The following is a 126,660-nucleotide window of genomic DNA, read 5'->3' as shown; positions in this document are numbered from 1 at the left end:
TCTTCCAGTCACCAATGGTTCTCATAGCATGTTCTTGCCTATTTCCGCCCTGAAGTGTGAACCTGACCTCACCCGTATTCGTACCAGCACCAAGTGAGCTTCAATGTGTGACCTCCACTTGTGTTTTCGCCTGCAGCAGCCATCACTTTTATCTGTCATCTGCAATCGCTATGTCTTCTGTCATTGTGGTTGCCGTTACTGTCTGTTTGGTAACTTGGGTGGGTAACACTTCTTGCCATCTTGTCTGCCTGGAACAGCTGTCTCGTGTCCCATCTTATTTGAAGAAGTAGCAACCTGGTGTATCTTCTAGGAAAGTCTATCTCCACCATCTGGTGTATCTTGCGAGAAACAGAGGATATGCTTAGACAATGCCCTTAAGGATAGATGGTAATGTGACACAGTTGGCTCATCAAACAGCATTGGAGGGTACTTTATGACTTACAACAGGATAAGTCATTGACAATTTGTGCTGCTGATAAAGACTATTCAGTAGTCCGTCTGAGTACTAACCTATTTTTGTCATAAAATAAGGATATTTTTTAAGATATAACAATGTATAGGTTGGTTAGGGTTCCTACATTTTCATCAAGAACTTGATTGATTTACTTGATGAAGGTTTGTCCAGGCGTATTATTGCTCAAAAAGGTTTTGACTATTTATTTGTAACTTACCTTGTTATTTCGTTCATCATGTGTTACCTACATTGCATCCTTATTTATGAATCTGTAAAAAAAGGGAAGTGTGCATTAATAAAAATAGAATATTTGGAATGATGTCAGGCAACGTCCCAACAAGAGCTGGCAGAGAAGCTGCCAAATAAGGACAGGATGCTGAAGGAATCTGTATGCTGTTGCCAATTTTCACGGACCCACTGACATCAATGAGTGGGTCAGCTCCACAAATAAATGTATGTCCTATTTTTATGTGGACAGGAGCCAAAGATTTACAAAACCTGAAAACAAACGGTTGCTTTCCATGATTACAGACAGTATATGGATAGAAATATGTGGTAGAGTATAAGAAGCCTTATTTCTCCATTCCATGCACATGCTGTACATAAGGATGGTGTGCATCGGAACTCCCGGCATCATGTATCATTATGATGCTGGGAGCTCCGAAACAGTTACATTTTTGCCATTCCGATAAACTGTTCCGTTGTCACACCGTTCATATATATACGAAGTGTGCACAAAACGTGGGGATAAGTAAGACTCCCAGCATGCCTTTAGGTAGCGCTAGGAAGCCAGATACGGCCATTGGCTAGAGGCTGCAGGGCGATGATCCTGTTTTGTATGTCTTCTGGATATTGAATAAAGATCAAGTTTTATGGTGAGTGCCACTGGATATCTTTCTTTACTTATTCACACACGGACTGTCCTATGATCAATCTGATCATATTGATCATATGTGGATTTAGGACCTGATATCTATGTCTGCTGGGGGTTGTAGTGTCGGTGAAATCTTCTGCTGGTGAACTAACATAGCAATAAGGTCTAAGTTGCTCAAGAACTTATTCCCTCTACCTATGAGATCTATATAAATACCTACAAGAAACATACTGTACCCAGAAATCATATAATCAAAAAAGAATTCTATTAATCATGATGAAGGATAAAATACAATAAAATCATGAAATGAATCAGGACAGCTGATTGCAAAAAACGCATGGGTAAAGTGCATATGCTAAAGTGCCGGCATGCAAAGAGTCATAAGGCAATACAAAAAAAAAAAATTATACATATGTGATGTGAATAGTTAGATGTCTAACACAAAAAGTTAATCTGTCTACAGACACAGTAGGACTCTCAATAAAGTAAACATGTGTCACAAGGTTAATAACATGGAGTACCCTACTGGTAAAGCATTACCTAAGATGCTGGTTCACACTCTGCCCATGCGATGCGATGTGCACTGACTGTCCTACTACTGTACTATATATGCACTCCAGCAGTCTTATACAGTACAGGATGGGAGATGGTGGTGCACTGACTGTACTACTACTGTACTGTATATGCACTCCAGCAGTCTTATACAGTACAGGATGGGAGATGGTGGTGCACTGACTGTACTACTACTGTACTGTATATGCACTCCAGCAGTCTTATACAGTACAGGATGGGAGATGGTGGTGCACTGACTGTACTACTACTGTATATGCACTCCAGCAGTCTTATACAGTACAGAATGGGAGATGGTGGTGCACTGACTGTACTACTACTGTACTGTATATGCACTCCAGCAGTCTTATACAGTACAGGATGGGAGATGGTGGTGCACTGACTATGCTACTACTGTACTGTATATACTTCAGCAGTCTTATACAGTACTGTACAGGATGGGAGATGATGGTGCACTGACTGTACTACTACTGTACTGTATATGTACTCCAGCAGTCTTATACAGGACTGTACTATATGTGAAGCCTCTCCAGTGCTAAACTCACCAGGTACAACCCACCATCCATGCCCGCAAAAACGTCCAGATACTGAGTACTTCAAAACTGGGTGCCTGAAAAGTGTTTGAGAACCGAGCAAGAGTTTGAGAACCACAGCAAACTTTCCTTGAAAATACAGTTTGAGTTCCAAGCAGTTTGAGAACCGAGGTACCACTATATATTGATTTCTATGCAGCCTAGTGTGGTATGAACATTGTGATCATGTGGTTCTCTGAGGAATCATTGGTCTCAGGATTTATAAATACTATTATTGATAACAGACCTTTTTATGACAGCAGACATAGATACAGGCAAAATACACAAAAGTATCTGCAAAAAAACTATTTCAGAAAAGGGCTATAAGCATTGCTAGGAACGCTATGTTAGCTAATAATCCCCCCATACAGAAGTGTCAGCGATCAGCTGAAGAGCGAGAAACTGCCTACTCAATGGCTGATCACATCTTTTGTGCAGGTGGCAAAATGTATCACTATCAACCACACATCTCCCGGTGTAAACAGGGGATATCTGGCTGATAGCACTACATTTGAATGGCCAAATGAACGATACAGAAGTCGTTTGTGCGGCCCAGCCATTTGATTGTTCGTGCCTTCTAAAGGCATTGCAAACAAGTGCCAATCTCGCCGATCGGTGATCGCTTGCATCATTGCATGGCAGCATATAGGGCCATGTAAAAGGACCTTGAGCATCATTGTCAGTTTGCAGTCCAGGAAATGCAGTAATGAGTAAATGCAAGGCATATAATGAATTCTCCACCACTCCGTGCATAGAAGTAGGGACTGTACATATTTGCAATTTCGCCAAAACTAATTCCCAAAAAATTATATTTTAGCAAATTTTACTTTTTTGCAAACTTTGTTTTTGCTCATCTTTCTCACCTTGGTTGCTAATAATATTGAATTGAACTTTCTTCCAATGAACACACAGATCCATTCACTCAACAGTGAATTTTGCCAAACAGCAAAGAACCAGAAAGCAGTCCGATTGTCATAAAAGACAGTTTAATGCATGATTACGAGTTTACATGGTTACAGCTCAGCAAATGTACCCAACAGGGAAAAGCATTTAAAAAAAACACACACGCCACTAAAGAAGCATAACAGATACAATAAACAAAATCCCATCTCTTCTATGTACCCTGGAAATTCCCAAATACCAATTACAATATTTCAGACTTATTTTTAACACAAACGTTACATTACTCTTCATTTATTTTTTTAGGATACATTAAAAAAGACAACTTAAATAACCAATAAGGTCAGTCGCTAATTGCCCTATGGATAGGATGGGATTTCGATAAAAGCACAATATGTCTGTTTTCATAATCTACCCTGGGAAAGCGTATCTTCTCTAGGGAGGATTCCATATCAATACACTGAACATTGTATGTTTATATGTGAATTATAATATATAAACCATTCTCAGGGCTGATAAAATGAGAGGAAGACAAAGGTAACACTGTTGAAGGTTATTGATGTTGTGTACTGCAATGGTCTACTAATATACCTTATTACCACGTAGTAAGGCCATTACTGGCTTTATTTGCTACGAATATAAATTAAGAAGCACTCTGGATTTTTTGGACATATAAAGCTAATTCAACTCAGGTATTCCTGCAGTGCCATTTGTTACAACCCATACATTGCATTATTGCAAGTGGTTCATGTAACCATCACTTACATGCTTTACTGTGTAATAGAAAGTGTGGCCAACTTCTTGTGAACTCTGGATTACATGATTACCTGTCAAATCCCTTTGAACCCTGCCCATCAAGCTTTGTTCTTATATGTATGCAGCTAAAGATATTTCTGCCTTATCTTAGAGACCAGTTGTGCAGTGATATAGTAGGTGAGATTATACTGAATTATAAACCTCCTCATTCACACTGCCTATCTTTGCTTTGTGCTGTGTGCAGATTCTCTACTGTCCTCAACCCTGCCTCCTGTTTGTAAGAGTTGACATATAAAAACCTATTGCAAGGACACAGGCCGAAGCTATATCTCATAGGATATTCTCTATTATAAGTTAGGGACAGTAGATCTATGCCACTTATCACTTAAATTGGTTCTCTGATTTACATTAAAACAAATTACAGCCTGCTAGGGATGTCAAATAATAAAATCTACTATACTCACCCTGGTGAGTACAGTGACGGCACTCTGGTTCAATGCCTCTCTTTACTTACCCAGAAGTAATGATGATGATGTGTTGAACCCAATGCTGCCTCAGTGATTGGAACATCATCAGACAAACCGGGACAGCTTGTCATCATGGGAACTAAATAAGGCAATGTGGCGGACCAGGGTGTTGGAGCTGAATCCGGCTAGGTGAGTATCCTGAATTTTACTATTTTTAACCCCTAGCAGGATGTAATTATTTTATTTTTATTTTAAGTAGAACACCTTTAATTGACTTTAATGAGATAAGACCAAGCAGTGATGAGACTTTATCCCATCTGTCTCTACAAATTCAGGGGTTGAATTTGGAGAACTATATTAGAAGAAATGTGGAGAAAATGTGGAGGTAACATCAACTAAAATAGATATACATCACCTCATAGTCCCCTCAACCCCCCCCCCCCCCCAAAAAAAAAGTAGATATACAAAATGCATACACAAGAGCCTCCATATTATTGTGTAATAATAATCTGTGCTGCGGAAAAAAATCCAGAGTGTTGTATATACATTTGCATTTTTTTTTTTTGCAGCTGGACGAGTTTCCCATTATAGTGCCATAATTTCTCCAGAAAAGCTAATGGAGGATAGGAAAGGGACTTGTATATAACAAATATATGCCTTTGTAATAGGGCAGTGCAAAGGTTCACTCATCTATAGCGCAAGTATAGAAAACGTAATAGTGACAGTGCTATGGGACACGTGGTACGCATAGATAATATACAGGAACACGTCATTTTAATGCTCTTTAACAGGTTTAGTTAATTATGCAAAGATTAAGAATAAGGGATGGTTACAGGTGTAACACAGGCTGTGACTTTAACTACGTTTAGTCATATTGCATTCTCCCTTGCTCACATCATGTTTTACTTCATCACATTCACATATATAGGTTAGGTTTTTCTCCCAATCCTCTTTACTAACGGTCAGCACGCTTAATCTAACATTTGAGCCTCTTGCTGTGAAATCGATGCCACTTCTCTTTTCTGATGAATTTTTTTGCCATGAAACAGCCTTGCTGCAACCTTTGATCATGCAGACAAGACTGACTAGACTATGACTTTCGGCCTCTGTATATTCTTGATGATGAGGACAGAATAGATATACGCTTGCAGCTTTCTCTGGACTAGATGTTGGTTTGGGGTTGTTTGGGATTTTTTTTGTTTCAATAAACCCGGATGGTGGATGTTCCACTGTACAGGTAAATGTTTGTTCTTCCCGGACTGAGCGAGGTACAGCCAGGAAGCTGCTGAAGGCAAATTTGTCACTATTCATTTTCATCTCCTTGAAATGACTTGTTTTACCGCTTGAATCCAATTGGATTTTTACATTTTCAGGAAAATACTCAGTAGCCAAACATCCGATATTAATATTTTCAGTAGTCAAACTTGCACATGTGACCAAAGGGAAAACACTTGGTTTCTTGAATGTTTCTGAAATGTAACATAAACATGACATGTTATAGGGATAGTAGTTTTAACTGTTAAAGCCTAAAAAACTACCATTCTATTCCCCCACCCCCACCCCCACCTTGACTTCTGTATGCACATTACTATTTACTTTGCTGTAGTTTACTAAAGTTGTATTTCCCTAGGGTTTGACAGAGAATGCACCCTATGTTATATTGATATGTCATTTTTACTGTTAGTTATTCTTTATTTAATCCGCAATACACGTATTAATAATAAGAATAATACATGTATTGCGGATTAGCTGCGGATTTCATGCGTGAGACTCTCGTAAGATCTGCCCGTGTGAATTTACCCTAATAAGCACTGTTTTATGCTGAAGGATAATTTCTCAAAGTGCCCTTAGATCCATCAGATTTCCTTAAGAAATACTTAAATTAGTATTCAAATTACAACTCCAAAGCATAAAATTTATACAAACATTACTACCCTCCTTGCCTATAAAACATATCCATACATTCTCCCTAACACTATTCAGCCAATTCTAACAGTGTTAGGCCAAGTTCACACAGTGTATTTTTCCTATAAACAACCGCCATTGTTGCAGGTTGCAACACCGGCCACTGTTTAGTGACACTGTGGCTTTGCATTAGACCCCGTAGTGTATACACACTGTATACACTGCGGCCAATGTTCTCTGCAGCCACAAAGAAAACTAACATGTCTATTTTGTGTGTCCGCTATTCAGTGAACAGCAGCCGCACAAAATAGACTGTGCACACAATGTAAAGTACGGCTTCCGGCTGTACTTTACACTGTGGTTTATGGCTAATTGGAGTACGGGAACACCTGAATATGCCCATGTTTCAATTCAAATAAAGTGATGTTCACCCAGCCAAAAGGCCGGGTGAACATCACAGACAGTGGCCACTGTTTTGCCATGTGTGAATATGGCCTTAAAGTGTTACTGTCATTCATCTCCACTGAAGTAAATGAAGCTAAGTTGTAATACCAAACACAACCCGAGAACAGGCGTGGCACTGTTTTTGGAGAGAAGCAGCTATGTTTTTGGATATTTCTGGATGACATTAGATTAAAATAAAAGAAAAAGGAAAAGCTTGAGCTGCTGCTTTTGCAGAAGAACAGAATAGTTCACAGTGTAAAATACTTTTACTATTATACATTATTTCATAGGGGATACAAATATTTATTCTATAATTGCTTTGTTTTCTGCCTGTGTCTGAGTCTGGTCAGTGCTGTATTCTCCATTATAATTTACAGGATATTTCACTTATTTTTCTGCAGAGCAATGCTATTTTATTCAGATTTTGTATTTGAGCTAGTAGGCTTTATGTGCCAGGGCTGCTTTTTAGAAGTACTCTGTCCCTGAATATCATTATCTTCATTCATTTTATTTGCCAGTGTTCCTGAAGCTTAGAGTGACTCTATACCCACAATCTGCCCCCCCCCCCCCCCTAAACCGTTTGTACCTTTGGATAGCTGATTTTAATCTAAGATCTGTCCTGCGCTCCGTTCGGCAGGTGGTGCAGTTATTGTCCTAAAAAACAACTTTTAAACTTGCAACGGGCATGGCTTAGAATATCTGTGCCCTAACTTTGCACCACCCCTCCATCCCTCCTTACCACCCTCTTCGTCATTAGGAATGCCACTGGAACATTTTCTCCTGTCTGAACATTGCACAGGTGTGTTAACGATCCAGCCCATGTTCCGGGCTGACACAGCTGATGAATAGTAGGCAATCTGCCTGGAGCATCCCTAATGATGAGGAGGGCAGGGAGGAGGGACAGAGAGGTTGTGCCAGCCTAATGCATACACAATCTAGGCCACGCCCATTGGGCACGGGGCTGCCGGTTTAAAAGTTGTTTGTTAGCGCAATAGCTGCATCACCTGCCGAACGGACCCCAGGACAGATCTTGGATTAAAAGCAGCTATCAGAAGGTACAAGTGGTTTGGGGAGGTCAGATTGAGGCTACAGAGTCACTTTAGGGGTACCTCATTCCACTGCCCCTTTAACCCCCGCAGCCCTGGCCAGGAGCATACATCACCTGCTCTAGGCTCCTGCTTGCTTCAGGGCCTCCCAGCAACTCCCGAGGTCAGCCAATCAGTGCGCTGCCCCGCCGCAGCGCACTGATTGGCTGACCGCAGGGAGATGACAGGTGGCTGAGAAGCAAGCAGGAGCCTGGAGCAGGTGATGTATGCTCTAGGGCTGCCCCCAGCCTGGAGCATATATTACCTGCTTGGCACCGCGGCTGTGTGAAGCTCCTGCCTCCCCTCGCTCCTCATCAGCCAATCCGTGCATGGCAGCAGTGATTGGCTGATGAGGAGCGAGGGGAGCCGGGAGGCTAACACAGCCGCAGGACCGAGCAGGTAATCTATGCTCCGGGGCCGGGTCACATATCTGCAGCAGAATGTATTTTCCACTGCGGATTTGTGACCCCATAGGCCTTCATTATACCAGGATCTGCAGCAGATTTTGCTGCAAACTCATCCTGCTCAGCTCGTGCCGGTAACCCCCGCAGCAAGCCAGGGCGGGGACCAGGTGATGTATAGGCTCCGGCGGCCGCGGCTTAACGGGGCGGGCTGCTGACAAACTCACAGTTGGTCTGCCCATAGGGTGTACAGGGCAGGGATCCGCTGCGGATCTCGCTACGAATTCGCAGCGAGAAATCTGATGCGGATCCGTTACAGGTGAACGCACCCTATTGCTGCCCATGGTTGCTGCACCCTGTTGCTGCCCATGGTGAGACTGACAATGTATTCCATAGTTTTTGTTATCTATTCAGTCTCCTTCCCTCAGTTCTCAGCTGCTGCTTTCTGCTGAAGACACAAAAAACTGTGTAAGCTTTTCTTACACTTTATAGCAATTTAATAGCAACTTTGTAATGCCAGGAGGGATAATTACAGTGAGTTCACCAGCAAACCAGCATTACAAAGAAGCTATAAAGTCAGATAATGTTAGGGACTTTTACATCAGCTGTCTTAGAAGGGAGGGGGCAGAAGGAGGAGGCAGAAAGAAAAGCTTACATACAGATTTTTGTGTGTTCAGCAGAAAGCAGCAGCTCAAAACTGGGAAAAGGAGACTGAATAGATATAATAACAAGTATGGAATTAATTGTTATTCTCGCCATAGGCAGCAACATATGAAAAGTTATGTTTGAGTGGAATACCCCTCTAAGGGGATTGTCCAACAAGGACCTATTTTTGCAGAATGGTCAGGGTGGGGGTGAAAAAAAATAACATACGCTTGCCTCCCTGCCTAGTGCCTGTATTCCTTTGCTCCTGTCCCTGGTGTGCAGCCACATCTGGGTTCTGAGACATGACGTAGTAAGCCTGCTCATGAATAGCTAAGGAAGCCTGGAAGCGACTGCACCCCGTGGGTGGAAGCAACAGAATACAGGCAGCAGCACAGGAGCCAGCGTGGTGAGTGCATGTTATTTTTTTCACCCACCCCTTCCCTTGGCATTCCAGCTAGCCTAACAGTGAGCTGATCACATCTCATAAATTATTTTTTATATTCACTTAGCTTTTTGCTTCTGTTAAATTCTATGGTAAGTATAAGCAGGCCCAGTGCAGGCCCTCCAATACTATGCCATATCTATTTGCTTTTTAAATGTTTTTAACAATGTTTAATGCCAGTATCACACAATTCCCAGACAGTTCTCAAAATAATACATTATCCAGATGGCTGGGTTCACACTGCAATTTTGCAATCCATTTTTGTGCATCCATTTTGAACCGTTTTTTCATTGATTTCCATTATAAAAAAAAAGATCAAAACAAATCAGTTTTAGCATATACAAAAACATGCTCGACCACTAGGCTACTTCTGTACATTCTGCAGATTTTCTGTACAGAAATGAGTTCCCCTACCATTCTAGGCAGAAGTACTCCAGACATACTCCCTCCAGGACAGGTTGCCTAAGCCATGCATCCCCCTCCTATGTTATGCTATACTGTGGTTGCACACCCTACATATCACATAGCATACACACCACAGTGGTCAAACATTTGCTTCGGTTGCTACTGTTTGTGGAGCCGCACATAGTTTTCACATGCCCCCTTTTCAGATGCTTCTATGCTCAGTATTGGTCACTGCAGCCACAGTTAGTTCCTATGTATGACTGTGCTGCGTCTCCCTGGAATATATATTAGCTGACATGCAGGGGCGTAACTAGAAAAGGCTGGGCCCCATAGCAAACTTTTAATTGGGCCCCCCATGACTCACTACTAAGCCATGAAGTGCAGGCATAATTGCAAGTGCTGGTCAGGAGTGCTTGCACTTAAAGGGACATTTGAAGAACCTGTGAGGCCTGCTCAGCCACTGGGTGCTGCAAATGATGACAGCTCAGGGAGCCCAGTGTGTTGCAGGAGCGGGCCACCACGTCCCCTGATGCGGCGGGCCCCATAGCAGTCGCTATGGCTGCTACAGTGGTAGTTACGCCAATGCCGACTGTATGTGGTTGTGTGCCACACAAGTTAATAGCACTAATCAAAACACACACATGCCTTTATGAGTCACCAGCAAGCATTTACTAGAAAAGGTTAGTGACAGATACACGGAAACACAGATGAGCAAGGAAGCCCTCTATTTGTAGGCTGGAGCCTCCAAGAGAACATCAATATAATCGTTTTTTGCTCTTAGGGGTACTACATTGAGGAAGGAGAATTCAGCATAATCCAAGGTTAAGATCCAGTAGCTTTATTTTTATCTTTTCAAAAGCTAGTACAGACGTATTAAAAAAGGTCCAAGTAACACCAAGTGGGTTATGTCCACATGGGAATACGCCACTTGGTGTTGCTTGGGTGTTTTTAATGTGTTTGTACTAGTTTTTATTAAAATAATATCAAGCTACTGGATCTTAATTTTGGATTGTGCTGAATTCTCTGTTCTGTACATTGTATTTCTCATCTGCACTCCACCAGATTTCATACAACTCTGTGTATTTTGCCCTGCAGCTGTAGCCCAATAGTTACAATCACTATACAACGCTACAAAAAGTTGCAGTGCAGATCTAGTTTATTGACATGGCGAGCATTTATACATTCTGCTTCTACCCGTTCCCAAGGTCTACTAATACTGTAGGTCATCTACTATTTGGGCACCACTGATGTGGATGCGGATGCTTTCTATAATCTGCTCCCCTAAGACTTGTCCTAAAGACTGGCTGAACAGAGATTATTCTCATTGCCATTGGAGTCGAGAAGAAATTTTCTCCCTGTGATGGGGCAATTGTCATCTGCCTCATTGGGGGTTTTGCCTTGCTCTGAATCAACACAGTAGGGTTTCTCTAGATTGAACCTGATGGACTCATGTCTTCTTTCAACCTTGTTAACTATGTTACTATGGCTCAACCAGGTGGGATGCAGCAGAAGCCTTAACCAGATTTTCCAAAAGGGAGCTAGGTGATGGTGGCCAGTGTGAGCAGGAGGTCAAAGTATGGCAGCCTGGAGCTTACACTGATATAGACAGACATTTATATAGTCCAGCCTGTCTATTATGTCCAAATACTAACTTCGCTGAAGAGTAAGAATGGTATAGCAGGAAGGTGGGGCACACATGCTAGCAATACATACTATAAGTACTGTACATGATATGATACTAAGACTCGCTCCACATCATGTTTGCACTCTATACCAAAAATGTATGTATATAAAAAAGAGGATACCATGACTTACCTATGTGCTTCCGTGGGTCAGATGATAAACAAGTCTTTTTGTATACGTATAACGGGTTAACGCAATAATATTTTTTGACAGTATTCAAAAGCATAAATTGCTACAGTATGCTATTCAGTGCTGCAAGAAACAATGGTGCTTTAAAAGACAATGTAATTACAGACAATAGGCACACATATCTAGAGTAACTATGTCATAGTTGGACACATTTGTCATACAGTTGAGTATAATAAATTTAGAACCATGTATTATATACTTACTGCTGAAGTGCATTTTGAAGGCAGGTATAACAAGCTTTGTATATTATAGGACCACACTGCTCTACCATCTTATAGTGGTTCTCAGTGTTTCTTTGCCAAGTACCACCCATTAAAATAAATTACATCAAAGTAACCCCAAGGCTATGATGTGTCATTGTGCTGCCTATTAAAACCACAATACAAGGACAGTGCAAGCACCCTTACAGGCATGGGGTGTACCCCCTTGGGTACATGTGCCACAGGTTGAGAGCTTAGTTTTTAGACACACGCTATTCTGCATTCTACATCCCTATCTAACTCAATTAATTGAATTTGGTTTTTAATGGTAACCCATGTTTACATGGGTCTAAAGGAAAGGAGGTAAAGGGGGACTTGATTGAAAGCTTTAAGTATGTTAAAGAACTAAATAGGGTCAGGAGGGAAGTGTTTTTAGAAAAAAATGAACTCAAGAACAAAGGGTCACAATGAGAGGTTAGTTGGGGGTAAGATGAGAACTAACATAAGAAAAGATTACTTTACTGAAAGAGTAGTAGATACTTGGAACAAACTTCCAGCAGATGTGATTGGTAAATCTACAATAACTGAATGTAAACCTATCCTACGATAATAAGAAGGGAAATTCTAAAAGGGCAAGATGGACCAAGTGCCGACAATCTACTATGTTTCTACACAGTAAAAAATAACTGGTGTTGTCTAAAAGCAGCAACCTAAGTGAGCTGTAAATCCCTTTCTGGTGATCTTTGATCATGCTCTAGTGAGCTTGAAGCCATGTATATGTTATACAGGTACTACTTCCTAAAAGCATCAATGCATAATTCACAGACATCCTGTTACCTATCAAAAGGCTTTTGATCATATCCATAAATTATGAATTATTCCCCAATATATTATAATATGACTTTTGTCCATAAGAGGGACAGGTAGAATGGGTGTCATTTCCTGAGAAACAGGCTTCAATAGAAGACCTCACGAGGGTGGGTCTACTTACATATAGAATTTACAGTCAACTCAATCCAGCAAATGTCAAAATACTCACCATAAGAAAAAGACCCCTATCCCAGACCCCAGGGCTACTTTCTGTCTTTGTGTCAACCTGTGAGCTGGTCCTGCAAGAATGAGTAACTGACAAGAACAGAGCGGCCACATTCAGAAACTGCATTTCCTGTTTTGTTTATTTGTTTGCAAGTTCTCGAAAGAAATGGCTGTCCAATAATTATTCAGCAGCTTCAAGATTATTGCAGACCAAACTATGCTATCACTCTAGTGTAAAATGTCTGTAAAACCCTCCAGTGGATCAGGTTTCCTCCATAATGTCAAATAATTTAGGCTTAAATACACACGTATAATTCCAAAAGGTAAACCGACACTAATCCTGGTTAAATAGGATACATAAACATAATTTTTGGAGCATTTTTGTTACTATACACGTTGTTTTTTTTATATATATTTAGGTTGCACCCTGATTACTAGAAAAAAGATAATCCATTGCTTTGCAGCTCAGTTATCAGCTTTGCTGATTAGAATGAGATAGAATGATCAGTGTCATCTCATAAATGTTAGAAGGTGGACAAGTGAATGATGGCTCTATTGAACTCCTAGAGGCCTAGATGAGGCATGATAGTAAGTCTGTATACACAAATAAGGCTCTGTATGTCTATTCTGTGTTACTCACTGGTCTCTAGAGAAGTGAATAATACTCTATTACTTTCTGGAAACTGCATTGATTTCACAAAAAAAAAGAAAAGTGAACCTCTTTAACTCCTTCATATCATATATACGTTCCTGCTGCACATACCCCATAGATTTTCCTGAATTTGAAGGGGTTTTAAGGTGTGCAGGGCTGTTTCAATGCGATCGGCCCTGCACACATTACTGTCCCCAGACCGGGACATAATGTCAGGCAGAGGTGGTCCTGCAGCTGCCTGTCATTAACCCCCTTAAACGCTGCAATGCACGGCGATCGCGGCATTTAAGGTAGTCAATGACAGGACAAGCACCTGTCACTGACTGATCGGGCCCCCGCAGCATGGAAAACTAGTCCTCTCCATTATGTGTGTGTGCTCAGTAGTCCAGGATATTCATAAGCACCAGCTCTCTCTGCCCACCGGCTATTGATTGGCTGATCTATGATGTGTATATATACTGTCTGTAGGCAGAGTGCTCTCAATACAGCTGGCAGAGAGAGTGGCGCAGCACACAAAGCCCATTCTCCTGTATTTCAGGAGAACAAATGAACAGAGTGATGTAGGTAATACACTCTTCCGTTCAGCATTTCTGCCTCTAGTTTTCAGGCAGCATAAACCTAGTGACAGATTCCTTTTAAAGGAGTAGTGCGGCGTTGACTTAAAAACAATAAAAACAACTAGCACTAGTCATGTGGTGTTATTAGCCTTTCTTGCCGGCATCCAGTGTGTCCGAGTCATCCTGCCCCCGCCGGAAGTCCATTAGTCTCAATCTTTTTTAATTGCATTAACACACTGGCCCGGCGGCCATCTTGTGTCAACTTATCAAGCGTGCTTATCCTTGAGAGTGTATACAAAATGTGTCTTATTTTTACTTCCACAGTCTCAACAGTGTCTGTCTACCAGTAAATTCCTTATACAGTGGTACCTTGGTTTAAGAGTAACTTGGATTGAGAGCATTTAGCAAGAAGTTGTAAAAATGTAACTTGGTTTAAGAGCATTGTTTGGGTTTAAGATCTTCCTGTACTGGGTGTGAGGGGAAGTGGGGGAGGGGCATGGTCTGCATAACGGGGTCTACAGCACTGTACTCTGACTCAGGAAGTCTCCCTCACCTTCCAAATCATAGCAGATCCACTTCAGGCTGGGGCTTACATCAGGGGACAGGACTGTAGAGGTAATATCTTTATAGTTCCCAGACAGAGAGTGCTGCAGTTATGTGCCCACATCTGCCCGGCTCTTTCCTTTATGCTCCTTGCAGTCTCTGTCAGCCCTTGTGTTTCCCATCCTTTCCATTCCTGCTATAATGTGCCTGCACTCACACTCAGCTATACACACTGCTGCTATAATCTGCCTGCACTCACACTCAGCTATACACACTGCTGCTATAATCTGCCTGCACAGACACCAGCCATACACACTGCTGTATAGAAAAGTTTGTCAGTATCCTCTTGCACACCTCTGTGATTCTCACTTCCTGATTGGTCAATGGGGCTAAGTGAGGTGTCATTTTCTGACACCACTTCACAATTTTGCACTTTGGAATTTTTTTGCACTTACGCCGTTTACCGTGCAAGATCAGGAATGTTATAATTTAATAGGTTGGGGCGATTACGCAAGCGGCGATACCAAATATGTTTGTTTATTTATTTATTTAGGAGGGGACTTTTTATTATTAAACACACTTTTTTTAAAAAAAACTAACTGGAAGTCCCCTGGGGGACTACTATATACACAGCACTGATCTCCTATTGAGCCGGCCCTGCATGGAATTTTTTTTTTTTAATCGCCATTGCAGTTTTTGAGGCAACAGCAGAAGAGGATTCAAAGTAATATGTAAAATAAAGGAAGCACTTATATGTTTCCTACTTGCCACTCCTGGCTTTGCCTCAAAAACTGCATTGGCAATTTAAAAAAAAAAATACCATGCAGGGCCAGCTCCAGTTTTTTGCGGGCCCTTGGGCGACAGAGCCTAAGCAGGCTGCTCATCCATCCATCCACTATGCACAATCACTTAAGGCACCACTAACATACACAAACACAGACACAAAGTACTGACACACACATACACATTTCTGACTGATACACATTACTGACTGACACACATTACTGACTAACACACACAAATTATTGACTAACACACATTATTGACACACACACTCATTACTGACTGACACACATACACACATTACTGACTGACACATATACATTACTAGAAGACACACATTACTGACTTACACACACATTACTAAATGGCACACACACACATTACTGACTGCCACACACATTACTGACTGACACACACTTACTGACACACACACACAGCACTCAGTCTTCTCCCTCTTCCTTATGCAAACAACACTGCAGAGACACCATCACATGTCTCGACGTCAGTGAACTAACCAGACCTTCCTCCGGGAAGGAACAACCAAGCCAAGGAATGTCTCCAATCAAGGAAACCACCCAAGCAAGGTATCCATCCACAGACAGCTGTTTCGGGATATTTGCCGCTCATCAGTGTGGAGTAGGATTCTTTATTTTCTCCCTCTTCCTCTCTGTTGGGCCGATCTCCATGCTTTAGTATTGAGAACCTGCGGGCCATGTGATCAGGTTCTCACATCTCTCTTTCTCTCTGTGCAGGATGCCGACAGGTCCTGTTCTCTCTCTGTTTTCTGATGTTCAGCCTTCTCGCCCTACACTACAGTGAGGGGGCTGAACATCAGAACATCGGGCCCCCAAAGGTGCTAGGGCCCCAGCACTTGCCTGAGTAAGCCCTGTGCTGACGCCGGCCCTAATGCCATGTGTGAAACCAGCCTACTTTCTGCAATTAAATGACGCAGTAATGCAATAAAAATGCATGTGATAACACAGCCTAAGTGACATGTGACTATTTCTCTGATAATTCTAGATAAACATTGATCTGACATAATGTCTTTCAGTAAAAATGCAACTTTGCTTTTTAGGATTAGTATGTATTTACACATAATTATGATGGTCATAGATACGATACATAGTAACACTCCATACATTTAGCAAAATCAATTTGATGAGATATATAAGGGAAACTTCCCCACCCATTTGACAAGACCACCCCTTCATATACTGAACATGCTCACTGACAAAACCACTTGTCTATCTATCTGGGTATCATAGTTGATGTACACATTTATTTTATTATAATTCCACTGCACTATACTGTATATACATGCTAAAACTGACACTAAGTCCCACTGGGTGTGTCTTGTTTTAGGATTTCTGCAGATTGGTTAGGTCCTCACTGTGTCACAGCATCCAGGACTGTCACAAAGTGCTCATCATGTTGGTCAAACTGGAGAACTCTGGATATGAACCATTTAACCTGTGAAAAGAAATGATTTACTATCAGAGGCCATGCATCTAGGAGGATGTCTGCGCTGCAGGAACACAAAGGCTCTGTTCACAAATTTCACTTACCTTTACAATTGTGATGGTAGCGCTATAGAAGAAACTAATAAGAAATAGGGTGATAAATGTGGCTGCTGTAGACCAGAGACTGTCATCATCATCTTCACTGCCACAGTCCCAGATGATGTAGTCTGTTAAAAAATAGATTAGAAACAATTAAACATAGCAGAACTATTTGAATGGTTAAAATAGAACTATACTCTCAGTATGGTAGGATATGGCATATCCTAAGTATATACTTAAAAACAATAGAATATAAAAAACCCTTTTAAGCTGGGTTCAAATACTGTAGAAAGAAAACAAAAATGCCTGTAAAGTAGGTATTAAAAGTGTTAATTTTTGTAATCTAACAATGTGTTCTGGAAAAGTGGCCATCGGTGCACGCACTGGCCCAGATGTTCTAATGGGTCTGGGCTGGAATTCTGTCCAAAAAATGGCGTGCAGGACATTTCTTCAACATTTTTATGTATTTTAGGCACTATGTAGACATTTTTCTGCCAGCCAAAAAAGGAGACATGACCGCTGTAAAATAGGGTGTAAAATAGGCTTTGGCTTGAGAAATCTGTCAGATAAATCTCTCAGTGTAAACGCACTATAACTTTGCACATAGAAAATTTTAATAAATCTGCCCAGATTTTATTCTATATATATAAAATGGTAATAATTCCAACATTAGAATTACGGACAATATTTTGATACAAGGGGGAGCATTTATCATTGCTGTGCCTGCTGTACACTGGCAAAACGTCGCAAACTTTGTTGCAATCAGCCCGTTTGCAGGACGCATCACAAGGCATGGAAGGGGTGTGGCCTTCCTGGCGACAATTTACCTGCAAGCAGGTTTAAATCATGGTGAAAATCTACACCAGCTTGGAGCTGATGTAGACTTCTAAGACTGCTGCAGGGCAGTCTAAGATAACCAAAATATATTGAGTAGGGCGCAACTCAATAGTACGTAGGGGTGGGGTTTAGTTAAGACAGGTATGCCGATCTTGATAAATCCCTCCCATTCTGTGCAATGACAGATGCTTTACGTAATTTTTAATACAACACGTTTAAAACTGAAACTTTTTTTTAAATCGAACTTTAGGCTGCTGTCACATACAGTAGTTTTTGAGCCAAAAGTAAGATTGTATTTAAGAGGAAAGGAAAATATAAAGCAAGGATCAGACCTCGGAGCTCCCAGCATCATGATTCACAGCTGCGCGGCTGTGTTAGTACAGTAGCAAAAACTTTTAAACAGTTTTGGTACTCTCAGCATCATAATGAATGATGTTGCTGGGAGCTCCCAGATCGGGTCTGAAAAACACTGTGCCCTTATATTTGTCTTTCTGAAGGATCCACTTTTGTCTTTGGCTCCAAACCTGTGGTGACAATTCCCCCCCCCCCCCCCAAAAAAAAAAAATGTTGTGTGTGACATCGGACGTATAGGCATTTTTTTAGTTTACATTTTATAATTTGTGAACCTAGCCTTAAACTGTAGTAGTATATATTACATCAATAGCCTTAAAGGGAGGCGGATTATAATAGGCTTTTTTGGGGCATCCATCCAGGGCCCTGATTTCCTTGGGGGCCATGGCAGCCCAAAACCCAAAAACAAAAATGCTTTTCAAGCTCTATAGTCTACTTGTACTTTGTACAGAATTGTGGTGTTTTTACAGAAAGTTTGCACAAATCACAGCACAACAGCAGCAGGGAGACTTTTCACTAAAGTTGGTGTAAACTCTTAAAGTGTCACTGTCGTAATTTTTTTTTCCCCAGAAATCAATAGTACAGGCGATTTTAAGAAACTTTGTAATTGGGTTTATTATCTGAAAAATGCATTTTATCATAAATAAGCAGTTTGAAGCTTTCCCTGTCTTCATTGTTCTCTATGAGGAGGGGAGGAGTAAAGGGAGGGAGATGAGGCACCAAAACAGGACAACAAAGAGTTAATTTACAGCTACATCACCAGGCTCTCTCCCCTGAGGGCAGCACTGACCTCTCTCACCTCTGAATAGGGGCTTTCAGCGGCTCCCTGCTGTGTAATCCTTTGTTCTCTGCTCTTTGCTGCCAACTAATCTCTCCTCCCTCCTCCCCCCTCCTCTCTCCATAAAACAGACAGGATCCGACTGATGTAAAACAGTGGAGATTTCCTGATAATAAGCAGTGGATGACAGAAAGGAGAGGGAAGGGGGGGACCTGGGGAAAGTCTTTTTAAATGCAGATAATGGCATAATAAACCCAATTACAAAGTTTCTTAAAATCGCCTGGACTATTGATTTCTGCAAAAAAAAAATAAAAATGAAACGACAGTGACTCTTTAACCTTTAGAGGACCGGGCCAATTTCAATTTTTGCGTTTTCGTTTTTCTCTCCTTGTGCTTAAAAGGCCATAGCACTTAAATTTTTTCACCTAGAAACCCACATAAACCCTTATTTTTTGCATAAAGTACACTGCGAAACCAGAAAAAAATTCAATGTGTGGTGAAATTGAAAAAAAAAACAAAAAAACAACGCATTTCTTTTATTTGGGGGGATTCAGTTTTTACACCGTTCTCCCTGGGGTAAAACTGACTTGTTATATATGTTCCTCACGTCGTTACGATTAAAACGATATATAACATGTATAACTTTCATTGTATCTGATGGCCTGTAAAAAAATTCAAACCATTGTTAACAAATATATGTTCCTTTAAATCGCTCCATTCCCAGGCTTATAGCGCTTTTATTCTTTGGTCTATGGGGCTGTGTAAGGTGTCATTTTTTGCGCCATGATGTGTTCTTTCTATCGGTACCTTGATTGCGCAAATGCGACTTTTTGATCGCCTTTTATTACAATTTTTCTGGATTTGATGCGACCAAAAATGCGCAATTTTGCACTTTGGGATTTTTTTACGCTTACGCCATTTACCGTGCGAGATCAGGAATGTAATTAATTAATAGTTTGGGCGATTACGCACGCGGCGATACCAAACATGTTTATTTATTATTTTTATTTATAACATGGGAAAGGGGGGTGATTCTGACTTTTATTAGGGGAGGGGGCTTTTTATTGATAATAACACTTTGTTTTCTTTTACACTTATACTAGAAGCCCCCCTGGGGGACTTCTAGTATAAGTACTTGCTGCAGCCGGAAGCAATCGAGTGCCGAGCCGGGGTCAGCACCATTACGGCGCTGACCTCGGAAAGAGTAAGATGTGTGGATCGCTACTCCGGGACAACGTCCCGGAGGAGCGATCCACCCCACTAGGCACCAGGGAACAGCTGCATCAAGTAATCGGATGCAGCTGTCAACTTTGACAGCTGCATCCAATTACTTTATTAGCGGGCACAGCGATCGGACCGTGCCGCTAATAACCGCGGACCCGGCTACGAGCTGCACCCCGGGACCACAGCGGTTCAGAGTGCGGCCACTCTGAACCGGCCTCAGGACCCCTGCCGGAAGACATTTTCCCACGAGTTGTAATGACATCTGTGTCCTGCCCCAGTCACTGACTGGCTGAGTGGCCTGTCCATGAGCTGCGTTGCTCTGGAGGCTGGTCCCACCGTTCATTGCAGGTACTGGGAGAGGTAAATTTTAACTTGTAATCAAATTCTCCCCTGCCCCTGCTGGCTGCTGAATTGAAAAATGGCTGGACTTTTCCTTTAAGGACCTTATCATGTGACTATGAGGATCTTAGAGTCTGTACTAGGAGAAGGAAGATAAAAGTTATAGATATGTGAAAAGGGGACAAAGTGCCCAGTCTGGGGTGGGCAGAAGGGTACAGGGTGACCAGTCTGGGGTGGGGGGCAGGGGGATGCAGGGTGACCAGTCTGGGTGGTGAGGGGGCAGGGGGATAAAGGATAATCAGTCAGTGGTGGGGAGGGGGGGCAGGGGCATACAGGCGACCAGTCTGGGTAGGGAAGGGGGCAGGGGGGTACAGAGTGACCAGTCTGGGATGGAGAGGGGGGCAGGGGGATAAAGGGTGACCAGAGTCTTGGGAGGGGGGGGGGCAGGGGGATACAGGATAATCAGTAAGTGGTGGGGTGGGGTACAGGGAGATACAGGGGACCAGTCTGGGTGGGGAAGGGGACAGGGGGGTACAGGATGACCAGTATGGGGTGAGGGAAGGGACACAAGAGAGTGATCACTTAGAGAGGAGGATCATAGGAGCAGTGTTTATGTGAGGAAAGGTATCTTGGTCTAATTTGGGGTCCGAATTGTTTGGAGTCCAGAGTCTGTATTTAAGGGTTTGGTTGAGGTATGGAATAATGTTTTGAATTGATTAATGGTGGGGAGGTAGTACAATATTTTATATTATAACCCATTGATGACTGTTCTCTCCAAATATTAAAAAAAATAAAAGCTTTTTGAAATTAAAAACTTTACTAGGAAATGAATCACGATTGGTGTAGCTGAAAATGGAAATGTCCCAACGATCTATAGTGTACCTGTAGTTGTATGAACAATGACCAATGGGCAGCACTGAGTACAATAGTTATTTTTCTAAATTACTTCCATTTAAAATTTTGGCGCAGAAGTACCTTAATGGAGTCAGAGTCAAAATGCCAAATTCAAAATGGAAGTACTTTTGAAAATGACGATTAAGCACAGTGCTGCCTGATAATTATTTTTCATAAAAACTTCACAGGTATGGTAAAATGCCATACATAGAACTAAGCTGCTGTATGTAAGCCTGATGTTTTATAAGTGTTAATCTTTTACGACTAAGGGTGCGTTTACACAGACAGACTTTTTAAGCCAAAGCCAGGAGTGGATTTGAGAAGAGGAGAAATCTCAGTCTTTCCTTTATGGCCTGTTTCTGGCTTTGGCTATCTGTCAGATAAATCTCTCTGTGTAAAAGCACCCTTAGGCTGTGATCACCTACGTAGTAACACAATTAAAAGACAATGTTAATTCATAATTTAATTACAGTAATTGATCATTTCATTGCATTGCTGCACCATTTAACTGCGTAAGGCGGCGTAAGGTTATGCCGCGTCAAAATAGCGCCAATATAACGCTATGTGGGAACATAGCCTAAGGGTGTGTTTACACAGAGATTTTTCTGACAGATCTTTGAAGCCAAAGCCAGGAACAGACTATAAACAGAGAACAGGTCATAAAGGAAAGACTGAGAAATTTTCCTCTTTTCAAATCCATTCCTGGCTTTGGCTTCAAAAATCTGTCAGATAAATCTGTCTGTGTAAACGCACCATAAGACTAGTAATGCTGCTAGGTTCATGGGTCATCTAAGAGGCCCAGGATCCAGCTTAAGGCCATGTTCACACAATGTATATTTTCGTAAAACCACGACGGCCGTGATCATTACGGAATTATACCTGTCATTGCTGCCTATGGGATCCCGACCGGAGCGTATACACATGGTATACGATCCGGCCGGGATCCCTAGCAATCCCAACTGACATGTCTGTTTTCTTCGGCAGCTATTCACTGAAACCCATGTCAGTGCACACTATGGAGCGAGCGGCTGCAGCCGCAAGCTCCATAGTGCGCTGTGGGGAGTTCTGATGCGGTGCACGCACAGATGCGCCCACATCAGAACTTTACGGGGCTAAAGATCATCCGGCTGATACTGCAGTACCTGTCGGGATGATCTTTTTAGAGACTGCTTGTTCTGTGACCCGGCAGGTCTCTTACACTGTGTGAACATAGCCTAAAGCTGTGAAGAGTTGTGCAGACTATGCTGAACTTTTCCACTAGGCCCTATGAGCCTTCAGCTGTTCTCCTGGATCCAGTAACTGCAGTGTATCAACCTTATCAAATGGCTAACATAAGGAACAATGGCAACATCTGCCAAGCAACCTCCTTTGTATTCCTTCTCTTGTGTTGCTCTTTTATATCTTTACATAACCCTAGAATACAGACAAAAGCAACAGTATAGGACAGAGAAGAAATACATGCTCCAGTCCAGTCGCCAGAGCTAGGGTAGGTAGAGAATGTGGAAGTGAGTTGAAGGTGAGTGCCTAGAAATTGTTTTTCCTGATAATTGTTATAATAATGATGAAATAATATAGTATAACTGGCTTTAGGAGCATATTGTACATGTGAGCAAGTTTAGCTTTAATGGGGCTTGTAAAATGAAAGATTGCATCCCTTTATAACAATGATATAGATGTTAAAAAATCAAAGCTATTATTAAAAAGCTTACAGTATATATGTTTGTAAGTGCCCCCAAATGTGGGACAACAACATATAGTGCAAGTTATTGTCTTATAGAACCTTTCTATTCATTTGACAGACGTAAGCTACGTCAATAATTAAGTGGGGTCTTTAGGCATCCAAGTCTCCATGGAAGCCCAGTTGGTTTTCCCAATGACTACAGCTCCTTTCCATTTTGCCTTATTAAACCATTAGTTTAATGTTGAAATCCTCTGATAAGCCATGGTCCTTTAGTCCCCACACTCCATGTAACTATGTTACTTCCTATACAAATAGCCTTTGTGTGTCCACATAGTCGAAACATTAAACTAGAATCTTCACGGCGACAACATATTCCGTACATCAGGTACGTATTCAGGTACATCGCTTTAAGTTTTTTACATGAATAGACTGGTGCTGGCGCGGGGATGTCACTGCCGCGGTCTTTCTTTTGAACCACAGCCGTTTCCCGTGCACAGGGCTGGTCTATTCCTTGGCAACCTCCCGGCCTGAAGCACTGGAGGCGGACCTGCTGGCCCCAGTGTGATGAAACCCCCACCCTTCTGTGACGCGGCACCATTGATTCTAATGAAGCCGTGTCACAGAGGGGAGATCATCACACTGGGAGCCGGTGGGCCCACCTCCAGTGCTTCATGGCGGTGCCAGTCTATTCATCATGTGCCATCAGGTAACTGATGGTACATTCGCCTTAAAGTTTTTTTTTTTCTTTGCGTAAGATTAGTAGTAGCTTTAGAACTCCAGTAGACAAAACAATAGACATTTTTGGTTTAGTAATATCATTTTAAACAAGAGTTTATTAGGTTACAAGCACGCATGACATAACAAGACAAATTCTAGTGTTCCACACACCAGACACACGAGAAGGGATACATAGTAGATATACATAACATATATTGGTTAGAAATCATTATGGATAATATTAGTATAATGCAGTTACTATATGTTTAGGGAAAATCTATGGGATGTTTTGGTATTGGCGCTTTATAACTTTGTCCAATGAAAAAAAACACAACTAAGTATAGCTAACTTAACATCTACATGACTTTATAGTGCTGAAACATTGCAGGCTGATGTTCCACACATCAATCGGATAAGAAATGGGATATAACTGAATAATAAATGGAACACATAAGACAATAAGCATTTGTTTAGGGTCTGGACAGGGAGAAAATCACAAAAAAAATCATTTACCCCTAGATTTCTTTATGTCTTGGGAAGTGATCTTGCTGTGAACAGCTTTGCATGTTATAATTGCTCCTCTATTCCAGTCAGATTTCTCAATTGTGAGTGTGCTATACATAAAGTAGGTTTCTTCATCTTCTAGCTGCATGGGTTCGGTGTTCTTGTAGTATTCTTCACCTTGGACCATGCCATTCTTCAGCCACTGTACATAGATAGGGCTTGGCTTGAAGCCTTTAACAAGGCTGGTTATAGTGACAAAGTCGTGGGTAGCAAGTTCATTTGCATGCGGCGGGAAGATATAAACTGATGGGTCTGTGCTTTCCACTAAAGAGAAATGGACAGAAGACATTAGAAACAGATTGTATATCCCTCCATACTGCTGTACGATTACCAATAAGGTGGGAAAGTCAGAAGATAGCACAAAATACCTGGACCACAGTGAGTTAGGTGTCCTAATAACAGTGCCATATTTTGACCTGAACAGTAGCCTTAAAATGCTATACATAGCCAACACTGGCATACAGGGTAAAAATAATATACAGCATCCAAGTAGTAATTCTACATAAAAAATAAGTAAATATCACTATAGGGTGCTCAGATAATACTACTGGAGACCAAATAATGGTGCCATATATATTTCAATCTACTACAAGTAATCAATCCTAATTATGAACGATAATAGTCACAATAGGGAACATGTGATGTCCCCTTAAAGTGTTTCTGCCATTATAACGTTTAAATTCTAAACAAAAAGTAGATGTGATATAAAGCAAGTTTGCAATTTACATTTATTTTATTTTTTTTAAAGTTCTCATGGAAAACACGGCACTTCCTGTTTTCTGACTCTTTTTTTTCTCAAAGAGTCAGAAGACAGGAAGCCCCGTGTTTCCCAGGCCATCTGAGCGCATCATGTGATTGATGGACACATTGAGCCGTGATTATCTGTACTGGCCAGAATTCCTGTGTTTAGTCTGCTTTTTTTTTATCCAGCACAAGTCAGAAAATCTTCCTTCAGGAGACCGGACCTGGATTTCTGGTAAGTTCAGCTTTGTTTTACAGCATGATAACAACAAAAATAAATAAATAAAATAATGAATGTAAATTGCAAACTTGCTTTATTTCACATCTACTGTTCATTTAGATTTTGACAGTTATAACGACAGTGACACTTTAAAAGGGGAAGCCAATGCTTCCTGTACAGCCAAACAGGTTGCACACCCCGACCCTGATTAACGCAATATAGCTTACAGATACAGAAACTAATATCCTTACCTTCTATCTTTTTAATTGACTTTTCTATTGGAGATGGAAGATCACTAGCTTGGACAACGCAGGTGAAGACTTGGCCACTTGACCAGTCAGATAAACTTAGCTTTAATATACTTTTCAGAATATACCTCCCAGAATGATCTAGTTCAGGGTCTGAAGCAAATATGACTGATCTTTTGCCATCTGCTCGGGTCCATTTGATGGTCACAGCCTCTGGAGATTCTACCTGAGAGACCTGACAGGTAACTTTGGGTTGATTAGTGATTAAGATGTCTTTAGGAGATGGAGGAAGGACAACAACCTTTGGAACTAGATTTTCCGGCACTGTAAGTAGAATGTAAGAAGACATAACGGATACATTCATTATTATAACTATTAGTTATATCTCAGCAGCATAAGAACATATATTGTTGTGGGAGTAAAGATCACTTGGATATGGGAATGAATAATAAAACTTCTTAAAATATTTGAAACCTGTTTTATAGCTGTGACTTTTCTCAGCCATTGGATCCAATCATGAATTTCAATCTTTATTGAAGGCTAAGCTTAGAGAATACGACTTTTCGACCTCCACTTGACAAGGACCCCAGTGAGGGTCAAAACGTTGTATCATCTGTAAGCTTGGCCTTCAATAAAGATTGAAATTCATCATTGGATGCTGTTGGAACTCCTTCCCACAAGCTATGTAAGCCCTTCTGGGGATTCTGGGCTTTCCAACAAGCATCCCTCTACCTACCAGGGTCCATTGGTGTGGCTAACTCCATCTACTCTTCACAAGGCTTTTATCAGTCGTCATCATTACAATGTCCCCACAAATGATTAAGAAGGCCATTGTTACCTGGACACTTATGTATAGTGTCTTGCGTTTTGGTCTCGCTTGCTGGATGATTCACTTTACATGCGTAGGTATCTCCAGAATTCCAGTCATCTTTTGGGACACTGACTTTGCTAAAAGATCCAAAGGTGCCGTCATTTTCTGTGTAAGGAGTGCTGTTATGTGGGATAATCGAGGTTGGCTCTCCATTCAATAGCCATTGGATGTTAATGTCTTTAGGACTGTATCCGCTGATTTGACATACCAGATCAACAGAACCACTTTCACCGCAGGAAGCCTGCATGACTTTTACTGTAGGCGGAACTGGGGTTTTTTCTGAACATGCTAAAGAAATAGGAAAAACATTGTATATTATCACGGGTTATGTTCCTCTTTAGTAAGTGACTGTGTGTAATGCAAACAGACATTATAGAGATTTTTTATTAACACAAGACCAGGTGGAATAGTAGGGGATAGCACAGGAAGCTCACACTCCATGGCGAGCTATCTGTGTTGACAATTGTAATGTTATTACTGTTTAAATAGAAATGCCAGAGGAGATTATTCCCTTAAAGGGGTTATCCAGTGACAATCTTTTTCTTTCAAATCAACTGGTTTCAGAAAGATATATACATTTGTAATTTAATTTTATTTAAAAATCTCAAGTGTTCACATACTTATCAGCTGCTATACGTGCTGTTTCTTTCCAGTCTGACACAGTGCTCTCTGCTAACACCTCTGTCCGAGACAGGAACTGTCCAGAGCTGTAGCAAATTTCCATAGAAAGCCTTTCCTGCTCTGAACAGTTCCTGTCTTGGACAGAGGTGGCAGCAGAGAGCACTGTGTAATACTGAAAAAAAAAAAAAAAAAAAACACTATATCCTGCAGGGCGTACAGCAGCTGGGATGGAAAGACTTTAGATTAAAAAAAAAGTAAATTACAAATCTATATACCTATCTGAAACAAATAGATGTTATGGGTGCTATATGAGGGCGACCCAAATTTAAAAGAAAAATGTGGAATTTGTGTCACTAATCCTTCCCCCCCCCCAAGAGATGGGTGTAATAAATCTCACATAGTGAGGGGCTCACAGCTTACAATGCAGAGATGCAGGGGAGCAGTATCCTCTCTTCTCTGTGTGTGCAGCGTATAGGAGCCATATCAAAGGCTAGGCTCTACTCACTAGCTCAGGTCCAACTCAAAATTAGAGCTGAAACTTGCATAGTAGTTAACAGCGCCATAAGTTATACTGTGGCCAGTAATAGTTCTACACAAACAACAGGTTATCTTGAAAAGTTACCTGAAATGACAAGTATGCTTTATAGTGTGGCTATGTTGATTATTTCTTCTTACCATCTCAGCACAGCACATAAGCTACTCTTAGCAGTCACACATCTAACCACATTGAGTATGTAGAACCACTTAGTCATTAAGAAATAATTGTGATCTCACCTTGAACCTCTTTATCAACTTTAATACCACTTGCGCTGTGTTGTACATTACACACATATTTCTTTTTACTTGTCCATTCAGATGCAGCAATAGTCAGCAGACTGGTTGAGATGTATGTGCCCTGGCTTCCAAGTATAGCTGGGAAGTTCCTAATTCCACTTGTTATAGAACCTGAATTCCACTGTGTGTTTACAGGGGTAGGAAAGTAACCCGTAGACAAACACCCAATAGAGACTGTATCAGAGGACACAGAATTGCAGCAGGGCACCAGAGGAAAGACTGAAGGACCTGTTGCGGTAGCTGAAAATGAAATAAAAGGAAGAAACATTGTAAAATCTAGTGGCAACAAGGTAGTACTATACATAGAAAGTAAGACTTAGAACATAACTTTTATTTTATAGTAACAAATGATAATTTATTTGTAGTAAAGTAAGTTCCCTGTTGAATAAAGGGGCTTCCCGCACTAAAATCACAAAATAATACAGCTTTCATTGAAAAATTATTTTAAACCAAAGTATAATTTTTTTAACAAGATCCCAAACCTCACAAGTCATTCATAGTTTTGATCTCCCTTTATAGGATTTTAAAGCGCCCCACTAGGCACCAGGACTCAGGTGCTACCAGCTTTGCCCGTCCAAATGGTTAGACTTATATTGGTGTAGTAACATAGAAAAGTCAACTGTAATATTTTGGGTTGTTTAGCCTTAATAACCAAACACCAAGTATTTGTAATTTGCAGTTTAGCATGGATTAAAACTTAGAAACATAGAAGATTGATGGCAGAAGAAGACCACTGGGTCCGCCTAGTCTGCTCTTTTAGTATTTCCTTTCTTATTATCTTAGGATAGATATATGTTTATCCCAGGCAGGTTTACATTCAGTTATTGTAGATTTAGCAACCACATCTGCTGGAAGTGTGTCCCAAGCATCTACTACTCTTTTAGTAAAAGTAATATTTTCTCACGTTGCTTCTGATCTTACCACAACTAACCTTTCACTGTGTCCTCTTGTTCTTGAGCTCAGTTTTTTACTAAAAACACTCCGCTCCTGAACCTTATTTAGTCCTTTACCATACTTAAAGGTTTCAATCATGTCCCCCCTTTCCCTTCTTTCCTCCAGACTATAAAGATTCAAATCCTTAAGTCTTTCCTGACATGGTTTATGCCTCACATCATCTACTATTTTTGTGGCCCGTCTTTGGACCTGTTCTATTTTATCAATATCCTTTTTTAGGTGAGGTCTCCAGAACTGGACATATTACTGCAGATGTGATGTCACCAGAGCTCTATACAGCGGGATCACAATCTCCCTCTTCCTATTTGTTATACCTCTAGTATAGGGAATAGTATTATGTGAGATTTCTTAATATAGAGTAAACCTTATCATTTTAGGTCCAAGCAGAGAACTGTAAGCAGATGTAATTCAATGGCGTGGGGAGGTAAGGAGAGATAGAGGGATTGAATACAGTCCATTGTATTAGGTACTATTAACCAAAGGACTTGTCTCCATACTATGGTGCATTTAAATAAAGGAGTATATCCTGGTGTCAGTTTGGCCTTAAATTTGCATTTTGATTAGATACCTCTGCCAAAAAGTCCATTCTTCTTTAGAAAGCTTTAAAAAATGAGGCCCAAAAGGAGAGTGGATGTAAATGATGTAAATTGTGCCATATTTATCAAAATGTTAAAGTTGGCATAATACATTTTGAACAACTCTCTTCATATGTTAGACACATTCCTCTTCTTACGCCACCTTATAGTCATATCTCGCGCCATTGCCAAATCAGATTTCCTCTTTTCATCCGGAAGTTTGGGTCTCCATGGATACAAACACACAATGAGACTGTAATTTGCGCAACCCTCATTCTGATCCATTACGGTCTTGTTGCGTGTTGGTATCCAGGGTGACCCAAACTTACAGATGGAGGGAGAATATCACAGCTGATCCGGCAACAACCATGCAAACATGTACACTGTAACAAGTTTGGCATACTTCATCAGGCCACTCAGTTTTTCAGACCATTTACCTACCTGTCAAGGTGCAAATGCATCTTAACATGGCTTCACACTCTGGACTTAAAGTGTCACTGTCATTATGAAAAACCTTTGACATGTCGGAGAGATATGTCAAGAAATTTTCCATCAGTCCGGGTCTGTTTGTCCTGACTGATCGGGAGAACAAGCCAGGAAAAAGCCGTGCTCAGTGTGGTCCTCTACCAGCTGTATGTCACATGATGATTTGGTCAGCTGACATAATTATTTGAGCTTGACTCTTCTCACTGACAGAGCGGGGAGCTGACTGAGCGGCAGTGCAGTTATCATGATCTGTCAAACCAATGAAATCTTTCCACATGTCTCTCTGACATTTTAAGTTATTCTCCAGTAGCCTAAGTGTGCACAGGATTTATTAGAGGCACCTGCCTGATCTAGATAAATTCCAGTACATCTGACCACGCGGCAGCCTCAGAAATCTTCACCAGCTCAGACCTGGCATAGAGATTCACTACAATGTATGCCAAAGGGTAGTAAACTCAGCACAAGGGGTGCCCCCATTCTTTGTGTGAAGTCACCCCCCTCTGTGCTAAGTCCCGCCCTTGGTGACCGAAACACAGATTACACTTCTTTTCCAATATCCCCTTTGATAAGTTTCAATGTTAAAAATGCCACAACAACACATAAAAATGCACACTAATCGTCTGTGGGAATAAAATGCCACAAAGCCCTTGAAAAAAGTCAATGTAAAACATAACTTTTTTTTCTTTCACTGACCCATAAAATTTACCCAAAGTCAAGAAAAAAAAACATTGAGTCTGTAGCACTGTTAATACTCTCCTAAGGACTTTATGCTAGGTTCTGGCCACAGCACTTTTCTTCCAAAAAAGCAGGTAAAAAAACAAAACAAAACAAAAAAAACAAAACAAAACAATAAACATGGTGCTTTCCTAGAAAATGCTACATATGATACTAGTCCTAAAGTGGTTGATCCGCTAAGACAATCTGTTTTTTGTCATGGAGATGTGCTGATGATCAGCTTAATACAATGGATCTAACGACTGAAAACGTTGACCAGGCCTGTAGAGATAAGCGCAACTCAAACGTACTCGAGTCTGACCATCAACATTTACTATAAATACTGGTGACTGAAAAAGTTGGCGTAAGTCCTAGAACAGGGGTGTCAAACTTAGGCCATCCAGCTGTTGCAAAACTACAATTTCCATCATGCCGCCTGAGTTTAACACCTGTGCCTTTGAGAGTCCTGGAAAACTTGGATACAGCTATAGACTGCCTCTATGTTTTCTATAACTCTTTCTTCAATGAAATGCTGAACGGTCAAACTTGAGCATCCTTGTGTTGTGCTCATCTCTAAAGGCCAGGGTAATCTACAGGGAGCCCAACACCCCAAATGTTGACCAAACGCATGGATAGTAACTATATATGTAATGCCATGCCTCCAGATGAGGATTGAGGCTTACAAAGCCTAAAATACTGGACTATGCCTCAGTGGTGTCTTACAGCTGGAAGTGTCCTCCTGTGCTTAAGCCGCCTATTCTGGAGTATATATGGGGTATGCCTCTGATAAATACCACTGTATAGCCATACAATGACATACATCGGCCACTGGCCACATTGCAGAACAAAGAATAATGTGTGGTACATTCATTTTTCAGTGGGTGGTTTACTGTATAGGAAAGCACAATCTTCTGCACTTTTTTATGCAGTAAAAAAAAAAAACACATGCCACCCTGACTGAGGATAAATGGGTACCCTTTTGGCCTCCAGTGGGTCAATAGCTATGATTGACATGTGCATTAGGGGCTTTCCCAGTACACAAATTAAAGATGTTCATCTGAAGGCAGTGTAAATATAGCCAAAGAGTTTGTTTTTGGGTTTTTTGCAGTGACCTACTGCTTCCTGCTTCCTATACCATAAAAAAAGATATGCTACCTAACGCTTTTGAAAAGCGACGTAAAATGCGTCGCAGAATCCACCGCTCGCGTTTCCGCCTGTGTCATAGACTTCTTATTATGTTATTTTAAGGGGTTGTCCCTTTATAACTGCTAATTTCCGATGACGGGCTTTGCGGTCAGATTATGTCCGCTGGTATAGACAGCATAGATCTCTACGCTGTCTATGCCGAGCAATTATGTTCTGTCCACACAGCACAGCTATCTTGCAATGGATAAAACTTAGACCTGCTCATTTGTGTATCCATATAAAGCACAGTGGGGGAGATTTATGAAACTGGTGTGAAGTAGAATTGTCTTATTTGCCCCTAGCAACCAATCAGATTCCACCTTTCATTTTTCAAAAAGTCTGTGAGGAATGAAAGGTGGAATCTGATTGGTTGCTAGGGGCAACTGAGCCAGTTTCACCTTACACCAGCTTAATAAATCTCCCCTAGTATGTTTTTCATGACCTCTCTCCAGGCTTGGTGAGCTTGATTTTTAACCATGTTATATCATGTAGCTTTACTAGGCTATATATTTCCATATTATCTTTACCACTGCTATTTTATGTAGCCAAGCACCTATGTGTAGGCTTGTAGGGCATTACTAGAACTCTTTTCATTTAGTCTTCTGAGGCCTCCTTCACATGACCGTATATTTCTATCTGTATACAGACAGTATAGAACCTATACACACCTTTTTTTTTTTCAGATTCTGCATATTTACAGAAAGTAAATATTAGTAGGCAGCCATGTAAACCTCTGTATTCCCCCAGACTAGGCTTGTAGTGCATGCAGTGTACCCCTATTATTTAGGCAGCTATGTAAGGCTCTGTATTCCCCCTCACTAGGCTTGTAGTGCATGCAGTGTACCCCTATTATTTAGGCAGCCATACAAACCTATGCATTCCCCCTCACTAGGCTTGTAGTACACGCAGTGTATCCCAATTATTTTAGGCAAACATACAGACATCTGTATTCCCCCTCACTAGGCTTGTAGTGCATGAGGTGTACCCCTATTATTTAGGCAGCCATGTAAGGCTCAGCATTACCCTTCACTAGGCTAGTAGTGCATGCAGTGTACCCCATTATTTCAGGCAGCCATACAAACCTATGCATTCCCCCTCACTAGGCTTGTAGTGCATGCAGTGTACCCCTATTATTTCAGGCAGCCATACAAATGTCTATATTCACCCACACTAGACTTGTAGTACATGCAGTGTACCCCCATTATTTCAGGCAGCCATGTAAGGCTCAGCATTACCCCTCACTAGGCTTGTAGTGCATGCAGTGTACCCCTATTATTTCAGGCAGCTATGTAAGGCTCTGTATTCCCCCTCACTAGGCTTGTAGTGTATGCAGTGTACCCCTATTATTTTAGGCAGCTATGTAAGACTCAGCATTACCCTTTACTAGGCTTGTAGTACATGCAGTGTACCCCTATTATTTCAGGCAGCCATGTAAAGCTCAGCATTCCCACACACTAGGCTTGTAGTACATGCAGTGTACCCCTATTACTTCAGGCAGCCATGTAAGGCTCCTTATTTCCCCTCACTAGGCTTGTAGTACACGCTGTTTACACATGTTATTTAGGCAGCTATGTAAAGCTCAGCTTTCCCTCCCCTCTGACTAGGCTTGTAGTACATGCAGTGTACCCCAATTATTTAGGCAGCTATGTAAGGCTCAGCATTCCCCCACACTAGGCTTGTAGTGCATGAGGTGTACCCCTATTATTTAGGCAGCCATACAAACCTCTGTATTCCCCCACACTAGGCTTGTAGTACATGCAGTTCACCCCTATTATTTTAGGCAGCTATGTAAGGCTCATCATTACACCTCACTAGGCTTCAAGTGCATACAGTGTACCCCTATTATTTCAGGCAGCCATACAAAGGTCTATATTCCCCCACACTAGGCTTGTAGTGCATGCAGTGTACCCCTATTATTTCAGGCAGCCATGTAAAGTTTAGCATCCCCCCCACTAGGCTGGTAGTACATGCAGTTCACCCCTATTATTTTAGGCAGCCATGTAAGGCTTGGCATTACCCCTCACTTGGCTTGTAGTGCATGCAGTGTACCCCTATTATTTCAGGCAGCCATGTAAAGTTCAGCATCCCCCCCACACACACACTAGGCTTGTAGTACATGCAGTTCACCCCTATTATTTTAGGGAGCCATGTAAGGCTCAGTATTCCCCCTCACTAGGTTTGCAGTACATGCAGTGTACCCCTATTATTTCAGGCAGCCATACAAGGGTCTATATTCCCCCACACTAGGCTTGTAGTGCATGCAGGGTACCCCTATTATTTCAGGCAGCCATGTAAGGCTCTGTATTCCCCCTCCCCAGGCTTGTAGTGTATGCAGTGTATCCCTATTATTTAGGCAGCCATGTAAGGCTCTGTATTCCCCCACACTAGGCTTGTAGTACATGCAGTGTACCCCTATTATTTAGGCAGCTATGTAAAGCTCTGTATTCCCCCTCACTAGGCTTGTAGTACATGCAGTGTACCCCAATTATTTAGGCAGCTATGTAAGGCTCAGCATTCCCCCACACTAGGCTTGTAGTGCATGAGGTGTACCCCTATTATTTAGGCAGCCATACAAACCTCTGTATTCCCCCACACTAGGCTTGTAGTGCATGCAGTGTACCCCTATTATTTCAGGCAGCCATGTAAAGTTTAGCATCCCCCCCACTAGGCTGGTAGTACATGCAGTTCACCCCTATTATTTTAGGCAGCCATGTAAGGCTTGGCATTACCCCTCACTTGGCTTGTAGTGCATGCAGTGTACCCCTATTATATCAGGCAGCCATGTAAAGTTCAGCATCCCCCCCACACACACACTAGGCTTGTAGTACATGCAGTTCACCCCTATTATTTTAGGGAGCCATGTAAGGCTCAGTATTCCCCCTCACTAGGTTTGCAGTACATGCAGTGTATCCCTATTATTTCAGGCAGCCATACAAGGGTCTATATTCCCCCACACTAGGCTTGTAGTGTATGCAGTGTACCCCATTATTTCAGGCAGCTATGTAGAGCTCTGTATTCCCCCACACTAGGCTTGTAGTACATGCAGTGTACCCCTATTATTTAGGCAGCTATGTAAAGCTCTGTATTCCCCCTCACTAGGCTTGTAGTACATGCAGTGTACCCCTATTATTTAGGCAGCTATGCAGAGCTTTGCATTCCCCCTCACTAGGCTTGTAGTACATGCAGTGTATCCCTATTATTTCAGGCAGCCATACAAGGGTCTATATTCCCCCACACTAGGCTTGTAGTACATGCAGTGTATCCCTATTATTTCAGGCAGCCATACAAGGGTCTATATTCCCCCACACTAGGCTTGTAGTACATGCAGTGTATCCCTATTATTTCAGGCATTCTTACAGGGCTCTGTATTCCCCTCTCACTAGGCTTGTAGTACATGCAGTGTACCCCTATTATTTCAGGCAGCTATGTAAACCTCGGTATTCCCCCTCACTAGGCTTGTAGTGCATGCAGTGTACCCCTATTATTTAGGCAGCTATGTAAAGCTCTGTATTTCTCCCACACTAGGCTTGTAGTACATGCAGTGTACCCCTATTATTTCAGGCAGCCATGTAAGGCTCTGTATTCCCCCTCACTAGGTTTGTAGTGCATGCAGTGTATCCCTATTATTTCAGGCAGCTATGTAAGGCTCTGTATTCCCCCTCACTAGGCTTGTAGTGCATGCAGTGTACCCCTATTATTTAGGCAGCTATGTAAAGCTCTGTATTTCCCCCACACTAGGCTTGTAGTACATGCAGTGTATCCCTATTATTTCAGGCATTCTTACAGGGCTCTGTATTCCCCCACACTAGGCTTGTAGTACATGCAGTGTACCCCTATTATTTCAGGCAGCCATGTAAAGCTCTGTATTCCCCCTCACTAGGCTTGTAGTAGATGCAGTTCATCCCTATTATTTCAGGCAGTCATGCAAGGAGGCGCCAAATGGAACCTTTGACCCTGATGGGAACTTAACTTTGGCAGTAGCCCTTTCTAAAGCATAAAGGACGCCTACTCAGTCATGCAGCTTCTGTACAGCAGAGCTAACAATGTACCCCTGCTATTGTACATGGCTAATCATTTACCCTCTGCTCCTCTCCAGGCTTGTATAGCTTGATATTTAGCCTTTTGCTCCTCCCTTTACCTCATCATGCTAACCATATATATGTCTAGGACGGCTTATGTCTACATCTGAACATCTTCCCTAGCAGAGCTTGATACTTTTCCCCGTTATTTCAGGCACCATTGCACAGCTGAGCATTTCTGCTAGTACATGTCTCTAGATGCGCAGTGCATTACATTATCACCTGCTGTTTTATTGGTTTAGACAGCTTAGCAATAGCATGCATCCGTCCAGGCCTGCTCAGCTTAAGGGTTTTTTGTTTCACGTGGTGCAGTAAAATGGCATGAATAGACCCTAATGCTTTCTCCTGTACTGTCATGTAGCCTATACGGTATGCCTCTTTCCCTGCATATTGAATTGCCAAGTGGGATAATTTGTCACGTACCTGTGTCCAAGACTGGCAGTAGCTCTGTCACGAGAACTACACGAACCTGCAAGCATAGAAGTCTACTCTGGAACCTCCATCTGGTCTTTAGTCTTTCCTTTAGCCTTTCCAGTCTGTCTTTACCTCTGCCAAGAGCTAGCACTAAGCTTGCTGTTTACTCCTGTGCTTTAATGCAACAGTAAAAAACTGTATGGACCTCAGTGCAGCTTTGCAATACACCCTCATGCTATAACAATGAAGTATGTATCTCTATATCCATGTGTATATCCATCTAGCCATACACAAGCTGTACATCTACATTGTTATCTTTATAAACTTTCAGCTACCCCTCATAGTCTTCACATATAGGAAACTGTAATAAAATACATTTCCTAGTCATCTCCAAATCCTTTTCCCTTCTGCCACTTCATTCAGTAGCTATGCCTCTAGTAGCTATGATGTTCTAAGAATTAAAGAATGCATCATATACCAATTGTATTACATTCCTAGCCTTTACCTAATATAGCTAATACAGTATACACTGTATAAATCAGGGATGGGGAAACTCCAGCCCTCCAGCTGTTGCAAAACTACAATTCCCATCATGCCTGGTCAGCCAAAGCTTCACTTTGGCTGTCCAGGCATGATGGGAATTGTAGTTTTGCAACAGCTGGAGAGCCAAGGCTCCCTATCCCTGGTATACATCCAGATAGTTACACATCATGTCCACATGTTAATCATTGTAAATCATTACATATTTTTTATGGCTTAGCTCCTCACTAAACACAGATGCTTTTCATATGAAGTCCCTTCCTTCCTTCCTTCCTTATAAACTACACATTCAGCATTGAATCACACATACCTCATCAATCTGTATTCACATAATTAACCAAAATAATCTCAGTCCTTCTCATTATTGTAAAATCAGAATAACTAACAATATAAAATGAATGAATTCTCATGCTATCAGTCAATCAAAAAGTAAACCAAGATTTCATATCTATCTATCTATCTATCTATCTATCTATCTATCTATCTATCTATCATTTCATATCTATGTTCTATTCATCCATCTATTCCACTTATCAAATTATGCAACTGTGATCTGGAGATACCTACCAGTATTCATGTTCCATTTCAATACATTAGTCACGTGGATTCTGTTTTAAGAGAAAAAAAAAAGGTGTAAGGGAACATAATTCTCAGACATAGCTTGGTAAATCCCAGATAAATTGCAGTTAATCGTATTTCTAGGAATCATCATGTATTATAAATAAATAAAAATAATAATAATAATAATAATATGGTTTTATGGTATAAGTGATCTTGGATGAAATGTATATACCTTACTCTGAAATATTTCCAGTTGCCATGTTGTTTGATGGTATAGTTAATATTCAGGCTTTTGGCACTTGTTCTTCTCTACATGTACATGTTGCAGAGACTGCCCTATTCACATGTTTGGAACACATTTTAGTTGCACAGATGTCTGCTAGAAATGAGAAGATTACTGCTCCTATTAACACTGAAGGCAATTATATTCAATGTAAAATCCCCCTTTCCTCCCACACGTTCCTATTAATAAATGGCTTAAAACGCGTTAATATCTACTTCAGATGTATTACTATGATGGACTCTTACCTCTGTAGATAGCTCCCATACGGCTGACAGTCCTTTGAGTCTGGTAATACAAGGAAACAGAACTATACCAAGTCCAATAATGTAACATCCTGTTAAAGAGTTTTCCTTCACTGTCTAAGAAACACAACCTTAGTTCTTGTAAGCAGCCCATTAGAATATCTAGCCTCAGTCGGGCTGGTATATACATTTGGCACCTATGTTTGTGCACTGTTTCAAGTTCTGTGACTGGGGGAGTATATGAAACAGATAGAAATGATTTCACACTTCACATGTTCAATGAAACCAGCTGTTCCTGTCATGTTTTCTCTTTTTTTTAGATTCCTATATTGTAGGCAATTTGTAAGCAGTTTCCCTAAAGAAGTTATCCTAAGGGTCCTATTACACGGGCCGATGACTTCCCAATCAATACCGTAAACGTGCGCCAATCTGCTAGATGGGCGCTTGTTTACTGGACCTATTACACGTGCCAACAATCATTTAACAAGGGCTGCACAGACATAGTTAACAATGTGCAGCCATTGTCTAAACAGTTTACATTACCTATCCACGTTCCCGGTTTCCCCCTGCGCTTTGCATCCTCCCCAGTCCTGCACGCTGCAGCTTCAGAGCGGGTCGGGACCACCGTGGCCAGTAATTGACTGAGCAGCCTGTCAGCTGAGAGAGGCCGATCTAAAGCTGCAGCACGTTGGACTGAGGAGGAACCAGAGCACAGGTGAAGACCGGGATTGTGGAGAGGTAATGTAAACTTTTTGTTGAATTGTCAGCTGTCAGCCTTGCGTCGCTATTACAAGTAGCGATGCTTGGTCGGTGGCCCATGGTTTTAGGTCAGGACCTAAACAAACAATAGTTTTATTGGCTGATTATTATCTCTATTACACAGAGTGATAATTACTGCTCCGTGTAAAAGGGCCCTAAGAGTAAAGGTGCCCATACACCTTAGACTAAAGTTGGCTGGAGGCCAATTATCTTACTTGTATGGCAGGCTCTTAAATGTCTACCGACATCATCTGTCAAGAAGAGTTGGCTATGTTGGATTTTCTCTGTCTTGGTATTATAAACTGGCTCCAGAGCTGTTTGACCATGGCTTACCCCTCCCCATAGAGAGCACATGAATTTTAGGCCATGCACACATGCATGTATATGGGGAGGCTGGGAGAGATAACTGTGTGGAAAAACACACAGTATGTCATGATAGCGCCTAAAAAGACATCAGTGCCACCCTCTGTTGCGAAGATTCGACCTCTGCGCCAAAGACTGCGCTTTTGGCATTAACGCCGTACCTGGTTTTCTTCTGTTATTTGCCTATGTATTTTGTGATCCGGTCCATGTTTTCTTAGTTCTCCCTGCACTTTCCTTGTTCTGGTCTTTTCACTAATTGTGTCTGCTGTGTTGTGATTGACAGGTCTCCTCACCTCTGGCTTTCTGTGTTTCTCCTGTTCAGCCTATTAGCTTGCAGTCCGGGACTTCTGTTCCCTTATACCTTGGTCTCTCCCTTCACTCAGGGCTCTTGATAGCTTTGTTCAGCTTGTCTGTCAGCTAGATCCTGCCTTTTCTCATATTATCTGTATTCCTGGTTTCCTGATCCCTTTGCTTGTTTATTGCCTTTCGGTTCAGTGTTCTCCCTTAGTCCTCGTTGTTCCTGTTATTGTCTCTGGTTTCTGTTTTACCGTTTACCTTGCCTACTGTCTGTTATAGTGCCTTGTCCTAGTATCTGCTTTCCTTGTGTATTAGTGATTCTGACCTGGATTTCGTGACCTCGACCTTTCTTGTGGATTTTGCTCCTGTACTTCTGCTGCCCGTTTGTTGCCAACCTTGCCCGACGACTATTCTTTTATTGTGTGAGTTTCGACTTGTCTTGTGTTTGCACATACTGCAGCGTAGGGAACGCGATGATTTTGGTAAAAACAAGCAGCAAAACCACTACATATGTGCAATGGTTGCTGCTACATTGTCCAAGGGGGTGCAGGGCTTTTTGTGACATCACAATCACATGATCAAGGTCCTGCACCATTTAAGTACTGGGGAACATGAGGGCTGCAACAAGTAATGGTGTAGTGTATGCTCTTTCTCCCCCTCTCTCTCTCTCTCTCTCTCTCTATATAGTGCTTTACTGTTTTGTATGCTGTATTTAGTGTATAGAGTATGTGCTGTACTGTGTGCTGTAATGTATGCTGCATTTAGTGTATAGAGTATATTTTATATGTAGTGTATAAAGTATATGCTTTATGTAGTGTATATAGTATGTGCTGTAATGCATGCTGTATGTAGTGTATAGAGTATATGCTATATGTAGTGTATATATTATATGCTATACTGTATGTAATGTATATAGTATATGCTGTACTGTATGCTGTATGTAGTGTATATGTTGCAGTGAAATGATAGAATCAGGGATTTGATCAAATGCCGGGAAATGATGAAATGGCCAAACTCTTCCATCATTTCCCTGAAGAAAGTCAGTGATTTGATCAAATCACTGACCACTTTCAGGGAAAAGATGGAATTGAATTCTATAATTTCCCCTGCAACATACCTCCTGCTCCCCGCTGCTGTGCCTGACCTTCGGTGGGTAACACAGGTTACTAAAATGCTTTCCTATGTCTGTTCATATGTGATGATCATAGGCCACGCCCCCGCCCTCCATCATTTTACCTCATAGCTCCTGTAATAAACCAATCGCGGCCAAGTCGAAGTCGACTGAACTACCAGGACCACGCCACGAAATTCTGCTTTCTTCGTCCGTTGATGTCAAAAAGGGCCGCCAAAGTAGCAATGGAGCTACTTAAGATATTTTCGGAAGTAGGTTGCCATATGTGGCAATACCATAGGAGAAGGAGGATATGGGTCGAAAGTTCTGTGCTATTTATGCCAAAAGGCAGAGAGCATTAAAGATGGAAGGGAAGATGCTGCAAAACACCTGAAAAGTTCGACCGAAAAAATTAAAGAAGTTTTTCTGAATAAATTTAAGGACATGTCGGTGGGTTTCACAGTTCTAGTGTACGTACCCAAGGTTGACAGAGGCCAATTAGATGGAAGTACCATTTTGGGGATCGTATTAGATTATTAAATTATTATTTATTTAAAAAATAAAAAAATTATAATTTATGCTAAATCGGTACCTCGGTGGGAATTATAAAAGATTGGCTACCTAAAAACGCTCTTCACATAGCCACTACATTTACAGAGCTTCAAAAAATGGCGCTCTAGGACTTGGCAGTGGCAGGTTGGTAATATTAGGCCGGGGAGACCCAAAATTAATGCCCCTTCCAACCCTGGTGTTACTAGGCTGCTTCTGTTCTGTTTTTTACCTGGCTGCTTATTGAAAAGAAAGCCCTACACCTTTTTTTTTATTATTATGTATTTATCATTCAATGATATCTAAATGCACATATCTATCCTTCCTTCAATGCATCTATCTGTCCCTCCTTCTATCCATTTCTATCAATCCTTCTATGTATCCATGTATACTATGCATCTTTATAGCCATCTATCTATTTGGTAAAGTGCATTTCAGCAGCACAAATGCAGAGGTGAAAAGGGTGCCAGAAGGAACAATCTTGACCAAGGATCGGGCATCTACAAGCAAAAGGATTTCCCACAGCACTTCCAATTTAAGTGAAGAAATGTGTAATTTATTTAATCTGACAGCAAAATAACAAAGTGTAGCATAGCAATGCAAAAGTCGGATGCAACGCTTCAGAGATTTTTACAGCCTTTTTCAAGGTTCAAAAAATAAAATAGAAAAAAAAATATGCAGACGTATTAAATATTAGGGAAAACATTTTTTTACATCAATAATTCACCTTCAAATAGTAACCCAGAAGGTATGTCATTTGCTTTACCCAAAACTCTGAATTTGATGGTACTGTTTCCCCGAACCATCAAGAGAAATGATTTGGGAAGGCATAGAATCTACAGGCAACAATCCCTCAACTCTATATGGCAAAAGGACTGGTTCAATTCTAACATCCACACCCACAAAAAAACCTAATCATCGTTCTGTAACATCTAGGTCAACCACTAAATTATTAGTATATGAGACTGAACCAGGGCAGCACATGTTTTAGAAAACAAAAACAGGAGCCGAAAAGAGAACATCCAATCTAGAAGTATCTACTGGATCGGAAAGCCTCTATACTCCTCTGTCACCAATTCGAAGTGTTTTCGAAATGACCCCATAAGAAGAAATAGAGGAACATCAGCTATCAACTAGCCTTGATCAGACATTTTCCCTGAAGAATCTTTTACAGTGACGAGGGATGAGAAAATTGAGGCCAGCGATGATTTTATCTAGTGCAAGATGTAAAATGTATGTGTTTGAATCTTGCCTCCATGAAATAATTAAACGTACCATGCCCTGCCGCACTGCCATGCTCAGGAACATTATTGAACATTATTTTTCTTCTTCGGACCCTTCTCTGTAAACCCTAGAGATGGTTGTGCGTGAAAATCCCAGTAGATCAGCAGTTTCTGAAATACTCAGACCAGCCCTTCTGGCACCAACAACCATGCCACGTTCAAAGGCACTCAAATAACCTTTCTTCCCCATACTGATGCTCGGTTTGAACTGCAGGAGATTGTCTTGACCATGTCTACATGCCTAAATGCACTCAGTTGCCGCCATGTGATTGGCTGATTAGAAATTAAGTGGTAACGTGCAGTTGGACAGGTGTACCTAATAAAGTAGCCGGTGAGTGTGTATCCAGCAATTGATTTGCAGTGGAAAAAGGAGCAAGAAGTGATTAGGCAAATGGAGAAAGTGCCTATTCTTCTAACGGTTGATGGACAGGTCGACAGCCCTGGTTTCTCGGCATAGTACAGTGTGTATTCAATGATGGAAATAGAATTTTAAAAAAAGTACTTTCAAAGTCGAAAAATTGCTTCCAACATTCTCCTCTGCACAAAAAAGGTAGATTATTAGAATTGTTTAGAACTTATTTTTAAATTTTTTTGAGATAGCTATGATCGCAACAGATCATCATGTCTCAATTTGGAAAGTATTGGAAACTAAATGCCTACAAATAGATCTCCAATTTTACGTGTGGCATCTAGCTATGGCTGTGGGCAATAATAGTTTAACTGTTTTAAAAAAAATAAATACAATTTTGAGTGCATGGATACAACCTATTAAAATCATATGTGATGGTCCGCAAAGACTTCTGAAGGTGATTCAGAAGCATTAGAGAAACATTGGATTCTGAAGGGGAGTCAAATTCTCCTTTGACAGAAGAACAGCTGCCCAAAACTATGTCGTTGCAACGCAAAAGTCCAGGTTATGGCAGTTTGAAATAGATTGTGGAAAACCCTTATTTACTAAAAAAATCTTCACAATTTATCAGAATTTTGTCATATCCAAGACCTTAAAATATACCACAGTTTGTGCCTAAAATATAGGTAAAAAAGAATGCATTTTTACTACGATGGAGTGGTTGCTCAAATGCATCTTACTGCCTTTAGATCATAATAATAATGTTTCTCTGATAAAGGCTATGATAAAGAAAGCTACCATAAGTGGAGACCCAGGTGGAACAGTTCAACACAGAGTTGAGTACTCAAAAGGAAGAAAGGATTGGGTAGTCAAAGCTATGTATGAGCCTTCTTGCCAGAAGTTTGGGAAAGAAGTTATGCGTAAAGTTTTAGAAGTGGAAAAGGATGAAAAAAATGAGCGATTGGGTTTCAAAGAGGGATACACTGGCAAAAATGTTGCCCCTTTACCTAGACCAGACAAAGAACCAATGGTCACACAATTCATTAGTCAATTTTGATTACGGAACTAATATTTTAAGTAAATTATAAGTAAATTATAATTATATAAGTAAATTCTGGATTTTGATTTACTGCAAGTATTTTTTTATGTTTGCTAGTTAATTTGATTGTAAAATTATAGTTTTAAGTGATTTGCTACCCTTAATCCCCTTTATTGTTGTAATAATAATAAAAAAATTATAAAGATAATTTCGGTTTTAAGAAAATGAGTTTTTACTTTTCATCACATAACTATCGTGTATAACAAAAAAGATATTTGAATGAGATTATAAAAATGGCACGTAATAAAAAATAAACAATAAAGGTTGCTTTTCTCTTGATGCCTGTGAAGGTCGGAACTCTTTTATCTCCACCATGTACTGTCCGGACATGGTCAATTAACCTGAGGGATCAAGTCCCGTTCTTATTGATCTTAGGCGGTCTCTAAAACTGAGACGATCTGCCTATTTTAGTGAGTTTTAGGTAAAAAATACCTCTGCAGTTTTTCTTAGACAGAACATTTTTTTCTACTTGTTCCCTCAAGAATGTTTGCAGCTTATTCAGAATTTTTTTTTGTGTGGTCTGTTTTCAAGATTAGGTAAGAATGAGTTTACTTCACTTCTTGGTGGGGAATTAAGGGGGGAAAGATAGGGAAGAGGGGCAGATAGGTGAGTGACGCATATTACAAAGTTATATAACTTTGTAATGTGTTTCAATTACTGGGAAAAAGCTTTTCGCTGGAGTACTCCTTAAGGCTGGGTTCACACTACGTATATTTGAGGCTGTATGTTTGAGGCTGTATAGCAACCAAAACAAGGAGTGGATTGAAAACACAGAAAGGCTATGTTCACATAATGTTGTAATTGAGTGGATGGCCGTCATTTAATGGCAAATATTTGCTGTTATTTTAAAACAACGGCTGTTATATTGAAATAATGGAAGTTATTTACCGTTATATGGCGGCCATCCACTCAATTTCAACATTGTGTGAACAGATCCTTTCTGGGTTTTCAATCCACTCCTGGTTTTGGTTGCTATGAGGACCTGACATGAGGACCAAATACAGCCTGAAATATACATAGTGTGAACCCAGCATAAAACTGCTTGCAGATCAGTCCTCTGCAGGCAGTTTATTACTAGGATAAAAATTCAGGCACACTGGCTTACAACATGAGGGGGCAGGAGGCTGGGCAGCAGAAATTATTTATGAAGGAGAGGGAGTAAGCCAGTGTGCCAGGGAGTGATGAGTGATGAGGTGTGCTAGAGTGCGGTACAAACGCTGAGCCACAACTCCTCTCTGACTCTTCATGTCAGTACACCACAGACAAATTATCAAAAGGTAACATGCTCACTAGGGGCCTGCCAACTACAGCACACTGTCAGCACGTCTAGTAGGGTCTCGTAGCCAACAAATTCCCTTTAACCCTTTGAATCATCTGTCAGGTGACATCTTAAAGGAGCAGTCCAGGGTCTGTAAAAAAATAAATAAATCAATTACCAAATCAACAAGGGATAATGTATACCTTTTGTGTAGTAGCAGTTTTAGCCCAGAATCGTCGCTCTTTGACCCCCACATTGCCTGTTCTGATTATCAGCTGTTCTCTCCTCACTTCCTGTCTAAGCTCCCAGCTTCTCTACCTTGTTTGTTGTTACTCTGGAACGCCCACTGTATACTCCCTTCTCCATCTTGTCCAGCCCACTCAATCAAGCCTTCCTCTTTGTTCCACCCACTCCCTGAATGTTACCACCCCCTTTTGGCACGCTTTATTTCTATGCTTAGCCTGTATCCCAGCTTCCTACATCCTCTGTAACATCACTGGTACAGTGTACAGTGTCTGCATGCCTAAGGTGACCCGCTACTGACTTCTAGAAACACCAACAGCTTTGCAAAATAGTAAATTATTATACACAAAAATCACCACATATAGATATACAAATGTTCTATGTAACATATAGTTGGTACATATGTTTATTACCCCCACCCCCCACCCCCTTCTAATCACATCACAGACTGAGGTGTTTACAGTATAGCCAGCATAGCCTGTCATTTTTTCATTTTTCATCCACCTTTCAACCCCTGTTCTGGTGCCTGCCTAACAGATCCATGAAAAGATCTCATGCATGTACTGGACATTGCCAAACACAAGCCTGACATGATTAGCAAATAAAAGAACACAAATCGGATTGTGTATATACATATATACTTGTACAGAGCTATTGCCAGCACAAATACAAACATATATGTGTCAATTTTGAAACAGTACCGTAAAGGAATTTTGCTCAAGAGACAGAAGTCAACTGTGGTATGTTGGGGGGAGGGTTGAGCGGTGACATTGAAAGTGTACAATATCACTTTCAATGCTACTACAAATACTGAGTCTAAAATAAAAAAAAATTGCATGAATTTAAGCCATTACAAGCAATGTTGCTTGGAATTGATCATGAGAACCACATGCACCCTTACTGCTTTCCAAGCAAACCAAGATGGGGACCGAATGAAGTGCGTCCTGCCCCCACAGTGGACACCGAGGGACAACTTTATGTACACATTGGTGTACATGTGGAAATTGTAAGATTATGGAAACAGTGGAAGAAAGCCTCTGTTGTAGTGAATATTCTGCTAGCAATAGTTTGAGAGACAACACTAACTGTATTCTTGGTCATCCGCAGTTTCATCACCTAGTGTTAGAGAAATGGGTGCTACAGCATTACCACTTTATGATTCCTGATACAACAGCCAGACGCTACAGTCAGAATGAGAATAGGTATATTTGGAATTATATGAAAAATATATTCTAATTCTATTGAATAATGTTTAGCTTATTAATTATTTTTATTTTATTTCTTTAGGAGTCTGCATTGGATGTCCTAATTCACAGCCATGATATATGGCTATCTGGGAAGGGAGAAATGAGTGCCCATCCCATCCTGCGTTGTCAACAAGAAAGGGGATACATTCCCTGACTGTGATGATTCTTTCGCTGGCTTTAAATGGTATAGTAATGATCTAGATGTTACTTGCCAAGCGAGCTCAATTTTTAAATGGCACATTGCTGTTGAAAAAGTTCAACACGCTTTTGGTTACTGTGAATATATAAAGTTACGTTAAAAATTTCATTGGTTATTTATTTAGCTGTTACAAGCAATATATTGTTGAAAAGAAAATATATTTTCAAAGAAAACAAACAGTTTAACTTGAACAAAGATTTCATAAATTTGGGAATACAAGTATTTTCAAATAAATTTTTTTAGAACTATACAGTTTGCTAATCTGTATAATTATTATTAAAAAAAAAATATAACAATTGTGGCATTGTGGGGCTTAAAGAGGCAGTACTGTGCCTCTGGAGTGGGAATTGGAGTTCAGGTGGAGCTCCTGGTCCATATACTCCACTCCAACCTAAGAGCTGATGAGGCTCTGAAACCCACCTGGTGGAGCTCTATTAGAGACTTCAGAGCTTCCCAGGTGATGGCTCCCAGGGTGGGAGAACACAGGCAGTGCTAGGCCTGTGGGAGCTGCAGACAAGTCTTGGTGAGCCCAGTGGATCTGGTAGTGTTGAGCAGTAGGCTCAGAAGTAACAGCTAGGGAAGCTGTGGTGTATAGTCAGTGGCTAGACGGCCTAGGTTTTATTTTATTTGCAAAGTGTTGCCTATGTCTTATGTTCTTCCTTGGACTGACAAATAAAGCGACCGCGGTCAGTTTAAAGCAAACAGCACTGACTAGACTGAAGTTTGTGATGTGCCGACCGTCTCTGACCCAGGAGATGGCGATCCCAGCGAGTGAGTAACCCCCAGATTGTCACACAATATACAGACTGTACCAATTAAAATTCCAAAGAGGTATCGGAGCACATCAGTAAAACTTCAACAATAACAAACAAAAAAACAAAAAATATACAACAGATGAACCAAAATAAATTTCAGTGTTGAAATCAAATAGTTATACAGGTCAAATGAACTATTGCTGGTAAATTCTGTGCAAAACAAGAGTCCGCGGAGCCTCGGTCTCAAAACACGAGATAGCCAGATATCTCTAGCCTGTTGCCACGGGGTGCCTCCATGATGTTCCAATACTCGCAACTAAGTGGGACTTAAAGGGGTATTCCAGGTTATTTTGATATTAATTCTACTGATTTCTCTTGTAATATAATTAATATATCTCATTGGTTTCTATAATAAATTTTGTCTCTTTCTCTCTATTTTTATGTAAGTCACGTGTTTCTGTGACGTCACCGAACCGGAAGTGTGGGGACTTCCCCGACTCGGCCGGCCTCTTGGTGTTTATGTAGTTAGAAAGCTAGCAGAGCTTTACAAACGGCCTCCCTGCACACGGGAGGTCACATGACACCCTGTTCCCGGGCGGCCTGTCAGTGTGAAGGAGGTCGCATCCACCTCCTGTATAATCACTAAAACCCTCCACCCCCTGCCAGTATAATCATACCGATGTCTCCCCCGGCCCCCTCCATCCTGTGTATACAGTCCTTTTCAAAGATCTCTCACCCCATCCCCCGGTCTCGGCACCTCTTGCACTCAGCTGACAGTCTCTCTCTCTCTCTCTCTCTCGCTGTGTGTGAAGCAGGAGAGATTTCTTTCCTGCTCCGTACACAGTGCCTGTCAATTGCCCCGATAAAACTCAGCTGCCAGGAACTGTGTACGGAGCAGGAAAGAAATCTCTCCTGCTTCACACACAGCGAGAGAGAGAGAGAGAGAGAGCCTGTCAGCTGAGTGCAAGAGGTGCCGAGACCGGGGGATGGGGTGAGAGATCTTTGAAAAGGACTGTATACACAGGATGGAGGGGGCCGGGGGAGACATCGGGATGATTATACTGGCAGGGGGTGGAGGGTTTTAGTGATTATACAGGAGGTGGATGCGACCTCCTTCACACTGACAGGCCGCCCGGGAACAGGGTGTCATGTGACCTCCCGTGTGCAGGGAGGCCGTTTGTAAAGCTCTGCTAGCTTTCTAACTACATAAACACCAAGAGGCCGGCCGAGTCGGGGAAGTCCCCACACTTCCGGTTCGGTGACGTCACAGAAACACGTGACTTACATAAAAATAGAGAGAAAGAGACAAAATTTATTATAGAAACCAATGAGATATATTAATTATATTACAAGAGAAATCAGTAGAATTAATATCAAAATAACCTGGAATACCCCTTTAAGGGGCTACCTATCAGGGTGGTGTGGTGCTCTCCCCATCATGGAGGCACCCAGTGGGAACAGGCTAGAGATATCTAGCTTTCCAGTGTTTTAAGACTCGCAACCAAGGCTCCACGGACTGTTGTTTTGCATATTCAAATTTTTGGGGGCATCAGTGGAGAGTCTTGATTGAGTACTTAATTGGAATTTTTTCACTGATCTCCTTGAGTTCAGTGAATATGGAAAGCTTCCACAACATTACTTTACATTCCTTGACCCTCTGACTATGTTAAGAGATGAGTGAACCGGCCGAGGTTCAGATTCATATGAACCTGAACTCTTGGCTTCTGATTCCCACTGTCTGCCCGCTCCATGGAGAGGCTGGATACAGTCTAAGGACCGCCTGGAAAACTGGGATACAGCCTATGGCTATGGCTGTATCCCAGTTTTCCAGGCGGTCCTCAGGCTGTATCCCTCTCCAGGGTGCGGGTAGACAGCGGGAATCAGAAGCCGAGAGTTCAGGTTCATACGAACCCGAACCTCGGCCGGTTCACTCATCTCTAACTATGTTCACATAACTGGTTAAGTCAACACGCTTTTGAGTTGCTGCAGCTCTTACGTCACACGCTGTCCTCTTCTGTCTTCTGGCACAGGCAGCAACGGAAATCACGGACAACTGCCAATAGCACAACGCCGAGAGGTGGGCATGTTTTCCGCTGCAAGCAGAATGAGTAACAACTTCTGCCTGTGCCAGAAATAATACAATGATATTATTAATCTTTTCATTCTATACATGTGTTGTAATCCTCTTTGTAGATTTTTTTTTTTTTTTGGTTCCGCCATTTCCACCATAAATTTTTTTAAGAATATAAAACATTTTTATATAAAGAATCAATTGAAAATCAAACTATTAAAATATTATTAAAATAAAAATATCTAAACTATAATTTTTTTTAGAATGCCTTCATGTACAGTCCCAGGATGTTTGACGAAATTACGTCCAAAGGAAAATAAATTAAAACTTCATTGTTTTCCATGGGACTGTGACCGCATTACACAATGGCTGAAACAAACCGGCAAATTTGAATCAAATTTGGAGGAGATGGCAAGGACACAAATTGAATTTGCTCATTGCACTTTTCTCAAGATGCACTCAACTATGTGGAGGATCGTCAGATTCTCAAAAAAGACGCAGTTGCCACTATATTCACAGAAAGGGCCACAGGCTGAGGGGTTACCTCAAAGTATACCAGATCTTCCTACAACAACTTTGGAGACATCTATTGTTACATCAATTACACATCCATTATGTTACAACTACATCAACTACCTCTTTGACATAAAGTATGGCCTCTGAATCTCAAACTGATAACCTGACAGGTCCATTTTTTTCTACAAGCACCACTTCAACTTCAGCGCTCTCACAATCAAGAATCTCAACAGGCACATAAACATCGCCAGAGCCAACATTTAGAAAGCTTAAACAGAAAACGCATCATCTTGATCCATTAACTTCAATGTCTTCCTGAACTGAAGCAACAGCGCAAACTGAATCCAGCATCACTTTTCCATCATTTAGTCAACCTGAATCTACAAGCGCAACTATGTAACCTATTAAGGTTACAAACCCACTTGGCGGGTCTGCAGCGAGTCTCCATGCTATGTTTTTGCAGCGAGACTCGCTGCAGATCCCGGCACTATGCTTTTACATCCCTGCTGCGAGTTTGTCTGCAGCCCACCCCATTAACCCCCCGGCCGCCGGAGCTGATACTTCACCTGATCCCGGCTCCGGCGGTTCCCGATGTGTTTAGCAAGCCGGAGCGGGGACCAGGTGAAGTATATGCTCCAGCCAGCCACCCGCAGCCCCGGCCGCCCGATCGCCCCCCCCGCAGCCCCGGCCGCCCCCCCGCAGCACCGATCGCACGCCCCCCCCGCAGCACCGATCGCACGCCCCCCCCCGCAGCACCGATCGCTTACACGCCCCCCTGCAGCCCCGGCTGCTCGATCGAGGGGGGCGTGCAATCGGTGCTGCGGGGGGGCGATCGGGCGGCCAGGGCTGCGGGGGGGCGATCGGGCGGCCGGGGCTGCGGGCGGCTGGCTGGAGCATATACTTCACCTGGTCCCCGTTCCGGCTTGCTGAAGACATCGGGAACCGCCGGAGCCGGGATCAGGTGAAGTATCAGCTCCGGCGGCCGGGGGGTTAATGGGGTGGGCTGCAGACAAACTCGCAGCAGGGATGTACATCCCTGCTGCGTGTTTGTCTGCCATTAAAAGCATAGGGCCGGGATCTGCAGCAAGTCTCGCTGCAAAAACGCAGCATGGAGACTCGCTGCAGACCCGCCAAGTGGGTTTGTAACCTAAAGGGAAGTCTTATACACCAATAAAAAAAAATGAAATTTTACCACTATGACCCTACCCCTTTCGCATAAAAAACACAAAATCACTCAAATCTTTATTTAAAAAAAGGAACCGGAATACAATATGTAGATGTTTGTTGCCACCAAAGGAATTGAGAAACCTGTTGCTCCCTCCAGCTATGGTGCCTACTACATCTGCAGGTTCATCAGAAGTGACAGAAATTATTTTGGAAGAAACAACTGCAAGAGAACCAGATTATGGAAATACAGATGTCTTGGCTGAATTTGGTCCAGTTGAAGAATCCACCAACTACAAGACTATTTTGGCTCCCTGCCTTAGCTCAGACATAATTCAATATTACTCAACTCATTTCAAAATGTCAACTTAAACAGTGAAACCTACTTGTTCTAATTTTTCTGAACATAATTATGGTGGACCTTCAGAAATTTGTCCTCTTTAACCTGACACAGGGATAGAACGGTGATGTCACGGGGAAGCCGGTGCCGTGGTCCGTTTTTCGAACCGCGGCCCGGTTCCCCTGTACGGCGCCGTTCTTTCCATGGTTACCGGCCCTTGCTCAAGCACTGGAGGTAGGCCGGCCCGCCCCCAGTGGGAGGGAATTCCCTCCCCTCTATGACGTGGCTCCTTTGATTCTAACAGAGCCGCATCATAGAGGGAAGGGAATTCCCTCCCACTGGGGGTGGGCTGGCCTACCTCCAGTGCTTAAGCACCGGCCGGTAACCGTGGAAAGAATGGCACCGTACAGGGGAACCAGGCCTCGGTTCTAAAAACGGACCGTGGCACCGGCTTCCCCATGACGGCGCCGTTCTATCCTTGTGTCAGGTTAAAGAGGACGTACCTGGTGGTACATCCTCTTTAAACCCCTGAAAAGGAAACAACTGTACATGCCACTGAAGCTGGGACTAGTCCATTACAAATTTTAGTTTCAGGAGCTGATGTTGAGTCGCAATTTCCATTTGCAATAGATATTATACCAATTTAAAAAAAAGACTGAACAAGGCATGAAGAAGAAGGGTGGGACACATCATTGTCTACATATGAAAATCCTGATGATTCTACCTTTCACGTCAGTCGTTGTGAAAAGGATCCTGACAAGTCATTTGTAGTTACTAGTGATGATGAACTGGATAAGCCTGATGAATTTGAAGACCATACCAGTATGGTTGATAATGTTGTCGATGAATGTAAGCACATAGTTTTCGGAACTGCTTTAAAAAATATTTTCAAAGGCAGTGCTTTATCCATTGTTGTACGGTGTGAAAAGGGCCACATTCACCATCTGTGGGACAGCTAACCCATGTAGGAACATCAACCTTCAGGTAATGTTTTAATTGCAGCTGCAATAGTCTTATCAGGAAGTAGTTTTTTGAAAAGATTAGAAAAGTGTTGCGTGAGGAATACCCTGAAATAGGGCATCAATTCGATGTGTGGAACTTGGAAAAATCAATTGGCAATAAGCTTTACCAAACCTGTGACAAACCTCCAGAACCTGTGACAAACAATGTGATCTGTTGGTAGAACATTGGCTGTCAGTACTGCACCATGTTACGAATGAACACTCTCGGCAATATGAGTCAGCGTACCATTCATGTCTTCACCCACCACACACAGAAGATCAATTGATGGAGACAAAATGGTTACATAAGAAATGTCCAGAATATAAGATTTTGGAAAAACATTCTCCCAGATTTGCACCAACTAACTTTTTTTTGTCATACTGGAGAATTATAGATCTTTCACATTCTAAAGTTCCGCTCCATACGGAGCTTGAATACTCTAAAGGGAAAAGAGCATGGATCATAAAAGCAGTTTATGAGCCCACCTTTCAAGAATTTCTAATAGATGTTATGAGAGACATTATACAGGTTGTCTATCAGCCATGCATAGCTAGCAAAGGATTAAAGGGGTGCTCCAGCGTGGGGGCACGTCCACTTACCTCCCCGGTTCCAGCGGCGGGTCCCGCATCACGGCGCTCCGGTGCCGCTTCCTAGTGTGTGACGCCGCCCGAGACGCTACGTCTCAGGGCCGCTCAGCCACTCAGTTTAGGAGACGGGATCAGTTTGAAGTCCGCACGGATCCCGCCTCCAGCCGGGAACCGGAGCACCGTGATGCGGGACCCGCCGCTGGAACTGGGGAGGTAAGTGGACGTCTTTTATTTCAGCCACCTCCTCCCCGGTCCCCCCAAAAAAGTGCCCTCACGCTGGAGCTCCCCTTTAACCTCTTAAGGACATAGGACGTACCGGTACGTCCTATGTCCTCATTAGCACTTCAAAGCGGGGCCGCGCGGCGGCCCCGCTTTGAAGTGCCGCGATCCCGGGTGCCGCGTGTAGCCCGGGACCGCCGCTATTAGCGGGCACGGTCCGATCGCCGTGCCCGCTAATTAGCTAATCGGAGGCAGCTGTCAAAGTTGACAGCTGCCTCCGATTACCGGAGGCAACGTTTCCCTGGTGTCTTGTGGGGGATATCGCTCCTCCGTGACCTTGTCCCGGAGGAGCGATCTCCGTTACTGATGCCGGCCGGGGACGCGTCCAAGATGGCGCCGTCCTCGGCTCGGCACTCGTTTGTTTCCGGCTGCAGCAGCCGAAAGCAAACGAGTGCCGATCTCATGGATCTCTGCAGCATATCTATGCTGCAGAGATCTCTATGAGAGATCAAAGTGTATATACTAGAAGTCCCCCAGGGGGGCTTCTAGTATATGTGTAAAAAAAAAAAAAAACGTGTTGTTAATAGTAAAAATCCCCCTCCCCTAATAAAAGTCTGAATCACCCCCCTTTTCCCAGGTTTTAAATAAAAGTAAACAAATAAATAAATAAATAAACATGTTTGGTATCGCCGCGTGCGTAATCGCCCGAACTATTAATTAATCACATTCCTGATCTCGTACGGTAAACGGCGTCAGCGCAAAAAAATCCCAAAGTGCAAAATTGCGCATTTTTGGTCGCATCAAATCCAGAAAAAATGTAATAAAAAGCGATCAAAAAGACGTATATGGGCAATCAAGGTACCGATAGAAAGATCACATCATGGCGCAAAAAATGACACCTCGCACAGCCCCATAGACCAAAGGATAAAAGCGCTATAAGCCTGGGAATGGAGCGATTTTAAGGAATGTATATTGGTTAACAACGGTTTGAATTTTTTACAGGCCATCCGATACAATATAAGTTATACATGTTATATATCGTTTTAATCGTAACGACTTGAGGAACATGCATAACAAGTCAGTTTTACCCCAGGGCGAATGGCGTAAAAACACATTTCCCCCAAATAAAAGAAATGCGTTTTTTTTTTCAATTTCACCACACTTTGAATTTTTTTCTGGTTTCGCAGTGTACTTTATGCAAAAATTCAGCCTGTAATTGCAAAGTACAATTAGTGACGCAAGAAATAAGGGGTCATGTGGGTTTCTAGGTGGAAAAATGCAAGTGCTATGACCTTTTAAACACAAGGAGGAAAAACCGAAAACGTAAAAACGAAAATGGGCCATGTCCTTAAAGGGTTAAAGTCTACTTTTTCTCCACACAAAGTTGACTAGAAGTCTGAAGGAGGAATTAGCTATGCTTGACTTCAAAGGCTCACTGAGATCAGTAAGCAACGGCCGTTATTTTAAATTAATTTACCTCAACAGTTTCTTTACCAAATCCTAGATGTAGCGTAATGAGTCCCTAATGTATGAAGGTATTACTGCTACATATTTCTGCAATACAGAGCAGATTAGATATAAATAACTGAACACAGCATCAAATCTGCTGCGTATACGGTGTGTGTGTTTGTACCCTTAAAATGTTAAAGAGGACCTGTCAAGGAGACCTGGCCTCCAATCTCAACATCAGTCAGTCCATCTGGGATTACATGAAGAGACAACTGCTAAGGCTAGGTTCACACTGCGTTTTCAGCATCCGTTTAACGGATCCGTTTTTTTTAACGTCCAGAAAAATAGGGTCAGCAACGGTTTTTGGTCCGTTTTGCTCCGCCAAAAAAAACGGATCCGTTTTTTTTAATAATGGAAGTCAATGGAAAAACGGATGCACACAAATAAATCCGTTTTTTGCAATCCGTTTTTCATGCGTTTTTTGCAAAAAACGGATGCGTTAAACGGATGCTGAAACGCAGTGTGAACCTAGCCTAACTGGTTTTACTCACCAAGTCTCCCTGAGTATTTGAAGCTGTCTCCTGTCTTTCTAGCTGCTGCCATTCCTGAGTTACAAGTTTTTCTAAAAGCCGATCTATAACCAAGATAGGAACTTACATTTCCCATCATGCATTTCCCTGATTGGTCCTTTGTATATTTGCCCCCTTTTTCCCTGACCACTGCTGTCATTACTATTGCACAGTAAACACAGGACAGTTTTTTTTTCACTGATTTTGCATCACATCACCCCAATATGTATTCCATACTAGCTGATGATGTAGCAGAGCTGGCGTGCACATGGTGGAGCTATGTGCTGCATAACAGGGGTGGGGGGGGTGTAGTGTAAGTTTAGATCTCTGCTTGCTGACTGTGAATGACAACATTCTAGTTCCATCCAGACTCTAAGAACATCCCTAACACTTACAATATACAGAGCTGTGACACAAAGACAGGTACATGTGCCTGCATTCACTGACAGCAAGCAGTCAGAACTATAACTTTATATTACAGAAACCAAGTGTCAGTGCCACAGGAAACAAAGAGACACAGGACAAGTGGGCCCTATGGCTAACACCCCCCACACTGTCCCTACCTACTTGCAGAGCAGGTCCTAACTGACCGTCCGCAACTGGGCGTCAGTCCCTGCACTCAAATAAGTGCACACAGACAAACAAAATACAGGACACAAAATAGGTAGTACAAACGGGCAAGGAGAATACCAAACAAGCAAGGTACGAAAGCCAGAGATAGTAACAGTAAGGGCAAACAATGTACAATGACAGTAGACAAGGCAAAGTCACAAAGACACACAGAAGGACAGGACCAAGAAGGCAGCAGCAAGAAACGGAGGACCAAACAAATGGAGGACGAAAGCCAGAGATGCAACAAAGTAACAGACAACCAAAAGCCAGAGATAATAGCAAGATGAACTGAGGTACACTGAGGACTAAACAGGGCACAGAACCAAAAGACAAAGAATGGTAAGAAACATGTAAAGAGGTCAGGAAACCAGGAATACGGATTGCAAGGTAAAACATTGGATCAAGCTGAACAAATGAGCTGGCCAAGCTATCAAGAGCACAGACTGAAGGGAGACACCTATAAGGGAAACCAAGTCCTAGACACAAAGCTCATAGGTAAAGCAAAAGAAACACAGAAAGCCGGAGGTGAAGAGACCTGTCCATCAGAACACAGCAGAGACAATTAGTGAGAAGGCCACAGCAAGGTAAGTGCAGGGAGAACTAAGAAACATGGAACGGAAAACAGAAGACATAGCAAAGAACATAATAAAACCAGGAACGGACTAAAGGGCAAAAGTGCAGTCTTCACCGCAGAGGGTGGCACTGATGCATGATCAGGACACCTAGGCTCAGGGACACATGTAATGGTGCGTTTTCACAGAGTGATTTATCTGACAGACCTTTGAAGCCAAAGCCAGGAACAGACTATGAACAGAGATCAGGTCATAAAGCAAAGACTGAGATTTCTCCTCTTTTCAAATCCATTTCTGGCTTTGAAAATCTGTCAGATAAATCTCTATGTGTAAACACACCATTAGCTTTGCCCCCTGCACTACACTTTGGCCCCTGTTACTAGAGATGCGCGGACCATCGGACCATCTGCGCTCGATCGTGATGCCTGTGATTCCGGGTGCATAGTTGCGATCCCGGGAATATGTGGCCAGGGAATTCCAGATCGATTCCCTGGAATATCTTGGCCGCATATTCCCGGGATCGCAACTATGCACCCGGGATCACAGGCATCACAATCGAGCGAACTGCTTTCGGACCAAACGTCTGAAAGGTTCGCTCATCTCTACCTGTTACATGTGCACTGTGATGGGAATAAGTGAATAAAATAAAAAGGAATTAAGGTACTCACGGTCAGCGCTGTCCACATAGAGAAGTGGCCGAAAGATTTAGAGGTCAGTATCTACTACAGCCATGTGTAATGCTTCACTGCTGATGTTGTGAGTGTCAGGACGCTACTTCCATGAGGCACTGTCATAGACACTGTGTTCTCCATGAGCTCTCGTCTCATTTTCAGTTGTAGAAAGTAAGAAGTCTGAACACTGTTTTCTCACTTATGTCTTATCAAAGAGTTTAAAAGGAGAAATTAAGAAACCTTATGGCCACCTTTTATATCTCTCCTAAGATAATAAGAAAGGAAATCCTAAAAGAGCAGACTAGATGGACCAGATGCTCTTTTTCTGCTGACAATCTTCTATTTTTTGATGACACAGCCCAATGTGGGTTTGTGTCCAACCAGTAGTGATGATTCTGCTTGTTGACCTCTGTTGAAAGTTCATGAAGAAATATGCTTTAATTCATCTAAATATAGATGCTTTATATAGATAAATATAGATAAATATGCTTTAAAAATCATCTGATGTAAGGATTTCAGTTTTGGGTAGAAATAATTTGCTGGATTATGGTGCTATTCTGCAGGAATCAGGCCACTGGTGGTTGTTCTTACATCTACATGGCTGTTTTCCATCATCCAGCATTTCGTTTATTGGCAACAGAACCTATTTCTTATAATCTATCAAGAAGTTTGGCAACTGCATTGTGAATAATGACAGGTCTGTTTGGAGTATGATCTCAGCTTGTTCTGTTTGGGATAACACCCTCTCCTTTGCAGACCTACATTCATTCTCACTTGTGCTAGCCAGTGCCGGTCTTAGGGTAAATGTCACCCTGTGTGAAACCTTTTTTCAGCGCCCCCTCCCCCCTCACTCAACTACTACTTCCCCCTCCAGACATACACGCAACTACTACTCCCCTAGCCATACACACAACTACTATTCCCCCCATCCATACACACAACTACTACTCCCACAACTACAGCCCTCCCCCCATGAAAACTACAGACCCCCCCCCCCTTCAGACAACTACAGCCCCCAGCCAAGAGTTCTTCCCAGAGAGCCGGCTGTGGCATAACGTCACCCAGACTGCACGTCCCCATACTGATTGGCTGGACTTGCGAGCAGGCAGACAGACAGCTGCTCACCTAACTAATGGTGCGTTTACACAGACAGATTTATCTGACAGATCTTTGAAGCCAAAGCCAGGAACAGACTATAAACAGGGTTCAGGTCATAAAGGAAAGACTGGGATCTATCCTCTTTTTAAATCCATTCCTGGCTTTGGCTTCCAAAATCTGTCAGATAAATCTTTCTGTGTAAATGCATCCTAAGTAATAGAAGTTAGATGTGCTGTCTGTCTGCAGGAGTGCCCCGAATGAACCACCATGGGAAGAGGGCAGGCTGCCACCTGGGGGGGGGGGGGAGGGGGGGCACTCTGGCAGACAGACAGCACATCTAACTTCTATTACTAAGTTAGGTGTGCAGCTGTCTGTCTGCCAGGGCACCCCCCCAGCTGGCCGGGGGTTGAGGCGCCCTGTGCAAGCTGGTGCTAGCATTTATCCAGAAAACAATACCAAAATGATTAAGCAAAAAAGGAACACATAAAAGGACCAAATTACTAAGCAAAAAAGTTTTATTAAAAAAGCAGAAGCACCAATACTGACATTGCTAACCACGTAATATACATAACAATAAAGCAATGCCGACATAGATCTACATTTCTTTTTTTCACTGAAGATAAGCATGAGCAAATCACAATATAGAAGTATTAGTATAAAATTTCTTATGGTACAGTTCAAAACAATTGCATTTTACTGTCAGTAAGATCATGCATGGCTAGTAACCAAGTCATCAAGAGGATAAGAAGCATATATATGATACCCAGTTCCATGCCATATGTGAATAGACCATATACAGGGTTTTTTTCTACCTCACTCCAGGTTTTTGCTAAAGTTACAGAATTACTGACATAGTCATAGCTAATTTAATAGATATTTTAATAGCAACATTTTCAGCTTAGATGATCATCTCATCACGAGAGTGGATTGATATGTAGATGCTCTCTTTCTCATATCTTTCATTTACTTGACCTAAAACAATAATATTTTTAATTAGAATGTGCTCATAAAAGATTGAATTCATCCAATATACATATAACAGAAGAAAAACATATTTTATAATACAACTGTGTAAAGTGCAAAAGTATGTCTTAAAGGGGAACTCTGGTTAAGAAAGATTTCAATCCAAACCCATGATCTAAGCATGTTTGTAATAGGTTATTACACAAATTGGTCTATTTTTGTGCAGCACATCCTGACTCACATGTGGAAGCTGCTGAAAATCCTTACTCTGTCTCCACTCTAGCTACTACTCCCTTCTGAGACCTAGGTCACATGATCTCTGTCTCTTCTGTTGCCAGGCAAGTGGTTACATCTTATTTGCAATGCATACATGAGTGACATCACAAAGTGATCACCTGGCCGAGGGCGGGGAAACAACAGCCTCTCCTGAGCAGTATAGGGGAAAAGGAGACACTTTTGTTTCATCTCTATCTTTCTCTTATCTAAGTAGATGAATAGATAGATCATACATAGATAGATAGATAGATAGATAGATAGATAGATAGATAGATTCGATAGATATTGTGTTTACTGTGCAAAGCAGAAGCAGATTGAGCCAGTAGTGGGCAGATACTACAAGACAGGGGTGGGTACCAGGAAGTTGGCTCTCAGGTGCAATGCATGCTAGGAGATTTAGTTTCCTGGCTGGATGCCAGTTGGTGAGTGCACCTATATGCTTTTTGTGCATTTGTGAATATCATTAGAGCAGGCCTGGGGACGGGGAAAGATCAGTGCACTCGGGGTCTGTATTCCCACCCCTAGTGCACCAAAATGACATATTTGCATATGGATTAAACTCTTAATATCGTGGAAACAGCACCGATGAAGGTAAGAAACTTTATTTCATCCTCAGTTCTTTGTGCCCTAAACTGAGCTGTCAGCAGGTTAGATGCTTCTAACCTGCTAAAAGTTTCCCTTTTAGAACACAGCCAATTTTGGCCTTCAGGACATAGTCCCATTTTCCTAATCTGACCTGTCTTATTGTGTTAGCAACTTTGTGTACTGTAGCATTAAAAATACTTGAGATGCACAAAATGCCAACAAGTCATGCCACATAAATAAGTTAATTATTTACTTCTACAATACATCCACTATGTTGGTATCTTATGAGAAATATAGCATGTTATGTGCCTATTTGAATTCAAAGAATGCACAACAAGGTCCATGTGAATTAAAGGAAAGTAGAGGTGAAATGAAATGAGATATAATATTTCCTCACACTGACATTTCCTTAGAATCATTACATCAAAACATTATTTAACTATAATAGCATGGTGTATCATATACCTGCAGAGTGTATACTTAAAATAAAGACATTAGCAACAATCTATTGCCATGTACTGTACCTTGACAAAAGTGACAAAGCTGCTGTAGATCAATGTTACCAAGAACAGAGCAATAAAAGTTGATGTTGTTGTCCACATATTGTTGATTTCTTCTATTTCCCGTAGCTCTTCCCCTTCATCGTCTTCATAGACAGTATCGATATCTGTAGGGAAGTATCCATTTGTAAGTAGAACATAGTGTATGTTTTCGTTACAGAGTACAACTAGTTGTATTAACGTTAACATACAATGATACAAGGTCTCATGCTAGAAAAATGCAGAGGATGCAACCTAGGAGTGGTGGATCCATTTACTGAGATAATCATCCAATGCCAAAAGCCTTTCTTTTAATTAAGTTTTTCAGGAGAGTTATTTAGTGCCATGTAGTTGATGCCTGTTCCCCTATCTGATGGAAGTTTCAAAGTTCTGGTGGCAGACATGGCTCTTATAATCATAGGGGGTACATTTTAACTGCTAAGTAGGAAAGTTGTAGCACATCACAGTTGTCGCCAAAATAAATAGGCATAAAGACTATTAGAAGCGGTAAAACGCTTGAAAAAATTTTAAAATCCCATTTGTCCTTAGAAATAAATGACTACACTTGCAATACAGGGAAATTCAGTTTTTTTATTGAACTAGAACAAAAAAGGTTATTTGATGATGCATAATTTTATGTATAATATATTACATTTACAGTGAGGAAAATAAGTATTTGATACACTGCTGATTTTGCACCTACAAAAAATAGATAGGTCTGTAATTTTATTGTAGGTACACTTTACATGTGAGAGGCAGAATCTATAAAAACCATTCAATAAAATCACAGTGTAAGATTAGCATTTTATTGCATGAAATAATTTTTTGATCACCAACCAGGAAGAATTGTCTCTCACAGACCTGTTAATTTTTCTTTAAGAAGCTTCTTCTACCCTGAACTCATTACCTGCATCTTTTTAAACGCGTTACCTGTATACAAATCAATCACACTCTAAACCCATGTGCACACTGAGGAAAAGGCGAGGAATTCAGCTTGAAATTCAGCTTGAGATTCAGCTTGAAATTCCTCCTGTAAAATATGTACAGAGCAAAGTCCCATTGTGTTCAATGGGTTTTCTGCTCTGTTGTTCACACTGCAGAATTTCCGAGCAGAATTTTCTGCTGTAGATCTGCTGGAGGAATCCTATAGAAGTCAATGGGGGGCTTAAATTCTGCTTGAATTCTGCCTGAAAACTTTATTCTTCAATTCCTCGAGAATTGCTCAGTGTGCACATACCCTGACTTCTCCACCATGGCCAAGACTAGAGAGCTATTTAAGGACACCAGGGACAAAATTGTGGACCTGCACAAGGCTGGGATGGGCTACAGGACAATAAGCAAGAAGCTTGGTGAAAAGACAACAACTGTTTTCTCAATTATTAGAAAATGGAAGGAAAACAAGATGACTGTAAATTTTCCTTGGTCTGGGGCTCCATGTAAGATCTCGTCTAATGGGGTAAGGGTGATTCTGAAAAAGGTCAGGAATCAGCCCAGAACTATATGGTAGAACTAGGTCAATGGCCTGAAGAGAGCTGGGATCACAGTCTCAAAGATTGCAATTAGTAACACACTATGCCATCATGAATTAAAATCCTGCAAGCAAACACTAGCACACGTCGAGGCCTATTTAAAGTTTGCCAACGACCATCTGACCATCCAGAGGACGCATGGGACAAGGCCATATAGTCACATGAGTCCAAAATAGGACTTTTTAATAACTCCACTGGAGGAAGAAGAATGAGCATGGGGTGGAAACATCATACTTTCGGAGTGCTTTTCGGAGCCATGTCTCATAAGATTTTGGCCAACAACCTCCTTCCCTTAGAAAGAGCATGAATATGGGTTGTGGCTTGGTCTGCCAGCATGACAAAACCCGAAACACACAGACAAGTTCCTGGAGTGGCCTAGCCAGTCTGCAGCCCTGAACCCAATAAAAAATCTTTGGAGGGAACTGAAACTCAGTGTTGCCTAGTGACAACTTTGAAACCTGAAAGATCTAGAGAAGATCTGTATGGAGGAGTGGGACAAAATCCCTATTGCAGTATGTGCAAACTTGGCCAATAACTATAGGAAACATCTGTCCTTTGTAAAAGCAAGCAAAGGTTTCTATACCAAATATTTTCTGTTTTTATCATGTAACAAAATGCAAATTAATTATTCAGAAATCAAACATTGAGATTTTCTGGATTTTTTTGTATAGATTTTGTCTCTCTTTGTTTGAGTGCACCTACAATAAAAATAACACACCTCTCCATTCTTTGTAGGTGGGAAAATTGGAGGTATCAAATACTTATTTTCCCCACTCTATACTGTAAAGAGATTTTTATTGGATAATACAGTATATAATTGACGCACAATTCAAGAAGTATTGTAATAGTATTTTACCATTTGGTTTGCTAATGTTTGAACTGATGTAATACTTAGATGAAAAATGAGCCACCAGGCATGAATAGCTTATTCCTCCAAGCCACTCTTCCTTTAAGATGGGTAAATGACTGACATAGGTGCACAACTGTTCCTGAGGGTCACAAAAAACTTCTTTTTGTTGGGGAAAGTCCTGCTTGATTGCGGTGTCATTGATCTTCCATGTCACAATGACATCTTCTGGATAAAATCCATTGATCACACAAATCAGTGTTAGATGTTCCTCCTCTTTGCTTTCAATGACAGGGGGCAATAAGTAAACTTTAGGCTGTTTTATCATATTGGCATCTGTAAAATTAAGCAGGTTTGATAAATGTACAACTGATATACATCCAGGGTATGATTATCGTTTTTCATGGTCCTGGTCGTGCTACTTCACATAATCATATAATGGAACTATTAAGTGACATCAATTCTAAAAAGTCCCATGCTGCTATTACATGACAAGTACATTTCTTCAAAGCGTAACTATCTACTCAATGTCATAGCAACTTGTTAGAAGTTTACATAGGTGCTGAGACCCCCACTAATGCCTAAAGTGAATGGGTAGAAACTTTCGGTCAATCCTTCCACCACTTCCAAAGCTGAGCCATGAAGATCACAACCAAACAAGTGCAGCACTCGCCGTTTATCTTAGGGATTGTGGGGGTCTGAGCACTTTAATATAAACCTCTGAAGTTTAAAGAGACAGGTAACCCTTAATTTGGGAAGCTACTCACCTCTGCTACTATAAAATCCTTCATTGCAAAGTTGTGTTGAGTTTGTGTTCCATTCTTCCAATGGGATTTGTATTGTGGCTTGTACTGATTCCATATCCTTGTACAAAGTCCGTTCATCATTTCTCTGCCTGGGTGTAAGAATGTCAGTCTCATTTGACAGCCAGTTGATATCTTTGATGCCGACTCTAGTTCTACAGTTGACCGTGGCATTTTTAGAAAGGAGCAACTCACTGAAGGTCGGTTCCTGGACATCAGGTTCTGCCGTGACAAATGGTTCTTCTGAAAAGAAAATATGCTTAGCTTCACACTAGGGATGACACTGTATATATGTGGTCATAAAATAACACTGAGATATATATATACCTGGTTTATTGGGAACACCACTGATATTTTTTATAATGTAGACATCAGAAGAGATGTGGGCTACAAGGCAGGAGTAAGTTACGCCTTTTAACCATTTGCTCTTCTGTATGACCAGTTCACTTATAGCTGTACATTGCTTTACGTTGTGGTTACAGCTGACTTGACTAAAGTTTGAAATGTCTTCTTCAGTTAAGGAATCTTCTTCATTTAAGGAATCATTGATCATCCAGGTCACAAAAAGGTCTTCTGGATAAAAGTCCATCACCAAACAGATCAATTTCAAAGTGTTGCTTCTTGTTTCTTCATCAGGAGGCAGCAGACGTATGGTTGGAACCTTCATGTCATCTGATTTTTGAAAAAAAGTGTAGTATATGTATTTTTATTTATTTATTTTTTTAAATATCTAACAATTTACTTACAGATTGTCCTTAAAATGTTATATAGCAATGTATTGTTGGCATATATGCACATGCCGGTATTTAATAGGGTGACTTACCCTTTGCCCTAACGATGGTCATCTTTTTCTGGAGATGCTCCTGGGGTGGATTTATTTTACAGGACAGAGTTGACATTTCCTTCCAATCTCTCAAGCTAACGGTCATTGTGCTTTGCACCCATGTTGTGTTATGGATAATTAGACTTTGTTTGGCTTGAGCATTTGTTGCCTTCTCATTCAGTATCCACTGAATGTCAGCATGTACCATATTAGTTCTACAGGAGACGGATGCATTTTTAAAAAGAAAGAGCTCCCTAAAGGATGGTTTTAGTATCTCACCATCAGGCACTGGGGAGAAACACAGTAACACATCACACATCAGTTACATGGGCACTGATGACATATAACTCAGTTATTGTAGATTTACCTACCACATCTACTGATTGTTTGTTCTAAGCATCTACTACTCTTTCAGTAGAATAATAATTTCTCATGTTGCTCCATATTGTTCCCCCAACAAATTTAAAATGTTTTTGTGTTAAGTTTCTTATTAAAAACACTTCCCTCCTGAACCTTATATAGCTCTTTAAAACATTTAACCCCTTACAGATGTTTATGGACACATTTTTGGGCCTTTGTTTATTCCTTCTGGCCTACAAACTTATATGTTATCTTTATTCTTCAGATCAGTATGATTATAATGATACCCAAATAGCTTAGTTTAAAAAAAAAAGTAAACAATTTTTTTAAGTTCAGTTAATAAGCTTTGGACAATTTTAATGTATACAGAACTTTTTGGATTTTTTTTCGCCATACTGGATAAAAAAAATTAAGAACAACTTTACAGTACAAGACTGTTTAAAATGTCTAACCATTGGGTTAGGTTCACACACAGAGAAATAAAAGCTAAATACGAGTGTCATTTTGAGTCCTTTTAACACAGGGGTGGGGAACCTTTTCCATGTCGAGGGCCGGTCGGGCATTAATAAAATCATTCGAGGGCCGCATACCGTGCGCGGCAGTTAGTAGCGTGGGTTTGCAGCACCCAGGGCAAGGCAAGGTATTGTTCGCCTAGTGCCCCTGCTATTGTAGTTAACCCCCATCAGGCCTGTTCCTGGTAGCCTAGTTAACCCCCATCAGGCATGTCCCTGGTAGCCTAGTTAACCCCCATCAGTCATGCCCCTGGTAGCCTAGTTAACCCCCATCAGTCATGCCCCTGGTAGCCTAGTTAACCCCCATCAGTCATGCCCCTGGTAGCCTAGTTAACCCCCATCAGTCATGCCCCTGGTAGCCTAGTTAACCCCCATCAGTCATGTCCCTGGTGGACTAGTTAACCCCCATCAGTCATGTCCCTGGTGGACTAGTTAACCCCCATCAGTCATGTCCCTGGTAGCCTAGTTAACCCGCATCAGTCTTGTCCCTGGTGGACTAGTTAACCCCCATCAGGCCTGTCCCTGGTAGCCTAGTTAACCCCCATCAGGCCTGTCCCTGGTAGCCTAGTTAACCCCCATCAGGCATGTCCCTGGTGGCCTATTTAACCCCCATCAGGCATATCCCTGATAGCCTAGTTAGCCTAGTTAACCCACATCAGTCATGTCCCTGGTAGCCTAGTTAATCCCTCAGTCATGTCCCTGGTAGCCTAGTTAACCCCCCATCAGGCATGTCCCTGGTAGCCTAGTTAACCCCCCATCAGGCCTGTCCCTGGTGGCCTAGTTAACCCCCATTAGTCATGTCCCTGGTGGCCTAGTTAACCCCCAACAGTCATGTCCCTGGTGGCCTAGTTAACCCCCAACAGTCATGTCCCTGGTAGCCTAGTTAACCCCCAACAGTCATGTCCCTGGTGGACCAGTTAACCCCCAACAGTCATATGCCTGGTGGACCAGTAAACACCCAACAGTCATGTCCCTGGTGGACCAGTTAACCCCCAACAGTCTTGTCCCTGGTGGCCTAGTTATCCCCCCCCCAACAGTCATGTCCCTGGTGGACCAGTTAACCCCCAACAGTCATATGCCTGGTGGACCAGTAAACACCCAACAGTCATGTCCCTGGTGGACCAGTTAACCCCCAACAATCTTGTCCCTAGTAGCCTAGTTATCCCACCCCCATCACTCATGTCCCTGGTGGACTAGTTAACCCCCCCCCCCATCAGGCATGTCCCTGGTAGCCTATTTAACCCCCAAATAAAAAAAAATAAACATCCCACTCACTTTACCTCCGCCCAGGTCCTCTTCTCTCCCAGGTCCTCTGTGCCGGTCTTCTCCTGCAGGCGGCGCGCGATGAAATGACGTCATCGCGCGCGGCCCGCAGGAGACTGAAGACACGCGCCGCTTTGGAGGAGGAAGGAGCCGACACAGACAGCACGGCAGCTGTCACAGAGGATGCTGTGTGCGCCGTCTCCTTCCTTCCTCCAGAGCAGCGCGTGTCACAGGGGAGCCGCGGGCCGCATCGGGAGGTCTCAGGGGCCGGATGCGGCCCGCGGGCCGGATGCGGCCCGCGGGCCGGAGGTTCCCCACCCCTGTTTTAACACATTATTATATTAAAATTATGGCCATATTTTTACCTAAAAATAATGACTGTATTTTACGGTGTGTACACCATAGCCTAACCCTAAAAAATGTAGTCTCTTCCTTTTTGAACTCCTTCTCATCTGCTTTAAACTGTATTGAATTGAAATTGGCCATAGCATTTTATGCTTGTACCTTGTTTCTACTAATGGCAATGTACTGTTTTTTCTGGCATATAAGACGATTTTTTATCCCTGAAAAATCTTCTCAGAAGTCAGGGGTTGTCTTATACACTGGTTATGGTCGCCTCTTATGGTGGGGGAGCTTAAAAACAGATACATCCCCACCATATGCGGCGACCCCTGTTAAAAAACAAACGATACAATTCACCTGTGACCCATTCCCGGCAGCCGTGCGTCCCCAGTGACGTTCCCGGCGCAGGCAGTATAATGCACACTGCCTGTGCCGGAGGTCTCTGAAGCTCTCCCAGCTCTCCCGGGTAGCTTCGGGAGAATGGCAGAGGTGCCGGAAGTTCCCAAAGCCTCTATCATTCCCCCAAAGCTCTACTGGCAGCAGAGCATCTCCGAGCTTCTCCGATGAGACACTCGGCTGCCAGGAGAGCTTTGGGGAACTCCGTCTCAGGCAGTGTCCATCACACTGCCTGTGCCAGGAACCTGACGGGAGAAGCGCCGGTAATGGGTCACAGGTGAGTTGATTTTCCTGCGTATAAGGCGAACCCCTTAAAAGTCAGGAGTCATCTTATACGCCGGAAAATACGGTATACACAATGTATAATACAATATATAAAAGAATAAAGAATTGAGGCTCAGTTCACAGATTTAAGACATTTTTTTTTAATCATATCCCAATAACACAAAGCCTGGACAGGCATACGTACAACCCAGAGGAAAACAAGATTTCAGGTTTTAAGGATTTTTCTTCTCATTGCAAGTATAGCGTGGAACCCTTATAACTTAGTGTGGGCTTTTTTTTTATATAGGTATAAAATTAAATGAATACTAACTGAAAGCAACCTTCATACCTTGAGGTTTTTGTATAGCTTCAATGATTTCTTTGTTCAGGTGGGTCACACAACATTTATAGGTATCTATATTCCAGCTCTCTATAGAAACGTTCAGTAAACTCTTTCCAGAATACATTCCATTTTCCTGCTTAATTGATGTGAAACCAGTGTTCTTTTCATCTAACTTTTTCCCATTTTTTAACCACACAAGGTTAGCATTTTGTGGCCAAAAGTTTGAAATTGCACACAACAACGGGATGGTGCCTGTTACCATATCAGTGTTTCCAGAAGATGTCAGAATGTCTGGAGACCGTGGCTGAATTATTTTTTCTAAAAGCGTAAAACAAAAGTATAAGGCAAAGTTACAAAAAAACATAATATCAAATATCAATATCAAATCGTCATGTTTATACTATGCTATGGCGGTGATCTTGTCTAAGTGTTGTGATTGTCAAAGTGTTGGGGCGGACAAAGAGGTTGTCCAATCTAAACGACTTCTGTTGGTAAGGTATTCTCTGAACTAATTAAGGGATGACACTGTACATATGCAGTCATAAAATAACACAGAGCTATATATACCTGTTTTTTTGGGAACACCAGTGATATTTTTTATAATGTAGACATCAGAAGAGATGTGGGCTACAAGACAGGAGTAAGTTACGCCTTTTAACCACTCGCTCTTCTGTATTACCAGTTGACTTATAGCTGTACATTGTTTTACGTTGTGGTTACAGCTGATTTGACCTGAGTTTGAAACATCTTCTTTGGTTAAGGCATCATTGATCTTCCAGGTTACAAAAAGATCTTCTGGATAAAAATCCATCACCAAACAGATCAATTTCAAAGTGTTGCTCTTTGTTTCTTCATCAGGAGACAGCAGACGTATGGTTGGAACCTTCATGTCATCTGATTTTGGAAAAAAAATGAAGTATATATTTTTTATTTAAAAAAAATCTATATACACAATAATCTAATAATATGTATGTGACTTACCCTTTGCCCTAACGATGGTCATCTTTTTCTGGAGATGCTCCTGGGGTGGATTTATTTTACAGGACAGAGTTGACATTTTCTTCCAATCTCTCAGGCTAACGGTCATTGTGCTTTGCACCAGTGTCGTGTTACGCATAATTTGATTCTGTTTGGGTTGTGTATTTGTTGCCTTCTCATTCAGTATCCACTGAATGTCAGCATGTACCATATTAGTTCTACAGGAGACTGGTGCGTTTTTATTAAGAAAGAGCTCCCTAAAGGATGGTTTTAGTATCTCACCATCAGGCACTGGGGAGAAACACAGTAACACATTACACATCAGTTACTTGGGCACTGATGACACATATAAATGGACCTCTTTTTCAAACATTTTATCTGGTAAAACTGATCTATTCAATGGCTATAACATAACATAAATTTTTTTATTTATTTATTTATAAAGCGCCCTTAATTCCAGAGTGATATACAAGTGATAGGGGTAACAAACATGAACATTACTAGATCAAAACACATTGAAGGCAAATGACCGACTGGTACATGGGGAAAGAGGATGAGCGAACCTCGAGCATGCTCGAGTCCATCCGAACCCGAACTTTCGGCATTTGATGAGCGATGGCTGCTGAAGTTGGATAAAGCCCTAAGGCTATGTTGAAAAGATGGATATAGTCATTGGCTGTATCCATGTTTTCCAGACAACCTTAGAGCTTTATCCAACTTCAGCAGCCGCCACTAATCAAATGCCATCTCTACTTACAATCTGTAAGGTAAGGTGCAGCCAGTCAAGTGTGATGCAGAATTATTATAGGTTGTAACCTAGTTTGAAGAGATGGGTTTTCAAGTTAGTTTTGAAGGTCTTGATGGTGGATGAGAGTCGGATGTGTCGGGGTAGCGAGTTCCAGAGTACGGGAGAGGCTCGGGTAAAGTCTTTGAGGCGATTGTGTGAGGAAGGTGGGAGCACAAAAGGAGGTCACTGGAGGATTGGAGGTTGCGTGAGGGACGGTAGAAGGATATCAAGTCAGAGATGTACGGGGGAGGGGGTAAGGTTGTGGATGGCCTCATATGTCATGGTCAGCAATTTAAAATGAATACATTGGGCAATGGGGAGCCAGCAAAGGGATTGGCAGAGGGTAGAGGCAGAGGCAAAACGAGGGGAAAGGCGGATTAGTTGGGAAGCACAGTTAAGGATAGACTGAAGGGGACTGAGGGAGTTAGATGGTAGACCAGAAAGAAGGATGTTACAGTGGTCCAAGCGGGAGATAATGAGAGCATGTACCAGCAGCTTTGTGGTGTCAGGAGTGAAAAAAGCTTACATGTTGTTGCCTAGGCAACGATTACCAATTTTCCCATAGGAATTAAAACTTAAAGTGACACCGTCACCCCCTTAGTGCATTCTGACATCTCTACACAGGTGTAAAGGGTAAATTTAGTGTTTTTCATATCTTATTTCATATCATACGTCATGGTGCTTGTTCAAGTAAAAAGTGTCCTTTTATCAACTGCAGATTGTATTAAGTGGGCGTGGCCTCGCGGCACTAGCGCCACATAACCCCGCCCACAACGGCACGGTTGGCCCCGCCCCCTTGACGCCCATTGGTTGTCCAACGTAAAGGGGGTGGAGTCTAGACCTTTCGGCCAGCCTGTTCCAATGGCCGGCGAGGGGGCGGGGCCAATTGTGCCGTTGTGGGCGGGGTTATGTGGCGCTAGTGCCGCGAGGCCACGCCCACTTAATACAATCTGCAGATGATAAAAGGACACTTTTTACTTGAACAAGCACCATGACATATGATATGAAATAAGGTATGAAAAACACTAAATTTACCCTTTACACCTGTGTAGAGATGTCAAAATGAACAAAGGGGGTGACAGTGTCACTTTAACTTTTATTTCTTATCTTTTAAATACTAGCAATGAAAAAATTGATCTATATATATATATATATATATATATATATATATATATATATACAGTGCTATGGGTTAAAAATAGTCGTGTCCACGGATTGCTAAGTATGCAATATAAAGGCAGTGTAGTTGTCTAATACTCGCTGTTCGCATTCATACGAAGCAGGACCCAACCAGGGTGTATAATAATCTGCGTGGTTGGGACTAATGATATGGGGATTTCGGTTATCCTCCAAAATACGTATCAATATATGTGCTTCATAACTGTGTTACAGCGGTGTGCAGTATACTATTACTATTACTATACTATTGTAGCCTAATAGCGCTACTATTTAGCGAAGCTGCCACGACCGCCGGCCAGTCTGGCAATGCTTATGCGCTCTGGTAATTAATTGTGCAGATGTATCAATAAAGGATCGCGCTTTACTTGGTTGTTTATGTAGTTAATATGTAGCGCTTAGATGTTGTATCAGGACATCACAATGTGTCTCGATAAAGGATTGCTTTACACTGACAGTGCTGCCGCACGTCTTCAGATGATATCGATGCGTGCGGTAAAGATTAATGACAGCAGGAAATCCTGCTTGTCAGATATAATAATATACTGTCACATTGGAGGCACTGTAAGGATGAGAGCTCAGGGCTGGCACTAAAGGATTTGCCCAGCAACCAAGAGTGTCAAAAAAACGCTACAAGTGCTCGGGTGGCAGGGTCACACCGAAAGGAGTGGGTGCCGTCGGGGAGATGCACCCGCGGCCCCGGTGTGTACTACCGTCACTCGGTACGACTACACTGATTGAAAGAATGCCGATCTAACAATGGCTCAGTAATATCTTGTATAATACTTCAAATCCTATGGACACTGACTATATTAAAATAACCATGCCTTGAGAACCTGACTAGTTTCACCAGTGACACTGGCATTATCAAAGGAGGCATTGGAGGGGGTGGAGCTATGAGGGGTATATGTACATTCTCTCATAAGTTGACCCCCGGGTCACATCAGTGTAAACCTATGTGGATGCGGTATTATGTTGAGGCTTCGATGTTGGCTATAGTGATGCCTCTGATTGGAGGATACGGAGTATGTTTGAACTGTGTGTGAAGGCGCGTTGTTTAAACGCCGCCCTCTAGCCGTTTGGCAACATCCAGCACGTTACTGCGCATGTCAGGACACTTAGACGTAGAGTTACTGTCCGGGGAAGTACTGCGCATGTCAAGGGACTTAGCCGCAGATAGAGGAAAAGAGGAGGGGCTAAGTGTGCATGTCAAGACACTTAGTCGAGAACGGTCCGGAATACCAAACCAGAGCGTATGTTTCTGGGTTTGGACTGCCGTTCAGTTGAAGATCCCTAAGGCGCATGTTTTCATCCTTAGCCATTTGAAGAGGACTGTTTGGTCAATGCGCATGATCATATACTTTGTATGTGGGTCGTACTGATGTATTCATCAATGAGTGCTGGTAATGGTTATACATTGTTTATATTGTAATACGGGCATATCATTGTTATGCTAGATTTATATGTGAGGGTTTATAATACATATAAAAATGTATGTAGTATGTCGGGGCTATCTTCAATATCGGCTCATTTAAGTCAGACAGGGGGTGTGTTAGACTCTTGAAAACATGGGCTGACGCTTATGGAAACATGGATTATGGGTACAGTCCGTAGGTGATAATTGTAACATATATAGGGGAACACTGACGGACCTAAAAATAGAACTGTATAAAGGTTTAATGCACCAATCAATTCATATGTAGAATCATAAGAAGGGGGTATATGTGAATCCCTCATTAAGGCCACTGGGTGATATGGTTTTTAGTCTATAGATCCACTTTGCTTCGGCTTGTAAAAGTTTGAGATCAAGATTACCTCTACGTGGTCCTAGGTTGATTTTTTGGATTCCCCAAAAGGATAGTCCTTGGAGTTTCCTCCATGTACAGGGTTAATATGGTGAGTGATGCTCATATCGGTTTTTGTGCGTATATTGCTCAGGTGCGAGCCTATACGATTCTTGAATTGCTGGATCGTCTTTCCTACATATAGGAGGCCGCAAGGGCATTTAGCTGCGTAGACGAGTCCTTGGGTTTGGCAATTGATGAATTCTTTAATTTGGTATTCATGATTGTCAGTGGGGTTGAGAAATGATTTGGTAAGAATTTGCAATAGGTGCAATTACCGCACGGGTATGAGCCTTTGGTGTTGGACTTGAGCCGCGTTGATTGTGGGTTTGGATCATTGTCAGTGAAATGGCTGTGCACCAATTGATCTTTGAGGTTCTTTCCTCTCCGATAGGTTATGGTGGGCGTGTCTGAGATGACATCCTTGAGATCGGGATCGGCTTGCAGAATTGGCCAGTATTGTGCGAGGATCTGACGGACCTCATGATGAGCGACGTCGTACGTGCCAATGCATCGTATAATTTTTTTAGGGTTTTTGTTCACTCTACGATTAAGTAGTTCTTCTCTATTTGTATGTTTGGCCTTATAGAATGCCCGGTGTAAGACTCTCTTAGGATAGCCTCTGCTCAAGAACTTCTGATAGAGTACATTGCACTCTCTCAGAAAGTTTTCTTCTGTTGAGCAGTTCCTGCGGGCTCTGAGGTATTGGCCCATAGGTATACCCCGTTTCAGGGGTGCTGGGTGGAAGCTCTTCCAATTAAGGAAAGTTGTGGTAGCTGTTGGCTTCCTGTAGATGTCTGTTGTTATATTGCCATCATGGTCCTTTCCTATGGTTAAATCGAGAAAGTTGATCTTATCGTCGTGGATCTCACTTGTGAGCAGTAGATTTATGTTATTGTTGTTGAGTACTTTGACGAAAGTCTGAAAGGACGCTACATCTCCATCCCAAAGTATCAGGATATCATCGATGTAGCGCCCCCAGAAGATGATATGGTCTGTGAATTCTTGCATCTCGTCTATGAACACGAAAGTGGCCTCCCACCAGCCTAGATATAGATTGGCGTAGGTGGTCGCACAGCTGGTTCCCATGGCTGTGCTGTTCTTTTGCAAATAGTACTGTTTGTCAAAGATGAAAAAATTATGTGTTAGCAAAAAACGAAGAAGCTTCACAACAAATTGGTTGTGGGGGACAAAAGAATTCCCTCTGGTGGAAAGATAGTGTTCGGTTGCTCTTATGCCGAACTCATGTTTTATGCTGGTATAGAGTGCCTCAACATCAAGGCTTGCAAGTTTTACATTCTGAGTCACTGTGACGTCCTGTAATTTGGTAACTGTAGAGGTTGTGTCCTTTAAAAAGGACGGAAGGGTCTCGACAAAGGGAAATAAAATCTGGTCAATGTATTGACTAATTGCTTCAGTGAGGTTGCCATTTCCGGACACTATTGGTCTTCCTGGAATAGGTATTTTTTGCTTGTGTATTTTGGGTAGCGAATAAAAGGTGGCTATGGTTGGGGTGGGAGTGTATAGTACTTTGAATTCTGCGTCCGTAATTAATTGTGTTCCTTTTCCTTCCAGTAATATGTCTCGAAGTTGAATTTGATAATCCTTTGAAGGGTCCTGTTTTAGGATTTCGTATGTATCGGTATTGTTCAATAATCGAAGGCACATCTGTTTGTAGTCGGGTGTGTCCATGATCACTAGATTTCCCCCTTTATCAGAGGGTTTTATCACAATATCGTTATTGTGAGTAAGGTTTTTGAGGGACACATTCTCTTGGTGGGTAAGGTTTTGATTGAACTTAGAAACTTTTTTATTTATTCTTTCGATGTCGTTGGAGACCAAGTTAACGAATTTATCAATGTTGTGAAGTGTTACCAAAGGAGGTTTAAAGAGTGATTTGGGTCTCAATGTGGATGCGGGAGCAGAGAACTGTCTTATTCCTGTCTGGTTCTCTGATTCCAAAGCTGTCAGCGCTCACATCAAGTTCACATCTTTAATCCACGTGAATTTATCAAAATATGGGGTGGGTGTGAAGGTGAGTCCTTTTTCCAATAGCTGAATTTCCGAAGTGTTTAGTGTTGTTTTTGAAAGGTTTAATATTTGAGGCTTGTCGGCTAACGTCTCTGTTTGTAGGCCCATTGGCTTCTGTCCCGCAACTGAGCTGGCCCTAAAAAATGTGTGGATTGTGGGGCTTGTAAGCAAGGTATAGGTAGTGCATTTGTTTGTGAGGACTGGTACTGTGCCTGAGGAGGGGGACCCATAGTGGGGAGTGTAGGTGCTTGAGCCATGAGTGGGGGTGCTTGTAAATTGTAGGTGGAGGATGATGATGATGGTCCCAATGACTGTGTGGCTGGCTGTGCTGAAATCCATTGTTGTGAGGTCTGTGCTTGGTTATATTGATAGTTTTGTGTGCGGACTTTTCTCTGAAAACGTCTGTTTCTAGACTTTGATCTCTGTCGGTTCGCGTTTCCTTGTGTGAAGGTATTTGAAGGTAATGTGGTATCGTCAGTGCCAGAGTAATCGGACTCTGAAAAATCTGAGAAGGAAGACCTCTGGAATTGAGTAGGATTGGTTTTATAGATGTCTCCGGAGTCGAAGTCTTTTTTGTCTCTTATATATTTCCGATGCTTACGTTCCTTGATTTCGGTTTGAAAAATGTCGAGGTGTCTTTGTAAACGCGTCTCGTAATTTGAAAATTCTGGGTTACTGCTGAAAAATTTAATTTGTTCGAGTTGTGTTTCTAATTGGGTATTGATCTTGGCAAAAACAGTTTTTTCGTGTGTCAAAAGATATTCGAGCATACGTATCGAGTTAGCTGTCATTAGGTCGTGCCAACCCTTCATGAACTCAGCATCGTCTTGGTGGGAGTTCGGTTTGAGGTTTATACGTAGCCCTCTATACACGAGTTTCTGTTGGATATAGGTCTCGAGACTACTTATCTCCCACCAGGATCGAATGTAATTTTTGTAAGTTTTCTGTAATTCCTTAAAGGCAGTATTGATATCAATGCTGTTAAGAGGTAGATCAGTGAATGAAAATACTTCTGTGGCTGTGTTTTGGAGGGATTCAGTTGTCAATTTATTAGATAGGAAGCTTGCCATTCTAGACCTTAATGGCTATTCGGTAATCTTAACCCGATTTTTGAATCGGGGACGGGATCGGAAATTGAGAGGGATAACTCTCTGGACTAGGATAAGGATAGGTGATCCCTGTCCTATTAGGTAGTAATGGAAATATGCTTACATGTTGTTGCCTAGGCAACGATTACCAATTTTCCCATAGGATTAAAACTTAACTTTTATTTCTTATCTTTTAAATACTAGCAATGAAAAAATTGATCTCTATATATATATATATATATATATATATATATATATATATATATACATACAGTGCTATGGGTTAAAAATAGTCGTGTCCACGGATTGCTAAGTATGCAATATAAAGGCAGTGTAGTTGTCTAATACTCGCTGTTCGCATTCATACGAAGCAGGACCCAACCAGGGTGTATAATACTCTGCGTGGTTGGGACTAATGATATGCGGACTTTGGTTATCCTCTAAAATACGTATCAATATATGTGCTTCGAGTGAAAAAAGAGCGGATTCTGGAAATGTTGTTGAGGTGAAGGCGGCTAGGGTCTGGATGTGTGGTTTAAAAGACAGGGCAGAGTCAAAGGTGACCCCAAGGCAGTGGACTTGGGGGACAGGGAAAAGAGTGCAGCCATTGATAGTGACTTACATTTAGATTAGATAGACATTTAGATTATTTTAAACTTTACAAATTTTCTTTGCATGAATGTTATGTAACTTTTTCATAAATTACAACAAACCTATTGATGGGAATATAGTAGAGAATTGCTTTTTACATGGCATTTAACAGTTGAATTCCTTAAATTTATTAAGGTCATTATAGTGAGGAGGTACAGTTAGGGCATCCAGATCAGAAGAGATCCTCTAAATTATGTGAAACACAGGTATGGCAATTCATTGGCCAGGTTGTTGACATCATGTAAGGGTACATCAGTGGGATCTATGTGTAATGGCCCAGAACGGTATTTATTTTCAGGCGTCTGGAAATGTATTGTTGCAATTGACAACCTTAGACAGTCTGTATTAGGACCTATGTATTTGCTGCTCTTCCTTAGCTCTCTTGTAGTGTTATTGTTTTCTGCTATGTATTTATTCAATATGTTGTTGTGTATTAATAGCTAATAATACAAGTGTTGAGCTTGATCAGTGCTCCTCTCCTGCAACCTATCACACTCTAGTGATTGGCCAGGGGAAAGTTAGCTCCACCCACCTTTTACCCAGATGGGCTGTGCGGTCTCCTCAGTGACAGTGGGTAGTCTGGCATTGCCAAAGTCACATCTAACCTCCCTACGTCACCTCAGTAATCCTGTCAAACTCCATATTCAACCCCCTAACCTGTTTCCAGTCAGCCATAAGGACTAATACGTGTCTTCTAAGTCTCAGCAGGACATTCTCTGCATTTATTAGTGCCTGCTGTCGGATTGGTGAAGTGATAGAGGGTCTCCCATTCACCGTCCACATCTTCCTGGCTTCCAGGTCAGTATGTTCATGTGTCTTCCTCCTACATTATAGTGAGCGTTGACAGCGTCAAGTCTCTTACTAACTTCAGGTACCTATTCACATGTACCCTATAAAGGCGGAAAGCTATAAAGTCTCTGGAACAGGTCTGTCTCTTTGAAATCCTATTTATCCACCATTTATTTATAGTCTAAGCTATAGTAACCAAGGTAACCCTCCCCCTGAAGCAAAAGACTCTGATCAAGCCAACAGTTTGCCATCATTAGATGCCCCTGTATTGGACTGTATATAATTATCCTTCAAGTAAAGTCTTGATATACTTTCACCGCTATTGTGTGAAGACTTTTATTAAAAATTATATGTCCCTGCGTGTATGCTAAAGAAGACAAGTGCCCCAGCACCCTCGGACCCCACCGTGACAGGAAGGTTTCAGAAGGTGAGCCCTAAGGTTGCACTACACCACCTAGCAACACAATACCCTCAGCATATTACAATAATACCACCAAAGGGACATTATAATTTTTCTTGGCGTCACGCAGAGGACATGATATATGATCTTAGCAAACTGACATGAGACCTACTTAGACAAAGAGAATCCCCCAGGTGGCAACAAAATTATTTAGGTCTACAATGAGTAGTGGTCCTTTTACACAAGCAGATAAATTGCCTAAATGATTGTTTTACGATTGTTTAGCAATTGATTGTAGTTTGAAATAATTGACGTTTACACGATGAGATAAAATGCTCTAAAAAGTTGTTTTTTCGGTCGCTTTAATATCGTTCAACAGATCATTCCTGCCCTTAAGGCCAAGCGACACACCAGGGTGGATCTGCGACTGTTTAGACAAACTGCAAAATATTAGCAGACAACCAGCACTGATTTTAGGACATGCTGAAGGACCACAATTCATGATTTATCACTAGTCATTCGATTGTTAGCTGTATTCACAGCAGAATTTTGAAGTAGAATTGTCTTGGTTGCCCCTAGCAACCAATCAGATTCCACTTTTCATTTTTCAACGAATGTGAGAGGAATTAAATGTGGTATCTGACTGGTTGCTAGGGGGAACTAAGACAATTCTACTTTACACCAGTTTGATAAATCTCCCCCTATGTGAAAAAAGGACCATTAAAAAGTAATCTCGGACATAAAAACATAAAAGATTGTTGCCAGAAAAATACCACCTGGTCCACCTGCCCTTATACTATTTTCAAATTAAGGGTCCAATTACACAGAAAGATTATCTGATAGATTATCTGCCAAAGATTTGAAGCCAAAGCCAGAAACAGACTATAAATAGAGATCAGGTCATAAAAGAAAGCCTGAGATTTGTCCTCTTTTCAAATCCATTCCTGGCTTTGGCTTATAATCTTTTGCAAATAATCTATCAGATAATCTTTCTGTGTAAATGGACCCTAAATTAGGATAGATGTGTGTTTATTCCAGGCATGTTTAAAGCAAATGTACCACTAGGTACATTGCTTTTTTTTTAAAAAACTTGAGCAGACCAGTGTCGGTGCGGGGATGCCGGTGCCGATGCCCAGTTCCCATGCACGACGCTGGTCTATTATTACGCACCGGTTGAGCATGAAGCACTGGGGGCAGGCCCGCCGGCCCCCGGTGTGATGATCTGCCCTCCACTCTATAATGCAGCTCCATTGAATCTAATGGACCCACGTCACAGAGGGTAAAGGGCTTTGTCACACTGGTCCCCCAGTGCTTCATGTCTGGCCAGTGCTCAGTTATAGACTGGTGCCCTGTGTGGAAAACAGGCAGCGATTCAAAAAAAGGATTACGGCACAGGCATCCCCGCACTGGCACTGGTCTGTTTGTGTAACAAAAAGAAAAGTGATGAGTAGCCATATATATGTATACGGGTATTAGCATTTTATTATACTCGGACGGGGCATTTAACATTTTTGTATTTTATGGCTCCTTCCAACCTCTGTTTGATGCATAGGATAATATGCAATAATTTAGACATCACACTCCTGGCTGAGAAGCAGGATGTGGGGCATTTTGTGCAGTTAACTTCCCTATAGGTTTTACACTAAACAATAGGCCAACCATGGAACCTTCCCTCAAAAATTTTCAAAGAAAGAAAATCTGCATAGTACTGACACAGAATAGTACTAGTCTTTTGGACCAATCAAGTTGAGTATAAAAACTTGATGACCCGGCTCCTATACAACTATACAATCAAATGTTCTTGAGGCTGGATTCACACTACGTATATTTCAGTCAGTATTGTGGTCCTCATATTGCAACCAAAACCAGGAGTGGATTGAAAACACAGAAAGGATCTGTTCACACAATGTTGAAATTGAGTGGATGGCCGCCATTTAATGGCAAATATTTGCTGTTATTTTAGAACAACGGCTGTTATATTGAAATAATGGCAGTTATTTACTGTTATATGGCGGCCATCCACTCAATTTCACCATTGTGTGAACAGATCCTTTCTGTGTTTTTAATCCACTTCTGGTTTCGGTTGCAATATGACTGACTAAAATATACATAGTGTGAACCCAGCCTCAAGGTTAACCAATGAGAGAGAAATACGGAAGAACATGTAGAGATATGATGAATGAATGAAGTCAAAGGTTCTGGGTATTGTGGTACAGTCATTCATAACCCTATTACATCCGAGCTATAACCACTTGCTGTCACTCTGGGACTGAATCCAAATAAAGGCTTAATCTCTGGTAAAGAAATGAGGTTGGATTAGATTTTTACCTGGCTGTGGTGAAGAAAATCCCACGTACACTTGTTATACACAATATTGCAACACAATGTACCTAGTGGTATATTCACTTTACATTTAGTTACTGTTATTTTACCTACCATATCTGCTGTTTTTTTACAAGCATCTACTACTTTTTCAGTGGAATAATAATCTTCATCCCTGTTGTTCATCCCCCGGGGCCAGACCGCTTAATAACACACATTACAAAGTTATATAACTTTGTAATGTGTGTTACTTAGGCGGAAAAACGAAAACGCCGCACTACCACTTTAAATGTTGTTGTTGAAACAGACATCGCCATAAAAAAAAAAAAAAAAAGAATAGAAAGCATTTTCCCTTCTTTCCTCCAGACTATAGGGGTTGCGAAACAGGGTGCCAGAGCAGAAGATATGAGGCGCAATCAGACAGACTGAGGTCAGGACAGCTGAGTCCTCTCACAACAGCAGGTGGGCCGTAGACCTGGACAAGTTGCGTTTTTGCTGTTCTAGAAAGGCAGAAAGTCATGGCAGGTGGTCGACATAAGGATGCTGTCAGATAACATGCCAGAGTGGTAACACATACAGTGAAATAAAAAAAAAAACACCATTGCACACAACAAGTATCTAGAAATCTTGTTGCACAGGCGAAGAGTCATGAACCTCTAATAATCTGGTGTAACAGATCGGTAACAAAGAAAGAACAACTTTAGCACATTCTGTCACTTTATATGGTCATATATGAATATACTTACCCATTTACATACTATTTTCCCCTAGTCCCAGCATCCTAATTTTATAGACCAACCTATCATGCGGCACAGTATCAAATGCTTTTGGAAAGACCTTATACACAACATCCACAGCCTCCCCCAGGTCCAGTCTATAAGTGACCTCTTCATAGAAGCCAATCAGATTAGTCTGACAGGACCGATCCCTCATAATTCCTTGCTGGTGCTTTGTTATAAGATTATTTTCATCAAGATACTCCAGTATAGCATCTCTTACAAGCCCCTCAAATACTTTACCCACTATAGATGTTAGACTTACGAGCCTATAGTTTCCAGGATCACTCTTTGACCTCTGTTTGAATATTGGCACCAAATTAGCTATGCACCAGTCATGTGGAACAAACCTTGTCATCTTCCGACAATCGTGGCATGCCCACATTGGACAAATATCCCTGGATGCAGTCCCTAAAGCTGCTGTTAAGAGTGCTGGGATTGGAAGTGTCAATTAAGTATAGACTGGCATAGTACTCTCTAAACTCCCTGGCAATGTCCACCAGCAGACATGAGGGTAAACCCTGCCTCGATCTCACCAAGGGAATGTAAGATCGCTCTTGCTGTGAGTGCAAGGCCACATGGTGAATGCTGAAATTAATAAATGCCAGAATGTGATTGTTTCAGTCACCTCGCCTCCTAAATAAAACATAGATTATAATTAGGGATGAGCGAACCGGCTGAGGTTCGGGTTCGTATGAACTATCGGCTTCTGATTCCCGCTGTCTGCCCGCTCCGTGGAGAGGGTGGATACAGCCTGAGGACTGCCTAGAAAACTGGGATATAGCCTATGGCTATGGCTGTATCCCAGTTTTCTAGGCGGTCCTCAGGCTGTATCCACCCTTTCCACGGAGCGGGCAGACAGCGTGAATTAGAAGCCGATAGTTGAGGTTCATACGAACCCGAACCTTAGCCGGTTCGCTCATCCCTAATTATAATGTGCCACGTCATATGTACCTCAAACTGGTTCCCATAAAAACTTATGATTACCATGGAAAAACAAGGACATAAATGGGAAAGATAAAAAAAATTATAGGGGTCAGAATATAGTGATACAAAGCAATTTTGTTAACGTAGTAAAACATAACAATAACTGTAAAAATTTGGTATTGCAATAATTGTAAAAACTAAACCGATCCAAAAATGACACAAACGATTCCACCAAAGTATCATTATTTTTTTTTTTTCCACAAGACAGTATAACCCTTAGGGGACACAGTCAGTTTTGGCGTTTATGACACAGGCAAATTTTTCAAATTTGACATGTGTCACTTTATGCATCAACAACTTTGGAATGCTTTTACCGATCCTTGTGATTCCAAGATTGTTTTTTCGTGACATATTCTACTTTATGTTAGTCATAAATTTGAGTCGATACCTTTAGCATTTTTTTGTGAAAAACTCCAAAATTATGGGAAAAAATAAAAAAAATGGCATTTCTCTATATTTGAAAGCCTCTGCTAATAAGGAAGCAAGTTATACCCCATAAATTATAAATTAATTCATATATATAACATGTCTAATTTATGTTGGCAGCAATTGCAGAACATGCTTTTACATTTTTAGGATGTTAGAGGCCGTAAACGGTTAGTAGCATTTTTCAAAAATGTTGTGAAAATTTCTAATTCAGGATTTTTTGGTGACCAGTTTAGTTTTGGAGTATATTTTAGAGGCCTTTATACTAGAAACCCTCATAATTCACCCCATTTTGAAATCTTCACCCTTTCTAGTATTCATATTTACATTCATACAGTTTTTTTAACCCTATAGGCACATCAGAGAAATAACTGCAAAGTAAATGTAAAACGTGAAGTTTTCAATTTTCTTTGCTGAGATTTCAGTTCAATCCTATTTTTTTCATACCGCACAGCTATAAACAATAAGATGCAATGAACACATTTATTCCCCTGATTCTGCAGTTTTTACAAATACCTCATTTGTGGACGTAAAGTGTTGTGCGGGCGCACAACAGAGCTCAGAAGAGAAGTAGCACCTCTTGGCTTTTGGAGAGTGGCTTTAGCAAAAATGAATAATTTAGGCCATGTTGTGTCTACAAAGCCCCCCTAGTGCCTAGATAGTAGAAACCCCCAAAAGTGACCCCATTTTGAAAACTACACCCCTTAAGGAATGTAACAAGGGGTACATTGAGCATATGGACCCCACAGGTTTTTCACAGTTTTTTGCAAAAGTGGGTCGTGAAAATAAAAAATCACATTTTTCACACTTATGAGTTGGTGAACCCCCCCATTTTTCAAATTTAAAACCGCTTGAAGGAGACAAAGCCCCCCAATATTTGTAATGCAATTTCTCATGAATCCAGAAATAACCTATATGTGGACGTAAAGTGTTGTGCGGGCGCACAACAGAGCTCAGAAGAGAAGTAGCACCTCTTGGCTTTTGGAGAGTGGCTTTAGCAAAAATGAATAATTTAGGCCATGTTGTGTCTACAAAGCCCCCCTAGTGCCTAGATAGTAGAAACCCCCAAAAGTGACCCCATTTTGAAAACTACACCCCTTAAGGAATGTAACAAGGGGTACATTGAGCATATGGACCCCACAGGTTTTTCACAGTTTTTTGCAAAAGTGGGTCGTGAAAATAAAAAATCACATTTTTCACACTTATGAGTTGGTGAACCCCCCCATTTTTCAAATTTAAAACCGCTTGAAGGAGACAAAGCCCCCCAATATTTGTAATGCAATTTCTCATGAATCCAGAAATAACCTATATGTGGACGTAAAGTGTTGTGCGGGCGCACAACAGAGCTCAGAAGAGAAGGAGCACTTTTTGCCTTTTGGAGAGTGGATTTAGCAAGAATGAATAATGGAGGCCATGTTGTGTCTACAAAGCCCCCCTAGTGCCTAGATAGTAGAAACCCCCAAAAGTGACCCCATTTTGAAAACTACACCCCTTAAGGAATGTAACAAGGGGTACATTGAGCATATGGACCCCACAGGTTTTTCACAGTTTTTTGCAAAAGTGGATCGTGAAAATAAAAAAATCACATTTTTCACACTTATGAGTTGGTGAACCCCCCCATTTTTCAAATTTAAAACCGCTTGAAGGAGACAAAGCCCCCCAATATTTGTAATGCAATTTCTCATGAATCCAGAAATAACCTATATGTGGACGTAAAGTGTTGTGCGGGCGCACAACAGAGCTCAGAAGAGAAGGAGCACTTTTTGCCTTTTGGAGAGTGGATTTAGCAAGAATGAATAATGGAGGCCATGTTGTGTCTACAAAGCCCCCCTAGTGCCTAGATAGTAGAAACCCCCAAAAGTGACCCCATTTTGAAAACTACACCCCTTAAGGAATGTAACAAGGGGTACATTGAGCATATGGACCCCACAGGTTTTTCACAGTTTTTTGCAAAAGTGGATTGTGAAAATAAAAAATCACATTTTTCACACTTATGAGTTGGTGAACCCCCCCATTTTTCAAATTTAAAACCGCTTGAAGGAGACAAAGCCCCCCAATATTTGTAATGCAATTTCTCATGAATCCAGAAATAACCTATATGTGGACGTAAAGTGTTGTGCGGGCGCACAACAGAGCTCAGAAGAGAAGGAGCACTTTTTGCCTTTTGGAGAGTGGATTTAGCAAGAATGAATAATTTAGGCCATGTTGTGTCTACAAAGCCCCCCTAGTGCCTAGATAGTAGAAACCCCCAAAAGTGACCCCATTTTGAAAACTACACCCCTTAAGGAATGTAACAAGGGGTACATTGAGCATATGGACCCCACAGGTTTTTCACAGTTTTTTGCAAAAGTGGGTCGTGAAAATAAAAAATCACATTTTTCACACTTATGAGTTGGTGAACCCCCCATTTTTCAAATTTAAAACCGCTTGAAGGAGACAAAGCCCCCCAATATTTGTAATGCAATTTCTCATGAATCCAGAAATAACCTATATGTGGACGTAAAGTGTTGTGCGGGCGCACAACAGAGCTCAGAAGAGAAGGAGCACTTTTTGCCTTTTGGAGAGTGGATTTAGCAAGAATGAATAATGGAGGCCATGTTGTGTCTACAAAGCCCCCCTAGTGCCTAGATAGTAGAAACCCCCAAAAGTGACCCCATTTTGAAAACTACACCCCTTAAGGAATGTAACAAGGGGTACATTGAGCATATGGACCCCACAGGTTTTTCACAGTTTTTTGCAAAAGTGGATCGTGAAAATAAAAAAATCACATTTTTCACACTTATGAGTTGGTGAACCCCCCCATTTTTCAAATTTAAAACCGCTTGAAGGAGACAAAGCCCCCCAATATTTGTAATGCAATTTCTCATGAATCCAGAAATAACCTATATGTGGACGTAAAGTGTTGTGCGGGCGCACAACAGAGCTCAGAAGAGAAGGAGCACTTTTTGCCTTTTGGAGAGTGGATTTAGCAAGAATGAATAATGGAGGCCATGTTGTGTCTACAAAGCCCCCCTAGTGCCTAGATAGTAGAAACCCCCAAAAGTGACCCCATTTTGAAAACTACACCCCTTAAGGAATGTAACAAGGGGTACATTGAGCATATGGACCCCACAGGTTTTTCACAGTTTTTTGCAAAAGTGGATTGTGAAAATAAAAAATCACATTTTTCACACTTATGAGTTGGTGAACCCCCCCATTTTTCAAATTTAAAACCGCTTGAAGGAGACAAAGCCCCCCAATATTTGTAATGCAATTTCTCATGAATCCAGAAATAACCTATATGTGGACGTAAAGTGTTGTGCGGGCGCACAACAGAGCTCAGAAGAGAAGGAGCATTTGGTAATGTATTTTGTATTCATCTAGGGATATAATGAGATTTTTAGTTTTGTTGAGTCCAGCGTAGGTCTAAACGATTGTGCAGACCATACACTTTTTCAAAAGTATGTTGTATTCATCTAGGGGTATAATGAGATTTTTAGTTTTGTTTCACAGTTATTTGTTGTGTCCAATTTTAAATAGGGGTAAAAGCTCAGAATGATAAAGTGATGAGTGTGAGGCCACTGGGGGGTTTCAAAGCACTGTGGATTGGTGTGGGCTCGCTGGGGGGTTTCTAATCCAGTGATGTATGAAAGATGCGAAAGCACTCTTTCATGCAGAGTCCAGGTTTAGATGGGCACGTGTCGCATTGGTATATGGTATCCCTGCGGATACCCTTTTTGAAGCAGACGCGGCACCTTTTTTGTGCCTGGCGTTTTTTCCCTGTGCAAGGCACTAAACCAGGGAAGTGCTGCCCAGGAATTATTCGGCCCACATTGCTTGAAGAAGCTGAGGTTTCCCCCACCTCTTCTCCAAGTATAAGCCTCTTGATCACTTTTTCCTGGTACTCTAAGTACGTTCCATGGTTGCCTGCCTTCCTGTAGAGCACAAAGGAATTATATAGTGCCATCTGGACAAGGTTCACGGCCAATTTCTTGTACCAGATTCTGCTCCGACGCATGGCACTATATGGCTTCAAAATTTGATCGTTCAGATCAACCCCATCCATGAATTTATTGTATGCCTGTATGCATACAGGGGTCATCTTGGCTGATGTGAAGCCACGTCTGGGGACACTGGTGCTGGCATCATTATGAATAGATGTGAGCATGCACACATCTTTCTTGTCTCTGTACTTGAGACACAAGACCCCATCGTGAAGCAACGCTCTGCTCTCTCCAATTGTCAGGCGTTGGTTGATGAGGGTCTTTGGGAGATGCTTTTGATTTTTTCGCACCGTCCCACATGCCACTGTTTTTTTTTCCAAGAGACATTTGAACAAGGGTACACTTGTGTACCAATTGTCTAAATACAAGTGGTACCCCTGATCAAACAGTGGGCGCAGGAGGTCCCAGGCAATCTTCCCACTGGTGGAAATAAAGGAAGGACAGCCAGGGGGGTCAATGTGACTGTCCTTCCCCTCATACACCCGGAAAGCGTACACATAGGCGGTATCGGACTCACATAGCTTGTACAGCTTGAGTCCGTACCGTGCACGCTTATTGGGCAAGTATTGGCGAAACTTTACCCTGCCCTTAAAGCTCACCAATGACTTGTCCACTGAAATCTCCTTTTTGGGGGTGTATAAACTAGAGAAATTCCGGGCTAAAATATTAATGACCGGCCTGATTTTATTTAGCCGATCAAATCTGGGGTCTACCTGGGGAGGGCACTGGGAGTTGTCCGAAAAATGTAAAAATTTTTGAAGGGCCTCAAATCTGGGTCTGGTCATAGTGTTACGATATAAAGGACAGTGATATAAAACGTCTGTCGACCAGTATGATCTCACTTCTGTTTTTTTGTTGAGACCCATATTGAGGACCAACCCCCAGTATTTTAGAAGTTCGGCACAATTGGTAGGGTGCCATCGGTTGGGCTGGGCCAGGAAGGAATTAGGGTGGGCTGCAATAAATTGTTCGGCGTATAAATTTGTTTGCTCTACCATCAACTGAAGCAAATCTGCCGAAAAAAATAATTGGAAGAAATCCAATTCAGACAGCCCCTCTGTCTGAGCGTGCACTCCTGCTGTAGCAGTAAATGCAGGGATTTGGGGGGTGTAGTTTGTGGGGGGTGACCAGTCTGTAATTGGTTCAAGGTGAGGATCCCGGGCCGCAAGTCTCCTTCGTTGTCGAGGAGGTTCCTCATTGTCACTAAGAGAGGAAGAGGAGGAGGAAAGAAGATAATCCAAATCTTCTGCGCTTAGTGTTTCTGAATCAGACGCAAGCATGGCATACGCCTCCTCGGCACTATAAACCCTCACTGCCATAGCGGTATGCACAGGTGTCTCAAATCACAAAAAACTGAAGTACAATTTTTTATTTATTTTTTTTTTTACTTTTTTTTTTTAACACAACGCGCTCTGACGCACAGACACTAAAAGACACTGAGTGACACTAAAGGACACTGAATGAAACTTACTAGCTGACACTGACACTCACTAGTGGGCACTGACACCACAGATTGGCAGAAAGCTATCTAAGATATCTCTTATCACTGAGAGATCACAGGGGAGAGGGTATTTAGGATTAGATTTTGTGTAAAATGTGGGTTTTTTAATGCTTTTTTTTGTCACAAATTCACAAAAAAAAATTTACACTAAAACACACAATTGACTGTGACGGATTTACAACCGACACAAAGAGACGCTAGACTGACGCTAACACTGATACACTAAAACTGATGCTGACTGTCACTAGCGGACGCTAACTGGCGCTTACTAACGGACGCTGATTGACGTTTATAATGGACGCTGACTGACACTTACTAACGGACGCTGACTCTTATAAATGGACACTGACTGACTCTTAGTAACAGAAGCTGACTGACACTAACTGATGCTGACTGACACTTAGGGATGCTGACTGACTCTTACTAACGGACTGACACTTAGTAACGGACGCTGACTAACTCTTACTAACGGATGCCGACTGACAGTAATGGATGCTGATTAACTAAAGGACACTGACACTTAGTAACGGACGCTGACTGGCGCTAACAGACGCTGACTGACACTTAGTAACGGAACCTGACTGACACTTAGTAACGACGCTAACGCTTACTAACTGGTACTGACTGACACTGACTGACACTTAGTAACGGACGCTGACTGACACTTAGTAACGACGCTGACTAACGCTTACTAACGGGTGCTGACTGACACTAACGGACGCTTACTAAAAGGACGGATTTACGGAAAGCTAACTTAGATCTCCCTTATTACTGGGAGATCACAGGGGAGGGGGTATTTGGGAAAATAATGTGTGTTATGTGTTTTTTACTTTTTATACTACAGAATGCAGAATGCAGGCTCTGATCTCCTCACAAAGATTTTACCTACTGAGGGACCAGAGCCTGCATCCAGGCATTTGCCCTCCCCCTGTTAACATGGGACACTGTGATTGGCAGCTCTGATCACAGAGCTGCCAATCACAGTGCAGATAAGCATGGACCAGCGTCATTGGACAGACGCTGGTCACATGCTGAGGATGGAGGGGGCATCTCCAGATCCCGGAGCTCACGGTGAGTACCGACACCGGGGGTGTTGTGCAGCACTGAACACATGCTGGCAGCGGTGGATCTGTATAGATCCACAGTTGCCAGCTGTCTAACACTGCTGCACGAGGGAGAGAATCCTCTGTGTCACCGGCCCCGAGCTTCCCCCGGGTCCCGGAGCTCACAGTGAGTACCGGGACCGGGGGTCTGGATGATCGTCCATACAGGCTGGCAGTGGTGGATCTGTGAAGATCCACTGCTACCAGCTGTACATCGGACATACAGGACGGCAGGGGAGGGGGAGGGACCTCTGACCCGACATCCCCCTGTATCCCGGAAGGCAGCGGACACCGGGACCGGGGGTTTACAATGGCATCAGTAGATCGTTACCGATCCACTGATGCCGGCGATCGCCGGTGCTGAACCCCTAAAGGGCGTCCAGCACCAGTTACACTAAACTGTCAGCTATCAGCTGACAGTTTAGTTGCGGCTCCCGGTCACTGTTTGTGTAAACAGTGAGCACCGGGAGCCGGGAAGTTATTGTACGTCCTGGTGCGGAAAGTAACCTCCTGCCAGGACGTACAATAACGTCCAGGTGCGGCTATGGGATAAGGCACAATAAAAATATAAATAAAAAGAACAACTTGACAGTACAACAAGACTGTTGAGAAAGTCTAACCATAAAAATGGGATTCTCTTTTTTTTTTAACCCACTCTCATCTGATTTTAACTCTGTTGATTTTTATTTTTTTTATGATGTTGGCCATAGCATTTTACTTCCATACTTGTACCTTGTTTCTACTAATAGGAATGTATACAAAATGTATAACACACTATATTACTGAATATATAAGATTTTAGACTGGACAGGCATACTTATGACCGAGAGGAAAACAAGATTTCAGGTTTTAGGGTTTTTGTTCTCATTGCAGGTATAGCATGTAGGCCTGATAAAAAAAGCAACAAAAAACAGAACCCAGTAACTCTTAAATAAAAACCTTATAATACAGTGTGGGCTTTTTTCTATAGATATAAAATAAAATCAGCACTAACAGAAAGCAACCTTCATACCTTGAGGTTTTTGTATAGCTTCAGTGAATTCTTTGTTCAGGTGGGTCACACAACATTTATAGGTATCTATATTCCAGCTCTCTATAGAAACATTCAGTAAACTCTTTCCAGAATACATTCCATTTTCTTGCTTAAGCGATATGAACCCTGTGTTCTTTTCATCTAACTTTTTTCCATTTTTTAACCACACAAGGGTAGCATTTTGTGGCCAATAGTCTGAAATTGCACACAACAACGGGATGGTGCCTGTTACCATATCAGTGTTTCCAGAAGATGTCAGAATGTCTGGAGACCGTGGATCAATTATTTTTCCTAAGAGAGGAAAACAAAGGTATAAGACAAAGTTAAAAAAAGCTGAAAGTTTTGATGAATATATATTATGGTGCGTTTACACAGACAGATTTATCTGACAGATTTTTCAAGCCAAAGCCAGGAACAGACTATAAACAGGGAACAGGTCATAAAGAAAAGACTGAGTTTTCTCTTCTTTTCAAATCCATTCCTGGCTTTGGCTTCCAAAATCTGTCAGATAAATCTGCCTGTGTAAACACACCATTAGACAGATCAATACCAGATGTTAATCTTGCCTTAAGGCCCTATTACACCAACAGATCTGATGACAGATTATCTGCCAAAGATTTGAAGCCAAACCCAGTAGTGGATTTGAATCGAGGAGAAATCCAGTCTTTCCTTTATGACCTGGTCTCTGATTATAGTCTGTTCCTGGGTTTGGCTTCAAATCTTTGTCAGATAATCTGTCGTCAGATCTGTTGGTGGAATAGGGCCTTAAGTGTTTAAATTACCAAAGTGTTGGGGCGGTCAAAGAGGTTGTCTAAAGGCCCTATTACATCAAAAGATGTCTGACAGATTATTTTACAGATTTGTTCAGCCAAAACCAGGAATGGATTTAAGAAGGGGAGAAATCTCAGTTTTATCTTTACGACCTGTTCTCTGTTTATAGTCTGTTCCTGGGTTTGGTTGAAAAAATCTGTCAGATAATCTGTCAGACATCTTTTGGTGTAATAGGACCCTTAATCTAAATTTTCTGAACTAGAATCTATGGTTAAATATAATATTTTTCATACTGTAATAGTTGCCATTTTAGGGGACTCTTCACAATTCCAGGAAAAGAAACTGTTACTAATAAAATATGTATTTTATGCAAGGTTAATCGCCCTGAGGAAACTGGTTCCATGCCTCCTATTGAATTATGGAGAAAGCACGGTCTGGCTAAATTTGGAGCACACCTCCTCCCACATTGCTGTGCTCCCCTCCCTTCTCACCCAATTGGCGAGTGGGGAATACAGCTGGCATACGCCACAGAGAAGGGATGAATCTGCCTCTTTTCTGTAGCGTACGCCAGGGGAGCATCTAAGTAAATGTTCCCCCAAGTCTTGACACAGTTAGGCTGGTGGTGGTGATTGAGCTGCTGATGCTGCAGGGAGGGGATGTAGACTTGGTATATCTGTGCCTGTTACAAATCCCAAATATAACACCTTTGCAGTAAATATAACACTACCATCCCCATCCTATGCCTGCTCAAGAAAACCCTTCAGGCCGGGATGAATGATGTGATAGCGGAGGAGGAGTAAGAAGGCCCTTTCACTCAATTGTCAGGCCAGTCTTCCACACATGGCCCCGTTTTGGAGGATTAAGAGGGGAAAGAAGGAGAATTTGCTCACAGTATTGTGGCACCCAAAGCAGCTCACGGGTATCAATGGAGCATAGCTGGAGGGAATGCAGAGGAGACCCCCCCACCCACCAGGTAACCTTGTCCTTGCCTGGAGATAACATGAGCAAATAGATGCTGCAATGCCTGCGCAATTACTGGCAAGTTGCCAGCATTCTGTCCAGTGCTGATTACTAAATGGACCCCCTAATGAATCCACGCTACAAGGACAACATCCCATCCTTACTTTCACGGAGTGGAGTACGATGGAAAGATAAAGCAATCCAATAGCACGCTGGTAGACGCACCATAGGCACAGTTCCTATTGAACAGTGAAGGCTCAGTGCAAGCAAAAGGCACTGCGCCCACATGGGCCCCACCACCACCACCTGATACAGCCTGTCTTAAAAGGAGGCAGAGTTTAAATCGAAATATGGATGAGTATGTGTTCACACATCCTGATACTTGTGGGTTGCTAAATTGGATACCTCGTCAGATCTTCCCCTTTATGCCTTGGAGGTGCTGGCCTGTCCTGTAGCAAAAGTGCTTTATTTCTAAGACCAGAAATTTTTTTATGCCGCCATTTAGAGCCAGGGCTTGCTGCTTGGTGTTTTACATGCAGAGAAAAGAATCAGGCATGCATTCCACAGGACTTATCTGTCCCACATCTGTCCCAGTCACTGATTGGCTGAGCGGTCAGTTCATTAGCCGGGACAGGCCTTTTCCCCATCACAACTCGGGGGAAAATGCTTTCCAGTGGGGGTCCTGTGGCCAGTTCCGCCGCTCACCGTGGACACAGGTAGAGGTAAGTTAGTATTTGTAGTCAATTTCCCCCCTGCCTGCTGCTGTCTTTTATAATCTGCTGGACTCCTCCTTTAACTGCAGCATCTATGGAGTTAAACTGCCAAGACCAGCAAAAGCATCGATCTCGGCAGATTTGGCAGGAGCCTGGCTATGATTTCCAGCCAGCTCCAGCCAGCTTCTGAGCCATACATGTACTTTGTGTCAGTGCTGTTGGTAGCAAGGGCAACTGGTGGCTTGTCATGTGTTGGTTACAGACGCTGTTCATCACCACATATTGAATTATTAGCGGAAAAATTTAATTTTACGTTTTCGTGGCCCAATACAAATAAATTCTAGAAAACACCTGTGGGGTCTCGATTAATTTCTTAAAGGGTGTCGTTTCCAAATTGGGGTCTTTTACATTTAATAGCCGATGGCCTCTGCAATGTGCTGGCATCTTAAATGGTGGCTGCAAAATATCCTAAGAAATCGGAGCCCAGTTCTCTTGGTCACCAGTTACAGGTGCGGGGAAATTACTTCAGATGGATTACATGTCATGCTGTATCTGTAACCCAAATCAAATGATGGTTTGTCACTCTAATGTTTCACAAGTGTCCATATGATACACATGTACATATCCTTTTGTTGTCTACAGCATGAGCATGTTACATGACGCATGGTGAAGGTCTAATTTAAAGTTAGTACTAAGTGCATATAGATCATACAGTGCAGTTACACATATTTCCTTTACTTCTTTCATATAGTGCATTTTGCCAGATTTTTTCCCTAGAACTATGACAAAGCTCCGATAAGGTTATTGTTACTTGTGTGATATTGTGCATTGTCTTCTTGTAGACTGTTCATTTTCTTTTACACTTACCAAGACTTTTAGACATCTCTACTGTTGTGCAAGGCCGCTTCACCACACAAGTCACTGTGTTTACTCCTTTTACTTTGTTCTTGTTCACTGTATAGGTTACTATATAGTTATCCTTTAGATTGTCGCTTGTCTTTAGTGAGCCTTTCATTTCTATGTCCTTATTGTCAAATTTTAAAGACACTTGATCAACCTCCAGATTGCTAACCTGAATTGAACATATTATTTTAGCATTGCCTTTTAGGAAATCTTCACTGGAAGGTAATGTCAGGTCTACGACAGGTTTCTTAAAGCAAGCTGTAGAAAGAAAAGACATATATAAGTGTTTCATGGAAGTAGTGTCTATGGAGTCACCAATCTGAAATCGTTCAAGTAATTTAATAAATGTTACGCTTATAATACAGTGTCACTAGTGGACTTCTCTATGGTGACATCTCCTACATATAAGAGGAACTCTTCATACACATGGCAAAACTGTGTGTCCAGATGTTGTATTACGGGTCACTGACACATTATGTATTGCTATATGGGGACTAAACACTGCACCACACTTATTACTAGAAGCAATGAGCCCTGTGCTGAACCCAGCCCACTGCCTCTGCCGACTTGGACGATCTGCCCCAACTCAGGACATTGCCTTCTACGCCTCTAAGGCCTCAATCACACGATTTGTGCAGAGATGACTGGAGGAGGATCGCGGCATGGATCTCCCAAAGTGTAGCCCCACCACCACCAGAGATGACTGGAGCGCAAAAGACAACTACTCGCCTACTCCCCCAGTGCCAGGTGGCTCACATGTTCCTCGGCACATGGGGAGTAGGTGAGTAGTCTTCTTCTGTGCTCCTGTCATCTCAGCCGCCGGGCAGAGGGGGGGTATCCATGCTGTGATCCGCACTAGGACATGTCCTATTTTTTTGCTGTGTGGATCGTGGTGGGGGTCACATCCCGGATCGTGTTAATGGCTTCATTCACTTGAATAGTTCCTAAAATTTTACGAGATGTGTGAATGCAGCCTAAGGGAAGTCCAAAAACATAACAGGGGTCAAAATCAAGAGAAGAAAAACAGACACAAAGTCAGAAGCATAGGCAAAACCAATAAATAGGCTGAGGTCATACACATATAGTACCAAAGTACAACATCACAATCCCAGGATGTAGTCCAAAAATCAAGCAGAGTTTACCTCTATATGAAATTAGAGGCACAAGAAGATGTATAGTATGGGGCTATACCGGTTTGTTATTATGATCTTTGAAACACAAAGTCACAAATGACCATATGCACAAGTCACTGGGCACTAGTTGAGACATCATCTCAAAACCTGTCTGATCTAATTCTTAAAGCTGTTCAAATTTTGTACCAATGTAACTTCTTCAACTGAATATTCATCAAAACATATATGAAGTAATATGAGCATTGTATAGAAGACATGAACAAGTTTGATATTTAAACTTGTTCTTTCATTCTAATTTGTTTCTATTTTCTGACTGTGTTTTTTTTTTTAATTTCCCCTTTTGTACATTGTTATGGTTTTTTTTTAACAACATTTAATGACATACTTTACAGCAAGACTCATGGACATTGATGACAATAAGTCTGTCCCCTCGAGGTGAATGGGAAACATTATTGAGCGTACTCTGTGACCTTTGAAGAAATCATTACACAGGGAGCTACTATTGCCTCCTCTATCTACTGGTGTCACTTGATGCTCCAGTGCTGTACAGTTCACTTTACAGCAGCTTCCTCTTATCACCACAGACAGAGCAGGAAGTCTCAGCTTAGTTTAAGACCCAGTGGAGGGAATGAAAACTGCAGGATTTCAGGACTATTTTATAATATAGATAGAAAAATTAAATAAACTTGACCAAAAATTCTTTAAAAATATGTTGTTTTTTTAATAAAAACATTATTTAAATTATGTCATTTTCTGATGACACATTCTCTTTAAGTAAGGCTGGGATCACAACGTGTTTTCGCAGTCCGTTTTTTTTTCTCATCTGTTTCAACGATTGGTTAACAGATGCTTCATATTTTAGGAGATCATTCATTACTCACCTGAACATTTAGTAATATTCTGCAGATAGTCTTTACCCTGATGGGTAACTTTACATGTGTAAGTATCTTTTTCATTCCATTTTGTAATGCTTATTTCACTTTTGCCAAAATACTTGTTGTTTTTTCCATTTAACATAGCAGTAAAATCTGTGTCTTTATCTTGTACCATGTGTCCATTGTTTAACCAGAGAATGGAGGCATCACGTGGGCGGAAATCAGACACTAAGCAAATTAAAGTTGAAGTTCCCTCCTTCCCATTCTCACAAGATGCGATAATTTGAATGATAGGAGAGCTGATCTCAACTAGTGCATGATCTGAAAGATTACAAATATGTAACAAATCTATGTTAACATAATCAAAAGAGAATAATCGGCACTACAGGTAGCAGAGAAGGCAAAACGCTAATGTCCCTACAATGCGGGGTATCCTGAGTTGCTTACTAAATCCATGATTCCATATAGGTGATAACAAAAGTATAAAGAGAAAGCAGTGGCACTCACCAATGTGGATATTTGTGCAAATTCCTTTATTTTTATAAATGCGTGGACATGACCAGGGCTGACACCAGACAGGTGCAGGATACAAGCTTGTTTCGCGCGACTGCGCTTCAGCAGACCTGCTTGTAACCTGCACCTGTCTGGCGTTCGCCCTGGTCATGTCCACGCGTTCATGAAATGAAGGAATCTGCACAAATATCGACATTGGTGAGTGCCACTGCTTTCTCTTTATACTTTTGAAATCTATATTAACAAATGAAACAATACAGATATTTTATCTACATTAAAGGAGTATACATAAATGCAACCCACGAACAAAAAAGATAGATTTTATAAATTCTTTTACCTGAACTGTAATAATTTGTCATCCACACAAAACATGCACTGGACACCTGCGTTAGGTCATGGATGGTCAAGACTAATTCACTAAACATTGCTAAACATTTTCACAACCACATGCATTACAAGTGAAAGGCATTCTGGTTATATCTGTCTGCTTTGGCTTCTAGAGCGAGGGGTTGTGAGCAAGAAACACCCTTTATCGTACCTGTTTGCACTAATAGGGTATAGACAGGGGTTATGCTTATGGGAACACACACACATATATGTTTGGTTCTCCTCTACTAGCATGCATATAGTAGTAATGAACTGATACTAAAAAGTCTCCTTATAGGATGCAGATATTTTAAAAGCTATCCCTAGGATTAGAAAAAAAACTCTACTTTCTTGCAGCAGCAACATCACAACTTTCCTTGGGTTGCGCCTAATTTTGCAGCTTAACTAAATTGAAATGAATGGGTTACAGCTGCAATGAATGCCACTCTCCACCTGTCGACAGGTGTAGTCTGGTTTATGCTAGGACACAGCCAAGTGTATTAATTCTGTGCATCGCCATTACACAGAATGTCTTCACTTATAATAACCCGTCTAGTACACTTACCAACTTGTTTTGAAACTTCCTCTTTGTTCATAGGGCATGGAGATTGTGCCACACAAGACACTTTTTTAACAGATTTCCAATCACTTTGGGTGACACTGCGACTGTACACAGCAACATTTTCTTTACTCCCCGGGTCTTTAATTGCTGTACTTTGTAGATTGTCAAAATTTAGGAAGATTGTGTATGTATCTAAATTTGTGCCTAACACAGAACAAGTGACACGGCCATTGCCATTCATAAGGTCTTCAGTGGAAGGTAATTCCAGGTTAACAGCCGGTTTCACAAACCTGCCTGTAATGGAATACACATGTATATATTATAAGTATTTCATAGCAAAAATGTAAGTAATAACATCAAAAACAAACAAATTCTACATATTTCTGCACAAAAACCAGTCCCCATTGGCTTTTTAACAGCAAATTCCATTATGTTTAAATAGGTAGAGATCCCACCACTGAACCCCCACCAGTTCTTGTCAGGTACAGAATAAAACTTGTAAGCTCTCACTTCTAAGCTTCTCTTGTTGGAATTGACAATTAGTGACAGTTTAGCTTGCACAAGCCCTACAATTGTTAATTCCTATAAGTTGTATTTCACAGTGTACAGCGGTGCTATACAACACCAACTTGTGCTGCCCATTTTTTTCCATTGTACAGACATATCGTCTTCTCCTCTTATGGTCCCTGAACAATATAATAATGAGTGTTACGGAATGTGCTGTCTCTGCTAACACATACATATATATGGACATATACATATATACATTCAAAGTCATCACGCAGGTTCGTTGGGCTTAGCCATCCCACAGGTAAGTGCCCCCTGCTGTACCATCTACATTTCCTCTAAGCTGCTACATGTTTATCTTAGGGGGCATTCACATGTCCGCAGAACTTTGTCTGTGCCTGGACGCAGGGCCGGAGTTAGGGGGGGGCAAAGTGGGCACTTGCCCAGTGCCCCCATCCCCCTGGGGCCCCCTAGCTCCTTCCTTCATTAGTGGAGCAGGAAGCAGAGCAGCACAAGCAGCTCCCCTGATCCACTAATGAATGAAGGAGCTGAGCTGTGAGGACGGAGCGCCCCTCCTGCAGGCTGCCTGTGCCCTACAGAAGAGGAACGGCAAGCCCAGGTAAAGAAAAGGAGGCTGGGGGGTGTTTGGGGGGCAGAGGGTCACGGAGGCTGGGGGCGGGACTTGCGACCAAGGGGTGGGGCTTACGGTCAGGGGTGGGCAGAGCCTCGGGGGTCTTTATAAAACAGTAACCCCCTCCCCATATACTAGCCTAGCGAACAGTATACAGGAAGGGGGCAGGGGATCTTGTATGATGCAGTCCCCCCTTCCACCATATACTGTTCAGGGCCCTCCTCCCTCTGTATCTATAGACACCAGGCCCTGAGCAGCACACAGTACATGATGGAGGTGGGTGCTGAATCACACAGGATCCACTCCCCCATTCAGGGCCTAGTGAGCAGTATATGGGGAGGGGATTCTGTATGATACAGTACCCCCATATCTCTCCCCTGCTCTACTACCCCCAATACTACTCCTAATACTGCTGTACTACTACCCCCAACAGTGCCCTACTACTATCCCCAATACTACTCCTAATACTGCCCTACTACTACCCCCAATAGTGCCCTACTACTACCCCAATACTACTCCTAATACTGCCCAACTACTACCCCCAATAGTGCCCTACTATTACCCCCAATACTACTCCTAATACTGCCCTACTACTACCCCCAATACTACTCCTAATACTGCTCTACTACTACTTCCAATACTGCCCTACTACTACCCCCAATACTACTCCTAATACTGCTCTACTACTACACCCAATACTGCTCTACTACTAACCCCTAATACTACCCCTAATACTGCTCTACTACTACCCCCAATACTACTCCTAATACTGCTCTACTACTACCCCCAATACTGCCCTACTACTACCCCCAATACTACTCCTAATACTGCTCTACTACTACTTCCAATACTGCCCTACTACTACCCCCAATACTACTCCTAATACTGCTCTACTACTACCCCCAATACTGCTCTACTACTAACCCCTAATACTACCCCACTACTACCCCCAATACTACTCCTAATACTGCTGTACTACTACCCCCAATAGTGCCCTACTACTACCCCCAATACTACTCCTAATACTGCTCTACTACTACCCCCAATAGTGCCCTACTATTACCCCAATACTACTCCTAATACTGCCCTACAACTACCCCAATAGTGCCCTATTACCCCCAATACAATTACTAATACTGCCCTACTACTACCCCCAATACTGCCCTACTACTACCCCCAATACTACTCCTAATACTGCTCTACTACTACCCCCAATACTACTCCTAATACTGCCCTACAACTACCCCCAATAGTGTCCTACTACTACCACCCCCGATACTACTCCTAATACTGCTCTACTACTACCCCCAATAGTGCCCTACTACTACCCCCAATACTACTCCTAATACTGCTCTACTACTACCCCCAATACTGCCCTACTACTACCCCATACTGCCCTACTAATACCCCCAATACTACTCCTAATACTGCTCTACTACTACCCCCAATACTGCCCTACTACCCCCAATACTTCTCCTAATATTGCTCTACTACTACCCCCAATACTTCTCTACTACTAACCTCTAATACTACTCCTAATACTGCTCTACTACTACCCCCAATACTGCCCTACTACTACCCCCAATACTACTCCTAATACTGCTCTACTACTACCACCAATACTGCCCTACTACTACCCCCAATACTACTCCTAATACTGCTCTACTACTACACCCAATACTGCTCTACTACTAACCCCTAATACTACTCCTAATATTGCTCTACTACCCCTAATACTGCTCTACTACTACCCCCAATACTACTCCTAATACTGCTGTACTACTACCCCCAATAGTGCCCTACTACTACTTCCAATACTACTCCTAATACTGCCCTACTACTACCCCAATAGTGCCCTACTACTACCCCCAATACTACTCCTAATACTGCCCTACTACTACCCCAATAGTGCCCTAATATTACCCCCAATACTACTCCTAATACTGCCCTACTACTACCCCCAATACTGCCCTACTACTACCCCCAATACTACTCCTAATACTGCTCTACTACTACCCCAAACACTGCCCTACTACTACCCCCAATACTGCCCTACTACTACCCCCAATACTACTCCTAATACTGTTCTACTACTACCCCCAATACTGCCCTACTACTACCCCCATACTGCCCTGCTACTACCCCTAATACTACTCCTAATACTGCTCTACTACTACCACAAATACTGCCCTACTACTACCCCAATACTACTCCTAATACTGCTCTACTACTACCCCCAATACTGCCCTAATACTACCCCCATACTGCCCTACTACTACCCCCAATACTACTCCTAATACTGCTCTACTACTACCCCCAATACTGCCCTACTACTACCCCCATACTGCCCTACTACTACCCCTAATACTACTCCTAATACTGCTCTACTACTACCCCCAATACTGCTCTACTACTACCACAAATACTGCCCTACTACTACCCCAATACTACTCCTAATACTGCTCTACTACTACCCCCAATACTGCCCTACTACTACCCCATACTGCCCTACTACTACCCCCAATAGTACTCCTAATACTGCTCTACTACTACCCCCAATACTGCCCTACTACTACCCTCAATACTTCTCCTAGTATTGCTCTACTACTACCCCCAATATTTCTCTACTACTAACCCCTAATACTACTCCCAATACTGCCCTACTACTACCCCCAATACTACTCCTAATACTGCTCTACTACTACCCCCAATACTGCCCTACTACTACCCCCAATACTACTCCTAATACTGCTCTACTACTACACCCAATACTGCTCTACTACTAACCCCTAATACTACTCCTAATATTGCTCTACTACTACCCCTAATACTGCTCTACTACTACCCCCAATACTACTCCTAATACTGCTCTACTACTACCCCCAATACTGCTCTACTACTACCCCCAATACTTCTCCTAATATTGCTCTACTACTACCCCCAATACTTCTCTACTACTAACCCCTAATACTACTCCTAATACTGCTCTACTACTACCCCCAATACTACTCCTAATACTGCTCTACTACTACCCTCAATACTGCTCTACTACTCCCCCTAATACTGCTCTACTACTACCCCTAATACTGCTCTACTACTACCCCCCCAATACTGCTCTACTACTACCCCTAATACTGCTCTACTACTACCCCTAATAATGCTCTCACTACCATTGCTATTATTACCTCCACTCCTGATACTACTACTACTCCCAAAACTGCTACTCCCCTTATCTACTACTACCCCCAATACTACTCCTAATACTGCCCTACTACTACTACCCCCAATAGTGCCCTACTATTACCCCCAATACTACTCCTAATACTGCTCTACTACTACCCCCACTACTGCCCTACTACTACCCCCAATACTACTCCTAATACTGCTCTACTACTACCCCCAATACTGCCCTACTACAACCCCCATACTGCCCTACTACTACCCCTAATACTACTCCTAATACTGCTCTACTTATACCCCCAATACTGCTCTACTACTACCACAAATACTGCCCTACTACTACCCCAATACTACTCCTAATACTGATCTACTACTACCCCCAATACTGCCCTACTACTACCCCCAATACTACTCCTAATAGTGATCTACTACTACTACCCCCAATACTGCTCTACTACAACCCCATACTGCCCTACTACTACCCCCAATACTACTCCTAATACTGCTCTACTACTACCAATACTGCCCTACTACTACCTCATACTGCCCTACTACTACCCCCAATAGTACTCCTAATACTGCTCTACTACTACCCCCAATACTGCCCTACTACTACCCCCAATTTTTCTCCTAATATTGCCCTACTACTACCCCCAATACTTCTCTACTACTAACCCCTAATACTACTCCTAATACTGCTCTACTACTACCCCCAATACTGCCCTACTACTACCCCCAATTTTTCTCCTAATATTGCCCTACTACTACCCCCAATACTTCTCTACTACTAACCCCTAATACTACTCCTAATACTGCTCTACTACTACCCCCAATACTGCCCTACTACTACCCCCAATACTACTCCTAATAGTGCTCTACTACTACCCCATACTGCCCTACTACTACCCCCAATACTACTCCTAATACTGCTCTACTACTACTACCCCCAATAGTACTCCTAATACTGCTCTACTACTACCCCCAATACTGCCCTACTACTACCCCCAATTTTCCTCCTAATATTGCCCTACTACTACCCCTAATACTGCTCTACTACTACCCCCAATACTACCCCCAATACTGCTCTACTACTACCCCTAATACTGCTCTACTACTACCCCTAATATTGCTCTACTACTACCCCCAATACTACTCCTAATACTGCTCTACTACTAATCCCTAATACTACTCCTAATATTGCTCTACTACTACCCCTAATACTGCTCTACTACTACCCCCAATACTACTCCTAATACTGCTCTACTACTACCCCCAATACTGATCTACTACTACCCCTAATACTGCTCTACTACTACCCCTAATACTGCTCTACTACTACCCCCCAATACTGCTCTACTACTACCCCCCAATACTGCTCTACTACTACCCCTAATACTGCTCTACTACTACCCCTAATACTGCTCTCACTACCATTGCTATTATTACCTCCACTCCTGATACTACTACTACTCCCAAAACTGCTACTCCCCTTATCTACTACTACACCCCTCATCTTCTATGCTTCTACTATTACTACACCCCTTATCCACTACGCCTATACTACTACACCCATCAAAATGTAAATAAAAAAATCGAGAAAAGAAAAAACGAGATTTTATTTTTTGCCCACATCGCCCCAGCCCTAGGAGATGCTATGTGCTGGGGGGGGGGGGTAACTATCAGGGGAGCTGCTATCTGCTGAGGGGGCAACTATCAGTGGAAATGCTATGTGCTGGGGGGGGGGGGGTAACTATCAGGGGAGCTGCTATCTGCTGAGGGGGCAACTATCAGGGGGCTAGCTAACAGGTGTATAACCTACAGTGAGATGCCTCCTATATTGGTGGATACTACATACTGGGTGGTGGAGGTAACTACCAGGGGAATTACCTACAGGGGGATACCGACTATATGTACTATGGAGGCACAGAGGGACCTACCTACTATATGGGGCACAGAGGGGTCTTATTTAAGGTCACAGAAGATCACCCCACCTCGAGCAGCGCGCCAACTGCTGACAAAAAAGTAAAGAGTATGGGGACCTTAAATTGCTGCTACAATGTTTTAGCATTTGGGGCCCCATCTTCAATTTTGCCCAGGGCCACATTTTGTCTAAAACTGGCCCTGCCTGGACGTTTTTTTGCAGACTGGACCTCAGAGCTTCCAGCGTCATGATTAATTATGATGTCAGGAGCTCCAAAACTGTAAAGAATTTCACTCTAGTGTACTGACACAGCAGCACGTCTGTGTCAGCACACTAGCACAAATTATTTAAACAGTTTAGGAGCTCCCAACATCATAATTAATGATGGTGCTTAGCCGGTGAACTGTCACACTGTAAGCAATTGTTCAGCACATTGGGAATACAACAATATGGCCCTTTATAATCTCAACTTCTACTACCAGCTCTTTAAATACCATAAAAGTATCTGCTTACCTGAACATTTGCTAATATTATGCATAAAGACTTCTCCCTGCATGTCCACCTTACAAGTATATTCTTCTCCTTGTTTCCAACTGTCTCTACTGACATTCAGTTTAGTTGTTCCGGAAAATAACCCATTCTCTCCACTCAGCACTTTGAAGCTAGTTAGGTGAGAAGCAAATTCCTTGCCATTTCGAAGCCAAACTACTTGAATTATTTTGGGTGCAAAATCCGACACGTAACAAACTAGAGGTATGTTTGCATCTATGCTATCATCGAAAGGAGGCATCAAAATCTCAATGTGAGGATACGTGGTGGAGCCCATGCATTCTGGAACTGAATAAGAGAGATGCTATTAGAATAGTACATATAAACACATCAGATAACAGGACAGATGTTAAAATTATATCATATATTGCAAATCCTGAGCTTTCATTTTCTCGTATACAAATACCAGTGGGCTCAATGTCACATTGCTACTACCTCCGATGGTATTAGAATTAGCAAATGAACATATTGTCATTTAGCGATTATCTTAAAGGATACCTGTCACCCCTGTGCCGGGTTGACAGGCTCCCGACCCCGTTAGAGATTTCAGCTCCCAAAGCCCGGCGCCCGCGCTTACAGGAGAGTCCGATGCCCATAGAGAATGACGGAGCATCGGACTCCCCATTCATTCTCTATGAGTGTCGGACTCTGCTGTGTGCGCGCGCACCGGGCTTCGGGAGCTGAAATCTCTGTGACCCCACCGGCTCAGGAAGCGGGACCCCGCGCGATTAGGTGAGTATAGGGGGATCTAGCAGGGGGTCAGGAGCCTGTCACCCCGGCACGGGGAGTGACAGGTCCTCTTTAAGAATTATGAGAATCTTATTTGCATGTTTACATAGTGCAGGAGATGCTGAGGAAGAAGGTAGTTTTCTTACCTACATCCTCTGTGCCCATTTCCTGAAATACTTTTTTACTAATAAGGTTTAGTTGGTTTGGTGCACTGGGGGCGGGACAACATACCTTGGTGCACTCATCTGCCAACCTTCCTGCCCCTCTCATGAATGTTTATTCACTGCAGTGACGACAATCCAGAGTGACATCACTGCAGGGCACTGCCTAAATATTCATTAAAGGAGAAGTCCAGCCAGACCCATTTTTTTAGCAAGTGCTGGGAAGGGGGATCATAAAAGATAAAACATGCTCTTACCTCCCCCGCTCAAACCCTGGTGGCAGCATCCTGCCGCTTCAGTCCCCAGCCACCTCCTGATCTGAGCGGGGACCTGGCTGAGTGGACTTCACATGTCAGGACCTGGGTCCCTACTCAGATCAAGAGTCGGCTGGGGACCTGCGGACCAGAGCGGTAGGATGCGGCCTCCAGCACTAGAGCGGGGAGGTAAGACCCCTTTATTTCTTTTATTATCCCCTTCCCCAACACTTGTTAACAAATGGGTCTGGCTGGACTTCTCTTTAAAGAGTGGCAGACTGATTGGTAGTATCGCCCCAGTGCACATAACCGACCATATAAATATCAGTAAAATGCAGAATTGCTGGGAAATGTTGCTGAGGATGCAGGTGAGAAAACTACTTTCTTCCCCAGCGTTTCCTGGCCTATTATGTTTTTAACTCAACCCGTGTTAGAAAGTTATACAGCTTTGTAAATTACTTCTACCTAAAAGATTATGCCTTCCAGTAATTAACAGCTGCTGTATGTCTGGTAGGAGGTGGTGTATTCTATCCAGTCTGACACAATGCTCTCTGCTGCCTCCTATGTCCATATCAGGAACTGTCCAGAGCAGGAGAGGTTTTCTATGGGGATTTGCTACTGCTCTGGACAGTTCCTGACATGGACAGAGGTGACAACAGAGAGCACTGTGCCAGACTGGAAAGAATATACCACTTCCTGTAGGACATACAGCAGCTGATAAGTACTGGAAGCCTTGAGATTTTAAAATGAAATTTACAAATCTATGTAACTTTTTAACCCTAGTTAATTTAAAAAAAAATTTCCCTCCCACCCTTGAAGTTGCTGTAGCTTTGACTCTTTAGGCCTCAATCATGTTCACCTAAGAATTCAAGAGAAACTGTGAACTCTATATCATGTTCAGAACTGGAAACACAAGCAGATAGCTGATAAATTGATAAAATAAATGATACCTGTCTCTTAGCTGATGGCTATTTGCAAAGTTATAAAATGATACTTTTCATATAAGCTCAAGTTGCAGCATGCGTGCCGCCCACGCATGCTGGAAGCCAAATTCTGTACATCAATCATACAGGCCAGTCAAGGGATGGGAGTAATAAGACATTCATGCTGCAGCTCAGCACAGCATGTAGGGCACTTGAGCTTGGAAGGAAAAACATGATTTTATAACTTTGCAAACAACCATTAGCCATTAGTCAGTATCCCATCAGCCAATGTCTTCCACTCTGAGAATGAGACATAGCTGACAGACTCACTTACTTAGCTCATGCCGAGCATAAAATATAGCCTATATAATAGCTTTTAACATTCACATTTAGCAGGAGGGGAAAACATCATTGCATTTTGTCCCAGTGTCTGCCAAGAGTTTATTCTGGTGGAAAGATACAAGCTAGCACCCCTGTCGATTCATATTTGTTAGGCCCAGTTCATTTGTTCATTTGTTAGGCCCACCAGGTACGTCCTCTTTAACCTGACACAGGGATAGAACTGCGCCGTTCTTTCCATGTTTACCGGCCGGTGCTCAAGCACTGGAGGTAGGCCGGCCCGCCCCCAGTGGGAGGGAATTCCCTCCCACTGGGGGCGGGCCGGCCTACCTCCAATGCTTGAGCACCGGACGGTAATCGTCGCAAAGAACGGCGCTGTACAGGGGAACCCGGGGCACCATCTTCCCCGTGACGGCGCCGTTCTATCCCTGTGTCAGGTTAAAGAGGACGTACCTGGTGGTACATTCTCTTTAACAAAGTGCTGATCAAACAGTGCACTGCAATACGATAGTGTATGTGTATGACGGAATAAATAATTGAATGTGTAAAAAAAAGTACAAGAAGAAGAAGTTTGGAAAAATCCTCTCTAATAATAATGCAAATCATCTCGCTTTTCCCTACAAGCTACAAGCACATGATAAAAATGAAAACTATAGATAAGTTTATAGATAGATGTTCTGTACAGATTTAGCTTATATTACAATAAACATACTTGCGATATTCTTCTTCTTTTCATCAATAGAGCAGGTTAATCCCTTTTGTTTCGGGTCTACATTGGTAAGAAAGCTACTTAATGGATAAACCTTATCGCCTTTCATTGTTTTTACATCTTTATCAGATCCTTGATTCCAGCTTATCTTTGTAGCCTTTGGAATGCCATTTTTTAAGAGGCAGCCAACAGTAATTCTTTCATTTTCCTTGAAGACATTACAGCATGGGACCAGTGAGAGAAGTACACTTTCGATTTGTTGCTCTTCAAAAAAAAAAAAAAAAAAGTTAAGATATTTACATATTTACACAGGACCCGTGTTTTTTTTTTTCCCTTAACCTGTCATTAATCATAACTTTTGACATGTCATCATGAAAAGTTATTTGTAATGACAGATACTTAAAAAAAAAAAAATCCATACAATGCAAAATGTGTTTTCACTGTACAATAAAAGCCATAAAAATACAGTACATAAGTAATAACAAGTTATATTAAAAGATGTAAAAGATGCCATAGCGCTTGCATTTTTTTCACCTACAGACCCACATGAGCCCTTTTTTTGTGCCGATTATTGTACTTTGCAATGGCAGACTTACTTTTTCCATACAATATGCTATGAAACTAGAAAAAACTTATTTGTGCAGTGAAATAAAAAAAAAAGGAATTTGTTTTCATTTTAGAAGGTTTTGTGTTTACGCTATTCATTCTAGAGTAAAACTGACATGTTATGTATTTTCCTCAAGTCAGTACGATTACAACGATATGTAATGTATATAACTTTTATTTTATCTGGTGGCTTTTAAAAATTTAAAACCTTTTGAAAAAAACCTAAATGTGTTTAAAATTGCTCTATTCCCAGCCTTACAACGTTTTTATCCTTTGGTCTATGGGGCTGTGTGGGGTGCCTTCTTTTGCGCCATGATTTGTTCTTCCTATCAGTACCTTGATTACGTTTATGTGACTTTTTGATCACTTTTTATAACAATTTTTCTGTATTTGATGTGACAAAAAATCAGCAATTTTGCACTTTGGCGGGTTTCGCGCTTATGTCGTTTACCGTGCAAGATGAGGAATGGGATAATGTAATAGTTTGGTGATTACTCACGCGGTGATACCAAACATGTTTGTTTATTTATTTATAAAATGGGAAAAGGGGGGTGATTCAAACTTTTATTAGGGGAGGGGATTTTTTATTAATAAAACCTTTTTTTAACTGTATACATTAACTTTAGACCCCTGGGGGACTTTTAGTATTACTGCAGTGATCTCCCTTATAGATCAGTGTAGTATACTTAACACAGCAATGATCGATAAGATCACTGCTGTATTACTCTGGTCTGCAGCAGCCCCGGCTTGGTAAGGAGGGGGGGGGGTGATCCCGCACCAGGGAAAGGGGTCCATCATAGATTTTCTGATACGGGAAGGGGTTAAAGGATTTTGACTTGAAGGATGCCTCTAGGATATGTTGTGTAGTAAAGGGCAGCTGATGACTCTGATATGTGGTGTAGTAAAGGGCAGCTGTGGGCTCTGCTATGTGGTGTAGTAAAGGGCAGCATTTGGCTTTGCTATGTGGTGTAGTAAAGGGCAGCTGTGGGCTCTGCTATGTGGTGTAGTAAAGGGCAGCGTTTTTCTTTGCTGTGTACTGTAGTAAAGGGCAGCTGTGGGCTCTGCTATGTGGTGTACTAAAGGGCAGCTGTTGGCTCTGCTATGTGGTGTAGTAAAGGGCAGTTGTGGGCTCTGCTATGTGGTGTAGTAAAGGGCAGCTGTGGGCTCTGCTATGTGGTGTAGTAAAGGGCAGCTGTTTGCTCTAGTATGTGATGTAGTAAAGGGCAGCTGTTTGCTCTAGTATGTGATGTAGTAAAGGGCAGCTGTTTGCTCTAGTATGTGATGTAGTAAAGGGCGGCTGTTGGCTGTGGTATGTGGTGTAGAAAGGGCAGCTGTTGACTCTAATATGTGGTGTAGTAAAGGGCAGCTGTTGGCTCTGGTATATGTGGTGTAGTAAAGGGCAGCTGTTTGCTCTATTATGTGGTATAGTAAAGGACAGCTGTTAACTCTAGCTTATGGTGTAGTAAAGAACAGCTGTTGGCTCTAGTATATGGTGTAGTAAAGGACAACTGTTCACTTTAGTATATGATGTAGTAAAGGGCAGCTGTTGTTTTTATTATATGGTGTAGTAAAGGGCAGCTGTTCGGTTTAGTATATGGTGTAGTAAAGAGCAGCTGTTGGTTTTAGTATATGGTGTAGTAAAGGGCAGCTGATGACTCTGACTCTGGTATTTGGTATAGTAAAGGGCAGCTGTTGGCTGTGGTATGTGGTGTAGTAAAGGGCAGCTGTTGACTCTGTGACTCTGGTATTTGGTATAGTAAAGGGCAGCTGTTGGCTTTAGTATGTTGTGTAGTAAAGGGCAGCTGTTGGCTCTGGTATGAGGTAGTAAAGGGCAGCTGTTAGCTCTGGTATGAGGTAGTAAAGGGCAGCTGTTGGCTCTAGTATGAGGTAGTAAAGGGCAGCTGTTGGCTCTGATATGTGGTGTAGTAAAGGGCAGCTGTTGGCTCTGGTATGAGGTAGTAAAGGGCAGCTGTTGGCTCTGATATGTGGTGTAGTAAAGGGCAGCTGTTGGCTCTGGTATGAGCTAGTAAAGGGCAGCTGTTGGCTCTGGTATGAGGTAGTAAAGGGCAGCTGTTGGCTCTAGTATGAGGTAGTAAAGGGCAGCTGTTGGCTCTGATATGTGGTGTAGTAAAGGGCAACTGTTGGCTCTGGTATGAGCTAGTAAAGGGCAGCTGTTAACTCGGGTATGTGGTGTAGTAAAGGGCAGCTGTTGGCTGTGGTGTGTGGTGTAGTAAAGGGCAGCTGTTGGCTCTGGTATGAGGTAGTAAAGGGCAGCTGTTCTCTTTAGTATATGGTGTAGTAAAGGGCAGCTGTTGGTTTTAGTATATGGTGTAGTAAAGGGCAGCTTATGACTGTGACTCTGGTATTTGGTATAGTAAAGGGCAGCTGTTGGCTGTGGTGTAGTAAAGGGCAGCTGTTGGCTGTGGTATGTGGTGTAGTAAAGGGAAGCTGTTGACTGTGACTCTGGTATTTGGTATAGTGAAGGGCAGCTGTTGGCTCTGCTATGTGGAGTAGTAAAGGGCAGCTGTTGGCTCTGGTATGAGCTAGTAAAGGGCAGCTGTTGGCTCTAGAATATGATGTAGTAAAGGGCAGCTGTTGGCTCTGGTATGTGGTGTAGTAAAGGGCAGCTGTTGACTCTAGGATGTGGTGTAATAAAGCTGTTGGCTCTGGTATGTGGTGTAGTAAAGGGCAGCTGTTGGCTCTGGTATGTGGTGTAGTAAAGGGCAGCTGTTGGCTGTGGTGTAGTAAAGGGCAGCTGTTGACTCTGGTATGTGGCGTAGTAAAGGACAGCTGTTGGCTGTGGTATGTGGTGTAGTAAAGGGCAGCTGTTGGCTGTGGTAAGAGATAGTAAAGGGCAGCTGTTGGCTGTGGTATGTGGTGTAGTAAAGGGCAGCTGTTGGCTCTGGTATGTGGTGTAGTAAAGGGCAGCTGTTGGCTCTGGTATGTGGTGTAGTAAAGGGCAGCTGTTGGCTCTGGTATGTGGTGTAGTAAAGGGCAGCTGTTGGCTCTGGTATGTGGTGTAGTAAAGGGCAGCTGTTGGCTCTGGTATGTGGTGTAGTAAAGGGCAGCTGTTGACTCTGGTATGTGGTGTAGTAAAGGGCAGCTGTTGGCTCTGGTATGTGGTGTAGTAAAGGGCAGCTGTTGGCTCTGGTATGTGGTGTAGTAAAGGGCAGCTGTTGGCTCTGGTATGTGGTGTAGTAAAGGGCAGCTGTTGGCTCTGGTATGTGGTGTAGTAAAGGGCAGCTGTTGACTCTGGTATGTGGTGTAGTAAAGGGCAGCTGTTGGCTCTGGTATGTGGTGTAGTAAAGGGCAGCTGTTGGCTCTGGTATGTGGTGTAGTAAAGGGAAGCTGTCAGCGCTATTTTATGGCATGGTGCAGTAAAGAGGAGATTTTAGTTCCTCTTAGAGGAGTAGTAAAGAGAGGCTGTCAATTTTGCTGTCTGGCGCAGTTAATAAGAGATGTCTTAGTACATACTTAAATTCCCTCTAAAATGTGTCAATTGAACTTTGTAGACTTAAAAAATCAGTATCAACATTCACTTGATACTGATAAAATAATACATGTTAAAATGTATTATTTTTGCAACATTAAGTTAGAATGAAATCTGTCTGGCACTGCTCTAAATTGCCACCATCTCTGGACTCAAAAAGTGTCTAAAACGCATAATTAATGTAAAGAAAATTCCTACGCACCACTTTTTGAGCAGAGTTGTGGTGCAGATTCATTAGTACATCTGGGCTATTGTCTGTTAAAACAAACGTTATCAGTACAGGGAAAGCCTGCCTGTCTGATGGTATGGATGCTGAAATGACCTGTCTTAGGTCCATACCTTTCACCAATAGAAAACATCTGGCACATCATGAAATGAAAAGTCTGGCAAAGACGATCATCCAGAATTGTTGAGCAGCTAGAATTTCACATCAGACAACAAATACAATAACCTTCCTCTCCAAAAACTCCAACAATTGGTCTCCTCCCTTACTACATGGTTACAGAATTTTCTTAAAAGAAGTGGGGATGCAATGGCAAACATGGCCCTGTTCCAACTTTTTCAAGATGCCTCGCAGTTCTGAATGAGTTTTTTTTTTCATGAAATGGCAAAAATGGGGCATACACACACATATATTTTTCCACACCCCTAAAATAATTATTTTTTATTCTGAATAACATGTTAAACAAATGAAACAAAAATTTTGAAACAGCTGAATATGTGATATTATAAGTTACTGTACAGTATAGCAATCGGCAGGTGGAGTATAATGTAAAGTAAGTGCCATAAACGTAAAAACAGCAGCAGTTTGTAGATACAGGATGGAACTGCAGATCCCCATAATGCAGTAGCGTAGTACAACAGGCTAGAATAGAGAAGCAGGGCTGCCATCAGAGGTCTGTGTGGTCACATCACAGCCATGGGGTGTGTTTTCAGCATGGACCAATCAGCAAGTGAGAATCACAGAGCTGTGCAGGAGGACAGTGACAGAAACTTTCCTATAAAGCAGTGTGTATAGCTGGGTGTGAGTGCAGGCACAGTATAGCAGCAGTGTGTATAGCTGAGTGTGAGTGCAGGCACATTATAACAGCAGTGTGTATAGCTGTGTGTAAGTGCAGGCACAGTATAGCAGAATTGGAAAGATGGGAAACACAAGGGCTAACAGAGCCTGCAGGGAGCATGAAGGAATCAACAGGGCATATGTGGACACAGTATAGCAGCACTCTCTGTCCAGGGAGAGAGAGGTTACAGCTATGAAGAGTAGCCCCATAGTCTTGTCCCCTAGTGAAAGCCCCAGCCTGAAGTGGATCTGCCATGATCAGAGTACAGGGCTGTAGACCCCGCTATGCAGAATATGCCGCTCCCCCACTCCCCCTCCCATCCAGTACTGTAAGCTCTCAAACCAAAGCAATGCTCTTAAACCAAGTTACAATTTTGAAAAATTGTGAGCTCTTCTTGCAAAGAGCTCTTAATTCAAATTACTCTTAAACCAGGTTACCACTGTATATACACACTGTATATGTCTCTTACAGCGAAAGAGTTGATCAGATAGTTAAAACTTTCTGGTCAAGGCAACAACGCTTACTTATAGTAAGGCCAGCGAGTAATAAAACCATATGTTTCCTCTATAATAGGCACTGCAAAGAAAATACATGGCTGGCCAGGGGTTTCCGTATTCAGCCATCTGCTAATCTTGGTTCAGCTCCAATCTGGAAATAGTTAGTCTTCATAAGAAGGCATTTGGTCAGTCCCAAAAATTTGTTTATTATAAACCTTGTAACCTTGGGTGTCCTAACATGTCCATTGCTTGTTCTGTGTGTGTAGCTCCCATTTTTTAATGTATGACTTTATAGGAAAAAATGTGTAGTGTGGAGAACCACACTTTTGTAGGCACAACATTTAGAGATAGAGCTGCATGTTAATTCCTGATCATACAACCAGGAACCACAGTGTTGTGCTTCGTGGTTGGGTGACCCCATCATCTAATTAAGTGAACGAGGTCACAAACCCACAAGGGACTGCAATTTTTGCAATTCCAGAGTGCTACCAGCTACAGAGCTGTTTACTCTGTCTTCCTCTCACTTACAAGACGGCTCATGTAAACAGCTTCCTGGCTGGCTGTTTCTGCACTCTGTAATGCCCGCACAGTTAAGCTGCTGATCACATCACTGTGATGAACCCTCCCGCCATTATAGAGTGCAGATACAGCCAGCCAGAGACACTTATTACATTTGTTTGCATGAGCTGTCTAGGAAGAGAGGGGGAAGGAGGGGTTGACGGAGTAAACAGCTCAACGCAACAGGCTTAGAACTGGGGAAGGAGACTGAAAAGGTAATAACAAGTATAGAACAAATTGTTAGACTCCAGGAGGGGGGATGATTCAACATGTATTTTAACTGAGTGGAATACCCCTTTAAAGGAGCATTGCACACACCCAAATCCTGTCTCCTTCCTATAATAGCTCTGTACTGCATATTTAAAGGGAAACTGACAACAAGAAAATTCAAAAAAGTGCTGCCAGTAATGAACAAAGACTGTACATGCATTCCGTATGTACCTTTCTTTCTGATGTCTGCTTGTTCACAGTGTAAAACATATTGTATACTATAGTTTAGGGACCGTGTAACAGAGGCGTGTCTGTGACTCTGTTGGTGCCCACTCTGCTCCACCTCCCATGCTCCATCACCAGGCTGCCCCGCCTCCTCACTAAATGACCAGGTCTTCCCCTGGTTACATTATATCCCATGCAGACGGGTTACAGTCTATTGCCGGCATATGTGCTCTTCTGTCCTAATCCTGGGCAGCAACCTATGAGACTTACCACACATGCATAGACACTGACAAACAGCACTAGAGTGCGAGGAGATCTTGCTTTAGCAGTCGCCATGGAGGATGAGGATAGAAGAGCACAGGGAACAGACAGTACTGCATCTGTGCAGGATACCATGTAACCAGAGACCTGCCTGTCAATCATTTACAGTGTAGGCGGGGGGGGGGGGGGGCAGGACCTGGTGATGGAGCAGGGGCAATGTAGCAGGACTAGCACCACACACCAGTGTCACACACATACTTTATGCTACTCTTAAATAAGACAGCAGAAACCTGCTGACAAAGAGTCTTTGAAGAATCATTGTTTAAAAAACAGATGGTATGTACTTAAACTCCCTTCATTATAGGTTCATTAATGTCCGTTTATTCCCCTTAACCATCTAGTAGAAAATTCAAGTAGCTATTTAAATGTTCAGTAATGTTCAGTTTAATGAATAAATTAGTTATTATAAGGCTGGGCTCACACTACGTTTTTGCAATCCGTTTTTTCATAAATTTTTTTGAAAAAACAAATGCATGTGTGTGCGTCCGTTTTGATCCGTCTGATTTCATTGAATTCCATTACAAAAAAAAAAAAAACCCAGATCAAAACGGATCTGTTTTTTTTTTTTTGACGGACACAAAAATGAAGTCAACCACGTTTTTGTATCCGTCAAAAAAAAAAAAAATGGATCCCTTTTTTTATAATGGAATTCAATGGAAAAACGGATCAAAACAGATGCACACACGCATCTGTTTTTTCCATCCGTTTTTCCAAGAAACAGATGAAAAAAAAACGGATTGCAAAAACGTAACGTGAACCCAGCCTAACTAGTTCCATGGTTCTTTTTTGCCAGAAAGTAGTGTATGCAGCTCCTGTGCAGGTCTTTAAATCTCCATTGTTGCAAACACCAATCTGATTTGTTTGTAGTCTAATTCTGTATTCTCACTCAAACTGAATGTACAAGCGGCTGCGGGTACATTCGCTTTAATATCTACAGGACAACAAGAAGTGACAGCAGTGACTACAGACATGTTTTTTTTTTCTTTTTGTAGTCTGCACCCTTTGGATATTCAGATATTCATAATGGAGCTGTGCACAGGATAGTTTAAAAAAAAACACTATATATTGGTTGCAAACGTCTGCTTACCTTTTAGCCTATCCTGACCATGCAGAAACAAAACGTATTTTACTTTATGTATTTATTCTCTATTTATTATTTATTCTCTAATTTATGCATTTATTAGTTACACAAATAACTAGAATAACTCTAATTGTATATAGCCAATTTGAACACTTCCAAACATACCTGTCATCATTAGTAATGCCCAATTTTTTCAGTCACATAGCTTATATCACTGTTGATAACAATTTCTTGGCTGGGTTCACACTAGCCTTTGTCTTATTTACTAACGGATTTGTCCATAATAATTGAACAGATAAGCATAAACTGATGAGGAGACTGATGCAAACAAATGTTCATTTTTTTTAATGGTCCGTTTGCATTTTGGCTTAAAAAACCTGACTTTTTTCCATCAGTTTGCTTTAGTCTGCATCAGTTTTCATATCAGTTTATTTTTCTCATTTGGTTTCCCGCTTCTGCGCATGCTCAGTGAAACAAAAACTGCCGAAAACTGATAACTTGCAAAAGAATGTTTACGGAAATACCTTCTTGTTTAGAGCCGTCCTCATTGAAAAAGCAACGCAAGTACACTTTCTGTTCGTTTTCATTTTTTTTTGAACATAGAAAAAAAGTTGGATGCAGGATTTTTTTTTCTGTTAAAAAAACGGAACTCAGACGGAATACATGCAAACGGAGCACAACTATGACAAAAGGAGCACAATAAAAATACATAGAAATGAATGGGGCGTTGGACGGTTACGTCAGATTCCGTATATATGTTGTTTAAAAATGAAAAAGCTTCATGGAACTGTGGTGGAGAGAATAACCCCAGTGTGAACCTAGTCTTAGGGGCCTATTCCACGGGAGCCATAATTGGCCGAATCGGCCCGATTATCGCTCTGTGGAATAGAGAAAACGATCAGCCGATAATTGTGTCATCGGCTGTTCATTTATTTAGGGCCAGACCTAAAATCATCGGTCACCCACGGGCGGGGCGACGATTTGAGAAGCACCATACATTACCTCCGCTCCGTCTCCCTCCCCGGGTCCTGAGGCACAGCATCAGCAGCTCCGGAGCGGCCTGACTGAGCAGTCAGACCGCTCAGCCAATCACAGGCCAGGACCGCCGCGGCGTCTGACCGGAGTTGATGCTGTGCCGTGGGATCCGGGAAGGAAGATGGAGCAGAGGAGAAGTCCTGCCAGGTAATACATGGTGCAAGGGCTGCAAGGACATCGGTAACGATGTCCATGCAGCCCTCGCTCAACGATCATCGTCCTGTGAAATAGGGCCAGTAAACGAGCGTCGATCTAGCAGTTTACATCGTTGATCGGGCCCTGCTCGGCCCGTGGAATAGGACCCTTACTTGTGCTAGTCTAAAAATCTATTTATTTGTTTTAGGGACCTGATATGTAAGACTTGACAGAGTTCAAGTGGCAATGATTGTGCATGCCAGGTGGTAGTGTCTGTGATAAATGATGCTGAGCTGATGGGTGTGCCAAGGTCACTGATACTGGTACTACTAAACTTGTGTTCAACTCTGCGCTCTAATTTGAAGGGACATAGGGGGAGATTTACCAAACTGGTGTAAAGTAGAATTGTTTAAGGGCCCTATTAAACGGGACAATTATAGTTCGCATAATCGTTAACGATAAACGATCCAAACGACCGCTATTGGGAAAGACCTGAAATCGTTCACCCATTTACATGGAACGATAATCGTTACTTATGATCGTTCTTGCGGTCGTCTTGTCGTCGCTATTGCGTTTGTCACTACTGCGAACGACCGAACAACGTCTTATTCAATGCAAACGATTTGTGAACGAGCAACAATAAAAATAGGTCCAGGTTTTATTAAACGATCAACAATTTCTCATTCGGTCGTTAACCATTAACTGCCATTCAACCGAACGATTATCGCTTAGATTCGAACGATTTAACGATAATCTGAACAATAATCATCCCGTGGAATAGGGCACTTAGTTGCCCCTAGCAACCAATCAGATTCCACTTTTCATTCCTTATAGATTCTTTGATAAATGAAAGGTGGAATCTGATTGGTTGCTAGGGGCAACTGAAGGCCCTATTCCACAGAACGATTATCGGCCGTATTCAGCCGTTACGGACGATAATCGTCCCGTGGAATTGACAGCAACGATCAGCCGACATTGCTGCCATCGCTCCGTGGAACAGGAGCGTCGGCAGCAGATGCTGCTGTATTCTATGGGCTGCCCGGACGATCAGCGATCCCCCGCGCAGAACCCCCGCCCCCCGACTCACCCGCTCGCTTTCCCTTGTGGAATAGCGGCAGCAGCGAGTGGGAAACGAGGAGCAAACGAGCACAAATAGTGCTCGTTTGCTCCTGTCAGTCGGCCCGTGGAATTGGGCCTTAACCCAATTCTACTTTACACCAGTTTGGTATACCTCCCCCATAGTTCTGTGCTTTTTGGCTACAAACTAAATCCTAGCATCAAGAATTGACTTTTGACTACAGCAACTTCTGTCTTCAGATGTTTTGCCAGTCTTTGCATACAGAGATGAGCGTTCCTGCCATTACAACGCTCATTGGCAACAACAGATCAGCACAATTTCTGTATTTCTACTTACTAGTAGGTATACCATATTGAGAAAGGTCTTTTGACCCAATTGTTCAACTTTACTGGTGTACTATCACTGAACACAAGTTATGGATGAAACTTCAGTGAACATAATAATTATGTGATCCTTATGTGCCAAATCAAATTACGTACATGAAAACCTACTTACTATGGAATTTAATTAATTGGTGGCTTAAAGGGGTTGTCCTGCATTAGAAAAACATCACCACTTTTTACAGTTTGGGTGTGGTTTGCATCTGCGGTCTATTCACTTCAATGGAACAGAGTTGCAAAACCCCACCCAAACTGGAGACGAGTTGTGCTGTCTCTGGAAGACATTGGCCATGTTTTTCTAATGCTGTATAACCACTTTAATTAAACCTTCAAAATCTAAATCAACAGGGGATGTAAAATTAAGCAAGTTTGCAATTTATATTCATTATTTTTATTTATTTTTTTTTGTTATCATGCTATAAAACAAAGCTATACCTACTTGAAATCCAGGTCCAGTCTCCTGAAGCCTTTTAGTCTTGTGTTGGTTGAAAAAAAGAGACTAAAGGCATAAAGTCTCCATTATCTGAGCGCTCTCAGAGAGAAGGCAGTCATGTGACTGATGGACACATTGAGCCGTGGTTCTCTGTACTGGCCGGGACTTCATGTGTTAAAGCGTAACTGTCATTTCAGGGTAATTTTTTTGAAAACATGAAATATCAATAGTACAAGCGATTTTAAGAAACTCTGTAATAGGTTTTATAAACCAAAAGAGTTTCCTTCTGGACTGAAAAAGCAATCTCCCAGCCTCCCCCCTCACTTCAGAAGAAGCAGGATTTCTGTCTCCATTATGTGGCTATGTAGAGGGGAGGGGCTTTGAGGAGTGACTGAGCACAGAGCACCCTGCAATCTTCTCTCAGTAAGTTCATAGATAAGCACTGACCTTTCTGACCCCAGAATCCTGCGTTTAAGGTGCCCAGACAGTCTACAAACAGCTGACCTTCATGTCACCTCTTCCTGCTCCCTCATCTCCCCCAGCCCCTCCACCCTCCATAGGGATAGAATGGAGAGAGCAGAGCCCGTCTTCACTGGCTTCTCTGTAATGAAGACGCATTTACCTGATAATGCACAGATAAGAAGTCAGGGGGGGAGGCTGGGAAAATGCTTCTTGAGTACAGAAGGAGGCTTTTTAGGCTGATAAAACCTATTACAGAGTTTATACTACTTATACTACTGATTTCTGCAATAAAAAAAAAATTACAGTTACGCTTTAAGTCTCTTTTTTTCCACCCAGCACAAGACTAAAAACCTGCCTTCAGGAGACTGTGCCTGGATTTCTGGTAAGTATAGCTTTTACAGCACGGTAACAAAAATAAATAAAATATTGCACTTTTGAACTCTTATGGGTCTGACATATTATGTCCCAAAAACAACCAGATTTTTAGAACACTGTAAGTAATAAAGTTTATCATTAGCAATATAAGCTACGTGACTAAGAAAACAAGGACAAGGGAGCATTACCAGTGATTACAGGTGTCGGGAAGTGTTCGAATCCAAGCCCTGTATCTGCAGTAGTTCTAAAGCATTGGATTTGACAGCATGCTTTTGGTGTATACATTAATGCCATGGTTGTATAGGTCTCATGAGCCTGAGCGTACCTTTGTTTTAATAATTGACTCCTCCAGCCCCTGACATATCACACTTTTAATTAATACCAAAGTATTCTCACCCGAACTGCAAAAGCCCAGCAACGTTTATTCCATGAGCTTGTGATCAACGCCTCTTAACAGCCACCAACCTGTATTATCACCTCCGCCTGTCACATACAATTCCGCCCAAGTGCCGTGGAACAACAAGGCCCCAAAGCATGGTCTGACTGTGTGTTTTGTCAGTGCAGAACAGCACAAGAGGAAGCTAGGAGAAGACGGCATTACTGTGCATGCGGCGCTGTGTTGTTCCTTGACACATGCGTGGAATTTCATGTGAGATTTGTAGGTGGCAATACAGTCAACGGCTATCAACGGAAGTGGTGGAGGAGGTTACACGCGGCCTGTCGGGTGCTGGGATGAGCTTTGCATATCAATTAAAAGCATGTTATCTCAGTGTTGGAGAGGTCAATTATCATAAGAAAGGTATGAGCAGGGTCAGAAGCCCTATACAGCCATGGCCTAAAAGTTACTATACACCTTAGACTTCAGTTGCCCATACCTGTCACTCGCAGTGGGTTTGGACATTAATCTAAGGTGTATGCAGCTCTCCTAAAAAAACAACAACAGATGGTTCAGAAAGAGCTCTTGGCTGCCCCTTATCACTCCTCATAGAGAACAAAGAAATGCTCTGCCGTGCCGAATGTTCCTGTGTATCGGGAGGATAGGCGCCAGGCAGGAAGAATAAGTGATGGCCACCAGTTATTGAAGGTGTATGGCCACCTTTAGTTTATACACCAAAAATCTGCAGTCAGATCCCCTTTAAACGTTTTCCATTGCAAACAGTGACTAAACCTAAAATAAAAAATATGAAAAACATTAATCTTCTGTGGAACTACCATTTTTTATCACAAACATAGCCAAAAAGATAACTTGTTATTTATTTGCTGTAATACTCTGTAATAACACAAGATCCTTTAACTGATCATTATACCCTTCTACTATGTTTCAACCTTCAACCAGTGCAGTGCTTAAGGGTAATTTAAAGAAGAAGAATTTGCAAAGAGCAAAAGAAAATTTTACAGATGCATAAAGGAAGAGATGGAAGCAATGCAGGGTTTGTGTTAACATAAAAAATGTTTATTGCACTTATATCATTACATACATAGTAATCACAAAAAGCATGGTTAAAATATTAACAATACTGTGTTCATACAGGCTGATAGGAAAATATATTTACATAACTTGAGCATATAGATGATAGCTAACATGGTATTCAGATCTGTTCCTGGTCCAATGGTATCATTTTACCTAGAGAGGAAATAGGAAAAAATTATGTTAATATCATATAAATACTAATACAATGGTTATTTATTAGCAAACATTGTTATAATCTGTCTTTCTATCCATCCATTCAATAAGAATATATATTTCTATATCTGAAAGTTTTTAATACCTTCGTATAGATAGAAGTACTAGATGGAGCAAGTGGTCTTCTCTGTCGACAATCTCCTATGTTTCTAAGTAAATGTGCATTTTATGTATATTATATCTACAGATCACTATGTTGGACTACAGTATTATTCACTTTTTATATGAAATACATTCAGTAATGTATTTAGAGCTTTTAAAATCTAGTAGAAAAACATAACTTTTTATCGCATTTTGTTTTATGCTGTCACTTAGTATATTTTATCTCTACAATAAAAAAATCATTTATACGCTAGCTACAGGATAAGCGATAAATATTTATCTGTCTGGGTCCCATTGCTGGGATGCCCAATGACCATTAGAGCAGGGATCCTGAGGCACTTGTTCCTCCTCCTCTACATGGAGTGCAGGTCAAAAGGCTGGCACTCTTTTCATACCTCTAAGGACCCTATTAGATGGACAGAACTGTTGAAGATCAGCACTCATTTACGAATCCTATTACAGGGCTCAGTATTTGTGCAGAAATCAGCAGGATGAGCGATTGCTCTTTTCTGCCATCATGCATCAGTCACACATCCCTATTACATGGAGAAATGCGCAATGATTTTTTGATGTGTCAGAATGATCTCATCATCCAACAAAACTCCTAATCTGCTGAATAACATTTGCTTGTTTGTCAGCTGAGTGACTGATAATAAATCTCAGATAATAAATATCTCAGATAATAAATATGTAAGGAAAATCCAGTTATATTCAATATATTAAAGTGCATATAGAATAACATAATCTATTAATCTTGACATGCTATTATAAGGCAATGGTCACACAACATCATAATATCGGCCGTTTTTAGAGGACGCCGTCTTTTAACAGCAACTAATGTGCACTGGTAGCCCCATACCGCCGCTCTGGTCCCCTGTTCCCCAGCTGCTTCCTGGTTGGAGAGAGGACCTGGGACATGACGTGTCAGGCCCACTTAGAGGCTGTAGTGGGGTCCCACCAGAGCCGCTGACTGGCTGAGTGGGGCTGACACGTCATGTTCCTGGTCCTCTCTCTAACCCGGATGCAGCTGGGGAACAAGTCACCAAAGCCGCGGTATGCAGCCACCAGAGCTGGAGCCGTCCTTCCCGACACTTTGGCAAAAAAGTCCCGTGCCCAGAATTCTCCTTTTAAAGCGACTCTGTACCCACAATCTGACCCCCCCCCCCAAACTGCTTGTACCTTTGGATAGCTGCTTTTAATTCAAGACCTGTCCTGGGGTCCGTTTGGCAGGTGATGCAGTTATTGTTCTAAAAAACAACTTTTAAACTTACAGCCCTGTGCCCAACGGGAGTATCTGTGCCCTAACTCTGCACCACCCCTCCGTCCCTCCTCCCCACCCTCTTCATCATTAAGAATGCCACTGAAACATTTTCTCCTGTCTGAACATTGCACAGGTGCCTTAACGATCCAGCCTATGTGCCGTGCTGACACAGCTGATGAATAGGAGGCAATCTGCCTGGAGCATTCCTAATGATGAAGAGGGTGGGGAGGAGGGACAGAGAGGTTCTGCCAGCCTAATGCATACACAATCTAAGCCCCGGCCGTTGGGCACGGGGCTGACAGTTTAAAAGTAGTTTTTTAGGACAATAACTGCATCACCTCCCAAACGAACCCCAGGACAGATCTTGGATTAAAAGCAGCTATCCAAAGGTACAAGCGGTTTTGGGGGGGGGGTTCAGATTGTGGATACAGAGTCGCTTTAAGGGGTTGTAGCCCTTCTGTTCTATTAACTGTTGTAGGTCCAAATTTAAGGACCCCTTTATTAACTGTTCCAGTATGTTTTACTTTATGTACAATTTAGACTGAGATGTTATGACTCCAGTTTCTATAAATCGCACCTTAAACAACGTTACAGTAGCACTGTAGAAGAGACTCAGAAGGAAGAGCACTATGAAAGTGGAGGCTGTGGACCACAGGTTATCAAAATCACCATCTTCCTCAGTGTAAAGTATATTGCCTGTGGGAAGTGATAAAAATTATATTGATAAAAAACATTAATATTACACTTGACAGACACGGATATATAAGAACAGGTAGGGGCACATTTAGTGGTGTGTACACTAAACATATATTACATACATATATACTTGTTAGTTATATCACCTCACTCATGGCCAAGTTTAATAGGTGCCATAGATACATATATCCTGCCTTGTCAAGGGTGATCTCCATTTGATGCCATCTGGTATATTTTCACCCTACACTATATGACAATGAACACAACACAGTAGGCCTCAATACTTTTGTGCTAATATCCCTTTATGAAGGTTTGTTGTTGTTGATATAAATATAAGTGTATGTTTTATGGTATGTAATCTACCAGATGATACCTGCATTCAGTTAACTAGAATTTAAATAGAGGGATAAATACAGGTAATGGCCCAGGCATCTGCTTTATTTCTGTTATATAGGATTACAGTCAGTAAGGTTCACTTTAATAGCCAAAAGAATTTTTTGTTTTTCGTTTTTTCTAAGGCAACAAGGCCCAGACAGTAGGATTATAATGTGGTATGCAAAAAAGGGGTCCGTGGAGCCTCAGTTACGAGTCTCAAAACACGGGAATAGCCAGATATCCCTCTCTGAAGTGGTAGTCACTTCACTAACTTCTAGAATGTGAAAGAGATTCTGTAAACTTTCTAAGGGCCTGTGCACACTGAGAAAAAGAGGCTGAGTTTACGAGCGGATTCCGCTTGTTATATTGCCTGTCCTATTGCATCAATAGGATTTCTTTTGTGCCTCTGCTCTCCACTCGAACATGTTCATTCTTTGAGCGGAGAGCAGACGCGCAAGAGAAATCTCATCAAAGCAAAAGGACGGCCGGAATCCGCTGTACGGACTCCGCTCATAAATTCAGCCTCTTTTACTCAGTATGCACAGGCCCTAAGTGGAAATATAATCGGGACATGCCAGATGTGTTGTGTATTTCGAATGTATTTCTTAGATATGTGTCTACTTGAAGCATAAGCATATAGAACAGCAGGTACATATTTAGCAGATAGATCTCCAATTTAGACCTGCGCTGAAGTCTTTTCTGGTTGCTGTCATATCCTCAATTGCCCCAATCCCCCCCTTAAGTATGTATCATTCCTATTCAGTGTCTTTTATTCACACTTTAAACCCCACTATAGTTAGATGTATGTGCTTGTCACTTCATTTACATGATTTATTAGCTGCACTGACTCACTTCCCACAGCTGATCAGACATCCAGCTATTAACTAAGGAGGTGCTTCATACTGCAGCAGACCTGTATACCAGCGATATCTTGCATATATATGTCATATTCCCCCATATAAAACATATGTGTAGGTAATGTAGGAAAGATTAGTTAGATCATGTTATGCTTGGAAACGGTGTGCAGAATGCTAATTCAATTCAAATATCTTTTGGGCCGAATTATATTTTTGTGCTTGATATTATATATTTTTTTGCTTGATAATTTTATACTTCTGAAATGTTCCTCTAGTTATGGTGAGATAGCAACTTGTAAGTTACCATCATAGACATATATATATATATATATATATATATACAGCTATACATACCTATACGTATTCTTCATGGTCTAAGCTTTATTGTATACATTACATGGACCATGCAGAGGTCACCTGCATGTATGTAACTGCATATAAATAATTTAATAATTCTAGATATGGTGCCCCAACTTGTCATTTAGTCAGAAAATCCTTTAGGCCTTTTGAACCCTTGTACTAGAATAATGGTCCATACACAAACGGTGTTAGTTGATACTAACTAGACAAGAAATATAGCTCATACACTCCACACATAGAAACAAACATTTTAGATATTTTTTTTATTTTTACTTTTCAATATGCAACATTCAATGAAGTTAATGTACAAAAAGGAGACTAACAAACAGCAAGATGACACGTCTTTGCTCTTCTCATTCCACACATGACACAGGGAATAACAAGAGGCAGAGCTATCAGATCTTTTTGTAAGGACTGTTAACAGGAATCAGACATGACGAGGGACACATTCACGGACGTTGGTTTACCAGTAGTTTTGTCAATGGTCTTCTGGGTGGCCTGTAGTGGTAATGATTCATGACCAACTGTACAGGTATAAGACTTTCCATTGTTCCAGTCCTCAATGCTTTCTAGAGTCAGTGTGCTATATGCAAAGTAGGATTTCTTGCTCTCGGTAGAGGAAGCCTCCAGCATAGGTTCAGTTGTCACAACATTGCTATTTTCAATTACATTATCACTGCTAGACCACTTGGCGAAAAAATCTTTTGGATAGAAATTCTTAATGAGACATGTAATGGTGATTTTTTCTTTCCTGTTTATATCGTCTTGATGGGGTGGCATAAGTAGAACTGTAGGGGGCTGAGGTTTCTGGCCTGGAAGCAAAATGAAAAATATATTGGTTATTTAGACTGTATTGTAAAAGTAATTCAATGTTTAATATGTTAAATGGTTTTGTCAGATAAAATAACAAACAAACAAGTGTTATACAGGTATATAAGTTCAGCATCTTAGCTTGTGGATGGTGCAGAGATCACTTTAAGCATCACTTAAAGTGACAGTGTCACTTTAAGTTTTGTGATGCTAGATTATCATGTTTAGTCATTGGACACTATCAAGCATTGCTTTATTCCTGTAGTATTTTTGAATGAAGCATGCCATCAATAGAAAGCGTAGAGCCTGTTATATTGACACAAAAGCTTTCAGGGACATGGAATCCACCAGTGACAACAACCATTTTTATGCTTTAGGTGTCATGCTCGTTGCTTTTTAATAAAACATAGCTGTATGGATCCATAAGGAAGCAGGATCAGAATTTTTTATTTTTTTTAATGTCATGGTCCATCATATAATTTTCTGTTCCCTACAAGAGTTACTTGTAACATAAAATACTGACTTACTGAAACAGCATATAGTAGTGTATAGTAAAGCTACATAATATCAACCCAAAGGGACTCTACCTGCCGCCACACAGGTAGAATCCCTGTGGGTCCCATGTAAGTATGCCATATGCATGAACCCTTGAGTCCAACACATTTGTTTCAATATCTCTTTTATACAATGGACTAGAGTAATGTATCAGTATAAATCTTACCATTTTCTTTAGCCAGGTATACTGTCTTTGGGGAAGTAAGGTCTCCATGCTTTACTATGCATTTATATTTCTTTTCAAGCCAATCATCAGCACACACTCTAGCTATGGCCTTCACAGTATACGCATTATCTTTATAGATAGGGTCTTCAACAGTGGTGTTAAGCTCATGTTCACTCCCGACTTCATACCAGGAGACTAGTAGTCCATCTAGATCTCCTATGTTGGAGATTAGGCAGGTAAGTGGTGCCTTTTTTTCAAAATATATATCCTCATAAGATGGAGGAACTGCAGTCACTTGGATTTCTCCATGTTCAACTGGCTCTGCAAATATAGAGAATATTGCTTAAAATGAAATCAGATTTTAAGATTCTCATTAGATATGCTGAGGTTTCGTGTACAGTAAACTATGCAACTTCAAACTGTTTAAAGACAGTACATTGTCATTTAACTTACCACAAACCAGAGATTTGCTCAAATTCCTAATTTCGGGAGAGCCAGATGCAGGATGATCTACCACACATGAGAAAAAGGTGTCTCTATCCCAATCCAATTTAGAAACAGTAATGTATGAGATAACTGTGAAGCGTCCATTAGCATTTTCATTGGCTTTTTCTGTCACGGCGCTTGTCTCCACATGGTTTTTGAGCCATTTTATTTTGATTTCATTAGGGTAAAAATCGTTTATGAGACACACAATTGTGGCATTTTCACTTTGATCTATGTCTTCTTTTGAAGGAGCGTGTATGGTCACTACTGGCCGACTATTGGGGATAGTGGGGTCACTGCCTGAAATAAAGAAATTGTGTACCTTTTATTAGGGCAAGTTTAAAGCTTGTTCTAATTTGTTCTACACAAAGTCAAAGTTTGTAGTCATTGTAAGGGTATGTGCACACTACGGAATCCACTTGAAGTTCCGCCTATTTCATAGGCTCCATTTTATGCTCAGGCAAATTCCGCCGTCCGCCCAAAAAA

General features: G+C 41.9%; 1 protein-coding gene and 1 gene segment (V, D, J or C); both read right to left on the bottom strand.

The window, feature by feature from the left end:
* Positions 1–24,040: 24,040 nt before the first annotated feature.
* LOC138785545 (Ig gamma-2 chain C region-like) lies at positions 24,041–37,854 on the bottom strand. The segment is given in 6 exon segments: positions 24,041–24,770; positions 25,719–26,039; positions 26,554–26,874; positions 27,982–28,281; positions 37,556–37,596; positions 37,782–37,854. Coding segments are annotated over 5 exon segments (1,275 nt in total).
* Positions 37,855–58,993: 21,139 nt separating this feature from the next.
* Positions 58,994–113,858, bottom strand: LOC138786485 (uncharacterized). The gene is made up of 17 exons (XM_069963470.1): positions 113,793–113,858; positions 113,054–113,219; positions 106,879–107,139; positions 103,725–104,048; positions 96,976–97,266; positions 95,538–95,852; positions 93,488–93,781; positions 90,156–90,467; positions 69,283–69,570; positions 68,869–69,195; positions 68,308–68,619; positions 64,822–65,109; positions 64,326–64,670; positions 63,963–64,241; positions 63,205–63,531; positions 60,805–60,947; positions 58,994–59,428 (listed from the first exon to the last, which is right to left on the bottom strand). The coding sequence occupies exons 1-17, from the start codon at positions 113,856–113,858 to the stop codon at positions 59,420–59,422; spliced, it is 4,347 nt and encodes a 1,448-aa protein (XP_069819571.1). The 3' UTR covers positions 58,994–59,419.
* Positions 113,859–126,660: the final 12,802 nt, after the last annotated feature.

The sequence above is a fragment of the Dendropsophus ebraccatus genome, chromosome 3 (assembly GCF_027789765.1).
Source record: "Dendropsophus ebraccatus isolate aDenEbr1 chromosome 3, aDenEbr1.pat, whole genome shotgun sequence".
Lineage (NCBI taxonomy): Eukaryota > Metazoa > Chordata > Amphibia > Anura > Hylidae > Dendropsophus > Dendropsophus ebraccatus.
Note: the sequence above shows the minus strand (reverse complement) of the source record. Positions and strands in the feature narration are given on the sequence as shown.

What these genes read in the sequence shown, in the direction of transcription:
- LOC138786485 (XM_069963470.1), bottom strand. Translation starts at nt 113,858, where the DNA reads ATGGCGACTGCTAAAGCAAGATCTCCTCGCACTCTAGTGCTGTTTGTC. An exon ending in GGAAGTTTCAAAACAAGTTG is followed by an intron (nt 95,853 to 96,975) that starts GTAAGTGTACTA and finishes GTAATCTTTCAG; the next exon opens with ATCATGCACTAGTTGAGATC. An exon ending in AGCTATACAAAAACCTCAAG is followed by an intron (nt 69,571 to 90,155) that starts GTATGAAGGTTG and finishes GTTTCTCCCCAG; the next exon opens with TGCCTGATGGTGAGATACTA.